The sequence below is a fragment of the Watersipora subatra genome, chromosome 2 (assembly GCF_963576615.1).
Source record: "Watersipora subatra chromosome 2, tzWatSuba1.1, whole genome shotgun sequence".
Lineage (NCBI taxonomy): Eukaryota > Metazoa > Bryozoa > Gymnolaemata > Cheilostomatida > Watersiporidae > Watersipora > Watersipora subatra.
In genome coordinates, this window is record NC_088709.1 from 47,991,442 (window position 1) to 48,107,754 (window position 116,313).

General features: G+C 37.1%; 1 protein-coding gene and 1 pseudogene across 1 annotated transcript; one reads left to right on the plus strand and one right to left on the minus strand.

Moving 5' to 3' along the window:
* Positions 1-16,994: 16,994 nt before the first annotated feature.
* On the plus strand, positions 16,995-106,401 carry LOC137388268 (uncharacterized; annotated as a pseudogene).
* On the minus strand, positions 34,022-75,007 carry LOC137387060 (poly [ADP-ribose] polymerase 2-like). Its single transcript, XM_068073348.1, has 13 exons — positions 74,890-75,007; positions 69,383-69,514; positions 69,164-69,285; positions 60,709-60,797; positions 60,575-60,620; positions 58,430-58,521; positions 52,723-52,786; positions 42,619-42,750; positions 40,613-40,731; positions 40,237-40,336; positions 39,757-39,865; positions 36,959-37,073; positions 34,022-34,584 (listed from the first exon to the last, which is right to left on the minus strand). The coding sequence occupies exons 1-13, from the start codon at positions 75,005-75,007 to the stop codon at positions 34,431-34,433; spliced, it is 1,392 nt and encodes a 463-aa protein (XP_067929449.1). The 3' UTR covers positions 34,022-34,430.
* Positions 106,402-116,313: the final 9,912 nt, after the last annotated feature.

Consider the following 116,313-nt stretch of genomic DNA (forward strand, 5'->3'; position numbering starts at 1 on the left):
TTGATTGCTTGTTGCCAACTGTTGATTGCTTATTACCAGCTGATAATTGCTTATTGCAAACTGTCGATTGCTTATTGCCAACTGTTGATTGCTTATTGCTAACTGTTGATTGCTTATTGCCAACTGTTGATTGCTTATTGTCAACTGTTGATTGCTTATTGCCAACTGTTGATTGCTTATTTCTAACTATTGATTGCTTATTGCCAATGGTTGAATGCTTATTGCCAACTGTTGATTGCTTATTACCAGCTGATAATTGCTTATTGCAAACTGTCGATTGCTTATTGCCAACTGTCGATTGCTTATTGCCAACTGTCGATTGCTTATTGCCAACTGTTGATTGCTTATTTCCAACTATTGATTGCTTATTGCCAACGGTTGAATGCTTATTGCCAACTGTTGATTGCTTATTGCCAACTGTTGATTGCTTATTGCCAACTGTTGATTGCTTTTAGCCAACTGTTGATTGCTTATTGCCAACTGTTGATTGCTTATTGCCAACTGCTGATTGCTTATTGTCAACTGTTGATTGCTTATTGCTAACCTTTGATTGCTTATTGCCAATTGTTGATTGCTCATTGTCTATGGTTGATTGCCTAATGCCAACTGTTAATTGCTTATTGCCAATTGCTGATTGCCAACAGTTGATTGCTTATTGCAAACAACTGTTCAAACTTGCTGATTATGTTTCAGAATATAAAGACTGTCAACAAAAATCAGCTTTGCTTCGTAAGTCTACAGCCTTTAAAGGTTGACTCGCAACAAAATTTACGTTACAGTTATTTGCTATCAAAAGATTCATCATGTCTTACTCTGTTCTGTTGTAGGTGCAAAATATGTGGAAATGTGATTACAAGCTCTTAAAAGCTCTAAAATGAAAAGCTGCCGTAGATTGGAATCTATTTATTTCTCTGACGTGGTCATGAAATTTTGTTATTGTCTTGTCACATGATGTTCTCACGTGAATTGAAAGGGCACTAAAAAGCTCAATATAAAACTTATCGTAGCACTAGTTTATGACAAACACTTCAGGTTTTACCGAAGACCCCGTATCGAATATAGATGCTCGCTACTTTACAGTTTTGTTTCGGCTTGAACTAACCGGCAAGTCGTAATTTGATCACCTGACCCAATACTTCGCAAATAATTTCTGCAGCAGTTTTCAATTATCACAAGTGACCAACAGGCTCGTCATGATTATCAGACAATGATATGTACTGCTTCAAGCTGAGGCTAAAAAATTAAATGAATTTTTACGGTAAGTTATACGATATCACTGCTAAAAGTGACAGCATTCCAATAACAATAAAATAGGCGCGTAAGAACAATAGACATGGTTTTATGAATGTGTAAGTAAATTTGTGAAAATATTTCCACAAATAAGGTTGCATGAAAGTAAACAGAAACCATCTAACACAACTACGTCACATTTTAGCCGTTTTGGAAAGAGAATCCAAACTACGGCGGTCTCGTTTGGCTGCGATTAACTGTTCGTTTTTGAGCTTTTAAGAGCTTGTAATCACATATCCACATATTTTGCACCTACAACACAACAGAGTAAGACATGGTGAATATTTTCATACCAAACAACTGTAACGTGAATATTGTTGCAAGTCAACCTTTAAATATAGTAGCGCCAACAAAGTTCACCCCATTGAATCTCACGCAACTGCAACATTTCGAAAAATGTTTGCAAAGCTATAATGGTAATGCAAATTATAGCCACACAGACACACACACAACGTACACGTGTACTTAAATGCAGACTCTAACATACCCACAACACACACACAGGCACAGACAAACCCAGTCTTTTCAACAAGAATTATAATTTCGAAACCCACACTTTTAAAATGTGTCTAGCGCACAAACACATGCGCAGAAACACATACGAACATAGATATGCAACAATAACAGCAAGGAATTTGATCCATTCATCTATCACAAACAATTCTATCAGAGTGTGCAGTGGCAGCTTGATAGCGGTCCTACATAGTAGCAGTTTAATAGTTTAAAATGTACCTTCAACTTTCAAGTAAAAACTTGTCCTTTAAGAGCACGGTACTCTTTTGACAGATTTGAATAGCTTGTTGTGATTAAATAAAGTTCACCCTATTGAATCTAACAATAGACACGCACAGAGAGAGACAGACACACATTCTTATACTTGCTCACAATTGCACAATAACACAGACAGACACAAACCTGCGCAGACGCACACAATGCACACACACTCAGATATGTCAACAAATATGTAACAACACAAATGTATAAATTTTATCTGTCTATCTATTGCAAACCTTTACATCAATAGTTGCATTAGAAGATAGATAGAGGTCTTACATAGTGGCACTTTGATAGTTTTAAATGTACCTTCAACTTCCAGGCTAAACATTTGTCCTTGAAGACCATGGTGACCAATTGTCAGATTTGGATAGCTTGTTGAGATTTAATAAAGTTCAACCCATTGAACCTTGGGTATCTGCAACATTTGGAAAAATGTTTGCTGATTAATGACGGTAATTCTAATAATATTCACGCAGTCACGGAGACAAACAAAATAACATTCATGAATTTGCTAAAGACTGCACAGGCACACATAAACATAGACACACTAACACATGCGCGCACACACACATGCGCGCACACACACATGCGCGCACACACACATGCGCGCACACACACACACGCGCATACACATGCACGCACACACACGCGAACAAGTATACACAAGCACGCACACACAGACATGCACACACACACACACACGTATACACAAGTGAGGGCACGCACACACACGCAAACACACACACATTTAGCAATTTTAAATGTACCTTTTACTTTCAGGTATAAAACTCGTTTTTAAAGTGAATGGTAACCTCTTGACTGATTAAAACAGCTTAGTGTGATTGAAGAAAGTTCCCCCATTAAATCTCGCGATATTGCGCCTTTTGGAAAAATGTTTGCAGAGAATTGATGGTAATTCTAATAATAGTCACGCAGACACAGAGACGAACAAATACATTCACATACTTGTTCCCAACAGAACAGGCACAGATATAAACATGCTCAGCCATACACACAGACACGGAAACCGACACACAGTACACATACACCACACACGCGTGCGCACACACACAAACTCGTAGATACACAAACACACACAGGTGTACAGACACAAACATGCACAGAAATACACAAACGTGCACAGAAATGCACAAACTCACAGACAGAGACACACACAGAAACACACTCAGGTGATTAAACAGACACACACTTGCATGCACACATAGTCGCACACACGCACACACACACACACGCGCACACACACACGCACACACACACAAGCGCGCACACACAAACACTGATATATCAACCACCATGTAACAATAGCAGCACACAATTGCATGCACACATAGTCGCGTGCGCGCGCACACACACACACACACACCTACAAGTGCGCACACACACCAACATGCATGCACATACACACGCACACACATGCAAACAAACACTTAATAGTTTTAAATGTACCTTCAAATTTCAGGTTAAAAACTTGTTCTTGAAGATTACGGTAGCCACTTGACAGATTGAAAATCTTGTGATTGAACAAAGTTCCCCCATTGAATCTCGCATGTCTGCAACATTTATTAAACTTTTTTTGCATATAAACATTTAAATCTAAACGTTACTGCAACGTTTAGATTATTTATTGCAGGCGATGTCAGTAATTCTAATAATATTCACAGTGATAGACACACAGTCATATACTGGCTCACAAGAGCGGAGACACACACACATGAACACAGACAGACACATATGCGCAAATGCACGCAGTCGCGTGCGCGCACACTAGTGTTGGGCCGGTATCTAATTTAGTGCCGGATCGGATATCCTTGCACATTTTTATCGGTTTTCCCGGTATCGGTATCCTCGGTATTTACCATCTTCGGTATCCTTGGCCAACTAAGAAAGCTCGGTATTGTCGGTACTAATGTTCGGTATGTGGTTATCAGTGTGTCTTTACTTAAATGGTTTAAAGTTTAATGGTTTAAACTTTAAATCATAACTGTCTCGAACAACTTTTATCGTTGTGCAAAAAATAGCCTGTGCAAAGAAAACATTCTTTAGTCAGCAGTATATTGTTGCGGCAAAGAGACTCTGTGTTTTAGAAAGCCAAAAAAGAAAAGAAAGATGGAAATATAATTTTCATAATATATGTTTTTATTGTTTATTCAATTAAAAAATATAGTTATTGATACAAACGTTATGTATAATAAAGAACAGATAGATAATGGCAAGGGGCTCTCTTTGTTAAATATACTGAAACAGTTTACAGAAATCTTACTATCATACATTGTAATCAGGTAATGTAATCACATGATTATACGCAGTCCAATTAGAGTCCAGTCCCGTTAGAGTCTTTATACATCCTCCCATCTGTGGAGAACTTCTAAACCTTCGAGGCTGGTGGCATTATCAATGTAACGTAATATAATAATAGATACAATAAGCAGGGAAATTTTCGTTGAATTTGCTCGCCAATGCGTGCTGAGATTAACATGTTCGTCACGAAGCGTTTCAAAAATCTCTCCCGATATCCGTATAACCATTTACCGGTAGGCTTTAACGGATAAATACCAATGATATCAAACCGGCCGCGGATACCTAGCTGTCACCGAAAATTATTGGTTTCCTCGGATACCGAGAATCCCTCGGTATCGGTAAGAGCGGATAACCCAATACCGACCCAACACTAACGCACACGTTTGCAGGCACACATGCACACAAATACCCACCAACACGAATGCACATACACTTATGTAACCAGATATGTGCCAGTAAGTGCAATGTATTTGATTCGTTCATCTATCACAAAATGTTATATTAGGAGTTTGCAGTAGTGGCTTGATAGTGGTCCTACATAGTAACAGCTTGATAGTCTTTAGTGTAGTAGCAACTTACAAATTAAACACTGGTCCTTGAAAATCAAGGTAATCTCTTGACAGACTTGAAAATCTTGTTGCAATTGAACAATGTTTAGCACATTGTATCTCGCTTATTAGCAACATTTGAAACAATGTTTGAAAAATATTGACAGTAATTCTAAAACTTCACACACGCACACCAGATACCCACATTAGACACATGCGTACACGACACACACACGCGCAAACACACACGCACAAACACACACATGCACAAACACACAAATGAAATAACTAAACAGTTAAAAATTCCAGACACATGTTAAACAAACATACAAAAAACTACAACCACACATACACAAAATGCTTATACACAAACAAGTAGACTCATACGCAAAGAGATACACTACACACACTGCATTCAAATGACACAAATTCATGCACACACATAACCACTCACACGCACCACCACCCCACCACACATACACCATACTCATTTTGTATCCATTAAATAATAGATATTTTAGCATAATATGTGCACCCTTTTTGGGGTATGCTTATGTTTCCAAGGTATATTTCTATTTCTGCAAATTACAGGTAACTAATATTAGATTACTTTAAACTTATATTGCATTTTAACTCTGTAGTCTATTGTTATAGCTCTATAAATATTTATCAATGCAGTAATTCTAGAATGTCATTTAATGCTACTGCAGCTGCTAATTAACCTCGATATATAAACTTAGTGCACTCCGGTACTGAACTTACACATCAGTTTTCCTTTATATTAAGGCACTATTTATCTCCTTTATAAAATTGCTATAATTAAATAAAAATCATAATATTCATTAGTGGTGATTATTGCAATGTGTTTAATCCATTCATCTACAGCTGGTCCTGTTATTTAAAAGGCCTACACGATACGATGTTGATAGTATGACAGTATGCCAGTACTGTCAACTTTGTGATTAAACTCATTTTTATGGTATGTCACAAAAACTATTCTACTGATATTCAATGAATCTTGTAGCATGGTGGATCTACACATATACTCATCCTTGCTAGCGGCAACTAACTAGACAGACATACACACATTCATATACTTGTTCAAAACTGCGCATGCACACACACACACACGCACGCACACATATATATTTCAACAAATATCTAATAACAGTAATGTATTTGATCCGTTCATCTATCGCAAACTGTTTTATCAAAAGTTTACAGCAGCAGATTGGTGGCAGTCCTGCATAGAAACAATTTATTATTCTTAATGTACCTTAGACTTTCGCGTTAAAAGCTTGTTCTAGAAGACTGTGGTAACCTCTTGAGAGACTTGAAAATATTGTTGTGATTGAACAAAGTTTCACCCCATCTACAACATTTGAAAAGATGTTTGAAGAGGGGTGTAACTAACTCTATTGATAGACATACAAACACAGAGACAGACAGACACAGATTTATATACCTGCTCACAACCGCGCGCACATACACATCAACAAAGGCACTCACAGACACAAATTCAGGCATAGACACACACGAGACACAAGCTTTCAAATGACATTCATGATCAAGAAACCTATAGTTTTGAAGATTAACTAATCTGATGGGTAAACCAACGCACACACAGAAACGGGTATGGACAGAAAAAAACCTGTACGCACACACACGCAAGTGCAGATATGCCAACAAGTATGTAACAATAGCTCACATAGCCACAGACACACATAAACACAGATACACATAAACGTAGACACGCATAAACACAGACACGCATAAACACAAACACACATAAACACAAACACATAAACACAGTTACACATAAACACAGACACACATAAACACAGATACACATAAACACAGTTACACATAAACACAGGCACACATAAACACAGACACGCATAAACACAAACACACATAAACACAGGCACACATAAACACAGATACACATAAACACAGATACACATAAACACAGACACACACTCACACAGAGTCAACAAGAGTTCCAACAAGTTTTGACAAAAGTCATAATTACGAAGACTAAATTTTTAAGCAGAATCTAATTTTGGCACAAAAAAACAGGCACAAAAACACACACAGATAGACAAACGCACACGGAGTCACACAAACGCACACACGCACGCACACACAGACACACATGCGCACGAACACACAAAACACACAATAAACACACAGAAAACCGCACAGAAAATGATTCTATTGATATTCACAGAATCTCATTGCATATTGGATCTACACATATACCCATCCTTGCAAGAGTCAACTAACACATGCACGCACACATGTACTTTGACATGCACACAAAAACATATAAGACCTGGTTGCATGCACACATGCAGACACACAACCAGTCAAACGCACTCGGACACACACACAAACGCTCACACATCCATAGCCAGGCAAACATACAGCCACACAAACAGATGCAGGGATGCTCACACACAAACAAAAACACAAACAAGCGCACACAGACAGACACACACACACACACACACACACACAGATACACATACATATAATTGCTTACAGACACACATACAAACGTCTTGTTAACACAAACACAAAAATTTTTCAATGAGAATAATGACTACGAAACCTACACTTTTAAGGAATATCTAATCTAACGGACAAACCTATACAAACACAGACACATATACAGATAGAGACTCACACAAAAACACAAACAGATACACAAATACGCAACACATGCACAGATACACACAAAAGCACACACTCACACAGACAGACAATTGCATACTTGTTCACAAGCAGACAGACACACACACACAAACACACAAAGGAACACACAAGCATACGCAGACACACAGGCACACACAGACATACGCACATACAAACACACAAACAAAAACACAAAGACAGAGCAACACGCAAGCAATCACACACATTTACACCAACTCACACACAGCAACAAACAAAGACATAAAGCAGCACTCCAGTGTACATAAATAAATACACAAAAATAAACAGTGAAACACATATGAACACAGACCCAATACGCAAACACAAATGAACACTCTTGGGCACACAAATAGCACCACGCACCGACGAGGGCAGTATCCACCTGCTGGAAAATGGTACTGTGGGGAAAGTCCAAGAGGGGTATCGAGCGCCCTCTCGGTAGGGGGGCTGGGGGTTCTCCCCGGGAAAATTTTTAGTATAACTAGTAAAATGATGCAAATCTAGCACACTTGGCTCCTGATGGGGCACATGTTCCAACAGAAAATTTGACATTACAATCCAGTTTTCTAAATATAAAACTGTTTATTGAGATTGTCTTTAGCAACGCTCATTAAAAATATAATGTGAATGGGAGCTGCTAAAGGGGTTGGCCACAGCTAGCATGAGGTAGAATTATCACCAGGTACAATGCTGAATGGAGTAGGAGACAAGTAGTCTCCTATGAAACAATTTAATTAAAGAATATCTTAAAGTTAAAAGGTAAAATTAATAGATCACCATGTTAAAAATAATGCACTTATACTATAGTCTATAATACTGAGCAAATAGTAGACTTAAGTTTGAGCTATGCATGTTACATGCATAGCTCAAATAATTCATTTCTGTGAACAAAATTTTTTCCACATAACCATTCATTTACATATCTACTACTACAAAAAATACAACCATGTACAATTGTCTCTGTATGAAATGCTTGGAAGCATTCCTTTCGGCAAAGTCCAACGCTATAACGTTGCTGTGCGAGCTACCATAACGACTGTTTTTCTCTGTATATTCCAAATATTATGTCTAAAAAGTTTACATCACTTCTTTCATCTGAATTATTGTTATTCTAATCACACCAAAAATCACTTACAATCGGAGAATCAAATAATTTTTTTTTTTCCGTTTTGAAAGTCGAGCCGATGTTGACTGGTATTTCCAGCTTTTATTCTTTTCCAAGAAGGCGCGATTTCTTTAGCATAAAGCAACGCCTTTCTGATGATCGTTTCATATCTTAATTTATTGACTAATATCTTGTTGATATTTAAAACTTACTAGCATTCATATCCTTTGTTTAACGTTACGAGACGGCAGCTTTATAAACTTCATTTCTACTAAAAGTGACGTAAATACCGTTTCCCTAGCCTGAGCATGGCTCTCGTGGGGGATTGGGAGAGAGAGCCTGGGACACACAGCACCACGCGGGGAAGACAACTCTAAAAGTCGACTTTTGCAGTCGCTAATATCACAATCGTTATTTCCGAAGGAGTATCATGTGACGGTCTTTTTATAATCTTCGCGAGTATTATGTATTATTTTTAATCTGAATTGGCAGCAAACAAATCCTGGTTGGTAAGTATGAAATGTTGGTTGCATAATAAATTCACGGGAGTTATATTACTTCATATGTTTAATTAATTAGGTTTTGATTTAATTATAATCCAAAATTAAATCAAGTGAATAAAAGATTTTCACAATAACAATACAAACGAATAGCAATAGAACAACAAAAATGAATCGCACGCTGCTAGTAAAGAAAAGTTTATCTAGTAAAAACTGTAATTACTCGCAAAAGTTACTATGAACAACTCGGACCTACCACTGCAAAACGGTGCCATCTGAATGCAAATACTTTTTCCGATGCCAGTAGGAAGAACTATAAATTATTCAAAACCTGCGATAATATGTTGTGAAGCTTGAGACTGTTTTGGTCTAAGCGTGGCTATGCCTAGCTTTGGTAGATGATTTTTGAATCGCTCCAGCTTTTATCAGTATATGAAATGAAACTGCAAACCTGAAAACGCAAGAGAATAGTAACCTATGGTTCTTATCGTTTTGTTATCAAACGGGGTATTACATAACTACCCAGCCTATCAAAAACATAGGGCCTTTCACTAGATCGTCACGTGACCACGACGATAGGCTTTTAAACGCACCACATCTAATACATCGTGAGATCTGAATCTATCGACATGCTTTCATTAGTATCAGTCTGAGCGTCATGTGTAACCTATGTCGCTCGTTTTGCAAAAGTTATATTACTTTTTTTCGCTATGTGTCCCAGGCGCTCTCTCCCGATTCCCCACGAGAGCCATGCCCAGGCTACCATTTCCCCACGCAATCGATAAATGACATGGTGGTCATTTCCCCAGCAAAAGTGTTAACATCAAGCCAAAATGTCGTAAATTCTGAGATTTTGAGCCTCAAAAATGGTACTGCCATGGCAGTAGCTGCAGTATAGGAGGATACAGCCCTGGCACTGACACACACTTACATGAAGATCACTAGATCAATCGTTTCAACGAGATTCATGATTATGAAACATACACTATTCAAGAGGTATCTAACACGCAAACCCATGTACAAGAACATATACAGTACATGCATAGAAACACACACAGACATACAGACACACACATACATAAACTCACGCATGCCCAGAAACACTCATACGATTGAAAAAACACACACTTGCGTCCATACACAGTCGTAAACTCACACACTTGCCCACTCACATAAACACACACCAACACGTATACACATACACATTTATGTAAACAAAAATGTAACAGTAATTGCAGTGCGCTTGATTCGTTCATCTATCGTAAACTGTTCTATCAACAGTTCACAGTAGCAGCTTAATAGCGGTCTTACATAGTGGCAGTTTGATAATCTTAAATGTAGTAGCAACTTTCAAATAAACTACTTGTAAATCCTGTTGCAATTAAACAATGTTTAGAACATTGTATCCCGCTTATTAGCAACATTTGAAACAAAATTTGCAAAATCATGACAGTAGTTCTAAAACTTTGCACACCAAATACACACTAGGAAAATGGGCAAACACAAAGATAAACTAACTAAACAGATGAAAATTCAGGACACATGAATAAACAAACACGCAAACAACTACAACCACACATACACGAAATGCTTTTACACAAACAAGTACAAACTCATACACAAAGAGATACACCACACATATACACTACATTCAAATGACACACACGCACCACATACACGCGTGCGCACACACACACACATACACCACATTTATTGTGTATCCATTAAAATAATAGATATTTTAGCAATATACAGTGAAACTCGGATAACTCGCCTTCGGATTGCTCGAACACATGGTAAACTCGAACGGATTTGTTTGGTCCGTTCCCCCGCAATGAAAAATTGCTTTAAATAGCTGGACTCCAACTTCGTTAACTCGAACAGCTTTTTAGTTTTTTGCCCAACGGCTACCGAGACGATTATTATCGCTTTAGAATATCACTTTATTCCAAGCCAAAGAGATAAACATCAACTTTTAGTAGTTCTTAGGCGTCATTATTACCACTATTGACAAAATATTTTCACTAACGACTTTTCTAAAGGTTTAAAAATATCAAATTTTACCAAACATCTGCTTGGGTTAGCCCTTCGAACGCAAGGAGAAGCAAGGTAACCTTCAGATAAACTTAAAGAAAAATCTGCAAAATTGTTTTTTGCTAAAACGTTCAAAAGAAAAAAAGTATGTCTTTTATTCTAAGGGTTCCAACTGCGATCATGTTTTGCCTAATTTAATCCGAAAGCGTCGTAGCTATTACATCACCTAAAACAAACAAACAAACAAATCTCAAGTAATAAGAAAATATTTATACTTTCTGATAAAAATTGTTAAAAGATTACATGAGAGGCCCTTAACTTGCAAATTAATGCTTTTGATTTATAAATAGCTTGTATATGCACTGATAAATACATGCACTTGTGACAGTGTTCTCCTAACTTGAATACTCTGATAACTCAAACACTTCCTCTCGGTCCCGTGAAGGTCGAGTTAGCCGAGTTTCGCTGTATGTGAACCCTTTTTCGGGATATGCGTGGGTTTCCAAGGTACAGTCAAACATGGATAACTCGGCCACGGATAGCGCGAAAACATGGTTAATTCGAACGGTTTCTTTGGTCCGTTCCCACGTAATGATAAATTGCTATAGATAACTCGAATTCAACACTGTTAATTCGAACTGTTTTTTTTGCCCAACGGCTACCGAAACGGTTGTTATCGCTTTAGAAAATCACTTTATTCAAAGCCATAGAGGTAAACCTCATCTTTTCGTAATTCATAAGCGTTGTTATTACCATCATCGGCAAAATAATTTTGTCAACGACTTTTCTAAAGGTTTGGTCAAATTTGATTTATACTGCTATACGATTAATAGCACGGGCTAGCCGGGTCACGCGCGCAAGGATTTTCGCCACGCACATACAAAACAAAAACAGCATGTTGTTTTGTATGTGCGTGGCGAAAATCCTTGAGTGCGTGACCCGGCTAGCCCGTGACGAACAGTTTTCCGACGTTGATTCCGTGTTGAATCAACGTCGGAATGTTGAATGTTTAAAACGTCTTAAAAAAATTTTTATTACACGTATACGTTGTCTTAGCTAAAAAAACTATTCATCGTTTGACCTAAACACAGAATACGTATGTACATTCAATAAGTATCCATTCAAAAAGCGTGAGTGATATACAATGTACCGTTAAACCTCGTAAAACTTTTAATTGAACTGCCTCGGAGTGTTGCTCTTAACGAATCTCAGGTAAAGTAAGGGATTTTTCTTTGGTAACTTTTTCTTGAAGTTGCATAAACTTCAAGAAAAATTGGCAAAATTGATCGTGGGTAAAACGCTCAAAAGAAAAAGATGTCTTTTCTTTTCTTTCTTTTGAATGTCAACCTAAAAAAACGTCCTGGCAATAACATCACCTCAAACAACAAACCAATCTCAAGTGATAGAAAAATCTCTATACTTTTTCATGAAAACGTTTTAAACTTTACATTAGAAGCATTTAATTTGAAACAAGCCATTTGTGCTTTTGATTTATATTATAGTTTGTATATGTACATGTATCTACTAATAAATAAGTAAATATATGGACTTGTGACAGTGCTCTGATAACTTGAACGCTCTGATAATTCGAACACTTTTGCTCGGTCCCTTGAAGTTCGAGTTATCCATGTTTGACTGTATATATATTTGTATTTCTGCAAATTACAGGTAACTAATATTAGATTACTTTAAACTTATATTGCATTTTAACTGTGTAGTCTATTGTTATAGCTCTATAAATATTTATCAAAGTAATAACTCTAGAATGTCTTTTAATGCTACTGCAGCAGCTAATTAACCTCGATATACGAGCTTAGTGCACTTCGGTACTGAACTTGCATGGCAGTTTTCCTGTGCCTCAAGTCACTATTTATCTCCTTTATAAAATTACTATAATTGTATAAATATCATAATAAACAATCAAAACAATAAATAATCACTATGAATCAGTATAACTTCTAGCACCCAAAAACTGGACAACAAGATGAAAATCATGCTTTAAACTGTTGTTATTCACTGCCTACACTCACAAGCTAACGAAGACCTATTTAGGGGTTATGATTTGCAGAAAAGTCCAACATTACTATGTTGAGTACCAAACAACGCTTTTACCCTTGAGACAGACGCACTGGCCAACGGCAATGTAAAAATGAATTGACGGCATCACAAATGGTAGCTGAAATTTTTGAAGCTTCATCACAAAACAAATTTCAAATTGAATACGTCAATTTCAACTCGATTTTAAACATCGAGTTGAGCTTACTACACACTTAAAGAATGATTTAATCAATCTATATATATATACTTCTCAAAGTTGTCTGTATGTGTGTAGTTCCAGCTATAGCTATTAAAATCTTGGAGCAAACAATCTGTATCATAGAAGATTTGTTCTCTGACCCTCCGATTTGCCAGTGTGACGCCTTACCAATTCAGCCATACGAGCTTGGATGTATTCATTAGGCAAATGCACTACCGATCTCCGCCTTGACGTAATGTAATGGTGTAATGTCATGAGAAGTGGTAGCTCTTATTAGTAAGCTTACTTAAACTATTAATTGGCAATGTACCAGGCTAATAACAAGTGGCAGGCAACTCTCATTACCCCTCATTGTTTATAAGCTGATTTTTAACACCCAGGCAATGCCGGGTAGCACAGCCAGTATATATATATAAACCTCAGTGTCTGTTTGTCAGCGGTTGGTTGTTTATTCAGCTTTAGCGATAAAACTGTAGGAATGAATAATTGGAATTGCACTGGGTTTGAACTCAAAGACACGACCGAAGTCAAACTGTAGACAAGCCTAAAGGTTCCAAAGTAGTTCCTGAAGAGCAGCTAACCACTACGCCACACTATCATAGTAGATATACTTAGTAACAAGAGGGGCCATACTAATTACACCTGCCAAACAATCATGGCTTCATGCTTAGCTAGCATTAGGCATGAAACCATGAATGATTGGCGGGTATAAGAAGCATGTCACACTAAGTTAACATTAAGCATGAACCCATGCCAGAAGAAAAATGGGAGCTAATGCATAAAAAATGTTCAAACTCATATGACCAACAAGACTATTGTAATCAGTAGAGAACTGCAGCAGACACTACTGACAGAACAGTATGAAGTACACAGAAATAAACAAAATACCTTCATTTAAAAGGTACGTAAATTTTGTTTATGTTATGTATTTTGAGACTAAAATCTAATTTGTCTACACAGTGCTTCTAAACATAATAAAAATTCAAAATAAACACAGTACACACAACATTGTTTGCACAATTACATCGACTGGTTCAGCTGTGCAAGAAAAGAATTGCGGTCAGAAGACACTGTGGAAGGTATTGAATATGGCCAGATGAATATAGAACTTATAAATTTGCAGATTTGTATTATAGCTTGATTACGGTAATATGAACTTGGTTTACAATGAATCGTTGCTCATAACGGGTAAGTAAAGTTGCCTTTTGGCAACAGGTATTAATGTGTACAGTCAAGCAATAGTGCTTCTTAATGTCTGTTACTGTAGAATTCTTAGTGATAAAGCTATACTATAAAAAGGTTAAAAACTTTATATAAAGGCATGATGATCCATTATGCCCGTGGGCATTACATGGATATTGACTAAAATCAAAATGAATGAATCCAAAAAAAAGGTTATTTTAAATCTGCTTTTCTTTTCCGTTTATGGCCTACTTTTTTCTCTCACTAGAATAAAACAAGAAATTATTCGCAATTTACTATGATTATGCTTGCACCAGTCCATCTAATAAATTCTAATTCCATTATAAAATGAGAACTTGACATGGTCCAAGCGAGAATGAGAAGCGACACTACCTTTTCAAAATGAATATGAACTATTAAAAGATATATAATCATTCAATCATAATCAATGTCATATTGATCAGATTCAACCACTTCAATAATTTTTTATCTAGCTTTATGAGCTACCATCATTGCTCTTGCCATTCTGCCACAAAATAACTAAGTTGTCGGATACCTCTGAGCAACTCAAAGAGAAAAGCTGGAAATTAATAAAGCAGTGACGTCAAATACAAAAATAAAATGAAAAAATGTTTTACTTACTCTGTAAACTAGTCACAGTAAAATTAAAATACTTATTTTAAAACCAAAGTAAGAAAGTGCAGAGACTTTCAATAAAAAAAATACTACCAAAAACGTACCCTCGGTGTACATGTACAAAAACATGCGCAGCGGCGCCCGCGAGACAATAAAGCAGGTCAGTATGTTATGTTAGTACAAAACAATGTAGTAAGAACAAACATATAATAGCTATAAAAAGAGTGCTTAATTTAAAACAGTGAAAATTAAAATAACGCAGGTAAGATATACATACGGGTATCATCAGACCTGCCAACCAGACCTGCCAACCCAAGAGTGGGGCAATGCGTGAGATTTGGTTTTGGGGCAATTGATGTATCAATGATAGTATATATAAAATTATGGAAATTGGGGCAAAAATCTCACGCATTTCTCACGCATTTTCATTTTTTCTTTGGATGATTGCGTGAGTCTCACGCCCAATGCGTGAGAGTTGGCAGGTATGCTGCCAACCCAAGAGTGGGGCAATGCGTGAGATTTGGTTTTGGGGCAATTGATGTATCAATGATGGTGTATCTAAAATTGTGGCAATTGGGGCAAAAATCTCACGCATTTCTCACGCATTTTCATTTTTTCTTTGGGGTAATTGCGTGAGTCTCACGCCCAATGCGTGAGAGTTGGCAGGTATGGGTATCATATGCACGGATGAGTGCATTTATACATTGCAAATGAGATTCAGTCCAGTCTAGAATGTTGAACGTTGTCCACTTGCTGAACATAAATAATTACCAAAGCAAAATCTGCTATCTCCACAGAAGGTATGAATAATTATAGACATATATACCTATAGCTCAACCGACTAAAACTTGCGTCAGAAGTGTCACGAAAATTCACTACGGTAGTGTAGCCTACGATCGATCGCTTGGGAAACGTCAAGTCAAGGTATTATTCCTAAAGTATTATTCAAGGTGATGATAATGCTTTGAAAACAAGTAAAGATATTTAAAAACACAATGAAAAGAAAAATACAAAGGGTTAGACACAAACCTTTAATAGTTGACTCAACAAAAAATAAGATGACTACCGAAAATCGCATAACAAGCATGCAAACTGTTTGAAAATACCACAATATTAGCTCAGGTTCTTCATAATTCACCTTTTAAACAACCCTGTTTTCATAGCTTAAAGTGCATCAGTTTCAATCTAAGGCTATACAAAATTAGAAAAGTAATTATTATAGTCGTTAAATAAAGAGAAGACAACTTCTAATTAAATCATTGAAACTTCAAGTCGTAGTGAGTGTTATAGTTTTAGTTTAGTTATTAGTTTAGAGGTTATATTGTGACTTCCGGTAGACCGTGAGACAACCTCGATGCTGCTTGTGTTATAACTTACATAAATAAATCCTAATAAATACTTGTTTATACCTGACATCTGATCCTGTAATTAATCAAAACCAAAACATGGCGCTGCGAGTATGGTCAGCAAGCACCCTATGATTGATGTGAACTGTCAGGAGTGAGACATTGTCTCAACAAAGCGTGCCACAGGCAAATCAGTCTATCAATGGAATATTGATCTGACTTTAAACCTCTCAGATAAGTGCAGTATAGTAACCATATAGTATTCTTCAATCTACAGAAATTATGCCAGCAGTAAAACCTCCCAGTGAACTGGATTTCACTAATGCCAGTGAAATGTGGCCTGAGTGGAAAAAGCGTTTTGCCAGATATAGGAGTGCAGCTGACATTGATGCCAAAACAGCCCAGAAACAAGTGGACATACTCATTTTTGTAATGGGGGAAGAAGCTGAAAAAATATTCCCTTTGCTAACAGTAGCACCTGATACTAGTGGTACACCTGCGAATACATTGTATGCCAGAACATTAGCTGCGTTTGATGCATATTTCCAACCCAGAGACTGCTCACTACACTACAGTATACTGTTTTCTAACCGTGTTCAGGGTAATCATGAATCTAATGAGGAATACATTAGGGCGCTATATGAGTTAGTCACCAAATGTAATTGGGGAGATGAACAACAAGTGTCTATGTTGAGAACAAGAATCTTGGCTGGTATGAAAGATAAAGAGTTATCCAGGGAGTTGCAATTAGATGACCGTGTGACTTTAGATGCAATTAAATCAAAAATGAGGGCCAAAGAAATAATTCTCAAGCATCAGAGAGAGGAAGTAGATGGGCTAGGCAGCTCAGTAGTAAATTCAGTAGGCCTAGGTGCTGAAGGAGGAGTGGCACCAGTGAATGCAATAAACCGAAAGTGGAAAGGTCAAACGACACCTCATTCTGACAAAAAACTGGTTTCTGACTGTAAATATTGTGGGGGTAGCCATGCACAAGGCCGGTGTCCCGCATATGGAAAGCGGTGTAACACATGCAATCTATTCAATCATTTTGCCCGAGCGTGCAAACAAGGCCGAGGACAGAGAAGTGACAATTCTCTAAAAACTCTATCTGTAGAAGTAGATTCTCAATGGGCGGGTAATGCGTATGGAAAGCATCAGGCACTGGCGGTGTCTCTAGGAAACCCAGACTCTGAAGAAGAGAGTGACATTGAATTTTCAGTTTTTAGTGTTAACGGGGGTAATGGGGGTTGGTTCTTAGATATTTCTATTGTGAACAAAATTGTAAAGTGTCAAGTTGACACGGGGGCCCAGGTAAGCATTATGGACATGTCTACTTTGAAGAGTTTGGGGGTTAGTCGCATCAAGAGCACTAGGATTTCACTACTGGGTTTTGGGGGCCAACAAATTCGGCCACTCGGTAAAGTCTCATTGCGGGTGACAATCAATAAAAGGGCATGCGAAACGATGTTTTATGTAGTCGATAGTTCAGCGCATCAGGGGACTCTGTTGGGATTACCTGCCATCAAGGATTTGGGGCTCATACCGGGTGTAAATGTAGTAAACGAGCTGTCAATCAGCAATGCCGTTTCTAAAAAATGTGAAGACATTGTGAAAAGTTATGAGAGTGTTTTCCAGGGTTTGGGTAAGCTTCAAAACGAAATCAAGTTTCAGTTAAAGCCCTCAGCTGTGCCTAAAGCAGTAGCACCTAGAACAATACCACAGGGTATTAGACAAAAGTTCAAAGATGAATTGAACAAACTGGAAAATGATGGTATCATATGTAGGGATGACGAGCCCTCCGAGTGGCTAAGTCCAACAGTAACTGTTAGAAAACCAAATGATAAGATCAGAATATGCTTGGATCCACAGTACTTAAATACTCAATTGATCAGAACACAGTGTCTCATTAGTACCAGCACAGAGATATTTGCTCGTCTACATGGGGCTAAGTATTTCAGCTGTTTAGATGGGAAGCAAGGCTTCCACCAGTTGCCGTTGACTTATGAGTCTTCGAGGCTCACCTGCTTCGTCACACCATACGGTAAGTTTAGATACCTCAGATGCCCTATGGGTATATGTAACGCACCTGAGCTATTTCATGCCAAAATGGTTGACATGTTACAAGGCATTGAGGGAGTAGAGGTATATATCGATGATATTTTGATCCATGCTAAAACGTTAGAGCAGCATAATGATAGGCTATGCCAAGTTTTAGAGAGATGTAAAAGCGCTGGCCTAACCCTAAACAAAGAGAAAAGTGTTTTTGGACAGCAAGTGGTGACTTTTCTAGGTCATGAGTTATCCGAACACGGCGTCCGACCTGGGGCCGACAAGGTAAGTGCTGTGAAGAATATGGTCATACCCACTGATAGCAAAGCAGTTGAGAGGGTACTCGGATTTATAAACTACTTGTCCAAATTCATTCCAGGGCTGTCTGAATTGACCTACCCTTTGAGAGATGTGTGCAAAAAGTCGAAGGAATTTATCTGGGAGATTAAGCAAGCCCAGGCTTTTGAGGCATTGAAAAAGAGTATCCTCGATGCTCCCACTCTTTCTTACTTTGATCCAAACTCTCCAGTCACCCTCTCAGCTGATGCTAGCTCTCATTCTTTGGGAGCCGTACTCCTACAGGATGGTAGGCCCATTGAGTTTGTGGCTAAGTCTCTAACGGAAACCCAACAAAGGTACTCGCAAATCGAGAAGGAGCTGTTGGCTACTGTTTTTGCATGCAAACGATTCCGATATTACTGTTTGGGCAGACATGTCACCATTGCCACAGACCACAAACCGCTGTTGGGTATCATGGAAAAAGAGATCGCCACGCTTTCCCCTAGGCTGGCCGCCATGCGACTGGAGCTGCTAAGTTACTCATTCACGCTGACTTATGTTCCGGGTAAGGACATGGTGATAGCTGATACTCTCTCCAGAACGTGCCCTGCAGGTACAGGGCTGGTAGAAGATCTGGGACCGGATCCGCTTATGCAGGTTTGCAATGTGGTAATTAGATCTGAAGAGACTATGTGTAAGTATGCCCTGGCTACGAGGAATGATGAAGAACTGGCTGTAGTGCTGCAGTTCATCAGGGAAGGGTGGCCAACTGCCAGACGAGCGTGCCCAAGTCGGGCTTTACCCTACTGGAGTCTGAGAAATAACCTAGTTGAGGTAGGGGGTATTGTATTTTACGGCAGCAGACTAGTAATTCCGGTAACATTGAGAAATGAGGTTTTAGATACATTACATTCTGCTCATCAGGGTATAACTAAAACATTACAACGCGCTCAGACAGCTGTCTTTTGGCCTGGCTTAAGACGGCGGATAGAAGACAAATGCATGGCTTGTGAGCCTTGTCGTACAGTGGAAAGAAAAGGTAAGAAAGAACCACTGATTCCGGTACCAATACCAGATTTCCCATTTCAGAAAGTTGGTGTCGATTTGTTTAGTTTCAAAGGTAAGGAGTACCTTATGGTAGTAGACTATCTTTCCAAATGGCCGGCGATAAAAGAATTAGCGACCACAACCGCTAAAACTGTGGCACAAGCACTATCACAAGTGTTTTCAGATTTTGGGACTCCGCAAGTACTGGTATCAGATAACGGTCCTCAGTTCTCGTCTTCATATTTTAGAGAATACTGTAATTCAAAAGAAATTAAGCATGTCACCAGTTCGCCGCTTCATCCCTCAGGGAACGGCCAAGTTGAGCGAACTATTAAAACGGTAAAGTCGATGATGGGTCGATGTGTTGACTGGTGGGAAGGGTTGACCACTCTCCGCAACACGCCGGTTGCAGAGGGCTTGCCTACCCCTGCCCAGCTGCTGCAGGGGCGCTCTCTGCGGGATGGTCTGCCCCTCCCAGAAAGTAGGTATCAAGTTCAGACATACGAGTTAGGTGATATCAGATTAGCACTAGGCGAACGCAAAGCAAAGGATAAGTATTACCATGATAGAAAAGCTGGGCCTCAAAAAGAAATGTTTAGATCAAAGCAACAAGTATATTTCAGAACTGCAAAGGATACATGGATACAAGGTGAGATTGTGGATACACATAGTGATAGATCATATTTAGTGAAGACAGCCAACAACATGGTATTCAGACGTAATAGTATAGATATACGAAGTAGCCAAGTCAACAGCTCAGGGCCTCCTAAAGAGTTTCCTATGCCCAACAATGATTCAGAAATTATAAAAAATGCAAGTGCTGGGGATCCAAACAGAGTCCGCACAAGCGAACCAGGGGGTTCTGATGAACTGTCGACTAGCATCGCGAGCGCACCACAAATTGTCCCAGCATCGAGTCCGGTGGTAACGCGGTCTAGATTTGGCAGAGAACTAAAAAGACCTGCGTATTTAGATCAGTATGAGTGTTCATAAGTGGGTCCTGAGCCGTGGCCGGCTGATACCTCATGCTCTTGGGTGGGGTTCCGGGTGCTTGGGTGGGATCCCGTGTTTTACTTAGAGATTATAGTTTTTCTGGGTAGTTAGTAGTTGTAGTTTACTTGTTTGATATTATATTGTTTGACAATCACATTTACAAGTTTGGGCTCTACCTTTTATCTCTGGAAATGGTTTATGGTTTAAACATTTTGGTAGTGAAGGGAGATGTTATAGTTTTAGTTTAGTTATTAGTTTAGAGGTTATATTGTGACTTCCGGTAGACCGTGAGACAACCTCGATGCTGCTTGTGTTATAACTTACATAAATAAATCCTAATAAATACTTGTTTATACCTGACATCTGATCCTGTAATTAATCAAAACCAAAACAGTGAGTTTTCAGTAAAACTATAGCATGTAAGATATTAGTACACCGTACTCACTTGCTATGTTATGGTGTTATATTATTTGCAAAACGGAAACTTTATAAAAGAAAACACGTAAAAGTGTAATTAGCAAAAATATAGCAAACATACTAATACTATGATAGGAAAAAACAAATCAAAAAGACTAATTTAAAGCACCCTATTTTAGCTATCTAAAATACAAAAAATAAAGTGACTACCGAAAATCGAGTAACAAGCACAAGCACTGATTTGAAAATATTATTAAAATTAGTTCAGGTTCTTCATAGTTTATCCTTTAAACCACCCTGATTTTATAGCTAAAAGTGCAATAGTTCAAATCTAAGGCTATGTAAAATAGAAGTGTAATAATTATAGTCGTCAATTAGAGAGAACACGACTTGGAATTAAATCGTTAAAACTGTAAGTAGTAGTAAGTTTTCAGTACAACTAAAACATGTGCCACATGTTGGATATTAGTACATGCTTGCTATGTTATGTTATTTGCAAAACAAAAATGTTATAAAAGAGAACTCGTCAAAGGGTTAAATAGCAAAAATATAGCAAAAATACTAATACGATAATATAAAAAAACAAGTACAAAAGATTCTTTCAAAGTGTCAGATATCAGTTCTGGAAGAAACCAGGCGAACCTATTTTGCCAAGGAAACCAAAAACTACTATGACCTGTGATGACAACAATACACACAGAAATGAAATTTAATGACCTATTCATCTTAACACAACAGACAGACCACCTTAAAGGATGTCAGATGCTAACTAGACAGGAAAACCACAAATCACTGTATCTCACCGTAATATATATATATATATATATTTATTTATATACTTATTCAGATTCAACATAACACATCAAAATATTGCATAAACATTGGAAAGAGAGGCGTGATAGCTGAGCAGCCATCCAATCCTATATAGAACCTGTACCGAGTAGAAGAGAGCCTCCATCCACGAGCTACAATAAAAAGAGTATGTCACATAAATAATAACTGCATGGCTTGAGCTTACACTTTAATCTTTGTATTTTATGCTTTTACTTTATATTAGTTCTAAATTTTCTGTTTTATGCTATTTTTGTTCTATTATACATTGGTAATGCCAAAGCAGTCTTAAGAAACCATCGAACTCATGAAAACCAGTCCTTTCAACTATGTCTCCATGAGATTCCATTTAATCATGGAATTTCCCAAGGAGCTGGCTTCTAGCAGCAAGCAGAGCCTCAAATAATAAAAGAAAGGAGCAAAATACATACTCCAGAATTTTTCTAGATTTTTAAAGCTAAAAACAAAAGAGATACATACACTTTTATAAATTTTACACTCCAAAAATTGGCTAAGTTTTGCAAACATCATGAGCTTCAAAAAAGGATGAGCTCAGACGCTCCACCACAGCTAATCCGTTGCGATATGCTTAGTCAGCAATTGCACAAAGTTTGCAAAATGCTGACTTGAAGCCAATTAAAAGTTGTTATTCTCAGACGGCTTGTACATAAGGAGCCTCTGAGAGTGATTAAGACAGAGAGAGGAGAGGCCAGAGAGAGGCCAGAGAGAGGGGGCCAGGGAGGCCACGTTGGTAAAATTGTATACCCCTTTTACTACTTTTTTACCTCGAGGAGATAAAGCCATTTGGCTGAATACTACGATAATACTTGTACGTTTCTGAGGACACATTTTTTTACCACTCATTTTGACGAGATATACACTTATTATACTATGAATTATTTGAACGATTTTTTTTATTTGTTTTATGCCCAAGTGAGGCTTGTTATTGATAAATATACTTTATATCAAAGCCTGAGATAGGCCAATCTATTACTGATACGACAACAATATTTGAGTTTGCAACCAGCATTTGAAATTGACGCCCGAAAGAGGCTATATACTGCTAAAACAACAGTGGCTAACACTCATTCTACAGAGGAACATACATTGGTGCCCAAGCGAGGCAAGACAACTACTGAGCTGGCAGATAAGTATAAAATATTCAGGAGAAGAAAACTTGTGTCAGAATTGCAAATACGGAAACAGATCATACACAAATTGGCAGGATTGATTTGACAGTTGATTGATATAGAGAACATTTCTTTGCCTGGCAGGAAGAGCCACCTTGCCAGTTCGAAAAATTTATTTGTTACGTGAGAAAATCAGTCAGGAGTGCTACCTTACACAACATTATAGGTATAGAACCACACAAAAACACGATTGCATTTAAAAGTTACATTTTATTAAATCATTTTATTAACATTTTATTAAAACTTTCATTTAGTTTAAATAATTATATACATACATTTGTATTTATAAAATATTATTAAATTTTCTCCACTGACAAAGCTATAGCTTTGCACAACACTACGAGTAGTTTGGAAATACATCATATCAACAACAAAAGTATATTTATATAATTTAAAATACATTATATTATTTAAATTTATTATATTCTTTTATTTATTACATATTATATATTTATTTATTATTTTCCTCACGCGACAAAAGCCACCTATTTTAGCTACATTTATCTAAAGCGTAACATAATTGCTTTTTTACAAATCAGCAGTGTGGCTATGTGCTGCTCACCTAAGTATATTGTAGCAGTTTGACTAAAATGTAACAATAAAAGTGCTGACAGTTTTGATAGTACACTCTTATTTACATTAATAAAATGAAGATGATCAAAGAGTTGATAGATTCAAAAAAATTGTTATGAGAAGCAAAAACCAGCAATGGTGATTCTGTTAAAAACACAGTTTTGTTATCATTTGAATAGATTTTTGATGTTTGAGATAGTCTGACTGTCAGCATGTTTCCAGATTAAAATTGGCAAAACTTTTTACCAGACACAACCACAAGAAGAAAGGTATCACTAGTAGTGATCATTGCTAAGTTTCTAGGCTTCACGTTTCTATTATGTGAGTCGCTTTGCAACTTGAAACCTCATAATTGCACTTTGTAAGTACAGTCAAACATGGATAACTCGAACTTCAAGGGACCGAGCAAAAGTGTTCGAATTATCAGAGCGTTCAAGTTATCAGAGCACTGTCACAAGTCCATATATTTACTTATTTATTAGTAGATACATGTACATATACAAACTATAATATAAATCAAAAGCACAACTGGCTTGTTTCAAATTAAATGCTTTTAATGTAAAGTTTAAAACGTTTTCATGAAAAAGTATAGAGATTTTTCTATCACTCGAGATTGGTTTGTTGTTTGAGGTGATGTTATTGCCAGGACGTTTTTTTAGATTGACATTGGAAAAACTTGATCGTTGTTGAAATGCTCAAAAGAAAAGACATCTTTTTCTTTTGAGCGTTTTACCCACGATCAATTTTGCCAATTTTTCTTGAAGTTTATGCAACTTCAAGAAAAAGTTACCAAAGAAAAATCCCTTACTTTACCTGGGATTCGTTAAGAGCAACACTCCGAGGCAGTTCAATTAAAAGTTTTACGAGGTTTAACGGTACATTGTATAGCACTCACGCTTTTTGAATGGATACTTATTGAATGTACACACGTATTCTGTGTTTAGGTCAAACGATGAATAGTTTTTTTTAGCTAAGACAACGTATACGTTTAATAAAAACATTTTTTAAGACGTTTTAAACATTCAACATTCCGACGTTGATTTAACACGGAATCAACGTCGGAAAACTATTCGTCACGGGCTAGCCGGGTCACGCACTCAAGGATTTTCGCCACGCACATACAAAACAACATGCTGTTTTTGTTTTGTATGTGCGTGGCGAAAATCCTTGCGCGCGTGACCCGGCAAGCCCGTGCTATTAATCGTATAGCAGTATAAATAAAATTTGACCAAACCTTTAGAAAAGTCGTTGACAAAATTATTTTGCCGATGATGGTAATAACAACGCTTATGAATTACGAAAAGATGAGGTTTACCTCTATGGCTTTGAATAAAGTGATTTTCTAAAGCGATAACAACCGTTTCGGTAGCCGTTGGGCAAAAAAACAGTTCGAATCAACAGTGTTGAATTCGAGTTATCTATAGCAATTTATCATTACGTGGGAACGGACCAAAGAAACTGTTCGAATTAACCATGTTTTCGAGCTATCCGTGGCCGAGTTATCCATGTTTGACTGTATGTAGGTGCATGTAAGTGGGTGCCATTATATGTAGAGTCACATTACTACAACAAAGTCAGCATAGACGGGGTATCCGACTGCTCCATGTGCTGCCATGGAGCTTATTTTACAGGAGCAAGTAAGTTTGTAGTATTCGGGGTCAGTTTTGGAGGATCCTCCACTGTATATCAACTCCTCTCACAGTCATCACCATCTTTATAGACATGCAAAGGTTTGAGTATCCGGAAAGACCAATCATACTCATCAGCTGAGTAGTATGATTGGTGCTCCTCAGGCTGTAGCATGCAATAGTAAAGTTATTAGATATGAGACAACAGGCCCTGCTTTTTCCATGGCTGTTTTCCTTTTAGTCCATTTTTTGAAATGGCTTCTTCCACATAGTGGGTGATTGTGACCTTCGTCTGGCTTCTTGCAGCAGGCCTCAAAAGGGCTCAAGAAGCTATTTCTAGCTATTTACGGTATTTCCATCTCATCGCCTGACTAGTGCCATCTATTAAGGCCATTGCGATCATAGCTGCTAACAACATCGATGGGGACCATGTCACAGGAATATTGTACGCTGGAAACCAAAACATGCCTAATCTACGAGGATTTGTTTTAAGGCATCTTATATTGTATCTTCTGCTTGGTACTTCTTTTTTTAGTTGCTGGCTTTGTCAACCTTTTTCGAATAAGAGATGCGATCCAGCAGAAAGGTCATCCTAGGACAAAAAGTTAGAAAAGCTTGTAATAAGAATCGATATTTTTTCTGTATTGTACACTGTTCCTGCTACGGTTGTGACAGTGCGCCATTTCTATGAGAAACATTATAGAGTCGAATGGAACAGAACTATTATGCGCCCGTGTGACAATTCAGGTACTAAACCAGAGTACAGAGTTTACTTGCTCAAATACTTTGTGTTCAGCTGTTGGTATTACTTCAGGCTTTTAGGTACGACCTGAAAAAACTCTTGTCTCTTGAAGAAAGCCGTCGCCTAATTGTGGCTGATGCCAAACAGCAGCCGACAATGCTGGCTACCTCTTCATCTCCACCAGCTAGCGACAAAGGAAGTAATTATACTGTTTCAAGTCATACTCTTAGCCATGTACAAGTTACACCCAGTGTGGGAGTTATCTTTTCTTTGATAAAACTAACTAAATGCTCGTCCATTGATTCCCTACTTTATATTTACACAAATTTTATTGTATTTCAAGCAATTCTCTGCTGTTTTCTTCAAGCTCCAATAACAGAATTGAATTTTGAGATTGACATTGCGAAATACTCTCAATATATGAATTGCGGGTGTTTTTCACAAGGTATTTAATATTATTCTTAGACTATATTAGGAAGTTGGAACTTGCTCTCTACTAAAGAGCTACCTAATCGACTATATGACAACAATATAAGTACTCAATGATACAACAGTGATGCACCAGAGCAACAATAATGATTAAAGATGGGAGTCATTTTCAGTTAAGTCCTAACATATCAATATCAAAACTGTCAGGCTGACACCAACTTTGAACCTATCGATTTATGAAATAGACTTCAATTTTCTATTACAAAAACAAACATTTAAAGCTCTAAGGTTACCCTCTCAGTTTTAAAGTGTGTCTAATAAGAAACCGACAACATTTTTGTATTGATATAAGTACCAAAAAATGCCACAGGTATTACATAGATATTTAATTAGCTGAAATCATTGAATTAAATAAAAAAATTTTAAATTAAGTTTTTCTTTTCGGCCTATTACTTTCTCACTAAAATGCACTAAAGAGTTATTTGCAATTTACTATATTGGCACATCTAATAAAACTCAAACTATTTCTCAAAGTGTGTCGTCTGTCTTCTGTTGTCGTATATATGTCTGTATGCATTCCGGCTATAGATATAGCTTCAGCGTACACTGGTTATTTTACAGATGTGGCCACGAGTCATGATGCCCCTGTTAAGAAAATTTTTTCGTAAGGTTCAATTACTATATTTTTGTAGATGACACATATACTATATTCGTGAGAAGAGCCTTAACATTCTCTCACCTTTCAGTCAGACAAAGAACGATATCTCATTTTTACATTTGTACCAGTATCAATAGACAATAGTATCGCCGTATTCAAAGTTGTGATGGATATCTTCTGGTAGAACAGTAACCTTTTTTCAAATACACACACTTCTATGCAAGAATTTCAATTACAAAAAACTAACATTTTTTTGTGCAAGTTTTATGTAAGCACCTCCCAAGTTAGAAAACAGATAATTACTTAGGTTGATGGCATTATAGCCGATTCAGATTTTCGTGATTACACAAATGATTGAAATAGCAGCACTCACTCGGATGGTGGTGAAAATATTACAGTAGTTACATTCTAGTTTTGTAAGGGTAAGGAGCTAGTAGGAGTAAGAGGATCATTTTAGCTTCATAGCAATTGTGGCTTCACGTCGCTTTATCAATACACAAAGTATAGATACATTAAATTTATTGCATGACAGTGTTTTTTAACATATTTGAGAAATAATGTATATAACAAAACTGTTTTATATAGAGTTTAAAATTGAAAAAATAATGTTTACATGCTGTATCATGAAGCAATATAGTATCGGCATCTTTCAGTAAAATGGCTGGCTGTAGGCCGATAGCTAAATTTTTACATGGATGTTGTACAATAATCGTTATTATTAATTCAACATATTCAGGATTCTTTATTTATTTTTGTCCAGTTCATAATAATTGTATCATTACCAAATCATCCTTTATTGTATTCGTAGTAAAACCGACTTAATTTAGCTATTACTTGTTAATTATTTCTCATTTATATGTAAACCCCTTTTATAGACTTTTTTCTTTTTTGGAAAATGTTTGACCTGTCCAAACCTTTTCCTTATGATATAAAGTTTGAAAGCTACAGTTTGACAAAGTTTGAAGACCTTTACTACAGTTGTTTTTATTTTCTATTAAATTCTTTCAACTACACAAAACACCTTTCTCATGATATGTAGTTTGAAAGTTAGAATGGCACATGATGTTATATGTTAAATAAAAGTCAATTTTCTGTCAAATGGCTTTTTTATTACCCGGGCAACACCGGGTAGAGATGCTAGTTCTATTATAGAATGAGAACTGGAACTAGTCCAGGCGATAATGAGTAGCGACAGTACCTTTTTGGGTAGAATACGATTTATTAAAAGAGATGCAACCATTTACCCCTGGGTCATATTGACCACATTCAACAGAATAAATAATAGTTTTATCCGACAACGAGCCATGAGTAAATCTATAGCATGCTCTCGCGTACAGCTAGTAACACTTTCTAATTGACCTAGTCTAAAAATCCATCTTATGGCACCCCTCTGAATAGTTTCTAGCATGTCTATTAAATACTTATGATATGATGACCACACCCGACAGGTGTATCCAAGATTCGACCTCACTATTTCAGAATAGATTTTTGAATAAATTGTGAAGCACAATTTGCCACAAAAACAGTTGGCGTAATTATGATTTGATCTCTTCCTTGTTAGCTCATCATATAAGAAAATACAACAACAAAATAATATAGTCAGCTATCTGTATATGGAAAAGTCAGTGTTTCTGTGCGTATGTCATATGTGTGTCCAGCTATAGCGATAGTTTCTGAAATGAAAAACTCATGTTGCACTGGATTTGAAACTACTAGGCCAAGCGGCTACAATGCTATACAATAGCATAATTGTGGCCATATTCATTACATCAGTTAAAATACCCATTCTTGAAACACTTGCAAAAATGATTACATTGTGGCTATGATTACAAACCATTTCTTTCTTTCAGCAAATTACTTAAATTCTGAGAGCTAACAGTGCATTTAAAGTATTTTGTGTAATCAGACGGGCTTGGGTTTATATCCTCTTTTTCAATATTCTCCTTATTTCAGATGATATTCAGTCGTGGTTATATTTAGTCAAGACAATGCTGGGTTATAGAAGTAATTGGACAGGCTTGTATTTGTTCACACCAGCTATCTGGCAATTAAGAATGTATATGGTTCGCAAAAAGTCAATTAAGATAGAATACACCAAAATTGCTTTATCGATCAATGTACATTTGCTTCCACATAACTGATGGTGTCCGGTATGATAATATTACATGACCGCAATGATCTTTTTAGCTTCAAAGTTATTACTGAAAGGTACCCATGAGGTAAGATAACTCTTAGTAGACGGTTAAACGACTTAGACAGTTGGACATATGATTGAATATACATCTGCACACATAATTATAACGTATAAAACCTGTAAAAGATATGCCTATAAAAATACTGCAATATAAGGCCTATCTAACTATCCTATCCTAACTTGTGCACAAAACTGCCAGCAGATCTTGTGTACCAGGATAGAGCCATAAAACGGTAGACCGACCGTTTTAGACATACTTGCCAGTGCACAGTAATGCTGGTGCAATTTAAAACATTGTCGATATGGTGACTTATCAAAGATGAGGCTCGCTGGTGCATTATAAATTCTGGTACTGGTGTAGACGGATAGCTAGCTAGGCAATGCTTGTAAAAAAATGCAGAGTATGTTGTAATTTGTTTTTTTATTGTGCATAAGAGTAAATATAATCATACATCAAAAAGCGTTTATATCCCAGAGGGCAGGCCTTAGAAAGTTCAGGAGGGTAAAGCAGATGTGTCAACTATTATGATTCGCAGTTAGTAGCAAACAGGCCCCGCCCTCAACACTTGATTACATAAATTCTAGTTTTATTATACGCATCTAATGGCTACACATAAACACGAAATATATAAATAAGGATATACATTGTATTGTTTATACCAGTTCACATCAAAAAGGCTGATTCGCTCTCAGTTTTGAGATATAGCAATTTTAAAAGTGGGTTTTATTACAAACTACAGCAGTAAACCGGGCTTTAAACACAATATTTGACACGAGTAGGCAATCATTACTACATATCAGATGCACTCTAGTACAAACACGCAATTTTTGTAATCCTGCTAATTCATCAATTATTTATTTTATATTATTGATAATGTTATTTCAATTAGAATTATTATCATTGACAATATTAATAAGAGGACAAAACAATTACGCACAATAAAATATGAGGTGGTTACATCAACATGAGTATTCAGCTCCTTGTGTAGGCTCCCTAACTCATAAATGAATGAGTAAACTAAAGCGACATACACTCGCGCATCTAATGACCCGACCTTGCTATTGTCCTTCAACTTAACATAATTTAGCGAAAAAGAAATTTAAATAAATTTAAATTTAGTACATGAGTTTAATTTAATGTCGGCTTTCCATGACGCGCATTACATTACTGGTTGGCAACCAATAATGGTTGGCAACCCTACTACGTTACAAAATATGCATCGGTTGCTAGTCCTAATTGAATTATTTTAAACTGTTTGGTCAAGAGCAACTTCGATTGCTGCTGTACATTGGAACTGATGTTTGTATGGTTTACCATAAAGGGCACAATGTACAGGTCGGTAGGTACGACGGCAGTACGGGGTAATGGAAGGGTGGGTACAGCAAGGCAATAGATATAAAGAGGATATGACACCCTATGCCACCCACCCAAGCCCTATCCCGTTCTCCCATCACCCGTACTGGTGCCGTACCTTATGCTCCAATCACCCGCATTTTGTGCCTATATATTTGAGGCCTTTTCATCGCAATCAAAACCAAATTTCTGTAATGCGCACCACGAAAAGTCGACACGCCATTCATGTACTTTACTTTTCACTAAACTCTGTAAAAGTGAAGGACAATAGCAAGGTCAGGTCATTAGATACATGAGTGTATGTTGCTTTACTTTACTCATTCATTTTTGAGTTAGGGAGCCTAAGCAAGAAGGTGAATACTTTCGTTGATGTAACCACCTCATATTTTTTTGTGCGTAATTGTTTTCTCCTCTTATTAATATTATCAATGATAATAATTCTAATTGAAATAACATTATCAATAATATAAAATAAATAATTGATGAATTAGCAGGATTACAAAAATTGCGTGTTTGTACTAGTGTGCATCTGATATGTAGTAATGATTGCCTACTCGTGTCAAATATTGTGTTTAAAGCCCGGTTTACTGCTGTAGTTTGTAATAAAACCCATACTTTTAAAATTGCTATATCTCAAAACTGAGAGCGAATCAGCCTTTTTGATGTGAACTGGTATAAACAATACAAGGTATATCCTTATTTATCTTTTTCGTGTTTATGTGTAGCCATCAGATGTGTATAATAGGATTAGAATTTATGTAATCAAGTGTTGAGGGCGGGGCCTGTTTGCTACTAACTGCGAATCATAATAGCTGACCCATCTGCTTTACCCTCGTGAACTTTCTAAGGCCTGCCCTCTGGGGTATAAATGCTTTTGGATGTATGATTATATTTATTTTTATGCACAATACAAAACAAATTACAACATCCTCTGGATCTTTTTACAAGCATTGCCTAGCTAGCAATCGTCTACACCGGTACTAGAATTTGCAATGCACCAGCGAGCCTCATTTGTGATAAGTCACCATATCGACAATATTTTAAATTGCAGCAGCATTATTATGCACTGGCAAGTATCATCCTCAAAAAATGATTAAGTCGGCAATCTTCTACGTGTAGATTGCACTGATTTGGCTTGTTCTTTCTAAGGGTTTACCATCATACCAGCAGGGCAGTTCTGTTTCCCTAGGTTTTTCCATTTGTCAAGAGAAATGGTATTTCTTATGCAGCAAGTCTAGAGTTGCAATATCTTCGAACAGAGGGTCAAGGATCGAACAATCTCCTTTAGCTTGCTAACCAAACTCCTCTTGATTTTTATGACAATATTTGTATTTAGCACAAAAACCCGATAAAGAATAACCAATTTAATTCGGTGAGCGAAAATTCATTGAAACTTGGTTGCCCAGTGTAATCAATATGGTAACAGGCATTGCAGACTAGACACGCTCAGCAAAACATTGGTGGAGAGCCAATGGGTTATTATTTTTGAAGAAAACTGGATATCAAGGTTATGTTAAACTAATAACTATTTTGGGTGCTGTTGAGTCAGCCACTTGTATCAAGTCTAAATAGACATGTATTTGATACAATATAATATGATGACTGAGGGTTCCCTGCATGTTTTGATTTACTCTAGTTGGAAGAAGATTGATCATCGAAATTATCAGAATTACACTCGTATTCAAAGTCAGTAGGGTTTAAACCATAACTGTCACGTACAACTTTAATAGTAGTGTCTAGGTAAATCAGCCACGCTGATTCCGATTTTGTACTCAAAATAAAGATTGGTCCACTAACTTTCAATGTCATTCAAGCTTTTTTTGAGGCATTTCAAAATCCGTTTCGAAAACAACGCAATCGGCATTACAAGCTCCGCCCATAAATATGTGACAAAACCTAGCTTTTTCAGAAGCAGAAGAATGTTTAGTCCGATTTAGAATAATAGAGAGGAGTGTCTTAAAACTCATTATTATCCAAATCCAGCCTGTAAAATAATCTCAGTCTTTGCCGAAAGGTATATAAACTATTTAAAATTGCTCGTAGCTTGTTACATGATGTTTAAATAGGCTGAATGCGGAGAAAAATGAGCTCAAAAAGCGTGGTTTATCACAAACTAGCGATGTTATCGCACTCTTTTTAAATATGCAATGTTAAATAGCTTATCTACTTTTCAGAAAAGGTTAAGATTATTTTTAAGGCTGAATTTAGATATTAATGGATTTTAAAACAACCATCTCTATTATTCTAAATCGGTCTAAACATCCCCATGTAACTTCTGTTCTTAAAAAGCTAGGTTACGTCATGAATTGTGCCGATCGTGCTGTTTTCGAAACCAACATTAAAACGCTGTAAAAAAGCCTTCATTACTTTGAAAGTTAGTGGGCTAATCTTTATTTTGAGTACTAAATCGGAATCAGCGTGTCTGATTTACCTAGTAAATACGATAAAAGTTGTACATGACTGTTATGGTTTAAGGTCGATCAATTGCCTTCAGAGACCATGAAACCCCTGAAACCATGGCAACCACTACAGCAAAAACGAAAGAACTAATTGCAACTGATGTAACCGAGTCATTATTAGTAGGCCTAGCATTTTGGGGGTGATTTCTACTGATAACTTTCTATTACGGTTTCGTAAAGATCAAACAATGAATGTCAATGTGGCGGTATAATAGAGGTGATGTTCAATTAAAGGGTGACGCTGTGTTTTTCAACCTTTCTATTAAAGGGGCATTCAAATAACAGTAACATAAAAGTTGTAAATGACATTGGCAAAAACAGTTGAAATATTTCCATCGTATCAATTCACATGCGGTCGTAACTTCGGTTGAACGCATTTATTATCTGGCTGTCCAATCAAATACTAATAATGCTGCAGGTAAATCAAAGGCTATTAGGCGTATCATAACAAAACTGAAAGGGGAGGAGTGTGTCCAAACTGAACAAAATGGGAGTAGGTTTTCTCCTTGCGTGCATATATCCTGTGTCATAAGTTTTAGCCAAATAAATACATTTTATATAATAATTACATAATAAGAAAACCTAGCAAAGTTTTGATTTTCTGTTTGAAAGAAATTTTGATAGCATTTACTGTGAGCAACTAACAGAAAGTGGCAACTAAGTGCAAGTGGCAGCAGTAGCTTGCTAACTGTTATTCTCATTTACGCAGTAAAGAATAGAACATTGTGCAATAGTGCCAACAGAAATAATCTAAAAAGTTAAAAAGCACCAATCTATAAAAGAACCAAGCCTAAAAATCATAATACAAGATATTTAAAAAAACTGACAAGAAGAACTAGAGCAATTGGGCCTAGTTGGCACTGCTATGGAAGAAGTTAGTGGTGAAAGTTGAACTTGACCTTGAGAAGATATTTCATCTTGATCTGGTTGGTGTTATAGACTATGTACTCATGGTACTGGAGCGTATAACCTGATGAGTTGACTATACCTGTCTCCTTAAGCCTTCCACATGGTACAGTCACGCCATCCCTATGGAATTCAGATATCATACGCTATTATATACCGATATGTAGAGCTATCTAAATTCATGACAAATAGATTTATAGTCAACAAGAACATGATCACTACTTGATGATCACAGTGACAAACTGCTTCAATATTACCAGCCTTTGAATGACAATGGAAGATATTAAAGCATTTGGTAATTTTTTTATCAGAGTCCTCTGGTGTTGTGTCTATTAAACATTGGTTAAAACAGTTTGAATTTTCCTACGACCAAACACGAGCGAAGCAATTGTTTTGGAGATTTATGATAAATGCATATGTGCACACAACTCATGAAAATGATTCATCAGCGGCCGTCGCAAGTCCTTGTACCGAAATCTCATTAACAAATTCAACCATTTTTAATGGAGTCGTTTAAGTATAATAACAATACAAAACACACATAAACCTATTTAAATAAGTTACCAAGTCTTTATTATTTGTAGACAATATCCTAAACCTTTCCCATCTGATTGGATTATACATAAATAGACAGATTAATTCGACCTGAAATCGTTAATAAAACTTGACAAGCCTTAATTTTTATCAAAATTAGGACCGGCAAACGAAACGCCAAACGACAGAGAATAGATCCAGTAAGTCGTGAGCATTTCACGAAAAAATTGTGCACAGTTCACCAGTCAACGGTTTTGTCCAATTGCCGAAGGTTTCTTTAATTAACGCAGAAGAACTGAAAAGTCATTGTTTCTTTGTTGCCGATTTCAAAGTAACTGACATTTTGGACACCTTTGAGTACTTTGGTATTCTAACCGATGTCCAAAGCAGTAAAAGTAAAGGAAATGACCATCATATTTTTTCTAACGATTCTTGTGAGATTATTACAATATTTAATTATAAGAATGATTATTCGATTTTATGAGATTTAATTATAAGAATGGGCATTCGAATTTACAAGATCGAAAAATATCGTGACCGATGCTGGGCAATATGTTACTGTTATTATTTTTTCTCAATAGCTTTGTTAAATAGATTTTCTAAAATCTATTTAAATATCACAGCTTCTTGATATTGTTAGCTATGACGTTTTGAAATGTAAACAAAATTGTGCATTGGTTTTCTATTATTACTGTATTACTATATTAATGATATTGGTTATTCTAAAAATATCAGTGCATTTTAGTTCTAATATTGCATTTCTCCTATTGCAGGGGAGATATATAAACATATAATCTTTTCCTTTCATTATTGCTGTTTGTTGTACATAATAACACCCAGTACATTACAGCTACCATTGCAGTTATTCTATTGCCCTGCAGTGGCACTTGACTGCTAATATTGCATTTCTCAACCATCAGTACCCTTTCTTTTTTCCAATATCACTTTGGTCGTGGGCTGTATGACAGGGAAATTTCTAGTTATAATATGAAAGTTCTATCGGTGTTGAAAGTTTCCTTTATATATTAAAGGTTGACTTGCAAAAATTTCACATTACAGATATTTGATATGGAAAGATTTACCATGTCTTGCTCTATTGTGTTGTAGGTGCAAAATATGTGGAAAGGGGAATGATTACAAGCTCTTAAAAGCTCAAAAATGAACAGAAAATCGCAGCCACACAAGACCACCACAGTTGGGATTCCCTTTCCAAAACGGCTCAAATGTGATGTAGTTGTGAGAGATGGCTTCTGATTACACTTTCTTGCAACCTTATTCGTGGACATATGTTCACAAATATACTTCACGCATTCAATGAAACTATGTCTATTGTTCTTACGGCTCTGTTTTATTGTCATCATAATGCTGTCACTTTTAGCAGTGATATCTTATAACTCGCCGTAAAAATTCGTTTAATTTTTAAGCCTTAGCTTGAAAGAGTACATATCATTGTCTGATAATCATGACGAGCCTGTTGGTCACTTGTGATAATCGAAAAGTGCTGGAAAAGTTATTTGCGAAATATTGGGTCACATGGTCAGATTACGACTTGCCGATTTGACCAGGCCAAAACAAAACTGTAGAGTAGCGAGCATTTATATTTGATACGGGGTCTTCGGTAAAACCCGAAGTGTTTGTCATAAACTAGTGCTGCAATAAGGTTTATGTTGAGCTTTTTATTGGCCTTTCAATTCACGTGAGAACATCATGTTACAAGACAATAACCAAACTTCATGGCTATGTCAGAGAAATAAAGAGATTCCAATCTACGGCAACTTTTCGTTTTTGAGATTTTAAGAGCTTGCACTCACATTTCCACATATTTTGCACCTACAACACAACAAAGTAATACATGGTGAATCTTTTGATACTAAATAACTGAAATGTGAATTTTGTTGCAAGTCAACCCTTAAGTAACATTTTAGCAGGATATTAAGGGTGGCACCGAAGGAGAGAAACTTACAGGTCAGTATTGCCCTCCTGGCTTGGAGCCATCTTCCCACAACCTTTTACAGAGTGTTTTCCTTTAGGCAGCTTGTTAGCATGGTAGTTTGATGAGACTAGCTCATTTTGCTGACCTATGCAAAAACAATAAACCCTTCCACAATGCTGACCTAGTAGTCGTGATGCGAGATCTCTGGCATCATCAAAAGATTAACCAGAATCGCATGAATGGCTACTCGACTGAATGTAAACATCTAAACAGTCTAGCTGGCATAACTTACCTAGTTTACATCTAAAAAGTCTAGCTGGTATAACTTACCTAGTGTTCATCTAAACATTCTAGCTGGTATAACTTACCTAGGATACATCTAAACAGTCTAGTTAGTATAACTTACCTAGTGTACATCTAAACAGTATAGCTGGTATAACTTACCTAGTATACATCTACACAGTATAGCTGGTATAACTTGCGCAGTGTACGTGTAAACAGTCTAGCTACTGTAACTTACTTATCATACATCTAAACAGTCTAGCTGGTATAACTTACCTAGTGTACATCTAAACAGTCTAGCTGGTATAACTTACCTAGTGTACATCTAAACAGTCTAGCTGGTATAACTTACCTAAGGTACATCTAAATAGTCTAGCTGGTATAACTCGCCTAGTGTACATATAAACAGTCAAGCTGGTATATCTTACCTAGTGTACATCTAAACAGTATAGCTGGTAAAACTTACCTAGTGTACATCTAAACAGTATAGCTGGTATAACTTACCTAGTGTACATCTAAATAGTCTAGCTGTTATAACTTACCTAGTGTACATCTAAATAGTCTAGCTGTTATAACTTACCTAGTGAACATCTAAACAGTCCAGCTGGTATAACTTACCTAGTGTACATCTAAACAGTCCAGCTGGTATAACTTACCTAGTGTACATCTACAGAGTCTAGCTTGTATAACTTACCTAGTGTACATATAAACAGTCTAGCTGGTATAACTTAGCTAGTGTACATCTACACAGTCTAGCTAGTATAGCTTACCTAGTGTACATCTAAACAGTTTAGCTGGTATAACTTACCCAGTGAACATCTAGACAGTCTAGCTAGTGTAACTTACTTATCATACATCTAAACAGTCTAGCTGGTATAAATTACCTAATGTACATCTAAACAGTCTAGCTAGTATAACTTACCTAGTGTACATCTAAACAGTCTAGCTGGTATAACTTACCTAGTGTACATCTAAACAGTCTAGCTGGTATAACTTAGCTAGTGTACATCTACACAGTCTTGCTAGGATAGCTTACCTAGTGTACATCTAAACAGTTTAGCTGGTATAACTTACCCAGTGAACATGTAGACGGTATAGCTAGTGTAACTTACTTATCATACATCTAAACAGTCTAGCTGGTATAAATTACCTAATGTGCATCTAAACAGTCTAGCTGGTATAACTTACCTAGTGTACATCTAAACAGTCTAGCTGGTATAAATTACATAGTGTACATCTAAACAGTCAAGCTGGTATAACTTACCTATTGTACATCTAAACAGTTTAGCTGGTATAAATTACCTAATTTACATCTAAACAGTCTAGCTAGTATAACTCACCTAGTGTACATCTAAACAGTCTAGCTGGTATAACTTACCTAGTGTACATCTAAACAGTCTAGCTGGTATAACTTAGCTAGTGTACATCTACTGTACATAGTCTAGCTAGGATAGCTTACCTAGTGTACATCTAAACAGTTTAGCTGGTATAACTTACCCAGTGAACATCTAGACAGTCTAGCTAGTGTAACTTACTTATCATACATCTAAACAGTCTAGCTGGTATAAATTACATAATGTACCTCTAAACAGTCTAGCTGGTATAACTTACCTAGTGTACATCTAAACAGTATAGCTGGTATAACTTACCTAGTGTACATCTAAACAGTCTAGCTGGTATAAATTACATAGTGTACATCTAAACAGTCAAGCTGGTATAACTTACCTATTGTACATCTAAACAGTTTAGCTGGTGTAACTTACCTAGTGTGCATCTAAACAGTCTAGCTGGTATAACTTACCTAGAGCACATCTAAACAGTCTAGCTAGTACAACTTACCTAGTGTACATCTAAACAGTCTAGCTGGTATAACTTACCTAGTGTACATCTAAACAGTCTAGCTGGTATAACTTACCTATTGTACATCTAAACAGTTTAGCTGGTGTAACTTATCTAGTGTACATCTAAACAGTCTAGCTGGTATAACTTACCTAGTGTACATCTAAAAAGTCTAGCTAGTACAACTTACCTAGTGTACATCTAAACAGTCTAGCTGGTATAACTTACCTAGTGTACATCTAAAAAGTCTAGCTGTTATAACTTACCTAGTGTACATCTAAACAGTCTAGCTGGTATAAATTACATAGTGTACATCTAAACAGTCAAGCTGGTATAACTTACCTATTGTACATCTAAACAGTTTAGCTGGCGTAACTTATCTAGTGTACATCTAAACAGTCTAGCTGGTATAACTTACCTAGTGTACATCTAAAAAGTCTAGCTAGTACAACTTACCTAGTGTACATCTAAACAGTCTAGCTGGTATAACTTACCTATTGTACATCTAAACAGTCTAGCTGGTATAAATTACATAGTGTACATCTAAACAGTCTAGCTGGTATAACTTACCTATTGTACATCTAAACAGTTTAGCCGGTGTAACTTATCTAGTGTACATCTAAACAGTCTAGCTGGTATAACTTACCTAGTGTACATCTAAACAGTCTAGCTGGTATAACTTACCTAGTAACATACCTATAACTTACCTAGCGTGACCTCATTAAGCAAGAGCAATCCAACATTCTTCATTTTTGTTGGAAAGCAATAATTGGCACTTTTACTGGAGCAATCAGCGAAATAGACCCCCTTCCCAAACTATGAAGCAAAACGAAATGCAAAAAAGTAAAGTGGCTATCAAAAGCGGATAAACAGCAGACAAGATGAGGTTACATAAGTAAATTTAGAAGGTAAAATTGGATATTAACATCGATAGCAAATGAGACATTGCTAGATAAGATATTAACGGCTATTCGAAGCTCAAATGGGTCTCTTCTACTTCTGGGAGACTGCAACAACTTTAGATAGCTGAACACTGAGCTACCGGTAGGGTTACACCTTATAATGTACCGTACCCTTTAGTAAATGAAAACAATCACACCTGTATAATATGGCAACTTCATTTATACCCAGTTACTAGTGTAACACAAATCTTTGTCATGGCCTCCACAAAACTGTAATTTACTCACTACGTAACCTGTAACAGGCGCCTCCGGGGGTGCAATTCTCAGTCCTTTAGCCAGAATTCTAACCCAGTTGGTAAGCCTGGAGCCATGCCAAAGCAGCATTCTACACAATATGTGCCAGTACAGGTTAGACAGAAAATGATGAGCTCACATAGCCATATGAATGGGTCACTATGCATGTAATACATAGACATGAATTAGACATCATGCATGTCATACATAGACATAGAGTTGAGTAAACATAAGAAATCACAGAAACTGGAAATGGCAGGCCTAAATTAAATGGTCAACATAAAGTGGTCTTATAGTAAACGAAGAAAACATAGAGTGTTTCTGTATAGAAATGAAGCTACTAAGAAATATTGGAAATACAACTAACTTATTGCCAACATCTGGTCCCGATGGCTGATCTTTGTAGCAATGGAATATGTCCAACAGTTTTATGGAATAGTGGTTGTGGGTGGAACCGTGAGTGTTTAGCAAATAGCTCTGGAGTAACTAACAAAATCATATAAACATGTGAATAATAAAGAGTCATGATGATTGATAACTTTGCTGAAACTGTTTAAGTTAACACAGAAACTTAACCGAAGCATTGAATAAGCAAGGTGAAAGGTAGAATGTAAGATTCACTCAGCAGACCTTATACAGTTTACACGACTAAACAGTTGAATAGAGCAGTGCAGCCAGCTCATTGGCTAGTAGAAAAGGAATGTCACCAGCTCGTTGGCTAGTAGAAATGTAATGTGACCAGTTCATTGGCTAGTAGAAAAGGAATGTGACTAGCTCATTGGCTAGTAGAAATGTAATGCAACCAGTTCATTGGCTAGTAGAAAAGGAATGTGACCAGCTCATTGGCTAGTAGGAAAGGAATGACCAGCTTATTGGTTAGTAGAAAAGGAATGGGAGCAGCTAATAGGCTAGTGGAAATGGAATGCAACTGACTCATTGGCTAGTGGAAATGGAATGCATATACATGTAGCTGATTGGCTGTAAAACTAGTAGAGATGCCCCGATTCTAACCTCACCAGCCGATCTGATATACCGATTCTTATTGAAAAATAATCCTATTCAGATATTTTGTGTTCCATAGACAATTGTCAATTTTATTATGCAAATATAAATATAATGCAAAGAAAATATAAATATTGATGCATTTATTTGTTTGTATTTATGGAAAAATGATATACATGTATATATATTCTCATATTGACATAGCGTGCATCTAGTAACAAAACAGTCCATGTTTCTTGTAGTTTGTTATTAACAATGGTAATTACTGTTAGTGGTACAGCTTTCTTTGTGACAATGAAGTTTATCTTCTATTGCTGAACGAACTACTGTGCCTGTACAAGTTTAGAGCAAATCAATGTGTCTATTAAATACTGTTAGTGATTCAATTATCTCAGTGAGATATCTTTATCTTTTATCTCTATCGATGTAGCCAGTTGTACTGAAAAAGGACTCATTTGCCACAGATGATAGAGGACATGCTATACACTGATAAGCTACTGAGGTTATTTTATGCGATACAAATGTCAGAACATCGTCAGGATCAAGAGAGAGATAGATAACTTTATGCATCGACCGCTGCTCAAATTACTTTCGTAATACTAGTTAATGAAAATATAACACCGCATTATTGTTTCCCATCATTGTTTTATTGTACGTGATTGGCTGCAATAAATCATATGACTGTAATTGGAAAATACCGCACTTTGTGATTACGTCCTGACTAAAACCAAAATATTCTTCAGCTGTATGGATGTTTATCAGGCTAAAGACATAAAATAAATTGTGTGACAGGCCCGGAATTCATTAGGTAAAAGTAAGGAACTTACAGCTGATGATTTTTTCTTAGTGTAGCTGACTAAAATACGGTTTTCTGCTAAATAGTTCATATGCAAAAAGTATCTGAAGTTTCCGATTTTTTAAAGAAAAGACTGGCCGATACCGATTCGGATACTAAACACCCATTGCGGCACCGATACCGATATTAAAATCGGGGCAACTTTAAAAGCTAGTCAAAAAATTGCCCTACATCGAGCCTTGTAGTTGTGTCAATGGTTTTAGCCTAGAGGGGCCCTTAATACATTAGTGTTTTCCATTGGCTTAAAGGTGACAACTGGCCAGCACCTATTGGCTATTGATGTTAAAACAACTGACCAGTGTTGTCGAGTCTCATCTAATCTGATGCTTATACACAAATACATGGCATAACCAGTAGGTTGAACAGCACTGAGAATCTAATTAACGATGAAATACAAGTAAAAGGCTGAAAATAATAATTTACTAGTGAAAGAGAGAAACATTCATACCGGCCCAATGTATGTATATGTCAATATAAGAAGTATAAGCAGCTGTTGAGGTAAAAAGTAGCATTACCTTGTATATATCACAAGATTTATCCATTGGTTCAAGGTCACACTCAAGTGACAAGTACATTCTATCTATTGGATGAATGCTCTGGTCTCCCTTCTTTAGTACGTTCACGGCAATCTCAATATCTCCAAGCGCCTGGACAGAACAACCCCTTGCATACTTGTGAACTTTTTAATCACTTAACTAAGTCAACTTGGTAGATGAGCCGAATATATACATGCAAACAACACTTGTCCATTTTTTAGCAAAACGTCTATCCAAGAAAACCTTCCAAATGTTACATCCATTTATTTGTGATTCCTTGTTCATCTTCGGTGAGCGCAGACAGTAAGGTAGCACAAACTCAGTTACTAGTGATGGTATATTACATGACTGAGTTACTAGTGATGGTACATTACGTGACTGAGTTACTAGTGATGGTACATTACATGAGTGAGTTATTAGTGATGGTACATTACCTGACTGAGTTAGTAGTTATGGTACATTATATGACTCAGTTACTAGGGATTGTACACGACTCAGTTACCAGTGATGGTATATGACTCAGTTACTAGTGATGGTACATGACTCAGTTACTAGTAGTAGTATAGTGAGAGCAGATCTACACATAATAGGCGGAGCTTAGGGAGCAGGAAGTGACATCACATCAGGATCTGTTTGATTGACAGTTGGGGGCGGAGCTAGGCGGTGTTGAGTCATGGTGTGAGTCATGGCGATCTGTGTGATTCGTGGTGCGAGTAATGGTGTGAGTTGGTTGGTGACGTCGCGGTGGTGGTGTCGGTGGCCGAGTGGTGAGTCGGGCCGCGAGACGATTCGCGGTTGTATTTGGGATTATCGGATTTCGTTGGCGTCCGGTAGAGGTCGCTCTTCCGTGCCGTTTCGGGGATTGACGGAGAGCTCGGTGGCGACGGGTTGACGGACGGTGGCGGATGGATTTCGAGATCGTCGGAGCTTGTATGTATTTTCTTTTTTCCGATCCCGAATGAGAATGATGTGTCCGCGAACGAATATTCATTTTGATTGTAAACTTCATAAATTCTGAAATTATCTATCGCCTCTAAGTCTTCATCAGGATTAAAACTTTTCAGAATTGATGGAGCATGCAATCTGAAGGAATTCAGAGAGAAATTAAACAAAGATTATAAACTCTGTATATCAAGACAGTAATGAGTTAAGGAAATGATATTATGATTAAATTTTATATAGTTTATTTGATGATATATCATAGGGATTTAAACTTACTATCAATGGATATGTTATTGAATAAAAGTTTTGTATATAAAAATGCTAAAACATAATATAAAAAAGACTATTGAATTTCATTCAATCCCAATTTTCTTCTTCTTCTTTCATTGTCGAATGAGAATGAACTGTCTACAATCAAAACATACATTATTTTTAGTGAGATATAGTAAAAGTAAGACATACAATCAGATTAGATCATTCATTCAAACTAAAAATCAAATATAATGTAATACTTACTGAAGAAGAAGAAGATCCATCCTTTTTCTGAATGGAATCTTCCTGTTGAGATACGGGAGCCTGCAATTGCAATGATTACAGTCAGGATGGTTTACTATATCCTTGCTGAGATAGTAGACTCTACATTCACAATGGACTCCAACTTAAATTGTAAATTTCAATTGCATTAGTCATCGAATCATAGAATGATATGCAAGATGTAATGCAGACAGAATAGGATATGCAATCAGCTAGAGTAGGACATACAGACAATAAGAAAAACAAATATGTTACATCACATAGTCAGACTAGGACACACAGACAGAGGAGGATATTCAGTTAAAATAATCTGTTTTAATCTGAGTAGGGATATAACATACACTTTGCTAAGATATTGGAGTTTGCAATTGCAATGAATACAATCAGCCTAGAACACATAGTTACTACTCAGAAGAGAAGATTCATTGTATCATTCCTACATAACATCTAGATTGAATTTGTAGTACTTACTGTAAACCGTAATCTTTCGTTGAGATCTTGATAGAACTTTTCACGTAAGAGAAATCGACAAGCTTTTCGCTTCCGAACGCTTATTTCCATTCCATGAGAGCAGTAACCCCATCGCTTCACACATTTATCTACACAATGTAATCGTTCTTGAAATTTCCTTTTTCTGTTGTCTCTGGTACTCATTGTGAAATTATGAACTGAATTGAAAAGGCATATTCGCTCGAAGGTTTTATAACAAGTAGAAGTGTTGTCGCGGTTCAATAATTTTGTGATCTAATGATATATATAAACAGTTTTCGCGAAATTCACTTTCGCGAAATTCAATTTCGCGAAAGTTGACTATATAATATATATGTGTAATTTCGCGAAATCCAATTTCGCGAAATCCAATTTCGCGAAATTCACTTTCGCGAAATTCAATTTCGCGAAAGTTGACTATATAATATATATGTGTAATTTCGCGAAATCCAATTTCGCGAAATCCAATTTCGCGAAATTCACTTTCGCGAAATTCAATTTCGCGAAACTTGACTATATAATATATATGTGTAATTTCGCGAAATCCAATTTCGCGAAATCCATATTCGCGAAATTCACTTTCGCGAAATTCAATTTCGCGAAAGTTGACTATATAATATATATGTGTAATTTCGCGAAATCCAATTTCCCGAAATCCAATTTCGCGAAATTCACTTTCGCGAAATTCACTTTCGCGAAAGTTGACTATATAATATATATAATGTGTAATTTCGCGAAATTCAATTTCGCGAAATTCACTTTCGCGAAATTCAATTTCGCGAAAATCTGTTTACTATTTTCGCTTCATTAATTCCTTTGGACACACCCATCATTCTTCAATTCACTATATAAGCGTTGCATAATCTGATGGAATATTCTGCCTCATTAACCATCTCTTGATACCTACTTATATTTGAGAATTTGGGTCGATCGAGTGTTGATACCATAAGGCTTGTATGCTTCAGCTAGAATTCTGTTAGCCGGCTACTCGCGATTAAGTTCGTTGAGTGTCGCTGTTTTCAGGGGCTGTTGTGTGGACAAGCGCCTTGGCATTCGACTTGATTGTTTTCCTAGGTTTACCTATGGAATTCTCCTGTTTGGTTTGGCTTAACCATTCCATAACAGTTTCTCGACCAGTAAATAGATGAAGATGATGAACTAGTAAAGGGGCATACATGGATTAATATGTGGATTATTTTGAGGATAGCTCCAACTCAGTGTGAGTATATCAATATATAAAACTTATATCAAAAAGTAAATAATATTCGGTTGTATTTGTTACCAACTTTATTTCGATATAAAGTATATATGTATATTCAATTGTAAAATATAGAAAAAAATTTTTATGTCAGATCTTCTAGTAATTTAACAATTTGGGAAGTTCCTTGAATATGTACATTGTCAACACCTTCATTTTCTTCGTTATTAAGACTTTTACTAATTTTTTTTTTCATTCCAATCATATCTATCTAGTATAGTTTTTCGAACTACATGATCTCGTGTATCTGTTTCAGAAATTTTTAGCATAACTGTTAGAAAATCTTCTATTGAACATCCTCTGCTCCAAAATATTGCAAAGAGAAGACAGTAATCTCCACATGTTGTTGAAAGAATTGTTTCCAATGAAACAACCTTGTTGCCAATGACGTGCAACTAAATTTTTGGTTCAACAATTCCATTTCTAATTATTTTTTCAAAAACGGTAAAACCAGACCGTTATCGTCATGACAATAAGAAACACACCGAGTTTGTTCAACGCAAAGAAAAGCGTCAGGAATTTTGTGAGAGTAAGAGTTGCTAAACAATTTTACACCTATCTTGTGGAGAATTTTGTTCTGAATAAGATACATTTAAAAGTAAAACGATATATGTTTTCATTTTTTGAGATATTGCTTAAATACTAACGGTATATCGGATTTTTTAGAAAATCCGTTTGAATTAACTTGGGCAGAATAATCGTTTGGTCAACAATTAACGTGGTAGCGAAAGAGTTAATATACAAGTGAGCAGTGATTATAAATGTATATATAATAATAAAATGTGAGTAAGATAAAAGCTACTGAAGATACAATAAACAAAGCTAGGATTGTGCTAGTCCATGTTGATATACAAGGGAGCAGTGATTATATAAATATATATATATATAATAAATCGTGAGTAAGATAAAAGCTACTGAAGATACAATAATCAAAGCAGGATTGTACTAGTCTATGTTGATGTACAAGTGGGCAATGATTATAAATGTATATATAATAATAAAATGAGAGTAAGATAAAAGCTACTGAAGATACAATAAACAAAGCTAGGACTGTGCTAGTCCATGTTAATATACAAGTGAGCAGTGATTATAAATATATATATAATAATAAAATGAGAGTAAGTAATGTGAGTATATATAATAATACATTTTATTATTATATATATTTATAATCACTGCTCACTTGTATATTAACATGGACTACCACAGTCCTAACTTTGTTTATTGTATCTTCAGTAGCTTTTATCTTACTCACATTTTATTATTATATATACATTTATAATCATTGCTCACTTGTACACCAACATAGACTAGTACAATCCTAGTTTTTGTTTATTGTATCTTCAGTAGCTTTTATCTTACTCACATTTTATTATTATATATATTTATAATCACTGCTCCCTTGTATATCATCATGGACTAGTACAATCCTAGCTTTGATTGTATCTTCAGTAGCTTTTATCTTACTCACATTTTATTATTATATATACATTTATAATCATTGTTCACTTGTATATCAGCATGGCCTAGCACAATCCTAGTTTTGCTTATTGTATCGTCAGTAGCTTTTATCTCACTCACATTTTATTATTATATATACATTTATAATCATTGCTCACTTGTACATCAACATGGTCTAGCACAATCCTAGCTTTGTTTATTGTATCTTCAGTAGCTTTTATCTTACTCACGTTTTATTATTATATATTCATTTATATTCGCTGCTCACTTGTATATTAACATAGACTAGCTCAATCCTAGCTCTGTTTATTGTATCTTCAGTAACTTTTATCTTACTCACATTTTATTATTATATATACATTTATAATCATTGCTCACTTGTATATCAGCATGGCCTAGCACAATCCTAGTTTTGCTTATTGTATCTTTAGTAGATTTTATCTTACTCACATTTTATTATTATATATACATTTATAATCACTGCTCACTTGTGTATTAACATGGCCTAGCACAATCCTAACTTTGTTTATTGTATCTTCAGTAGCTTTTATCTTACTCACATTTTATTATATATACATTTATAATCATTGCTCACTTGTACATCAACAGGGTCTAGCACAATCCTAGCTTTGTTTATTGTATCTTCAGTATCTTTTATCTTACTCACGCTTTATTATTATATATTCATTTATATTCGCTGCTCACTTGTATATTAACATAGACTAGCACAATCCTAGCTCTGTTTATTGTATCTTCAGTAACTTTTATCTTACTCACATTTTATTATTATATATACATTTATAATCACTGCTCACTTGTATATTAACACGGACTAGCACAATCCTAGCTTTGTTTATTCTATCTTGAGTAGCTTTTATCTTACTCACATTTTATTATTATATATACATTTATAATCATTGCTCACTTGTATATCAACATGGCCTAGCACAATCCTAGTTTTGCAATTATTATAAAGTGCTGTAAGAGATCATCAAGAGTGTTAATAAAGTACTGAGAATAAGTATATGTACAATTATTATAAAGTGCTGTAAGAGATCATCAGGTGTGGTAAAAAAGTACAGATAATAAGTATGTGTACAATTATTATAAAGTGTAGTAAAAGACCATCAAGAGTGTTAATAAAATACAGAGAATAAGTATGTGTACAATTATTATAAAGTGTAGTAAGAGATCATCAAGAGTGTTAATAAAGTACAGAGAATAAGTATGTGTACAATTATTCTAAAGTGCTGTAAAAGATCATCAGGAGTGTTAATAAAGTACAGAGAATAAGTATGTGTACAATTATTATAAAGTGTTGTAAGAGAACATCAGGAGTATTAATAAAGTACAGAGAATAAGTATATGTACAATTATTATAAAGTGCTGTAAGAGATCATCAAGAGTGTTAATAAAGTACAGAGAATAAGTATATGTACAATTATTATAAAGTGCTGTCAGAGATCATCAGGATTGTTAATAAAGTACAGAGAATAAGTATATGTACAATTATTATAAAGTGTAGTAAGAGATCATCAGGAGTGTTATTAAAGTACAGATAATAAGTATATGTACAATTATTATAAAGTTCTGTAAGAGTTCATCAAGAGTGTTAATAAAGTACAGATATTAAGTATATGTACAATTATTATAAAGTGTATTAAGAGATCATCAAGAGTGTTAATAAAGTACAGAGAATAAGTATATGTACAATTATTATAAAGTGCTGTAAGAGATCATCAGGAGTGTTAATAAAGTACAGAGAATAAGTATATGTACAATTATTATAAAGTACTGTAAAAGATCATCAAGAGTGTTAATAAAGTACTGAGAATAAGTATATGTACAATTAATACAAAGTGCTGTAAGAGATCATCAGGAGTGTTAATAAAGTACTGAGAATAAGTATATGTACAATTATTATAAAGTGTAGTAAGAGATCATCAAGAGTGTTAATAAAGTACAGAGAATAAGTATATGTACAATTATTATAAAGTGTATTAAGAGATCATCAGGAGTGTTAATAAAGTACTGAGAATAAGTATGTGTACAATTATTATAAAGTGTTGTAAGAGATCATCAAGAGTGTTAATAAAATACAGAGAATAAGTATGTGTACAATTATTATAAAGTGCTGTAAGAGATCATCAGGAGTGTTAATAAAGTACAGAGAATAAGTATATGTACAATTATTATAAAGTACTGTAAGAGATCATTAGGAGTGTTAATAAAGTACTGAGAATAAGTATGTGTACAATTATTATAAAGTGTAGTAAAAGTCCATCAAGAGTGTTAATAAAATACAGAGAATAAGTATGTGTACAATTATTATAAAGTGTAGTAAGAGATCATCAAGAGTGTTAATAAAGTACAGAGAATAAGTATGTGTACAATTATTCTAAAGTGCTGTAAGAGATCATCAGGTGTGGTAAAAAAGTACAGAGAATAAGTATGTGTACAATTATTATAAAGTGTAGTAAAAGACCATCAAGAGTGTTAATAAAATACAGAGAATAAGTGTGTGTACAATTATTATAAAGTGCTGTAAAAGATCATCAAGAGTGTTAATAAAGTACTGAGAATAAGTATGTGTACAATTATTATAAAGTGCTGTAAGAGATCATCAAGAGTGTTAATAAAGTACAGAGAATAAGTATATGTACAATTATTATAAAGTACTGTAAGAGATCATTAGGAGTGTTAATAAAGTACTGAGAATAAGTATGTGTACAATTATTATAAAGTGCTGTAAGAGATCATCAAGAGTGTTAATAAAGTACTGAGAATAAGTATATGTACAATTATTATAAAGTGCTGTAAGAGATCATCAAGAGTGTTAATAAAGTACTGAGAATAAGTATATGTACAATTATTATAAAGTGCTGTAAGAGATCATCAGGTGTGGTAAAAAAGTACAGAGAATAAGTATGTGTACAATTATTATAAAGTGTAGTAAAAGTCCATCAAGAGTGTTAACAAAATACAGAGAATAAGTATGTGTACAATTATTATAAAGTGTAGTAAGAGATCATCAAGAGTGTTAATAAAGTACAGAGAATAAGTATGTGTACAATTATTCTAAAGTGTTGTAAAAGATCATCAGGAGTGTTAATAAAGTACTGAGAATAAGTATGTGTACAATTATTATAAAGTGCTGTAAGAGATCATCAGGAGTATTAATAAAGTACAGAGAATAAGTATATGTACAATTATTATAAAGTACTGTAAAAGATCATCAAGAGTGTTAATAAAGTACAGAGAATAAGTATATGTACAATTATTATACAGTGCAGTCAGAGATCATCAGGAGTGTTAATAAAGTACAGAGAATAAGTATATGTACAATTATTATAAAGTGTAGTAAGGGATCATCAGGAGTGTTATTAAAGTACAGATAATAAGTATATGTACATCTAATCTGATTGTATGTCTTACTTTTACTATATCTCACTAAAAATAATGTATGTTTTGATTGTAGACAGTTCATTCTCATTCGACAATGAAAGAAGAAGAAGAAGATTGGGATTGAATGAAATTCAATAGTCTTTTTTATATTATGTTTTAGCATTTTTATATACAAAACTTTTATTCAATAACATATCCATTGATAGTAAGTTTAAATCCCTATTATATATCATCAAATAAACTATATAAAATTTAATCATAATATCATTTCCTTAACTCATTACTGTCTTGATATACAGAGTTTATAATCTTTGTTTAATTTCTCTCTGAATTCCTTCAGATTGCATGCTCCGTCAATTCTGAAAAGTTTTAATCCTGATGAAGACTTAGAGTTCATGTAAATCTCACTTCGATCCAATATCATGAGAGCTGGTGTCAACCATTGAAATGATGAGGGAATGTTATACTTTTGAGGTTCGATGATCGAACATAATACCACACGCTCTCCCTTACGTTCAACGAAGAATTGCAACGCAATCTCACAATTGTCATTTTCTTCAGACTTATTTGCTTGTATTACTTCTAACGAAGCTGGAATATCCAAAACTTTTAGATCAATCCATTTCCATGGTTCTTGCATTTCCTCGGTTTTAAAAACTGTTGCAATAGGTGACGTAATTTTCTCATCTCCTTCCATATAATTTTCCTTGGATTCGAATAACCGCTTTACTACCGAACTTTTTCTTGATGATCTTCGTAATGACGTAGTTCTGTTCAATCTAGACTTGGTTGGTCTTCTATACTCTCTTTGTTTCATATTCAATTGGGAAGTTCTTTCAGAAATAATGTCGATATTCATACTATTGGAAGTTGACTCCTCAGAAGCTCCAGTAACAATCAACACTAACTAATAATACTTCATCAATTTATACATTATCTTTAAAAAAGTAGTGGAACCATAACAGCGATGGATAATTTCAGAATTTATGAAGTTTACAATCAAAATGAATATTCGTTCGCGGACACATCATTCTCATTCGGGATCGGAAAAAAGAAAATACATACAAGCTCCGACGATCTCGAAATCCATCCGCCACCGTCCGTCAACCCGTCGCCACCGAGCTCTCCGTCAATCCCCGAAACGGCACGGAAGAGCGACCTCTACCGGACGCCAACGAAATTCGATAATCCCAAATACAACCGCGAATCGTCTCGCGGCCCGACTCACCACTCGGCCACCGACACCACCACCGCGACGTCACCAACCAACTCACACCATTACTCGCACCACGAATCACACAGATCGCCATGACTCACACCATGACTCAACACCGCCTAGCTCCGCCCCCCAACTGTCAATCAAACAGATCCTGATGTGATGTCACTTCCTGCTCCCTAAGCTCCGCCTATTATGTGTAGATCTGCTCTCACTATACTACTACTAGTGATGGTACATTACATGACTCAGTTACTAGTGATGGTACATTGCATGACTCGGTTACTAATTGTGGTACATGACTGAGTTACTAGTGATGGTAGATTACATGACTGATTTACTAGTGATGGTACATTACATGACTGAGTTAGTAGTTATGGTATATGACTCAGTTACTAAGGATGGTACATGACTCAGTTACTAGTGATGGTACATTACATGACTCAGTTACTAGTGATGGTTCATTGCATGACTCGGTTACTAATTGTGGTATATGACTGAGTTACTACTGATGGTACATTACATGACTGAGTTACTAGTGATGGTACATTACATGACTCAGTTACTAGTGATGGTACATTATATGACTCAGTTACTAGTGATGGTACATGACTGAGTTACTAGTGATGGTACATGTCTCAGTCGCTAGTGATGGCACATAACATGACCCAGTTACTAGGGATGGTACATGACTGAGTTACTAGTGATGGTACATGACATGACTCAGTTACTAGCGATGTTACGTACATTGCATGGCTCGTTAAGTTCATTGACATACCTCTAGCAAATCTATCTTTGCTTTGAGAGTGTCAAGGGAGACAATTCTCTCCGGAGGTTTCATCCTGAAAAAATAATATCATGGTTACATTACACACATCATAGATTAAAGAAATACTTAGGACATAAGTTAGTTTAGGTAGCTTTTTGTTACAGAGTTGACAGGATGAGTGGCCTGGGCAAAATACTCTTTCATTAGACAAAAACAGTTCTTCCCCGACTCCAAGTTTTTCAAAAACATATTTCAAAATACCAAAAAGGTTTAAAACTGTTGAATTTAAAAACAGTGTTCATATTAGTGCAACTTTTCACAGTTACATGCAAAGGTAATTGTCTTTTGGTCAAATATGATGTACTAAATTTTGGTTTAGCCAGCAATTTGTTAGAAGCTTGCTAGTTGCTTATAGCGTAGTATATTTACGATAAATATTGTATACATTTAATTGAGCATTTCCAATACATTTATATGCTGTACGTTGAATTTTCTCTTTGCGGTTGTAAATCTTTAGCGTAGGACCATGCCTTTGATCTCGTGTGTTAATTTTGTGACAACTCATTAGACATTTAGCGTAACTACTTCTACTGGTCTTCTGCTGGTCTCAACACAGATAGAACATCCATTGTCATAGAGTCCTCAAATGACTGTCAGTTTCATGTTCAACTCAAAGAATTTCTTTAAATGAACTGAAAGAAACATGTTTAATCTTTGCGCCATTTTAGCAGTAAAAGCTGCACCTGTGGCATTAACCATTTCCTGACATGCTAAATAGCAGTATACTCGAGTATAAGGGTTTAGAATAACCTTCTACTGCTATTACTTATTCTACTAGCATGTGCAGCGGTATATCATCAATCGTTAGTTATTCCTGCAATTAAAAATCACATTATCAATTTTTGTGATTATAGCCCAGTTGTATGGCTTCAGAACTTCAAATATATTGTTTGGTCTGAAACTTGTGCCCACATGAAGGCTGCACAGCATGTTCAATATATCTGTTGAACATATTTTCTGAATATATATGCTATATACATGTATATATACATGTACTATAGTATATATATATATTCATATGTATATAGTATATATTCATATATATAGTATATATTCATATATATATAATATATATAAATATAAATATTATTTATATTCATACATATATGTATATATATAAAATTGTTTCCTCACCCCGGTTAACCCATATGGGTCATAATTTTTGCACTAACTCGGGTCTCCTACCGGAGATCTGGGAGTTTAAGCAACCGCCTCAAGAGCTTAGCTGTTCCCACATCAATGACCAATTCCGTACATACTTCATGAGCATACGCTCCGTGCCTTCTACCATACGCCAGAAATATGTAGTTTCAAAACATTGTCTGGTTTCTGAGAATTAGCCTCTCAACCACCCATCTGACTAGAAACTCAAGAGTGCACCTTCATTATGTAACAAGAACAACGGAGCTCATTGAATGTGTTCATGGTTTGTTGTCACGAAAGTAGTATACACGTTTAATGTTTTTACATAATCATGTCTTGTAGTTTAGTTTAATATCAAGCTGGTATTGTGGTGGCAGAGTGCAGAGACCAAGGCCGACTGCCTGGCTGATTCCAGAACCGACGCCATCCCTGGGCCGAGTTTTTTGTCGCAACAGGAGACTCGGCAGTAGGTCAGTCAGCTCGATCTAACGAACTGGCTAAATAGAGAACCGATGGAGTCGAGATTATAAAAGGGGTAGAGCCTAACGCATGAGTTCGTCTATATTATGAGTAAGGGAAGGCAGATACAGCTGGCAGTCTCTCTGCATGTTGTTCATTGTAATGTGTGCACAGTGATCACATGTACTAATATACATGTATACTGTGCAAATACATTCTTTCTGTTGGCAAGTGGAATACATAAATAGTTGTGGGAGAAAGCTTGACTAAGCAAATTATTTTACATTTTAATTTTAGTTATTATGATACCAAAATATACATGTAGTAACGCAATTATAATTTCCAATTTATTATGATACTAAAATATAGTAATGCAGAGTTGTTGATTAAAATGGTTATGGTTAAGATATGGTTAGGATGATATACATATGGTTGTGGTTAAAATAACATATGAAGTGGAGAGGCAAATGATTGCTGTGGCAGTTCTGGGTGTGGTTAATGCTGTTCAGTCTTTAATTCTGCATCAGCAACAAGTGTTAATATGTCCAGATGACATTTGGATTTAGTTGCCCTTTTAATTTCCGCAGCTTCAGAGCTAGTGCCATGCATAATAGCAGCCCTCATCCTTGTCGTTTTGCTGTTGCTCTTTTATTGCGGCAAGTATGGCCCGATTAATCTGACAAATAAATTATTTATCTGATTAATATTTGACAGCTGGGAAAAACCAACAAAGTATTCTATGACGTTGGGCAGCTGTGAATAACTAAAGGTAGGGCCACACGAGACAAAATTCTCACGAAATCGACAAAATTTGGACAAAACGATTCGTACGAATTGACATTTGGACGAATTCGTCCATCGTTGGTTGCGCACAATGAACGAATCCTGAATTAAATGAAACGTCAGAAATTCCTACGAATCGTTGTTTGATTGGTCGGTAGAAAAGGTTCGTTGAATGTTGAAAGTCGTTTTCTTTTGCGCATGTTTGGTCATATCTAAAAAAGATAAGTATTTGAGAGTTTCTAGCCCGCAGTTCCTAACTCGGTTTGAAAACTGTGTACTGTGTTAGCGATTATATGTAAACAGTAGTACCATAGACGTAATGGATTTATTTAATAGAAATATAACTGTTTTGTAGCTAGTATAATATTTGCTGAAAATTCAGGTTCCAATATGTATTTAATAGAAATATAACTGTTTTGTAGCTAGGCTAATAATTGCTGAAAAGTCAGGTTCAAATTTGTATTGTAATTAGAAGAAAAAGTAAAACGGTTTTGTGGGCAAGCCAAAACTTGCTGTAGTCATACAAAATAACCGTTTTGCGATGTAGTACATACATAATAGTTCATAATAATATTATCAATGTACAAGCTCTATTCAAAAGTATTCTAAAACCATTGACAACAACAGCCTACTACAACTACTCAGTGCAACTAGCATTAGCAGTTTTGTAGTTGCGTAGAAACAACCTTATTAACGCGCAGTTAAATTGTAGGCGCCAAAATTAATTTACGTGTACATTCCTCAACCAATTTTAGGAATTAGGATTTGCGACTAGAAACTCACAAATCGTTATCTTTTTTAGATCTGACCCAAATGTTTGTACTGAAGCAAATGATTGAAACGGAATCGGCTTCAATTTATCACCGCGTTATGATTGGCTAGTTGAAAGTTAGTTTCGTACGAATCCGTGGTGGGGAAACTCCGAGTGGCAGGTCATAACTTTCGTACGAATGGAATTTCCCAGACTAGTTGAAATTACACGATACGTGTGGCCCGGCCTTTACACAATATGACCGGTTAAATAGTTTATATGACTATCCATAGTTTTTTGCCATGTTCTTTTTCGGGCTTGAGTTGGTGAGAATATGATAGATGAAGACGGTGCTGGACAAGGGCGTGTCTCTGCCGGCGCAGGGTCTGCCAGTTCAGGGTCAAGTGTGAAGGAGTCATCAGACTCTGTTGGCAATGACTGCGCAACTGCCTTTACCTCTGCAGCTGAATTTGATTAGGCTCTGGGCATTTGATGTGCGCGATGAGGAGCCTCGCCAACTCAGACTTTAGTGGCCCCACGTTCGCTGCTCCACATCCAGAAGCACCTGAAGAGATTCAAAATTCAGCCAGTTAATATTTCGCTTTAAAATCAATATTTGAAATGCTTCAAGTTAAAGAATGCTAGTCCACAACATTCAATTACCTATTTTAACTTTCAAATATTTAGAGAATCCTGTCCTGAAGTTTCTAAACTTTGCTTCGCACTCCTGTGAGCTCAAAGCCAACTAGTCTCCAATGTCTCGCCAGGCATTCGCCTTCATATTTGGTTTCTCGAGAACTTGTCTGCAATAACAAATTTAAGTTACAAAAATGTCCCATACTAGACACATATATTCAACAAGTACTTCTACATACATGCACCATAGAATGCATATATGTAACTCAGAATGTAGTTATATATAATAATGTATGCAAGTAGTTTTTTTATTAATAATACATAACGGTATTATTGTGCTATTATTGAATAAGTTGTGCACAAATAATTGAAATGGTTAAAATAAGATAAACTATTGTAATAAAACTAACCAATGTATACTCATGAGAACAATTTGTAAAAATGAGTGAACTTTATTATAAATTGTACACATTACCAAGTTTTATATCCCAAGTACATATCACCGAGTTATATAGTGTTGCTGAAACCTATATCACCAATTTTAGTACTTTTTCATAAATACATACTAATTCTTCTAGACTTACTACCACTACGATAAATTAATCAAAATACCATTATAATATATTACACGCACCTTGTCTGTCATATAAAGCAGGGTAATTCTGAACCAACAATATCAACTGGATTTTGTCATTGGCCATGCTGCGACCCTTCACAATGACGTCTCGAAAGGACTGACCCTCACCTGTACAGCGCATTTTGGGAAGGATTTTGCCTGCGGCTCCGCGAAATTTGAACATCGCTAAACTCTTTCATTGACCGCCGGCAACTACCGGTGGTCCTCGGTATGTAGGTAGGTTCTTATTTCACCGCAATAGCCTGCGGTGCTGTCGCCGGTACTTTGCGGCGTACATGGAAACCAGGCTTCAGCAAACACTCGTAATAATGGTACTTCATCATATAAATGTTGAAGTTACTTCAGATAATTACCAGTATTAAATATCAGTGAACATAGGCTAGATATTACCAGTAAACAAGCTTACGATAGCAGTTTCAATCGTAACAAAACAACCGTCATTGATGTGATGTACTGCCACTGGCGGGTATAAATTTAACAAGTAATATATTTGGAAAACAGTAAGTGAAATTTTACGACAGTAAATTCTGACTAGACCTTTGTCTACAAATATTCGCTTTTGTTTGTGTACTAGCCATGGAGTAACAAGCATGTGATTATGAAGAGGCAAAGTTTAACTTGTGTTTTAGCGTGCTGTCATTGCACAAATAATACCGCAAGGGAGTCAATCCAAACCCCGTTTAAAGCCAACCATAGAACTCTATTTATCGCATTGAGAAAAATACTTGGTATTTTGAAAGTTATGTTTTTGTTCCAGCCAGCAAACATTGATTCAGACTTAATATAATTATTTCAGATTCTGGAACAACGGGTTCATTTTTGTCTTTAAAACATCTTGATCGACTTATAAATAAAACTGAATACTGAATTTATACATGAGTACATACAGTATGTACAGTAATTCCTCACTACTCACTACTCACGGCTTCAAACTTCATGAATATTACATACAATATATATAAATCTATGTCATACTCTGGCCCAGTGAGAAGTGTGAAGCATGTAACACTCTTCATCATGCCTCTTGAACTGACTCAACACACAAAATCGTTTAACAAACAAGAAAAAGAGAAACGTGTTTATGATTAATGAGAAAATTTCTTTATTAGATTGGAGTTTGTTAGTTTCTATTTCGTGTATTTTCTAAATTCACATATTCTCACTCATGGATCATGGATATCAGCGCACTGGCTGATTGACTGCAAAAAGTAAGAAATTGCTATAAACAGTGCTGGAAAGAGACTTACCCAAAGTCATGAGGAATTCGTGTGTAAAAAGCGTTGCAGGCTTCAGTAAGTTCAGAGCTATACTTGCCAGCCTTGATAAGTGTCTCTATGTCCTTAAAGATGTAATTGCGTCAAAAATGAAATTAAGACCCATAAAAGGCTAAAACATCAGCTACAATTTGATGCCATTTTTGTCTTTGTAGACCAACCCTGTCCAGAGATATATGCGTTTGAATGAGGCCCTCTTTTAAAAAGCTCACGTTCCAGCGGGTGCCTATTTCGTGACGTCACAAGCTTGTTATCTGAAACGAAACCACGAGCGATAAATATGAGGTCGATTCGTTAGCCAATCATGCGTGCGAAATTTTTATATAGGCCGTAATAAATGTTATCACTCGTAAAACGCGTTGTCTGTGATCTCGAAGATTCTCATCATAAAGAATTCATTCTCATCGTTTCTGATTCAACGCGTTTCAACAATTACTAAGTTATACATAATTTTAAAATGGCTTCAAGTTCGAGCGACCGCTACTCAGAGTTTTCTGAGCAACTTTAAGTAAAATATTAGAGTAGACAGCCTATGGCCAAAGCTGACAGGCGTCAGCAGCGTTTTGCTGCAGAAGAAGACAGAATAGAGGTAAATTAACTTAGAGTCTTCTATACTTTAGTAAATGTAATATTTTTTATAGTCATAAATACATATACTAATTAATAAAATGATAATTCTTTGCTATCTCCAATCATCGTTTAATAGCTTATCTGCCGTTTTACCTAGCTATAATATTTTTTTCGAATTTTATTTGGTAAATTAGAGTCATGATTACAAATTATTTTCACTCGTAGGAAGTGGGTAAACTCGATTGATCATTGCAAATCTTTAATTTCCAGAACCAAAGCTTCGAATCGTTGGCTTGGCGTACTTGTGCCTTTATTAAATGTTTATTCGTTTTTAAAATTACACTCGCAATCTATTCAACTCCCAATTTGGAAGCTGTTAATAGATACGCTTTAGAATGACATATCTATGAATGACATATTTATTGCATCTACTTTGTTTACATTTACTTGTTTTACTGATTACAGAATGTTTATGTCGTCCCACCAGCCGAAGAAGCTTTGTCAGCGTGGAAACTGCCATAAAGGAAAAAGCAGACTTGAATGCGTGCTGGATGATGTTTTGTTTGAGTTTGTTGCAGTAGATGAATTTGTCTTATTGTATCAGCTAATACTATGTGAGTGGCCACGACTTGATGAATATTTTTAATAAAAGCTTTATGCCGATGAAAATATTTTTGCTTGTAAAAATTATATAATAAAATAATATTGTTGAAGATAATGCAAAACATGATTTGCAGAATATTGTAGTGAATCGGATATGGTATATGGGTGTACGCAGAACTGGAGAATGTGAGTTCAAATCCAGTTTGCAGCAGACTTCTCATCCTTAAAACTCTATCCCTGTCTATATTCTTTTCAAAGAGGTGGCTTGCTTATTTCACTAATTTAGTATTCGGTAAGAATACTACTAGCAATGATATACAGCAATGTATACAGCTGTATATCATTGCTACTAGTAAGAAACTAGTACGTAGGAAATATGTAATAGGCGACATAATGTGGGCAGGGCTTATGGGAGGCTGTATATCGTTTGTATGGGTAGCTGCAGAACTGCTGATACAAAGACCGCGTTCTACATAAAGTGACCTGACAGAATTACCGTAGACCGGTAGAATTGGTAGTCGGTACCCAAATGTTTACACAACATTTGGAGAAAGTGAGTAGAACAAATTTTCAATTTTCGTTATTTGAGGCCTTTGAAACATTCATAATAATGCATCTGTAGCAGGATTTAAAATTTTATTCTAGCCAACAAGAGCAAATACAAAATAAGATATATGCCAATAGAGCCGCGTTAGACTAGACTTTTATCGCAAATAGCCGATGTGAATACGAGAGATAGAGACAGGTTGCCAAACGCGTGACATCATTTTTGGCGAGGCTGGGCACGTTTTTGTGGCCTGAGCGTTTTTACGGCGATCAGATTTTTTCGGTTTTAATCTTCAAATATCTTGGCAATGCGATCGCGTAACACAACAAACAACATATCAACTGATAGAGAAAAAAAATGCTTTCTTTTAAGATCAACTTAAATTTTGACGCAACTACATCTTTAAGAGCGCTGTAACCTTGCTTGATTTGAGCTTTAGTAAGTCTGCCTGCCAACAGCGAGGCAGATTGCTATGAGACTGTGCTTTGTTAAATCGTACAATGAATGGTGGCACAACAGAAAGGTTGGTTACTCATAAAGAGGAGCCTTCTTAGCATCGTATTTCATTTCAACAACCGCTGCCTCCATGGCCTTTACGTCAGCTATTAGAGTTATCAGGTCCTGCAAAGGAGCAGAGTGACTCTAATCGGATTAACCAGAGAAGCACCAGCTAAATATTCTCTATTTCTTATATAAGAGTTAATCTAATAAACCAGCTAGTTCCTATCATACCTACTGCACACACATGATAGTTTCACACTGTAAGTTGTCTGCTCCTACATGTTAGCTTCAAACCTTTGTGCATTTGTTTGCTTAAGCTTGTTAAAAAACTACCATAGGTTTTTTAAAGGAAATATGAATTGTATGTCGACAGACCAAGTTTGTTAGGCGCACATTTGGAAAACAAACTACAGTCAAACATGGATAACTCGGCCTCGGATAGCTCGAACACATGGTCAACTCAAACGGTTTCTTTGGTCCGTTCCCACGTAATGATAAATGGCTTTAGATAACTCGACCCCAACTTTGTTAACTCGAACATTTTTTTGCCCGACGGCTACCGAAACGGTTGTTATCGCTTTAGAAAATCACTTTATTCTAAGCCATAGAGGTAAACGTCATCGTTTCGTAATTCACAAGCGTCGTTATTACCACCATCGGCAAAATATTTTTGTCAACGACTTTTTTAAAGGTTTAGTGAAATTTGATTTTTATCAAACATCCGCTTAGCGATGGTCCTTTGGAAGCAAGGAAAAGTGAGATAACCTTTGCATAAACTTCAAGAAACATCGGCAAAATTGATCTTGGTTAAAACGCTCAAAAGTAAAAGATGTCTTTTCTTCTGAGCATTCAAAGACGTTGTTGGAAGCATAAACAAGAAAGTGAAGTACAATGTATGCCAGAGAGAATTTGCCTAGCACCACAGCACATCATCATTAAGAAAGATGTTCTTTAACTAATTCTCATCATACATCTCAGAATTCATCACCACCTGTAGACAATAACTACTACTGCTGACTACCACCACTACTGTCCCCAGTGGGTGGCTATCCTTTAAAGCTAGCGATATTGTATGTAGGAAGAGGGCATCTCTTCATTCGGATAATGTGAATAAACTGTGCTATCGCAACTTTTAGCTGGCTTAATTATAGACTTCCATGGGCTATTTTCATACTCATAATAATTAATACGGTTAACTTATGTACATTGTACATAACATGTACTCCTGTTAACAATAACTGTTTCAAATATAATTAACTTATATGTAGCTGTATTATTTGTTTTCGAATATGCAGGTTTTTGAATGATTAATTCTAAGATTAATCGAAGATTAACTAGTTCTGATCAGTTATTAATCGCGATTAATTTCTATAATAGTTTTGCAGCTCTAGTTAAAAAGGTTACTTTTTCAATTCATCTGCTTCAACATCTGAGAGAACTAAAAAAGGGTTTCAGACCCTCTTCTTTCCTTCTACTGTGTAATATAATGGAAAACATAGCTCAAGTAATCAAGTATCTCTCTCTAAATAACATGCACTATGACAATGTAAGCGATCATGGATCTCCACACTTCCTTTAACCATGACTGCTCTTAGCAGGTTTCAACAGTGGTTTGTCATTGCCTTCTGTTGAGCGCTTTTATTGAGACAGTCTCTTACTAGCAGACCTTTGGCTCACACAGGAGCTCCTCCAACCTTTATCAGGTTTTTTATAGTCCTGCAGCATGCTAGCCACCCTCCTCGCCAACACTAGAGCGCGGATAGAGGGCTGGTTTGGTGGCCGATGACCTGACTGAGGACAGCAGCAATTGTAGCTGTATACCCTTCCTAACACCACCAAAAGTCCTTCAGTGATTTGAACCACTGACCTAATGATTACATGCCAGCGTACTAACAACTGAACCACGGTTGCTCCTATGATCAGCTATAACAAGGGTTTTAGGGTTCCCATCTACTGTATCATATAAAGGGGATACACGTATAGTTGTGAGTTCAATTAAAATCAAAAAATATGTTTTCTTTCAGGCTCTGCTACAATGTCCACTAGTAATCTCTGCCTTTATTTGTGAAACATGATTCCTATGTTTACTGTCATCTCAGATGACAGGCGGCATTGAAAGAAAATAAAAACTTTCATTGTCAAGTTTTCATTAGCGCATTGTGTAGGCAAATGTTTACAAGGAACCAAAAAGAGAACAAACATGCAAACCTGATAGATCAGTTGACTGAGTATATTTGGCAAAACGCAAAAGAAGATAACTCCCAAATAGAGACACAAATATAATTAAATAATTTTAAGAGGAAATTTAAAAGAGATGAGCTGCTGTATAACTATAGTAAGGGAGTAATGTTAGAATAATTAGTTATTTTATTGAAGTATGATTGACTTCAAGAGAAAAACGAGAGCAATTTTCTTGTAGTACTTGAGAATTTTAAATTAACCCTTGATATAATCAGCATATAAAAATAGCTGCGGCAAATCTATCCTGAAAGGAAATATTACATACTTGGTACAGAAGAACCACTTTGCTTCTTTCAATCTTGGTCCAGATTGGTAGTCAGCGGTCTGACCAGCCTTGCCCACACGGCCCCACCTCGTCCAGACAACGTACTTATTCAATAAGTCAGACTCAAGCAATTGAATTATGTAGTACTTGTTATTGCTATTCTGCATGTATGTCTACAAACAATACATGCACACCTGTATGCTACTGCCAAACAATACATGCACACCTGTATGCTACTGCCAAACAATACAGACACACATGCATGCTACTGCCAAACAATACAGACACACCTGTATGCTACTGCCAAACAATACACATACACCTGCATGCTAATGCCAAACAATACAGATACACCTGTATGCTTCTGCCAAACAATACAGATACACCTGTATGCTACTGCCAAACAATACAGACACACCTGTATGTTACTGCCAAACAATACATATACACCTGTATGCTACTGCCAAACAATACACATACACCTGTATGCTACTGCCAAACAATACACATACACCTGCATGCTACTGCCAAACAATAAACATACACCTGTATGCTTCTGCCAAACAATACAGACACACCTGTATGCTACTGCCAAACAATACAGACACACCTGTATGTTACTGCCAATCAATACAGATACACCTGTATGATACTGCCAAACATTACACATACACCTGTATGCTACTGCCAAACAATACACATACACCTGTATGCATCTGCCAAACAATACACATACACCTGCAAGCTTCTGCCAAACAATACTCATACACCTGCATGCTACTGCCAAACAATACATGCACACTTGTATGCTACTGCCAAACAATACACATACACCTGCATGCTACTGCCAAACAATACACATACACCTGTATGCTTCTGCCAAACAATACACATACACCTCAAGCTTCTGCCAAACAATACACATACACCTGCATGCTACTGCCAAACAATACATGCACACTTGTATGCTACTGCTAAACAATACACATACACCTGTATGCTACTGCCAAACAATACAGCCACACCTGTATGCTACTGCCAAACAATACATGCACACCTGTATGCTACTACCAAACAATACACATACACATGCATGATACTGCAAAACAATACAGACACACCTGCATGCTACTGCCAAACAATACATGCACACTTGTATGCTACTGCCAAACAATACACATACACCTGCATGCTACTGACAAACAATACAGGCTCACCTGCATGCTACTGCCAAACAATACAAGCACCCCTACATGTTGCTAAAACATCTCAACACCTACATCCTGCGCTCTTGCTAAGGAATAGAGAAAGCATAATATTATTATGCTTTATTATGTATCTTGAGGTGTTTACTGATGTTATAAAAAAAATCAAGGAAATTGAACGACCAGAAACAGAGATATAGTCAGCCAAACGCAGGTCTACCTAAAAATGAATCGGAGGAAAAACCATTCAAAAACCCCGAGAATTGTGACGTATGAAATCGACTTATTGGACATGTGCCGGAGTTGCGCACCCTTACCTCAATTGCGTATACTGATTGTTTCAGGCTGCGAGATGTGAAACGCTTCTCGCGGTAGTAAAGAATTTACAGACTAGCTTTGGTTTCTTTAAAAAATCAAGCAAACATTGCGTGGTAAAGGCAATAGTCCACACACCCCTTCCATGATTTTTCAAAACAGAAGAGGAGATTTTGACTATTGTGCCTCAAACTTTAACTCTATATGCACCGATATGCTCCGGAGATCGTCTGTTGAACAAACGGCGCGTGTATAGTCTAAGCCGGTCTATAATTTACAATATCCGCTATTTGCCGTTTGTTTACCAGTCGACTAAGAAACGTGGATGTAAATTTTCGTTCCTTCATCATCTTTGTATCTACTGCAGCATTCAGTTGATTTTTAGGATTATTGTCACTGTTAATTAAACTGTAAGTTCACTACTATTTTTGAAAAGAATAACGTGACCGTGCTGCTCTTGCTGTAAGAAAAGAAAATGATAACTTTTGATTTGATTTTTCTATTTATCTATTATCTTATCTATGATTATTTTTATGATTAATATAATAATCATTATGCATATTACACAAAATAATAATATAACTGCGTATAAAATAAATGATGTAACAAATATTATTTGTACAAAACTCCAAATGATAACCGAGATTGATGATTGATTTAATTGATTCCATTTATTAGCTATAGTTAAAAAAACCTGAACAGCGCTAAAGATGAGTCTGAATAGGGAAGCTAAGTGAGAAAACAACAAAACTGAGCAGAACTAGCAAGATAGCGAAATGTTGCGAAATAATAGATGCATGTAATTATTTCATGCTAAAACTAATCTACACGTCAGAGAGACTGGTTCGGAATTCTCAGAGCAATGATTGTTAGGCCCAATTTGATTGTTCTATACTTCCAGGGATTAAACCAATTAAACGCTGTGATTGTTATAGGAGAGCGCATTAGTTGGCTTAATTGACCAATGGCACACAAGTCGATTTCATACGTCATATATTGATGCTAATATGATGATTACCAAAATACTTATGTTTTTTGGTAGACCTGTGTTTGGCTGGCTATATCTCAGCATCTGGTTAGTCAATCTCCTTGATTCTTTTTTAGAACATCAGTCAACACCTCAAGATAAATAATAAAGCATAACAATATGCTTTCTCTATTCTTTAAGGAGTACATGTTGACCTGCAAACTACTAGCTGCGTATTTATGGCGAAATTTTGAATTATCGGAGTTTCAAGCAAATTCATATCATGGCTTCCCTCGAGATAATGATTGTATCATCACGGCATCAAATCAGAAATCACTTGTATTCATACTATGTAAATAAAAAGTGAATTGTTGAGAAGATTCCTAGTGTGAAAGCTTACAATACAGCTTATTTACAGCTACTGTGAATTAATTCTGTTATCATCCCACTTTAGAGCTACCATAGCCTATGCTGTCATACCCTACTTCAAGAAGGTTCCTTACCTACTACAGTCCTACTTGAGAGCTACCATTGTCTATCCTGTCATAGCCTACTTCAACATGGTTCATTACCTACTACAGTCCTATTTGAGAGCTACCATAGTCTATCCTGTCATACCATACTTCAAGATGGTTCCTTACCTACTACAGTCCTACATGAGAGCTACCATAGCCTATGCTGTCATAGCCTACTTCAAAATGGTTCCTTACCTACTATAGTCCTACTTGAGAGCTACCATAGCCTATACTGTCATACCCTACTTCAAGATGGTTCCTTACCTGCTACAGTCCTACATGAGAGCTACCATAGCCTATGCTGTCATAGCCTACTTCAAAATGGTTCCTTACCTACTATAGTCCTACTTGAGAGCTACCATAGCCTATACTGTCATACCCTACTTCAAGATGGTTCCTTACCTGCTACAGTCCTACTTGAGAGATACCATAGTCCATGCTGTCATAGCCTACTTCAAGATGGTTCCTTACCTACTACAGTCCTACTTGAGAGCTACCATAGTCTATCCTGTCATAGCCTACTTCAAGAAGGTTCCTTACCTACTACAGTCCTACTTGAGAGCTAACATAGTCTATGCTATCATAGCCTACCTCAAGATGGTTCCTTACCTCCTACAGTCCTACTTGAGAAATACCATAGTCCATGCTGTCATAGCCTACCTCAAGATGGTTCCTTACCTCCTACAGTCCTACTTGAGAGATACCATAGTCCATGCTGTCATAGCCTACTTCAAGATGGTTCCTTACCTACTACAGTCCTACTTGAGAGATACCATAGTCCATGCTGTCATAGCCTACTTCAAGATGGTTCCTTACCTATTAAAGTCCTACTTGAGATCTAACATAGTCTATGCTGTCATAGCCTACCTCAAGATGGTTCCTTACCTCCTACAGTCCTACTTGAGAGATACCATAGTCCATGCTGTCATAGCCTACCTCAAGATGGTTCCTTACCTCCTACAGTCCTACTTGAGAGATACCATAGTCCATGCTGTCATAGCCTACCTCAAGATGGTTCCTTACCTCCTACAGTCCTACTTGTGAGACACCATAGTCCAAGCTGTCATAGCCTACTTCAAAAAGGTTCCTTACCTACTACAGTCCTACTTGAGAGCTAACATAATCTATCCTGTCATAGCCTGCTTCAAGATGGCTCCTTACCTACTAAAGTCCTACTTGAGAGCTAACATAGTCTATACCAGTGGTTCCCAACTAGCTTGGAGCCATGGACCCTTTGAGCTCCTTATCTAAATGTCACGGACCCCTTTATAAACATTATAATATATGGTGCTTATAACAATGCAAATTGAAATGTTTTATTTTTCATGGATTTTTGTATATCGCTGAAATTGAAGAGGGAGAGAGAATTACGTGTTTGCTAGTTACAGGTTTTGTTGTCTTGTTCTACTCACCGGAAATCAGGTACTATCCAGCGATTGACGCACATAGGTGATAAAGGTCTGGACCCAAAACATGGTGCAGTCCTACTGGAGAGCTACCATGGTTTATACTGTCATGGCCAACTTCAAGATGGTTCTTTACCTACTACAGTCCTTTTTGGGCGCTACCATAGTCTATCCTGTCATAGCCTACTTCAAGAAGGTTTCTTACCTACTACAGTCCTACTTGAGAGCTACCATAGTCTATACTGACATGGCCTACTTCAAGATGGTTACTCACCTACTACAGTCCTATTTGAGAGCTACCAGTCTATCCTGTCATGGTCGATTTTAAAGCACATCAATAACATAATTTTTTTATCATATATTTCGATACATCAGAATCTTGGCTTTCAAAGGAGCCATCGTTTGACATGGCGAAACAAACGTTGGTTGGTGTTTATAGGATTTCCCCAGAGCTCTACCGCACAAGTGTTCAATGGTATAGACTGGAAAATTTTGACGTCATAATTTTCATATTCGGCGATGTGTGCTCTTACTGCTTATTTTATTGCTTACTGCTTATATTTATCAGCTGCGATAAGGACGCTAGTGGCAAGCGAAGGTAGGACAACTCCAGAGAACCAATGAAGATGACAAAAGAATCAGTCATTAGCCCTCTATGTACAGATTATTTCTATAATAAATAACTCAGATTAGATTCCAAGCATCATACTATGTTTTCCCGATGTTATTATGCGCTAGTCCTCTCTTTTTATTGTGATGTTGAGGGGCATGGACTAAGACTAATTAATTTCAAGCATTGCGTGATCTCGCAAAAAAGCTATTGACATGTAGTCCTAGGGCCACGCAACTGCAGATCACAACTTAATCGATGTGGTTTCCTTACCTTTATCAACAACAATATATTTATTGAAGCATAACTAATTAACCCAGAACATGTGGTTGTATTGGTCGAGCATTACCATGATCCTCGGGCATTGTTGATTATCTAGAACCCTATTTATTATTAGCGCTCTCTGTGTTTAACAGCACCGATTGTCACAGAAAAGCGCACAGCACCGATTGTCAGAGAAAAGCGCAGCCTCAAAGGCAGCAAAAGGGATCCATGATTTAAGGCTAAATGATAATTATGACATCACATTGTGGGAACCGCAACCAAGTGTTTTTTTATTGCAGGACCTACTTTTGACGCCCTGTTTTTCATAGTTCTATTATTTTTGTGTATTGAATAGAGGCTCATTCGAAAGCTAAGACTCTGATGTGTTAATATATATTAGCAAAAAATTATGTAAATTATTTGCTACAAGATGCTTCTTTGATAAAGTTTCCCTCAAACCAATGTAGACAAAACCTGACCTATGGTGAAACGTGATTACAATACATCAATTTTTGAGAGATAGCTAAATACTTGCTAAGGAATACTGTGGCCGTCGAAATCCCTAGGAGCTCACCAGCTACTCTCTGCGCTAAACCTAAACTAACAGTAATAAATTAACAAGTAGTAGCGAGTGACAACTATTACAAACATCAACCAGACAAAACATGTAAAAGTTCTGTGCCTACATTAAAATTTACCTGGTTGAGCATACAATCCCATATGTCTCCATCAGAGCAATAGACATGCATAGACTCCTTGAATGGGCATTCAGGATCCACAGGAACTTTACCTTTTTTCAAGATTGTTTTTCCCACAATTTCTAGAACAAAGGTTGGAGGTCGACTGTTAAGAAATAGTAACGCTAGACGCTAAATAAGATTCCCAATTGCAAAAAAATCTTGGTAATGATAACTCACTCTCTTTAGCTTCCTTGGCTGTCGATTTTTCGCCTTTAGTTTTGAGGTCAGCAGCTGCTTTGCCAGCAGCTTTCTTAGCCTTAACAGATGTAGAGGAAGCGGCTGCTTTGTCTGTTACAGCTGCCTTGGCATCTAAAGTAAAGACAGAGTAGGACGATGCACTTTTACGGGCGATAAATAATTCTTTCATGATAAATAGTTTTTTTGTGGTTTGATTAGAACAAACAACCACAATTGATTAATCAAATAGCTGTAGAATCTGCTAAGAAAACTAAAGTAAAAGATGGGGCAGTGGCGCAAAATTTATCTCAAATGTCAAGATATATTTTGTAAGGAAACAGCAAAAGTTGCCCTTGACATTGATTGTATGATACAGATGCAGTATTAATGACAATGCAGTAGACACCTCTAAAAAACCTCCTTTTACATAAACTCTACCGAACATACAGAACTAATGTAAAGTTTTGCATCGTCTATTGTAAGGAATATAAAGTAAATTTAACGTTAAGTGTCAAGTCAGTGCAAGTTCTCAGACTCGATTTGAATAACGAGAGTCTCGTGGTTTGCTTTAAAAATATATTTTTCATCTACTGTCATTTTTGAGAGAGAAAACAATCTATAGGGTACCCGGGGTATCTATTATATTCTTTCGCTTATTTTATCTATACACAACTTTTTTTTTATTTCCAGCTTGGACCTTGCTGTGGAAAAGAGTGAAAAGAAGTGATTTAAGTTTTCAGTGAAGGTGTGTGCTCCCCGTAATTTAAAGATACTGTAATCATGGGCACTAAACCAAGTGTTGATGATAAGAAAAAAACTGAAAAGTTGTTGATACAAACTATTAATACCAAAGTTACTGTACAGCCATTAAATTAGGAATTCGAGTTTAAGTTTTTAAAGGGTCCAAGAGGTGAGTTTGGGAAGACTTGGAATGGATTAAGGTGTTTACATATATTATATGTTTTGGATAACGTAAAATCCAGATGAAGTCAACATTATTATGATGGATTATTTTTATGCTGTAGCGGTATCAACTTTACCTTCACAACTAACCCAACAGTAGTAGCTTATACAGCCTTTACAAAGTCATAACTTGAAAAAACTCCTCTCTTGTTGCATCCGATACATATGGAGAAATATTAGAGAAAAGCTAGTGTTTTGCAAGCAACCAAGAACAAATTGGAACTAAATAATTAATTTACCCAACTCAAATAGTTATTGCCGATCAAGGCATCTCTCCTATCAAATCTACAATTTTTATTGCAGTTCAAGGCATCTCCTCTACCAAGTCTACAATAGGCATTGCTTACCAACAACTTTTCGTTTCTTTTTCGGAGGCATCGTGGACGTCACACTAAAATTGAAAGATCACCAAACTGCTGCGATTAGTCTATCAACAACTAACTATATAAGAACATATTTTTTAACTATTAGCAAACATTTTATTATAAACTCAATAATGTATAGGCCATTAAAATATTGATTTTGTGTTGAAAAAATAGAATACAACATCCTTAGCAAAACCTTTATGATTAGTTATATGAAGATTTGTAGAGCTAAACAGCCATTCATAAATTGCCACTTATAAATAAAGTTTGACAATATTTTATTCTCTTACAAAGTGAAATCTTGTTGGCAATTTTTAATCACAGCATATCTATCAGTTTTACTCAAATCAAGACATAGTACTATAATCTACTTGATTGTTTGTTAATTAAAGATAACGTAAAAACCCGATGAAGTAATAATTATTATGTTGGATTATTTTTATGCTGTAGAGGTATCAACTTTACCTTCACAACTAACTCAACAGTAGTAGCTCATACGGCCTTTACAAAGTCATAACTTGAAAAAAACTTCTCTCTTGTGGCATCTGATACATATATAGAAATATTAGAGAAAAGCTAGTGTTTTGCTAGCAACCAAGAACAAATAGGAACTAAACAATTAATGTAATTTAACCGACTCAAAATAGTTATTGCCGATCAAGGCAACTCATGTATCAAATCTACAAATTTTATTGCAGCTCAAGGCATCTCCTCTACCAATTTTACAATAGCCATTGCTTACCATTAACTTTTTGTTTCTTTTTCGGAGGCATCGTGGACGTCACACTAAATCTGAAAGATCACCAAACTGCCGCGATTAGTCTATCAACAACTAACTAAATAAGAACATATTATTTAACTATTAGCAAACCTTTTATTACATGTTTAATAACAAATAAGTCATTAAAATATTGATTTTGTGTTGAGAAAATACAATACAATATTGTTAGCAAAACCTTTATGATTAGTTATATGAAGATTTATAGAGCTACACAACCATTCATAAACTGCCACTTATAAATAAAGTTTGACAATATTTTATTCTCTTACCAAGTGAATTCTTGTTGGCAATTTTTAATCACAGCAAATCTATCAGTTTTACTCAAATCAAGACGTAGTACTATAATCTACTGGTTTGTTTGTTAATTAAAATACAACATGCTGGGTTGTGTGCTAATATTGGTAGATAAAGGAGCGACAACAAAATTCAAATACGAAATTTAAGGCATCCAATTATAAGGAATTCACTATTAAGCTGATATCTAGGGAAAAAATAGCTCTAAGGCAGCCACTTGCAATGAGAAACAATCATTCAACACATAGCCACAACGCTGTGGATGTACTAACTCTGCATGATGGAAACCAACCATGACCTTGTATTATTGATGATAAAAACTCATTTTCAACACATGTTTACTTTTACATGCGCCAATGTAAATATTGCATCCTTAACTGCATCATAAGTCACAATATCCTAGATGTTCAGGGGTGAAATACAAAGCCTTGAGAAACTCAAAAAGAGACATTGCACTTTTGCAAATCAGTCAGATCACTCAAGCAATGTTGGTGTTAACAGACGCTTGCCTGAACTGATTAAATACCAGTTTATTGTGTTGGCAGGGATAATCCAAGTTAATCCTACGCTGCCCCCATATTCACCAATTATGAAAGTGTATAATCGCCCTAATCTCAAAGGCTTTAGTGGAGAGTAAAGAATGGTTAAGTAAAGTTAATGACTTCGATACAAGATTTTGCGGCTGGCGCACTCGGTTGAACCCCGAGTTAATTGATGGTAAATAATTATGCAATTAGTAATATAGTTATGTTCTTGCATATCATAACCACTGAATACACCAAAGTTACTGTAGGTAACTAAAGTTACTAATTTTAACATATTGTTTCATCCCTGATTTTCATTATGTATTCAACATTTTGATGATTGTCACTCGGGGTGTTTGCATTAGATAATTATTACGTTTCTATACCACTCTATAGGATACTTTCGCCTTATGAGACCAACACTGAAACGGAATAAAATACATTTTTTACCTGTACCCAACAGACAATATACCCAAAAAATTGTCTGTTTTTGAGACTTTGTTTTAAAAAAGCTTAATAGAAATAAAACAACTGTTATTGACAGTTTATGGTGATCGACTGTACGATTCCACGAAATTGCTTATGACAGCACTCTTAAAATATACTGCTTTGTCATCACCTGTTTGTTGGTTGAAACATTGTACATTTGTTGTAAAAATGTATTAAAAAATGCGGATAGTATAATATAGCAAGGCCTAAACGACAGGATATATATGCAATATTAATACGAACAAAAACACATGGTACAACTAAAAATACATAAAGATAAGAAATCATGTTACACCCATTCCAATGTAGATTAGAAACCTCTATTGAAAGTAACCCATCAAAGATAAAAGACACAAATTGACCTGCCAGAAAATCACCAAAAGGAAATAGAGGCAATTACATGTACTCAGCTCTGCAACCAATTTCTACCAGATACAACCACAATAAACGCGTTAGTCATAATTTTAACCAGTACACTTTCAAGATATACTCAAGACAAGTCCACTCACATGTCAACTCTCTACAACAAAAGAACAGAACCTGAGCACCTAAACGCTTTCTTACAGGCTGACAAATACATCTATAAAAGAGAACAGCTCCAATGACTTTGCCTCCTTCCTTTTGTCTGCGGAGTCTGTTTCTCCATCATTTGCTGAGCCTCTTCTCTTTCACTGCCTAAGAAGAAGAGACTGACAAAACTCCTGCTACTTCAACTGTTGAGCCTCCTATCTATAGACCAGTGATTTTCAACCACTGTGCCGCGGCACACTAGTGTGCCGTGAGAGATCCTCAGGTGTGCCGTGAGAAATTATCCAAGGTCCCTTTTTAAATACAGGTTCCTCAGGCTCTGAGGCAACTTATGCGGTAGGCTAGCTATGATGTAGTAGGCTAAATATCCAGGCACCATGATCTAGGTGCATCTACTTTAGTGTTTGATGCATAGTCAATGCATTTAATATCGGCCCACAAAACTCAAAGTCCATCGAAAGCGGTCGTTTAGTACAATATGCCTAGTTAGGCACCTCTGATTACTAACTAGTGTGATGAATGTCAAAGTGTCGCTCAAATCAATGATATACAGCCCCTAACTGAACTGAAACAGGATCGGGTTTAAAACTAAGATTTGCTGATCCTCCTTTGGACAGTTTTTGGTTGACTGCTGCCAAGGAGTTTCCCATTCTGACCAACAAAGCTATTCTCACATTGCTCCCATTTTCTACCACATATCTGTGTGAGCTGAGCTTTTCAAGCCTAACTTCTATAAAAACTAAAAGCAGAGTGAGACTGAGAGCTGTTGAAGAAGAGCTTTGTGTCTTTCTTTTATTCCTGCCAGGATATTGGCATTATGTTTATCTAAACAGGCCCAGGTTTCACACTGACTGAGTATCAATTAATTGATGAATTTTATTGTGATTAAATATACTGTTCAGAGTGTCATTTTATAAAATTTTTGGTTAGTGGTGTGCCGCAAAAATTTTCCAATGTAAAAATGTGCCTTGACTCAAAAAAGGTTGAAAAACACTGCTATAGACTGTCAAGACTCTCATTTGACTGTCGAGACTCGCAGCCATACGGGACAGAACGGATGAACATATAGGACCATTTGAGTAAGGTTGTAACACTGTTGTATAGACGTATTAGCAGAATCAGATAGCGTAATGGAGAATTGCCTAAACATCGGAGACACATGCAATAATACAATAAATGTGACACCTAATACATTAGAGGATGAGCAATAAAGACAGTCATCATATACTCATTTAAAAGCAGCTTATAAACTTCCTGTGGAAGTAGCACATGAGAAAAAAGGCATCAATTGACATGCCAAAAAACCATTAAAAGATATCAGACCAGTTTTAGACACGACCAAAACAATTGGAGTTAATTATCATTTGCGATTATTCCACTCCCATGACATACTTGAGACAAATTTCTAACCCTCTGCAACATAAAGAACAGAAAGTGAGCTTTGAAACACCTTCTCACTAGCCAAAAGAGACATCTATAAAAAACACAGCTCCAACAGATCAGCGTCTCTCTATCTGGCAATCGATCTAACTCTATCTTTTCCGAGGACCTGCTGAGGCTTACTCTGCCTTATGAGGCATGCTTCTCTGCCTCTGGAACCTCCCTCTAACTTCCTTTTGGAGTCTCCCTCCCTCTGCCTCTGGAGCCTCTCTGTATCTGCCTCTGGAGCCTCCTTCTCCATCATCAGCTGATGCTCTTCTACTTCCCTATTTCAACTACCAAACATCTATATATAAGGACTCTATAAGGACTCTCGCCATGACTCTCATTTGACTGTTGTAATTCGGAGCCATATGGACCGAACAAGCAAACATGGACGTCCATTCGAGTCAGGATGTAACTTTTATTAGCTATTTTCATCTTTTTGGCATTAATATTATTGTTTATAATTTTGTTAGTTATGGATTTTAATTGCTGGACTTATCTTATAAAAAAAGAAGTGACTTTACTGATAAATATCAGTACTGCTTATAATAACTTAACACATTCACTAGTGCCTGAACCAGTAATAATCAACTTAGTTTACACAGTCTAAGCAAAAGTGCACAAACTAAACATAGCCAAAAACAAAATATAGTGACAAAACAAGTTCAACAGGGATGCATGCTTGGATGTTGATGAAATGCGTATAACAAATTCTTCCAAATCCCACATAACAGTTTTATACTCAAATGTGATTGCTGGGACGATTGCATATTTTTTAATGTATTTTTAACTTTTGTTATTATGAGGTAATAACTTTAGGTTAAAAGGTTTCCTTATTGCTCTTTCCCTTGACACACCCGTGCTGCCCATTTCTAGTAGAACTGCTAGTCCTGATAAATATAATATGTATATTTAACGCTTGTATCAATAATGAGTAATGAGAATTTTTAAGAAAATAAAGATAAAAATTGACATTATAGACATAATAGAATGCGATAATAGTGGAAATAATGTTTCATTGTGGTGGACGCCGGGCTACGAAGTTCTGTTTAACGAATACTCTTGTATATAGTCCAGTGCATGTGATGCTGAATTGTAAAATATCAAAAAACAGCCAGCAGAAGTTTTTTGATCATTTTAAAATGGTTAATGTAACATAAATTAGCTAAAATAAAGTTCTTGGAATCGGAAAACTTGCCATTTCTAGTAAAAATGTTACAAAATACAGTTGCACTATTTCACAACGTGCAGTCATGATCTTATAATTACTACACCATATTAAACAATGCGCTTTACTATGAGTACTCCGGTTTGTTTTTATTAAAGGAAGTAGTGTTAATGTGTTGGATTGAGCCACCAACACGTAGCGGCGTACAAAACGTCTTACACTACAGGTAACAACAAATCACTAACCTCGGGTAGCACTGCGTTGGGCCGAGTTACCAACACGCAGCGGCATATGGAATGTCTTATGCTACAGGTAACAAGCCACCAACTCGGGCAACCTTACGTTAGATTACATCACCAACACACAGCAGCGTACGAGACGTCTTAAGCTATAGGCAACACAATTGCTCGTCTCTAGACAGGGGTCGACCCCTGGTCGACAGGTCGACAGTCTACAGCAAGGTCGACAGGGTCGACAGCCAGTAGAGGTGACTTGTCCTGATATACCGAGCAGCGCTTAGAGGCAAAATGCCGAGATACTTGCGATAAATCAAGTAATTCTCCTTATCAGAAAAACTGAAGAGAGAGATGGTTCATGGAACAACATGTATTTCAGAACGAAATAATAAGGCTGATGCCTTCCTTTATATACTATAAGATATGCAAATTAGTGGAACATAAGGCCAGCCCACGAGGGTGTAGCTATTCGGAAAAATATAAAAATAAACGAGGGCACAACTCCCTATAATAATATTACAAAAACGTTATTTACATGGTGGCAAATCCACCACACTCGCCGCCCCTATAGACGGATACGGCTATGAAATAATAACAATGAACATAAAGAAGATGTATATGAGTATATAAACCCATACAAGGGGAGTAGATACAGTAATGTTTATTGTCCGTGGGTCTTGGGTGAAAGGTGGTTGGCCAACTCCTCTAACCGACGGGCGGCTCTCCGGAGGTCAGTGGCTTTTGCTCAAAGTGCGTCTGCGGGGGAGCGGGGTCGAATGTCTCCTAGGCGAGCCTGAATTGACCCTACACTGGTCAAACTGTTCCTGGGAGCTGGAATAGGGCGTCCTGGTATAGTTCTGGACTGCTCACTTGGAGTTTCTTTTCTGGGTCCAAGTCTGGTCTCTCGAGGCGAACTAGAGGTGGCTTTTCTCTTCTGTCGTACAGAACTAGGTGCTTCGTAATAGGGAAGAGGTCGTTCGAACTTTGGGGGGTCCTTCAGCCGTACATAGCGAACCCACTCGGCATAACTGGGTCGGTCGACCTCATAGACCCCTTTTTTCTCGAACTTTACTTCACCAAGGGTTTGCATCCTATTTTGATGCTTGACTATTCCATCTCGAGAGGTTGAATTCCTACCACACTCGCAGAAAAAGCGTGTAAAATGCTAGGCGGTGTGCACCTTTCTCCTGCGAGGGGTAGAGAACTGTTGTTGACATAGAGGACACGTGTGTCCGGCGTCCTTGCATCTGTCTAGCTGATTTTGTGTCTCTTTGGACAACCACTTGAATTTGGGCAGTGACTCCGGGGCTGCTTTTTCTTCCATCTCCAACATCTCCGAAGGAGAGGGGTGTATGTCGAGAAGAGCTTTAGACGTCGACATGATTGGTAGAACTCCCGGGATAGGGGTCGACTCCTTTACAGTTTCTTGTGTGACTTCCATATTAGTTGTGTGATGTGGCGAGGTTGCGATGCGACTACAGAAAGAGACTACTGCTTGGCATCTTGGCATTTTATTGGCCCAATATCCTTGCCGTAAGGAGGAGACTCCTGATTGGACCCCCCCAACAGTAAAATCTTCGAGATAGGCAGGGAGTTTCCTGATTCGCTGAGGCCTCGTGGTATTTCCGGTCCCAGTGGTACTAGCCTGGACTCTTTCATTCCTCGTAACTCTTGTTTCTTCGGTCGCCAATTCGCAGCCAGTGTCAAGGCCAGCCCTCGAGTCAGAGTTGTGTCCACTCCGAGAGACCAAAAAATCTTTTTTGTGGAGCCGAGGAGGTTCCAACGTTCCTGGCGATTGTGGCATTGGTAAATCTATTAATCGACTAGGCAGAAGTGATTCGGAAATAACAGCATCTGGATTACCGCCTTTCTGTGATACTCGTTTCCGGGGATAACCTCTCATGTTCGGACGTCTAACAGGTTCGACCTCAGTTCGACCTTGTTGCACAGGGCTAGGGCAACAGAGCCTCAATTCGGCCTGAGTGGATCGCTGTCCATATCTTTCTATTTCGTACGTATGATTTTCGTGACTCCTTAGTACACGATAGGGCCCCACGTACTTGGCCGCTAATTTCGGACTTTCGCCTTTTCTTCTCCGCTTGCTTATCAACCATACGAGGTCACCCTCATTGAACAGCGGGGGCTCCCTCACATCGGTTGATACAATTTCCTTCTGTCAATCTCGGAGGAGAGTGTGAGCTTGTATCAACCGGTCATGAACAGTCTGGACACACTCGTGTGTGCTAGTAAATGACTCCAACCTATTTCCATGCAGCAATTGGTCAGGAAGACGAAGCTCTCGACTCAACATCAAATAATTGGGTTTTTCCTTAGTGGCGGAGTGCGGTAACCCTCGCAGCGTCTGCATGATCTGTGGCAATAGTTGATCCCAGTCCTTTTGCCCTCTGCCCAGTAAAAGTGCTCGTAGGGAGTCGCCCAATACTCGGTTGTTTCTTTCAACCACACCATTTCCTTCGGGGTGGTACGGAGTGGTCCTAGAGTTATCGACTACCCACAAGTCACATAGCTCTTGAAACAAAAAGGACTCGAATTGGCTCCCCTGGTCGGTATGGATAATTTCGGGCAGACCGAAGTAACTAAATACTCTTTCATCCAGGACCTGGGCCACCGTTGGAGCTGAAGCGTCAGGGATAGCTAAGGCATCCGACTACCGAGTGAAATGGTCAGTGAGTACCAACACCCAGCTTTTTCCTCGAGGTGTCTGAGGTAGGGGTCCCACTAACTCTACTGCTAGACGTTGCCATGGCCTAGAGCGTACAACCGTTGTCGATTTGCGGAGGTCCGGGTCTTTCCCATTTTAGCCCGCTGGCAAACTTCACAGGAGAGAACTGCTCTCCTGATATCTCCAGTCATGCCCGGCTAGTACGAATCCAACTGGACGCGCTTCAGGGTCCTTTCCACACCGCAGTGTGTTTGTTCGTGGGCCTTCCACAGGATCTCTTGTCGCAGAGTCTGGGGGCACACCACCACCACCCTTTCTCGCCCATTCTGAATGAGATGAAGGGTCAATACACCCGATTCATCAATATGAAGCTGATGGAACATTCGGGCCAACCGCTGCAACTCGGGGCTGCCTACTTGCAATACTGCCTCTCCGTCTCTTTTCCGGTTCCTGGCGGCCTGGTAAATTATCCCTAGGTCGGTAGCGGGTCTCTGTTGCAATGCTCGTACTTCATCTAGTGAGGTTTGTACTACTGTCAACAATTATGGGATCTTTGGAGCATCTGGTGGTGAGAAATCTAAACTCGCTGCCCTAGAGTCTGATCGTACTGTAACTTGGTCAGTCTCCACAACGAGTCCTGGCTCACCTGCCACCTTGATGGACCATAACCGAGGGTCTTGAGACTTTCTGAGGGGGTTGTCCAACACTCTGGGTGACCCCACACCGCATGGCAGCCGTACTGGAATTAGGCTGGCTGGTGTGGGAGTCGAGAGGCTGGGCCCTGATGGATGTCTGCTGCTGGGTAGTCGAGGCCATTCGTCTTCATCCAACTGGTGGGCGCTAGGACTGTGTCCTCCTGTACCTCTTGGTGGCTGTACTGGAACTTAGTCCACTGGTACAGTAGTTTCCCAATTAGTCCCTGGGGGTACTAGAGAGTCACACACTTGTGACCTAGTTGGCCCCCGATCCCGCTTTTCAATGGCAGCACACTGCCGGCAGTCGATGCACTGTTGTCGACTCAATCCATCGGCGTTACCGTGCTTAATGCCTTTTTGATGGATGATTCGATACTTGTGCTCGGCTAGGCTCTCCAGCCACCGGGCCACCTGCCAAGAGGGTTCCTTTCTCCGCTGCAGCCAAACCAAGGAGGCATGATCTGTCCGGATGGTAAACTCTCTGCCATATAGGTATGGCCGGAAATGTCGGACAGCTAGCACGACTGCCAGCAGCTCTCTTCTAGTCACGCAGTAGTTGCGTTCGACGGGGGAGAGGGTCTTGCTATAGTAGGCTATAGGTTGCTCCTTGCCTTGCTGGACCTGGGATAACACAGCTCCGGTCCCTATGTTACTAGCATCAGTATCGAGCACGTAGGATAAAGAGGGATCAGGATATGCCAGCACTGGAGCGTGCTTCAGTGACCACTTGAGCTTAAGGAAAGCTTTCTGTTCATCTTCTCCCCACTTCCAGGGGGCCCCCTCGCTCGTCAACAGGGTGAGAGCTTTGGCGATCGAGGCGTAGTCAGGTACGTATCAGTGGTAGTACCCAGTGGTACCCAAGTACGATCTTAATTGAGTCACATCCTGTGGTGCTGCCCATTTACTGATGGCCTGAATCTTCTCAGGGTCGGTAGCCACTCCAGTGTCGCTGACTATGTGGCCCAGGTACTTGACTTGGGTCTGGAACAGACTACATTTACAGGGCTTCAATTTTAATCCTGCTTGCCTCAATCGTTCCAACACCTCTGCCAGCCTAGATACATGACTAGAGAAGTCTGCCGACATGACGATGATGTCGTCTAAGTATAGCAGCAAAGTTTTCTAGTGTAGCCCTTGGAGGACGCGTTCCATTAGCCGCTGGAAGGTGGCCGGAGCGGAGGTCAGCCCAAAGGGGAGCACCTTCCATTTCCATAATCCACTGCGTGTTGTAAATGCTGACCGTTCCTGGGCCTCAGCAGAGAGAGGTACCTGCCAATACCCGCTCATCATATCCAGGGTACTGAAAAACTTGCTGCTGGACAAGGCATCTAAACTCTCGTCGATCCGGGGAAGGGGGTAGGCGTCCTAGCGAGTGACACTATTGAGCTTTCTATAGTCCACACATAGTTGCCACGCCCCGTCCTTCTTCCTCACCAAGACCACCGGAGAGCTCCAGGCCCCGTGAGCGGGCTCAATCATGCCTTGTTTCTCAAGAGCCAAAACCTGTCGCTCGATCTCGGCTTCTTTCTCATGTCCTACTCGATATGGGGGTTGAGGGATTGGCTGTGCCTCCTGGAGAAGGAGGATTTCATGTTGTACCAGGGTGGTACGCCCCACGTCTTTGCTTCCTTGGCTGAACACATCCGCATAACAAACCAAGAGGTCTTCCATCCGTCTGTGCTCGGTAGGGGACGAGCAATGCTGCGCCGCTTGTTGGAGCAATTCTTGCATGTGGGGGGGGGGGGGGCACGCTTGAAGGTGAAGGGAGATGTTCCTTAGTAGTCTCGACATCCTCCTTTGCTGTCCAGGGAACCCCTATTTCGTCCGGTCCTACTCCAGTGTACTGTCCCACAATAATCCCTGCCGTCACACTGACTGGATGGTCGGTAGGATTCATACAGTGGATGGCCACTCTTCCCTTTTTACCGGGTTGATGTAGGCTGGCGGCCACCATATAACTGCTTCCTACTCCTTCGATCAGCCCTACTGGCTGATAGGATGAGGACGTGAGACCCCCAGCAACTAGGACCTCGGCTCGAGGGAGAAGCGTTGTGGCTCGCATTATCTGAACTCCACTTGTCAAGAGTCGACCCTCTCTGTCAGTGCAAGTCAATTTCTGCCCATTTATCACCAACGTGGGTTGCTGAAAATTCATCTCACAGTGGTGGTCGACCAAGAATGGCATGCCCAGAATAGCATCCTCTTTCAGGGCACACACCACTAGAGATACAGTGACTTGGACACTCCTGACTCTGACTGGGAGAGTGATGAGTCCGTGAAATTGCAGCCGTGTACCATCTGCCATCCGCTCATAGTTTTCTCGAACCTCTAATTGGCTCTTGACATCCTTGGGTAAGCACTCAAAAACATGCCGTCCCAACAGATTAGATGTGCATCCGGTGTCCATGAGAAACTGGACGGGCTGCCCTCCGATGCGACCTGGCAAAAAATAGCTGCTATTATGTGGCTTCTATAATTCATCTCCATGAGTTTGTCTGGCTTCGTTCATTCTCTTAGGGCCTTTTTTGGAAGGCCGAGACGGCTTTTGCCAGACGTATGTTTCTTCCTTGGTTTCTGAGGGTCGGAGACCTGCACACTCAGGTAAGGGCTGATACTGGTTATGCAAAGGGACCGGTGGCGACCAGGGGGGAGCCTGTGTCGCCTAGTCCGTCGTGGCCGTCGCCACTGGTCTTGCATTGGTATAGTAGATCCACAGTCAGCACTTCCCCCTACTGCTGTGGATGGGAACCGTTTCCCAACCTCATGGCTTGAGGTGGTTGTCTTTGAGTAGCTTGAGGGCACCGGCGCTGTATGAGCCCTGTCTGGCCACAGCCCAAACAGTTAGGTTCCTTTCGCTCAGCTCCTCGCCGCCCCAATCGGTTTCCTTCTTTTAATCCATCCGTTAGCCCTTTTATGGACAGTACGATGTCATTCAGAGTGGCTGATGGGGATCCGAGTGGATGGGGGCGACTGTAGCAGGGGTAGTCTCCTCATTCTCCACTGTCATCACTAGGGGTCGAGCACCAGGCCGAGGAAGAGTGGGCTGAATTTGCAGGAACTCATTTCCTGCCTGCACTGCTTCCTCTAAGCTCTGGGCTATTACTGCCAAAAGATGGCGTTGGAGGTACGTGTTTCTTAGAGTCAGGGAAAACACATCCATGGCCATGTTGGCTTGGTAGGAGTCCGGAAGGTCAGCGTATGCTATCTTCACTAGACGCTCCATCTCCGTTGAGTGCTCTTGGAGGTTAGTCTTTGGCTCCCTCTTGAGGTGGAGCCTACTCTTGGCCTCTCTCGGGGAGAGTCCGTACTTTGTGCGTAAGGCCGAGAAGATGGAGGCGGGTGAATCTCCTAAACTGCAACATCTGGCCCCCTCTTTCAATGTCTCACGCAGGTAGAGGAGAATGGCCTTCTCATTTCACTCATTAGCTTCTGCAACCTCTTCGAACTGGGAGATGACTAGTTCCGCGCCTTCACTCCCATCGAACTTCGGTGGCTTGAAGCTAGCCTCCCTTCTTGGTATTTGTAAAGCTCTGGTAATAGCTTCTGTCATCTGACCAATCTGGTCGACCTGTTGTAGCTCTGCCTCAGCCAGATGTCTGGTAGCAGTCCGTCGGCTGCTTGGCATGGTTACAAGGGTCGTCTTAGAAGTCCTTTTTACAGCTGTCTAATCCCACCGCTTCCACCAGTGTGTTGGATTGAGCCACCAACACGTAGCGGCGTACAAAACGTCTTACACTACAGGTAACAACAAATCACTAACCTCGGGTAGCACTGTGTTGGGCCGAGTTACCAACATGCAGCGGCATATTGAATGTCTTATGCTACAGGTAACAAGCCACCAACTCGGGCAACATTACGTTAGATTGCGTCACCAACACACAGCGGCGTACGAGACGTCTTACGCTATAGGCAACACAATTGCTTGTCTCTAGACAGGGGTCGACCCCTGGTCGACAGGTCGACAGTCTACAGCAAGGTCGACAGGGTCGACAGCCAGTAGAGGTCGACAGGTCGACTTGTCCTGATATACCGAGCAGCGCTTAGAGGCAAAATGCCGAGATACTTGTGATAAATCAAGTAATTCTCCTTATCAGAAAAACTGAAGAGAGAGAGGGTTCATGGAACAACATGTATTTCAGAACGAAATAATAAGGCTGATGCCTTCCTTTATATACTATAAGATATGCAAATTAATGGAACATAAGGCCAGCCCACGAGGGAGTAGCTACTCGGAAAAAGATAAAAATAAACGAGGGCACAACTCCCTATAATATTAAAAAAATGTTATTTACGTGGTGGCAAATCCACCACAGTAAGCCACATGCATGTTTGCAAGTTGAAATGGAGAAAAAGGCTGCTACCTCATGAGCTTTTCACTGTCTGAAATCAGAAAATGACAACTGTAATGTGATTGTTTTATCATCAAAGCGGCTCGGCACTGCTGAGTCATATGCTCAGCAATATATTAACTATTATTTTGAGCCACAAAGGAGTTTATCCAGACTCTATAGGCAACGATTTTCTAAGGGACTAGGAGCATCATCATCTTCTACCACTACCAATAACTCTCAAGATATCACTATCAGCTGCCATGAAAAATGCTACAGCCATTTCACTCACAAGAAAACATTACAATCAGCTCAAAGGAGAACTGAAGTGAGTTGAGTAATACTATCTCAAACAACAATTTCCTTTGCTTATAGCCTTTGGAAGACACCATGAGAGTAAATCAAGCTGTGTCACTCTGGTCAAACACTTAGAAAGCAGAAACAAAAGCACAAACAAGCTACAAACAAAATTCCCAATTTTATTTAAATACATTTTTGTTTCGGATTTTTCGTTCACTCACTATTACAAAAACGATCGTTTTTGTTTCTAAAACGGCTTTTTTGTGCTAGCAGAAACCAATCTATTGTAGTTTACTATTGGTAAAAAAATTAAATAAAAAAAGACAATACAATAACCAGAAATCAGTTTATAAAAAACGTTTGCGTGGTGACATAATAGTCGCTCTGCCAACCAGCGTCAGTATCGCAAAAGGGTTAAGGCTTATGTATTTATGAGATGCAACTGTTTTACGCAGAGTACACAAAAGTCTAGTGTGTATGTGTAAAATGGTCTGACTCAGTGTCATCAAGTTACCTGGTTGAGAACCCGCCACCCCAGCTTAGCCTTTCATTCCATCATAATATAAACATATTCTTTGCAAAAATGAAAGTACGCTTGCACATTTTGCGTAAAATCACCACAGCCAGAGACAGACCCAGCTGTCAATATTAATGAATCTCAATTGGAAAATGAGGGTATAGGGGAGGCTCTTAGTCTTGCTAAGAGAAAACGAGTGGCAAACCAGCGACCATTCTTACTTCCAATATGTATTCTGTGTCAGAAGGAACGCAAGTGCAAGACTGGATGTGTAACCACTACTATTGATAAACTTCGAAAAACCCAATCCTAAACTGCAGGTATGTCAGTGAAGAATGCTTAAGTAACCTGTGATGGCTGATTTGATCTAGTTGGTTTTATGGCATAGTATTATTATGGCGATATCATCCGATTTTGACCTAATAAAGGTAACCTGTGATTTATGGTATATGTTTGAGTTGTGCTATTGGTTGTGCTATTTTTCAAAGGTAAACTCCAGGACTGTGCAGAGATCCTTGGAGATGAACATATTTTGTGGTAGTTTAGCTGGGGTGATGCTGTCGCTCGAGAGCTAAAATACCATAAATCCGGCTATGATAAATATGTATATGATGCCGAGAGGTAACTTGGTATCAGAAATCTGTCATGCCACCACAAGTTCTGAAGACGGTACATTGCAAGTGCGACAAAAATGCTGTCAAAGATGCTCATGTAAGATGGCCAACTTACCATGCTGCGGGGATGAGGAGGATGAGGATGAGGAGGATGATGATGAGAAAGATGAGAGCTAAATCATATTATTAAGTTATCAATATGTATGTATTGTTATTTATCAAATCTCAATAGAAACCACAATTTTTTGTTGAAGCTGTCTCCCTTGTGTCTGTAGAAAATACCTTTTATAGCATAATGCTTCTATTCACTTGTGTAATAGTTCAGCGACTAGGTATGAAATACATTGATGTAATCACCTTATATATAAAAAAGGTAAATAGTTGTTTAAAAGCTTTTAGGTCACCTTAGACTGCCACGCACACAGTCCATGTGTAAATGGCAAATGTCGCTGCCAATAAATTTGACACTGATTGAGTATTGGCAAGGTTGGCCATTCCGACAAAATGAATTTCTAAAGACATACATTACAGCTATTTTTTGGAACAGTCAAATCCTGCTCTGCTTTTGGTTTCCTAAACTAAAAAAAATTTAACAATTCAGCATCACATGCACTGTACTAATATACTCGTATACCTATATACATGTATTTTGCATGTTGCGTCTGCCTTCTTTATAATTTGTCGTAATGCTAATAATTTGTTGAACTACAATTGCGCCAGCGCATTAGCGACACTATTTATTCTTACTCTTAAACTACTTCCTACCGGGTTCTGTTATCAAAAACGGGTGAAATGAATGTATAGTGTGTATGTAGGAGGGCAGAGAAGTGGTCGCAGATCCACGACTAATGGAATTTCCTTCGGATAAAAACGAACAAAAAGCCACACTCATTATCTTACATTTGATCAACATTTATTACACGCTAGATCGTGCCTGAGTAAAGTAAATATTACTTGCTGTGATGACACAGTGTAGTGGCAAATTGTTACTACCATTGATACAAAGTAAAATATGTGATAAAATGTTATCTCAGCATTACAGCATCTACTGAAATGTCAGTATCTAGGTTGTTTCCAAATGACATCCACAGCTTTCATTTAGCTACCAATTATGAAGCCTGGTTATGTAATGTTAAACAAATGAATCATAAAGGTCCGGCCACACGTAACGAATTATTCGTTCAATCTGACCGAATCCACGAATTTCACAGAATTCACAGATCTATTCTGCCGAATATCATAGATTCGTCTGAGCTGTGCGTGCACACCGAATTCGTTAACGAAACGCTTTTAATTGGCTAACCAATTTTTTTTAGCGAGCACGGTTCTAGTAGCTTTGACAAGTGGTATAGTCCAAGACACAAACGACGACCCACAATAAAAGTATGACCGCGATATGACTTGATACATACGCTGCAACGGCCTATATGCGCTATCGTTGGTTCTCTCTCGTTGGTTCACCATGACAAGAACTTCTCATCGTGTATCCGGAATTTTCTTTTAGATGTTTTAGAAGCTATGAATTATTTCTTTTTTAATAATAATAATTTATTTTTATGCAGCAAAAGCTCCATCGCAAAAACAGTCGCTATCTCTAGCGCATATAGGCAGTGGCGTCGTATGTATCAAGTCATATCGCGGTAATACTTTTATTGTGTGTCGTCATACGTGTCTTGGACTATATCACTTGTCAAAGCTACTAAAATCGTGCGCGCTAAAAAAATTGGTTAGCCAATTAAACGCGTTTCGGTAACGAATTCGGTGTGCATGCACAGCTCAGACGAATCTATGATATTCGGCAGAATAAATCTGTGAATTCTGTGAAATTCGTGGATTAGGTCAGATTGAACGAATAATTCTTTACGTGTGGCCGGACCTTAAAGGTTGGTCCAAATTCTTTACAGTGCAAATCGGGCAACGTATGGAATTTCATTGATCAACGCATGTAACATTAGCTTGTAACTTTGGCTTGCGGCGATTAAATAAGCTCGAACCAACCACACTAAGTGCTGAGGGCTATTTTTAGCGAATCCAGTTTTGCCATATGAACGGTAATAGGAGCTATTGGTAGTAATTATTATAATTTCTAATTTCGAAGTGTCGGGTGTATTTCGAAGTGTACGTACATTACTACCAAAATTTCGAAATGTACGTACATACTATCAACTGAACCAACTTCATACACGATCTATATTTCTGTTTTTTTATGAAATATCGAAGGCTTATGCACGCATTAAAATATAATGTCATCTATCGATATATTTTGTGATGCTTTAACTACAAAGTTGCTTAAACCACGTGTTGATGTGAGGTAATTTAAACAATTATTATACAAGTTGCAGTGTTATGTATTAAACATACTTCTGCTAAGATTATCAGATTATACATTATTTTATTTGTTCATTTAATGTTTTTTGTTTCCTTCAGGCCAATGACATAAAACCCCTCATTGCTGAGGCGTAGTTAAATTTATAGACGATGTACTCATTCACATGCATATCCATTAATTGTGCGAATTGTGTTAATATTCCACTGTAGATAAGTTTATAGTAAATATATAGTTAATAAGAACATTTGTATATATACAGACCTGCCAACCAAAGAGTGGGGCAATGCGTGATATTTGGTTTTGGGACAATTGATGTATCAATGATAGTATATATAAAATGGTGGAAATTGGGGCAAAAATCTTACCCATTTCTCACGTATTTTCATTTTTTCTTTTGGGTGATTGTGTGAGTCTCACGCCCAATGCATGAGAGTTGGCAGGTAGCCTATGTATATATAATATTAGTAAATTTATTTCGTATAAGTTATCCCAGCATAACTTATTTGAAGTCATCCTCTCATGTAAATTTTTTTTCAATTTGTTACACGAATCATCTCGAACTAAACCTGAGTTTTTAATTGTTATCTTGTATTCAGGATTTTTTTAGTTTCCATTTTATTTGATTATATACTTGCAAATAGAGGCTGTTTGTTAGTTTGTTATTAACAAAATGAAAGGATTATTAAAAGTTGACTTGCAACAAAATTCATATTACAGTTATTTGGTATTAGAAAATACACCATGTCTTACTCTGTTGTGTTGTAAGTGCCAAATATGTGGAAATGTGATTACAAGCTCTTAAAAGCTCAAAAACAAATTTTTGGAGATTTGGAGATTTTGGAGATCGGAATTTATTTTTTTCGATGACGTAACCACGAAATTTGGTTATTGTCTTGTCACGTATGGTCTCACGTGAATTGACAGGCCAATACAAAGCTCAATATAAAAGTTATCGTAGTACTAGTTTATGACAAACACTTCGGGTTTTAACGAAGGCCACGTATCAAATATAGATGCTCGCTACTTTACAGTTTTGTTTCGGCATTATTCAATTGTCAAGTCGTTCTCTGATAATGTGACCCAATACTTCGCAAATAATTTTTTGCAGCACTTTTCGATTATCACAGGTGACCAACAGGCTCGTCATGATTATCAGACAATGATATGTACTCCTTCGAGCTAAGGTTAAAAACCTTAACAATTTTTTACATTTTTTAGGACAAGTTATAAGATGTCAGTGCTAAAAGTGACAGCATTACGATGACGATAAAACAAACGCGTAAGAACAATAGACATAGTTTTATTGAATGCATGAAGTATATTTGTGAAAATATTTCGAAGAATAAGGTTGCAAGAAAGTGTAAACAGAAACCATCTCTCACAACTACATCCCATTTGAGCCATTTTGGAAAGAGAATCCAAACTACGGCGGTCTCGTGTGGTGCAATTAACTGTTCGTTTGTTAGCTTTTAAGAGCTTATATTCACATTCTCACATATTTGTCACCTACAACACAACAGAGTAAGACATGGTGAATCTTTTGATACCAAATAACTATAATGGGAATTTTGTTGCAAGTCAACCTTTACTTTAAATTTGTTTAGCGTATCTAGCATCCTCATCCTTTTTATAACTGAACTTTAATATATTTACTGTTGGGGCACGGACGATGCTGTGGTCACTAAATAAAGGTTGGAACCACATTAGCCTTCAAAGACACGGCAATTAGATAGGCTAATCATTTTCATGATAGGCTTGTTTATGTATAGCAAGAAGAGTGTTTTCGGTCAATTTATGTATAATTGGGTGCAATAGAAATTCCCCTGTCATACAGCCCACGATTAAAGAGATATTGGAGAAAAAGAAAGGGTACTGATGGTTGAAAAATGCAATATTAGCAGTCAAATGGCACTGCAATGCAATAGGATAACAGCAATGGTAGCTGTAATGTACTGGGTTTGGGTGTTATTATATACAACAAATAGCAATAATGAAAGGAAAATATTATATGTTTATATCTCTCCCCCTGCAATAGGAGAAATGCAATATTGGCCAATGTTAGAAGTAAAATGCACTGATATTATTAGAATAACTAGTATTATAATATAGTAATAATATAAAACCAGTACACAATTTTGTTTACATTTTAAAACGTACTAGTTTTTTATAATCTCATAAGTATAATCTCATAACCTTAAAATCTCATAAGAATCGTTAGAAAACATATCATCGTCATTTCCTATACTTACACTGCGTTGTACATCAGTTAGAAGACCAAAGTACTCAATAGTCTAAAATGTCAGTTACTTTTAAATCGGCAATCAAGAAACGATTATATTTCAGTACTTCTATGTTAATTACAGAAACCTTCGCCAATTCGACAATGCTATAGACTGGTGAAATGTGCCTGCTATTTTTTCGTGAAATGCGCACGACTTAATGGTTCTATTCTCGGTCGCTCGGCGTTTCGTTTGCTGGTCTTAATTTTGATAAAAATAAGGCTTGGCAAGTTTTAATAATGCTTTTCGGCCAAATTAATCTGTCTGTTTGTGTATAATCCGATCAGACAGGTAAATTTTAAGATATTGTCGGCAATTTACAAAGATTTGGTAACATATTTAAATAGGTTTTTATGTGTTTTGTATCGTTATTATACCTCAACGACTCCATTGAAAAATGGTTAAATTTGTTGATGTGATTTCGGTACAAGGGTTTGCGACGTTATTGCTGAATAATTTTCGTGAGTTGTGTGCACATGCATTTATCATAAAGCTTTCAAACATTCGCTCCGCTCAGGTTTGGTCGTGGGATTAATAACATTAATTTTTTATAATATTTAATAAAATTGAATATATTAATAAATAATAATATATTATGTTGAGTAAAGATGAATGTAAAGGGACTGTAATGTGGTAGAAATACAATTTTTAAAAATAGTATTTCAATGATATTACTTGTTAGTCGATTTGCATGTACTCATCGTATATATCTATCAGCTTTACAAGTAATCTGATTGCGTGTCTCCTTCTGTTTACAGTGCAGAGAGCAGCAGCAGCAATGCCAATACTTCTACTAGCGAGTCTGCCTGGACAGAGGATCACTTTCTACAGACTGTCAAATCCCTCACTATTGTAAATAATGGTTTGTTTGGTTGATTTTCATATACTGGATCTCTATTCTCTATATTCCAATATTCTTTCGGTGTTGTAAATAAATCAGATGTTGTGAAAATGCATTTCTACGAAAATAGATGTATGTATCTATGTTTATGTAATACCACACAAGTGCATTAATACACTAATGTATTAGCACACAAGTGCATTAATACACTAATGCAGTAGCGCACAGTGGATTAATACAATAGTGTATTAGCACACAAGTGCATTAATGCAATAATGTAATAGCACACATGTGAATTAATACAATGATGTAATAGTACACGGTTGCATTAACACACTAATGCAATAACACACAGTGCATAATACACTAATATAATAGCACACATGTGCATTAATACACTAATGTAAAAGTACATGGTGCATTAATACACTAATATAATAGCATACTGGTGCAATAACACAATAATGTAATAGCACACGGTTGCATTAACACACTAACGCAATAACAAACAGTGCATTAATACACTAATGTAATAGCACACATGTGTATTAATACACTAATGTAATAGCACACAAGTGCATTAGTACACTTTTGCAATAGCACACTGGTGCATTGATACACTAACAAAATAGCACAAAAATGTATTAATTTAACAATGCAATGGCTAATTAATGCATATCAAACTGGAGAATAAGTGCATTCATACATTAGTATTTAGCTCACTAATGTGATAGCCATGTAATGCATCAGTTCAGTAAAGCAACAATGCACTAACACACTTATATATTAGTACATTAATTAGTTAGTTCACCAGCATGATATACTTATCCAGCAATTGATAACCTAATAGCTGCAATATGTAGAACATAAACAGAGGTATTAACCGTATTAAGAACACAGAAATAAACTGTGTGGACTATAATTCATCATTTGCACAGTGATGTTCATGAAATACCCAGGCAGTTGTTCAGTCAATTAGAATATTAATTATTAAAGAATAATGTATAAAGGAAACCGAATTAACACTCACATTAATGATAGTATCCAGGGAACAGAAATAACACTCCCTTAAAAATGATGATAGTATCTGGTGATGAAAAGAAATAGGGTTAGTATTTATCTACAGCTTTTTATTGCCATTTGTAATCATCAACATAATGACTTGTTTAATTATATGCTAAAAATATAGTTAAATATTCATAATAATAAATATTAATTGTTTAAAACATTTGCATTGAAGTTAATAAGTATTGTGTAAACTGTTCAGATGTAATAAATTCAATTATCTGTAGTCATGGTACCAAACAACAAAGTTAGTGCAGCGAGAAATCCAACTGCGTAATGAGCTGCCATGAAGGCAATTTTACATGATAGGTGAAATGGATCATCTTCTGTTGTGCACGGGCGTATCAACCCTTCTCACAGTCATAACCATAGATATAGTAAACCCTAGATTGGCCAATTATAGCTATCATTACAATGGAGCAAAAGAGAGGCCTATTATAATTGGCTGGTGTTTTCATGACGTTACGTCGCAGTGAAGTGCATCACAGCATAAGAGCCTTCTATTGAGCAATGAGTTTAGTAGTGAAAGCATGCTTGTCATACTAGTTTTTAAGTCATAAACGTAACAGTAAGACCAAATTAGTAGTGAAATGTCACCAGAGGTGACTACAACACCCAAGGTATATCCTGAATTGTCCATAACAAGACAGAACTTCAACTCAAAACAAGAAGTTCTCAACAATATCATAAGCTGTCTATGCCAATTAAAGACACCAAGCGGAAAGCTGCTAGTGGAAAATGATAGGAAAACCATCATCATTGCTTTTGAGTCAGCAGCCAAATATGTACATGACATTGCTCAATATCTTTTCAACAACTACCCTTACATCAACTACATGTACTTCCTAACCTTTAAGATCAACCAAGATCACATTGAGACTCTGTTTTCCACTATACGATATATCGTGGAAAAGGTAGGGTGGCTATAACAATAACCTGGATGTGCAGTGCTTTAGATCTGCACTTCGTGCACTACACATATAAAAGCAAATATCACACCAATTTCCAATGCTAACTGTGTTAATCTGGATGTGAGCAGACCTGATAAAACTGGCCAATTCATGCTACATTCTCTGGCTAGAAAGAAGAAGGAAGAGACAAAAGCTGAAGAAGGTGAAGATGAGGAGTTTGGAGATGAGGAATTTTTTTTAACCCAAATGTGATGACTGTATCAAGTTCTTGACCGATGTAGAAGTAGTGGAAAGTGGAGGTAGTGATGACATAACCCTAATCTCAGTTAAAAATAGAAGAGGATTTGTGATACCATTGATAGGCCGAATATGTATTGCTCCAGAAAAGTACTTACGGAATTCACACATGGAGAGCTATGGTATCACACAGAGAGCTTTTAAACAAGTACCATCACAGACAATAACATTTATGTCTTATTACATAGCCTCAACCAGGGTTTTACATGCACAATGCATGCCACCAATCTACTCAAAACTATAGTAAATAGTTATATTAAAATCAGAATACACTTGGCCGCTTCAAAGCAGAAACCTAGTTCAACCAACCTTAGACAAAAGCTATCTCGTCCAGTTATTATCAGTCATGTCTAATGGGTGTTTAATACAGTGGTCTAGCTTAACTGCTTTTAAATCTCATTTGATTCATTAGTTTCTTATTAGTTTAATTTCTATTTTGTCACTCTTTGTATTATCACTGATATAGAAACTTCTACATCATTGGTATTATTCATTACCATGTGTGTAAGATTCTTGCCTTTCTCATCCAAAGTCATATCAGTAAGTCCTCATGCTCAAGCCGTGCGGCTTGTGTTTGAAAACAGATGACTCAAAAGAAAAAATAATCCTCCAACAAGCCGCACATGCCCAGAGACAGCAGCTAGTGACGGAAGTTTTGTCGTCTTTGACCCCTTCGGGAGCAAAAGTGTTGAGGCGGGTTTCACTATACCCCCGTCCACTTGAATAAGAAAACAGGCTACATCAGTACACGTGAAAACAATTTTTCTTTTACTTCTAAGTTTGAATTAAAATTCCTAAACCCTTGCATCAAGAACTTACTTGCCATGTATCAGCTAGATTTTTATTGCGCTGTTAGCGGGCTTCACGTTTATGGCAATATGCCGGTCAAGAATGAAAAGATGTTAATAACCTACGAATGTGGTGAGTTAAACATGAGTGATAAGTTCTTCTTTAGTCTAAAGTATTGCATAAACATGACCTTGAAAATAAATGAGTATGTCGCCAAAACCTCGTACATAAAAGTGTATCATGACTGCAATTTTATGGTTATAGCGCTGAACTGAGCATAGACCGCATTTATCGAGAAACCGCCCTGAGCCCCACGTAAGTTTTAAAAACTTGGCTTTAGCCACAGCCTATGACCTTGAACCAGAAGTCACGCTTATCGACAAGCCGCGCGGCTTGAGAATAAGGACTTACATGTAGGTATATAAGTTTTAATTATTCTCAATAAAATATGCAGTCTCACATGCACAAACTAGGGAATAATTGTGCAGGTTTTAGTGCTAAGTCAATAGGGATACATAGATCAGCTGATTCACTCTACACATCACCACGACATTGCATCATGCTAATTATAGGCCTCACTTATTTTGATTATTCGCATATTTAGGGTTTACTATATCTATGGTTATAACCTTCTTTTAGACATGCAGAGGTTTGAATATCTGGAGAGACCAACCATATTCCTCAGCGGGTGTTACCTCATGGTCTTCATCAGTTATATAATTCCTCTTATTATTGTACACAAGGCGGTACCGTATGATCCAGCCTACCATAGCTACTAACAACATTGATGACGACCATGTCACAGGGAGGTCACGTTGGAAACTAAAACATGACTAATTTATGAGGATTTGTTTTAGGGCCGCTTGACTGTATCTTCTGCTTGGTAGTTCCTACTTTAGTTGCAGGCTTTGTCAATCTTTTCCAAATAATATATGTGATCCGGCGGGAGAGTCATCCTCGAACAGAAAAGTTCAAGATGGGAATCAATATTTTTTCTGTATTGTACTCTGTTCCTGCACTGATTATGATAGCGTGTCATTTATTTGAGCAACACTATAGAACCGAATGGGACAGAAACATTACATGCCCGTGTGACAGTTCAGATACCAAACCAGAGTACTCATTTTATATGCTCAAGTACTTCATTTGTTTATTTGTTGGTATTCTGTTGGGCTTCTGGGTATGGTCTAGAAAAACTTGCCTCTTGAAAAATCCTTTGCCGAAATGTGCCTGCTGTCGATCAGCAGCTGACAAAGTAAGTACACCACAATTACTACTTTTATGACAACAACAATGCTAGCCACTCCTTCTCTACCTACTAACAACAAAGAAAGTAGTTAAACGGTTCTGAGTCATACCCCGAGCAATGTATGAGCATCACCTATTGTGGGAGTTATCTTTTCTTGAATAAAACCAACTAAAAACTCTTCCATTAGCAACTCTAATTTTTTGTAGCAATTTTATTGTATTTCAGGCATTATTCAACTGTTTTCTTCAAGCTCCTATAAGAAAAATGTATTTTGAGATTGACATTTTAAAATAGTACTAACATATGAATTGCCAGTGTTTTTCACAATATATTTAATATTATTCTTAGACTATTTTAGATAGTAAGTTGAAACTTGCTCTCTACTGAAGAGCTGTCTAAGCAACTGTTAATATATGTCAACAACTCAAGTATTCAATGCCGCAACAATGGTGCAACAGAGTAGCAATATTGGTTAAAGGTACAAGTCATTTTTAATTAATTCTTAATATAACAATTTCTAAACTGTCAGGTCGACATCAACTTGGAAACCATTGATTTATGAAATAGACTTCAATTGTTTCTTACAAAAACAAACATTTAAGGATCTAAGGTTACCTTCTACATTTCAGAGTGTTTTTGATAAGAAACCAACATTTTTGTATGTATGTAAGTACCAGAAACTCCAAGTCACCAAAAACAACAGTTTTTAGGGACTCTTTTGACTCAACAGACTTTTGGTTTGATCTCTTCCTTATAAGCGCACTTTATAAGGGAACATAACAACAAAGTGAAAAATAATCAGCAATCTATATTATTATCTAGATTTCAGTGTGTATTGCTTGTTTAGTGTTTTTTGTTAGCCTGTCATTCATTGTGTTCAGCTACAGCGATAGTTTTCGGATTAAAAAATCTGCTTTGCCCTTGATTTGAACACGGAATCTCCATGTCTACAGCCACACGTATTATACTACTAGGCCAAGCAACTAAATTGCTATACAATAGCGTAATTGTGGCCATAATCATTACTTCGGGTAAAATATGCACTCTTGAAGCGCTTGCGAAAATATTAATGACACACTAACTGTACTACTAGAGTTTGTTACCCGTTAGGTAAAAATGTTTAAGCTGGCTTCCGACATGGCTATTGTTATAGTAACTATTTTATCACCCAAGTATGGGGGAATACAGCTTGTCTAACATTGAAAAATATGTTTCTTGGAAAGTGAATTAGCACCTGTTGCAAACCAAAAAAACAAATGTATTTTGTGTAAACTAAGAACCATCAGGTCAAACAAATCTTAGTTGACAGAATCTCCAACCAATGAATTGCTACAAATCTAAACAGAAGTGTAGACAAAAGCTTCAAGCTAGAAACACCTGCTAAAACTATCAAACACCTGCCATGGGTGTTGAACACTTGCCACCGGGGTCGAACACCTGACAAATGTCAAACACATGCCTAAGCTGTCAGAACAATCCAGTTGAACAAGTGTCTCAAATGTATTAGCGAATGCCTATAGATTGCTGTTCAGTGATGTTTATGAAATACTCTGGCAGCTGTTCAGTCATTTAGAATGTTAGTTATTGAAGAATAAAGTATCAAGGGAACAGAAATAACGCTCACTTTAAAATGATCATAGTATCTGGTGATGAAAAGAAATAGGGTTAGTATGTATCTACAGCTTTTTATTGCCATTCGTAATCATCAACATAATGACTTGTTTTATTATATGCCAAAAATATAGTTAAATATTCAAAATAATAAACATTATTTTTTGAAAAATTTGCATTGAAGTTATTAAATATTGTGTAAAATATTCAGTGGTAAGTTAATGCAATTATATGTAGTCATGGTACCACACAACAAAGTCAGTACAGCGGGAATTCCAACTGCGTAATGAGCTGCCAATGAGGCTATTTTACATGATAAGTGAAATGTAACATCCTCTGTTGTGCACGACGTATCAACTCTTCTCACAGTCATAATCATAGATATAGTAAACTCTAGATTGGCCAGTAGCTATCATTACAATGGAGCAAAAGTGAGGCATATAATTTGCTGTTGTTTTCACGATGTTAAGTCGCAGTGAAGTGCATCACAGCATCAGAGCCTTCTATTAAGCAATGAGTTTAGTAGTGAAAGCATGCTTGTCATACTAGTTTTTAAGTCGTAAATGTAACAGTAAAACCAAATTCTTAGTGAAATGTCACCAGAGGTGACTACAACACTCCAGGTACATCCTGAATTGTCCATAACAAGACAGAAGTTCAACTCAAAACAAAAAGTTTTTAACAATATCATAAGCTATCTATGCCAATTAAAGACACCAATCGGAAAGCTGCTATTGGACAATAATAGGAAAACCTTCATCATTGGTTTTGAGTCAGCAGCCAAATATGTACGTGACATTGCTCAATATCTTTTCAGCAACTACCCTTACATCAACTACTTCCTAACCTTTAAGATCGACCGAGATCACATCGAGACTCTGTTTTTCACTATACGATCTATCGTGGAAAAGTTAGGGTGGCTATAACAATAACCTGGATGTGCAGTGCTTTAGATCTGCATTTCGAGCACTGCTCATAAAAGCAGATATCACACAAAGTCCCAATGCTAACTGTATTAATCTGGATGTGAGCAGACCTGAAAAAACTGGCCAACTCATGCTACACAGTGTCGTATAGAGAGGGTTACGCCAACTGGAGTCATTTTCGATAGTTCCAAACAAACTCGCTTTGCTATATAAAGTTCTGTTGAAAATTAAGGTATCAAATCAGAAATACGACTTATACACAGTCAAAATCACCATTTTCTTAACCTTTTTATATACCACAAAGATCGTCAGAATTTTCTGATTTTTTTTCATGTATAACACGAGCATCTTTTCTGTAGTTAGTTAGATTTACACCTGGCTAAAAGCAAAATTCCGTTCATCTGACAGCATGGAGTTATTTCGATCTTTGCGTCAACACATTCCCCTTTATTTTTTATAATTTTAAATTTAAATGTGGTTTAAACAGCATCTTCATCACAATGGTTAATTGTTGGGCTGTGGGATGCTCCGACAGATCGAATTTAGACCTACAGGTTTTTCAATTCCCAAAATATTCTGAAAGAAGGAATGCATGGATTGTTAAAGTGGGCAGGTAAGATTCACGTTGTTTTTAGTGTTTGCAATTGTATAGATTTAGATATTACTATAAGTTTAATATTGAACTAATTAGTAGAAAAGCTAAGAATAGTTGTAGACTATTATTCACAGCCGTGTCAGGCCTATGTGAACGGAGTCAATTTTTGTTATTTCACTTGTTCAAACAGTGTCAATGTGAAACTTACGGGTTGGATTCTGGAAGTAGCAAAAGAAATCCAAAACTTTTGCAGCCAACTGCTTCTTCTAAACTTTGTGAGGTTAGTCAAAATATTATTTAGAATCATCACGTTATACGTATATACGTACATGTATATAGGTTTTTAAACCACATTGGCATTCTTATTGTCATTGTAATTATTGCTGCTAATTGTTAGAATACATTTTACAATTATAATAAATGCTATTTATAAGTTTAGTTATTTGTATAGTAAAACTATTGTTTTGTCATGTTTTATTATTATTACCAAAGTTTTTATATCTGTTGTAATGCTTTGCATTTGTGTTATTATTGAAGTTGATAAAAATAGCATATAGTATGTTGCATTCATTAAGAGATAACTGTTTGAAAGTTTTCTAAAAAGTTGTATAGGCATCTAAGAATATGTTGAATAGTAATAGTAGTAGCCCTATTAGTAGGCCTACTAGTAGTAGTAGTATTTATATTAATGTTTCCTTTGCTAACCTTTCTTTTTTTTGTTTACCTATAGAGACATTTTGAAGAAAAGTGTTTTACACTGACTAAAACGGAAAAACGTCGACTGACAAGTGATGCCATTCGTACTCTGTTTGCTCACAGGCTACCACCTGTTTCTGAAAGAAAAACTGCTTTAAAAAATAGTATAATCACAAGCCGCAGCTCTTCTGCATTCCCCAGAACAAACAAAAATATAGGTGGGGAAATTTTGTCATTAATTTCTATACAATTCAATTTTTCGTTTAATGCTTATGATATATCAAACTGTGCAATAGATTTTTGCAATAGTAATTTTATATTACAATCAGTTTCAGTTATTAATTTAAATGTATCTTTTAACAGGTGACTACAAAGAGGTATGGGAACAAAATTGCTGTGTGATTAACAATTGTATTCTTTATACATGTAGCTTTCTTACACACTCTAACTTTCCTAACTGACACTCACTTCTATAACATTTTTCCTATTAGTGGTACAGCAGTTATCTTATCAGTTGTTGTGGCCAGTAGAACTTAGGGGCTCAGGTATAAGTTATATGTATGATTTAAATATCTGTCTAACATACACGCATTTACTAATGAATTCAATCCCTCATCGTCAATGACAATAAATTGCTTGCTGCACAATTTCAATTCACTCAAGCAAAAGTTTCTCACATTCTATTCATATTGATTTGCAAGTTTATGCTCTGTCCAGATATTAACAGTGCTCCCTCCCCATTTTCTGATGCTTAAATATTAAAAGTAACTATAATTGTCATTATTTTAATATGATATATTTGGATTTTTAGAAATTGATTCACCGAATATCTTGGAATCAGAACTAGCGACAAGTATGTCTACAACTTTGATCACATCCGAAATCGAGAGCATAGAATGAATGTTACAGAAGAAGCTTAAGAAAGTATGTTATTAGTGAAAAATATTGAAAACTATCATTTAATATAGATTATCTTTAAAAATATAAGCTGATTTACGCTATTATGCATTGAGGTAAGAGCAGTTCAGACTCATAGTGGTATAAAACAGTTTTATACAAGTAATTTTGAGGAAATTTAAGTTCTCTGAAACCCTAACATGTATATGCATGTATATGCTTGTTGAGAATTGTGATCGATTTCACTTTGATAACTTGCAGATTTATAATGTTTCTATTGATTATTTTAATACCAACTTGCGTAGTCGATTACTCATAAGGGTCAGCAGCGGTAATTAAGAACATTTTCGACGATGTAGCCACTTGTTTATTTTTTACAGGTCCAACAAGAATATAGGGCTACCTTAGAAAAACTCCAAACCCATGAAATGGCTCTCAAAAAGTTGTTTAATAGGGATCAACTTGTTGCCCTTCGGAGACATTCCACTAGAGGATTGCAATGGCAACGCGATACAATAAAGAAAGGGCTGAAGTTGCGGTTTACTTGTGGGTCCACAGGTTACAATAATCTTCTGAATTCAGGAATACCTCTTCCGTCTGTTAGGACACTGCAAAGACGACTTCAAACTATCTGCTTTGAGCCAGGAGTTCTCACAACTGTTTTTCAATACATGAAGGAAAAGGTGAGCTTGTGTAATTAAGAGTTATCTTATGTTTATTTTCAATTTTATGTTACTCATTTGTTTTGCTAATTGCTCTTTTTATATTATGATTTCTTTGCGGATTATACTGCATTTACAAGCTTCTTTGATTTAGGCTGCGAGTATGGTAGAGAGGGGTCGACAGTGTTGCCTTGTGTTGGATGAGATGGAGATTACTGAAACCCTTGAGTATGATGCTAGCAACAGCTCCGTAATAGGAGAAGTGACGTTACCTGTCCATAGCGGCCTTGATATAGTCATGGTTTAGTGGTTATGCTTGGAGGTTGGTGACGTTAAGTTCTTGTTTATTTCATTTATTACTTTCCTCTTTGTGTCTGCAGTCTCACCACTAATATCACATGTACTTCGAATTCAAGTGTTGGCTGTATCTTTGCAGGAATTACTAAAAGATGGAAACAAGTTGTCGCATTCCATCTCACTGGTAAATCTATTTCCTGAGACAATCTATCTTTTCTTATTATTGATTTCATAACCCATGTAAGCGGTATTGGTCTGAAAGTTGTTGCTGTTACTTCAGACATGGGATCAAGCAACCAAGCGATGTGGAAGACGTTGGTATTGAAAGCAAAAGGGAGTCACAAGTGAGCTGTACGTATTCCACATCCTGTGTCTGGTGATAATGTACTTCATTTCTTAGTTGAGGTTCCTCACACTATTAAAAATTTAAGAAATGCGTTTGCCACTCATAAAGTTTTTACAATAGCTGACGATATTTGTAAAAAACATAATCTTAATTCTAACTGCATTAAACTCGCCCATGTTTTGGATATTCTTGAATTCCAGTCTGGTAAAGACTTAAAATTAGTACTCAATCTGTCTGAAAAAAACTGTCTCGTCTACGGGACACTTCAGCAAGATAAATGTAGCGAATGACATGCATATCTTTAGTAAGTCTGTTAGTGCTGCTCTGAGGTACGTCGTTAGTAAGGAAGGTAGATCTGAAGAGTATTTGACAACGGCTTGGTTTATTGACACAATCGATCATTGGTTTGATTTGATGTCCTCTCGGCATTCGGTAATGGCTTTATCTGAACACAAACTTGACGCTTATGCTGATGCTCGTTAAATTCTGGATGATTTCATACAAATAGTTCAGTCAATGCGGATAGGATTCCAGTATGCATGGAAGCCAGTCCAAGCTGGTATATTCACCTATCTACCCAATCCGTACTCAACATTTGTGATGACATGCTTGACAACATGGAGTTCTTACTCATCTCCAGGTTGACACAAGACTGTACCGATAATTTTTTCAGCTCAGTAAGATGTAGGAGTCCTGTGCCAACAGCTAGAGCATTTAAATATGCTCTAAAACTGATCACTGTGGCACAGTATCTCAAACCGACCAAAGCTTCTAACTATGTAGAAGATGAGCGAGAATACTTCGGAGATTCATTGCTATCTACCATAGAAGTACCAACTGCCAAACCTTTGCTCATACATGTAGATGTATCTCTGGCTTCACGTGAGGAAATCAGCGCAGCAGAAGAAGAGTGGTTACACTATGTTGCTGGCTATTGTCTACAGAGTTTGCTAAAGTTGAAGCAAGTATGTGATGGTTGTTGCACCAGCCTATCTAACACATCTGGTGTTCCGACCTGTAGGTCTGGTTTTCTGCAATTTAAAAACTTTAAAGAGGGTGCTTTGTGTGAAGTTTCTGGTGACACATTTGCTCTGTTCAAAAAATGGGAGTCTGTCAAGAGAAGCTTTGAACCCCATCTTAAGAACAACCGTATAGGTACTTTGATAGCTTCTAAATGCATGGAGAATATTGATATGCCATGTAAGCTGCCCACTTGTCATCCTATATTGCAGAAACTAGTGAGAAAGTTTGTGAATGTTAGACTTCAGATTTTATGTAAAAACATACTTCCACCTCACAGTCAGCGCAGTTTGGTAGCAAAAGCATAGCCATGCGAACACTCGCTCAGAATATTCATCATTAAGTGTTGTTGAAATTTGATGCTTTCTTCATTTTTACTGTACTCATTCTTGTTGACTAGTGTTATATTTATATATGTTATAAACATGTGTAAGTCAGCCATTGCACACAAAATACTATGTTGCCGTACCTTACTATAGTACCAGTACAGCTTAGCTTCTTTGACTTGTTTATTCAAAGTCAATAACTTTCATTGTAAGATTACTATGAAAGATTTTCTATGTAGTATAATATGCCCTTTTAGTATTCAGTTTTTATTTTGGAAAGTTGTTCAACTTTTATGTTGTACCTCATACTTATTGCACGTTTAGTTGAAATAATTGTCCGTAATAAATTTGTGATTGTCCATTAATTTGCATAAAACAAGCCTGTTTATAAGTTTTATGAACAAAAGAATTGGCAAGTGATGGTATTATAAATATAATTATCATTTTGAATACATTTAATTGTTTGTTTGGTTGCCCAATGTTGTGAAATTGCAAGTAAACACAATTTAGCTAAAATATTCCAGTGCAGATAATAGGAGGTATTTACTATGAAGTAGCAGAAAACCTGTAAAGATGGAGTTGTCACTTTTACAACTGCTATGTGAGTTAGAGCAAAACCTGAGCTTTTTTGTGGTATATTTGATAGCGCTTTAAGATTACCCAAAATAGTTTTATTATCTGATAAACAAAGACTGGTAAGAGCAGTCCGTTGTAACTCTATATAAAAGTAGGCGTGGCAGAAGTTTGTTTGGAACTTTCTTTGCGTTTGTAAAGGCTCCATTGGTGACGTAACTTTCCCTATACGACACTGATGCTACATTCTCTGGCTAGCAGGCCCGTATACCCTGGGACGGCTGGGCGGCTTAGCCGCTCAAACTTTTTAGTAATTTTTGGCGGCTAAGTACTAAGAATTGCGATCTAAGGTCATCCACTTGGAATTTCCAAGTTGGAAATTCCAAAAACAGTTGGAAATTCCAAGAACGGTTGGAAATTCCAAGAACGGTTGGAAATTCCAACAACTAATCTATTAGCTATTAGCGTTCTATATTGCCTCCGTGGTGATCTCGCCAAATGAGTGAGTGAGTCTTTGTTAAGACTTGCAAACTGAACTTTATTTCTTATAGTGGAAGTGAAAAGAAGACCCCCCCTAACTTGCATTTTCACTAATTTTTAGGCTCACTAATCTAGTATTGGGTTTCCCTGCCACTAATGCAGTGAGTGAGAGATCCTTCTCTGTATTGAAGTGAATCAATACATCGAGGAGGAGCACTATGGAGCAGGCTCGGCTAAATAATCTTCTAATATTACACATGTAGAAAGCTGTTGAAACCGATAAAGAATCAGTTGTGAAAGATTTCTGCCATGGACACGTACATTGACAGAACTAAAGCTATTGCAATAAAAAAGTAACAGCTCTTGTTCTGTCAATGACCTTTACAGAAATCTGTAGTGTCACGAGTTTTATATTTTTCGTTGAATAAAGAAAAGGTTTCGCCTTCTATGAACTATAAATAATATAGTTATGTAGATTTTGATGCTTACAATTGATTGCATTTAGGCATATTTGAGGGTTGTTTATGCTTAAAAGGTCCAAAGCTTCGAGGTGCTGCCCAAACCCCGTTCGAGGCTCAAGTGCTCATAACTAGTCGCGTAACATTTGCAGCCCTAACTTGCAACCAGGGAATACAGGCCTGCTGGCTAGAAAAAAAAAGAGACAAAAGCTGAGGAAAGTGAAGACAAGGAGTTCGATGATGAGGTTTTTTTTTAACTCAAATGTGATGACTGGATCAAGTTCTTGACCAATGTAGAAGTAGTGGGAAGTAGAAGTAGCGATGACATAACCCTAATTTCAGTTAAGAACAGAGGAGGATTTGTGACACCATTGATAGGCCGAATATGTTTTGCTGCAGAAAAGTGCTTATTTTCACGCATGGAAAACTATGGTATCACACAGAGAGCTTTTAAACAAGTAACACCACAGACAATAACATATATGTCTAATTACATAGCCTCAACCAGGGTTTTACATGCATAGTGCAGGCCACCAACCCACTCCAAACTATAGTAAAATTGGTATATTAACATCAGAATACACCATGCCGCTTCAAAGCAGGAATCTAGTTCAACCAACATTAGACAAAAGTTATCTCGCCCAGTTGTTTTCAGCCATGTCTAATGGGTGTTCAATACAGTGGTCCAGCTTAACTGCTTCTAAATCTCATTTGATTCATTAGTTTGGTATTAGCTTAAGTTCTATTTGGTCACTCTTTGTATTATCAATGAGATAGAAGCTTCTAAATCATTGGTATTATTCATTACCATGTGTGTAAGATTCTTGCCTTTCTCATCCAAAGTCATTATCGTAAGTTCTCATGCTCAAACTGCCCGGCTTGTGCTCGAAAACAGATGACTAACGAAAGAAAAAAATAATCCTCCAACAAGCCGCATATGCCCAGAGACCGTGGCTAATGACCGAGGTTTTGTCGTCTTTGACCCTCTTCCGGAGCAAGAGTGTTGAGGCGGGTTTTGCTATACCCTGTCCTCTTGAATAAGAAAACAGCCCACATCAGTACACATGAAAAGAATTTTCTTTTACTTCCAAGTTAGAATCAAAATTCTTAAACCCTAGCATCAAGAACTTACTTGCCATTTTCAGCTAGCTTTTATTGCTTTTATTGCGCTGTTAGAGGGCTTCACGTTTATGGAAAGATGTTGGTTAAGAATGAAAAGGTGTTATTAACCTACGACTGTGGTGAGCTAAACACGAGCGATAAGTTGTTCTTTAGTCTAAAGTATTCCATAAACATGACCTTGAAAATAAACGAGTAGGCCGCCAAAACCCTGTACAGAAAATTGTATCATGACTGCAATTTTATGGTTATAGTGCTGACCTGAGCATAGAACGCATTTATCGAGAAGCCGCCCTGAGCCGCACGTAAGTTTTAAAGACTTGGCTTTAGCCATGGCCTATGATCTCGAGCCAGAAGCCGCGTCCAACGAAAAGCCCCGCGGCTTGAGCATAAGGACTTACGTTATATAAGTTTTATTTATTCTTAATAAAATATGCAGTCTCACATGCACAAACTATGGAATAATAGTGCAGGTTTTAGTGCTAAGTCAATAGGGATTCATAGATCAGCTGATTCACTCTACACATCACCATGACGCTGCGTCATGCTAATTATAGGCCTCATTTATTTTGACTATTCACATATCTAGGGTTTACTATATCTATGGTTATAACCTTCTTTTTAGACATGCAGAGGTTTGAGTATCCGGAGAGACCAATCATATTCCTCAGCGGGTATTACCTCATAGTCTTCATCAGTTATATAACTCCTCTTATTATTGTATATGAGGCTGTACCATGTGATCCAGCCTACCATAGCTACTAACAACATCGATGACGACCATGTCACAAAAAGGTTACGTTGAAAACCAAAACATGACTAATCTATGAGGATTCGTTTTAGGGCCGCTTGACTGTATCTTCTGCTTGGTACTTCCTAATTTAGTTGCAGGCTTCATCAATTTTTTTCAAATAAAATACGTGATCCGGCAGAATGGTCATCCTAGGACAAAAAAGTTAGAAAAGCTTATGATGGGAATCAATATTTTTTCTGTATTGTACTTTGTTCCTGCAGTGATTATGATAGCGTGTCATTTATATGAGCAACACTATTATAGAGCTGAATGGGGCAGAAACATTACATGCCCGTGTGACAGTTCAGGTACCAAACCAGAGTACTCATTTTATATGCTCAAATAAGTCATTTGTTTATTTGTTGGTATTACTTTGCGCTTCTGGGTATGGTCTAGAGAAACTAGCCTCTTGAAAAATCATTCGCCGAAATGTGCCTGCTGTCGATCAGCAGCTGACAAAAACAAGTACACGACAGTTACTGCTTACATGACAACAACAATGCCAGCCCCTTCTTCTCCTCTACCTTCTAGCAACAAAGAAAATAGTTAAACTGTTCTGAGTCATACCCCTAGCAATGTATGACCAACACCCATTGTGGGAGTTATCTTTTCTTTGATAAAACTAACTGAAACCTCTTCCATTAACAACACTAAATTTTTTATAGCAATTTTATTGTATTTCAGGCATTACTCAACTGTTTTCTTCAAGCTCTTATAAAAGAAATGTATTTTGAGATTGACATTTTATAATAGTCTTAACATATGAATTGCCAGTGTTTTTCACAATATATTTGATCCTGCGACCAAACACTAGCGGAGCGATTGGTTGGGAGATTTATGATAAATGCACATGTGCACACCACTCACGAAAATCATTCATTAATGGCCATCGTAAACCCTTGTACCGAAATCTCCTCAACATATTTAACCATCGTTTTGTAAAGTCGTTAAAATATAACAATGATACAAAACACATATAAGCCTATTTAAATAGGTTACCAAGTCTTTGCAAATTGTAAAAATCTTCTTAAAACATACCCATCTGAACGGATTATACACAAATACACAGATTTGTTTGGCCGAAAATCGCCACAAAACGCTTGAAAAGCTCGTTTAATAAAAGTTAACACCGGCCTATGATATGCCAATAAAGTCGTACAACAGATAGTAGAACTATTTAGCAGTGCGTATTTTACGAGAAAACCGTGCTAATTTCACCAGTTTATGGCCTTTTTTACTTGCAATCAAATTTATTCAAAGGTTTTACAGGTATGAAATTACGGTACACAGTTTATCAGCCTATGTTTTTTTGTCCAACCACCGAAGGTTTTATTGAATTATTTCAAACGTCAGCCGAAAATCTTTAAAACTTATGTACAAGCTAGGGCCGAACTACAATGCCCCTTCATGACGAGGCATTCCTCTCAATCTAGCATGGGGTTTGGCAAAACACAAGAGTCAAGATCCTACCATGGCTAAAGCTATCATTGATATAGGCCACCACGGAATGACCGCTGGAATATCGCTTGTTGCTCTCTTTCGCGTTCAAAACATTATTGACTTACTTGTTAACAACTTCGCTAGGGAGCGCATCACTGGATTAGCTAGCAATGACCAAAACTTACAACGTAAAAGAGAAGAGACTAGATTGCGCGACATTTAACATATACTGTATACTTATAACAGACTAGCTGCATTACCCGCCTACAGTAACAGATTCACGGGCAGCATAAGGTTTATTGAGATTTGGCTTTCATACTGTAAAACAACTCCAAATATGCAGTTACATCTCCCTCTCTCCATCTCTCCCTCTTTCCCCTCTCTCCCTTTTGCCCCTCTCTCTCTCTCCCCTCTCCCTCTCTCCCCTCTTGCTCTCTCCCTCCCTCTTCCCCCTCTCCCCCTCTCTCTCCCTCTTTCTCCCCCCCTCTCCTCCTCGCTCTCCCTCTCTCTCCCTCTCCCTCTCTCTCTCTCCCCTCTCTCTCTCTCCCTCTTCCCCCTCTCTCTCTCCCTCTCTCTCTCTTCTCTCTCTCTCTCTCTCTCTCTCTCTCTCTCTCTCTCTCTCCCCTCTCCTCCTTGCTCTCCCCTTCTCTCTCTCCCCTTCTCTCCCTCCCTCTCTCTCCCTCTCCCCCCTCTCCCTCTTTTCCCCCTCTCCTCCTCGCTCTCCCTTTCTCTCCCTCTCTCTCTCCCCCCTCTCCTCTCTCTCCCCTTCTCTCACTCTCCCTCTCTCTCTCCCCTCCCTCTCCTTCTCCCCCTCTCTCTCCCTCTTTCTCTTTCTCTCTCCCCCCTCTCCCTCTCTCTCCCCTTCTCTCCCTCTCTCTCTCTCTCCCCCCTTCTCCCTCTCTCTCTCTCCCTTAGTTCAACGCAACACATGCGGATAGACAACATTTTTGGTTTTTCTGTCGGGCGTATGAAGAAACAGTTTTTGGCGTGTGCCTACTTTTGAGCAGGCGACGTATAGCTGGTCATGGCTGATGCAGGGTGACAGTAAGTCGATAGCAGCTGCTCTCTTTCTTTTCACAATAGCGTATCGCAACCCTCGGAGTACTCGTGAAAGTTCTGTAATAGTAAGTTACAGTAGGCCTACTCGCAGCTGGAAAAAATTAGTAACTCGGCTGCTGAAAGAAATGAACATGACCCACTATCACGAACAGCGGCAAATCCAACGTTATTAAGTAGTGGAGATGTGGCAATTCATAGACAATACAACATCGTATAAGAAACACTTACCTTTTTGATGTGGAAATTTAGTAGGTGAGAAATGCATTTTTCCAGTGGCTCCAAGAAACAAACGTTTACGTGACCTTCTCGGTACACGTTGGCAGTAAATATTAATTGCATGTGATTAACTACTCGTTAATTTATTTTATTTAATGAATAGTACATTTGTATAGCTGTATAGACACCTTTGTATAGGCCACAGAACTCAGGAAAGGTGCTTTTTAACACCGCAGAAAATTTGCCGTTTAAAAAGCGTGCTAACCGGGGATTTCGGTTAATGCGCCCGAGCGGTGAAAGAAAAACAACAGAATCGCCACTCCTTTATATAAGCCGCTTGGCTCAAATCGTCAGAGAAAAGTAGCGGTTAATAGTCCATATTACGAAATTACGATATTACGATTTCAACTATCTGCTATATAGAGAACAGCATTTTTCTAGTGGTTGCAAGAAACAACCTTCACATGACCTTCCCGGTACACGTTGGCAGTAAATATTAATTAGATGTAATTTACTACTCATTAATTTATTTAAAAAGCAGTAAATTTTATTTAATTCACTACTAATATTTATATTAATTTAATTTTACTACTCACTCATATTAATTAAGTTTGCTTCGTACGATCGAATCGAAAAAAAAGACCGCCATATAATTTATTTATACTGCTCATATTTGGGAGTTATCAATATATCGAGAAGACAACTCATACTATTAGCATATCAGTATTTATCGTCCATCCCTACAAAGAATAGTAGGTTACGTATTATAATAGAGGCGTCTACTAACCGGAGATTCCCGTTAATGCGCCCTAGCGGTGAAAAAAACCGCAGAATAGACACGCCCTTATATAAAAGTAGCGGCTAATAGTCCGAAAAGTACGGTACTCTATAAAGCGGACAGACAGATACACAGATAGATAGACAATGATTGCCGTTTATATAGTAGATATTGTAATATCAACAATTAACCAATTACTCGTATACATGGTTTCAATCCAACTTTACCTCCAAAATAAATTGTTAGTTTCACCTTTTTAGAGTCGTGCTCCCTCAAAGTTATTTTATATCATCTCAAACAAGTCTCATTTACACTATACTCTGTCAATTCATGCTGAAAACTACTTTTTCAACAATCAACAGTACCTTTTTTTTCCATTATCACTTTGGTCGTGGGCTCTATGACAGTGGACTTTCTAATATTATTCTTAGACTATTTTATATAGTAAGTTGAAACTTGCTCTCTACTGAAGAGCTGCCTAAGCAACTGTTAATATATGTCAACAACTCAGGTATTCAATGCCCCAACAATGGTGCAACAGAGTAGCAATAGTGGTTAAAGGTACAAGTCATTTTTAATTAATTTTTAACAACAATTTCTAAACTGTCAGGTCGACATCAACTTGGAAACCATTGATTTATGAAATAGACTTCAATTGTTTATTGCAAAAACAAACATTTAAGGATTTAAGGTTACCTTTTACATTTCAAGGTGTTTTTGATAAGAATCCAACATTTTTGTATTTATGTAAGTACCAGAAACTCCAAGTCACCAAAAATAACAGTTTTTGGTGACTCTTTTGACTCAACAGACTTTTGGTTTGATCTCTTTCTTATTAGCGCACTTTATAATAGTCAGAGAGCAGGATAACCCTATCTGTCATAAAAATAATTTCTATTTTTTTTCAACTTATGCAATATGATGCGTGCAAAAGGTTCATCAATATTTATATATTGCCAGTTTGCATGTTGCACTTTGTAATGTCGTTACAAATATACTTTTATGTTTAAAATACATACTCATCAAATGGCAGAGGCGTAATAAACAAGTCGATCGCTGTTGCCAATGTGACAAGGAAGTTCACAGAATGTGATTGAATAATTGGAATAAAACATCATTACAAGCCAGATTGCTTAGTAATAGTGGCCAAGCTAATAGCAGGTGCTACGTGCCTGAGCTACTAACCTCAAGTGATTTAGCAGTTCTATCACCTCAACAGATAATAACAGTAACTGAACGTGTTGACCATTATAAGTTCAACCATTTGAAATTGTTGTATAGTGCGATTTGTTAGGCTCAGGCTATATTGGTGTATGAGCTCAAGGCAGTACAGGTGGTCTTGGTAATTACGGTGAGTGCATAAAGCTGGATAAAGCTAGTGGGTAAAACTAGTAGATTAGCTAGTGTAAGGCAGTATGGGGGCGGATATGAGGAAGGGTAACGAAAGACGGAGGCTCTTCTTCATCTTCACATCAATCACATGTGAGTACATTGATTTATACAACATGGTGCAGTTGATGAAGCTCTGATTTTTTTCTTACTTGTGCGTTATCATTAGCGATAATTTTTCTGGGTACGGGTTAAGTTTAAACGGTGGATTAGACCCTGTCACGGGCATGCAGGTGAGGTGACGTGAGGTAGGGTGGTGTTGTGAGGTGTTATAGCAGTGGAGCATCGGCGTTGGTGAGGTGTAGATATTTATTAAATGTTCAGAGGTGAGAAATACATAAAATTTATACGAGTGGGGTAGAGTAAATTCGTGGGAAGAGATATATTGTGTTGTGTTTGGATGGAGAGTGGTTTTCCGAAACTGGTGTTCGGTGAGCACGGTGATGGCTAGTGGGAGAGATTTATTGAAGAGATGAATTTGTGCATTGAGAGTGCTGTCGAGAGGAGAGGTTATGTAGATGATGAAGATGGCAACAGAGTGCCTATTATGAGAGGTAGAGCTAGGTTAGTGTCACTATTGAGAGCTATTGGGCACAGTGGTAGAGAGGTATTGAGGAGTGCAGGGTTTAACGTAGATGGTGTAAATTCTACTTATGAAGAGGCAGTGGAGGTTTTGCAGGGTTATAATGGTAGACAAGAGAGTATGTTCGTAAAGGGGCATGAGTTTCTTACGGCTAGGCAGGCACTTGGAGAAAGTGATAGAGAATATTTGCAACGGGTAGAGAGTTTGAGCAGATATGCAGAGGTGGCTGATAATAATGATAGTGTAAAGTTTGCCCTTATAGTAGCTGTTAACGGGTTGAGAAATAGAAAGGTAAGCAGAGATTTAATGAGAAACGCTAATCTTACTTAGAGTTATTACATGAGGCATGGAAGGCTCATGAATTGGCCAACAACTTGGATAGATTTTTGAGAACTGATAGTAGAAGTACCGATTTAAAAAGTAAGGTTAAGAGGTAGCAAAGGTATCAGAGTTTGATAGTCGAGCGCAGTACCGAAGTAATGATAGAGATAGAAGCTATGATTCAGTGCGTAGATCTTTCCCTAGAGGCAGCCCTAGGATTAGTAGAAGGTATTATGGTAGTGAGGAGCTTGATACTAGTAGATATGGAACAAGAGGCCGGGAGTATAACAAGGACAGTGACAGTAGGAAGTATGGAGATAATAGCAGGGAGAGGCATGTCTCTAGATATAGAGCAAGCAGTAGAGAAGGCAGTGAAGATAGAGTATGCTACAACTGCAAGTGTAGTGGCCATGAGATGAGGAGTTGGCCCTGCATTAAATGTTTTTCTTGTGGACGGCGAGGACATGTATCTCGTTATTGTAGGGATAAGGGAGGAGATGTAGGTTACAACAGACAAAGCGGCATCAGGTGGTCAGGAGGTAGCCATGATAATAGCTATGAGCGATATGGTAGCCAAGGTATTAGTAGGGAGAGGTACAAGGGCCGAGAAAGCCCCCGGGAGACGAGAGACAAGTTGAGTAGATACAGGGACAACAGTATAGATAGGCTTTAGGGGGAGAGGTGTAAGGAGAGGCGCGAGACAAGTCGGTATGATGAAAGGTACCGGGATAATAGTAAGGGCAGAAGTGTTAGATTCTCTGGTTGAAGGGATAAATATGATGATGACAGTTGAATAGGCCAGAGAATTGTGCAGTATTTAGAAGTTAATGGAGTAAATGTAGAGTTTACGTTTGATACTGGGCTGAGGTGTCAATATTAACCAAGGCACCAGCCAATAAGTTGAACCTACGGTTCAAGAAACGGTCGACAGTTTTAGAAATTGCTGATGGTAGTGAGTTAAAAGTGGTTGGAAGTGTAATAGTTTATTTGGAAAGTAAAGACAGGCATATAGAAGCCGACGTTCATGTGGTGAAAGGATTGAGAACAAAATTTTTTGGGCTTAACTGAGTTGAAGCTGCTAAAACTATTTGCTGTTGTAAACGCGTTATGCAAAAGTAAGTTTGAGCCTGTTAAGGAGTATAGAAGTATTAAGCCAGTTAAGCCATTGTCGTCGAGAACCATTATTGCTGGGTCAAGTTATGTTTCAGATGATTTCGAGTTGCAAAACCTGACAAATATGTCTGACAGAGAGAGCAAAATTAAGAAAGGTCACACAGGTCAAGATTGATGGACTTGTGAAACCAAGGGAGTAAAAAGTAGCGAATACGTAGAAACTGGTAGTCAACGGGGAGACAACCCAAGGCACCAGAGATGTGCAAGAAATTTCAAGAATTCTATGAAAAATTCTGCAGTCACTCTAATTTGGTATCGGTGTACTATGTACTGCCTGTGTACTGTAGTAGTACTCAATGATGATAATTGTTTTCTACAAATTACTCATTAAAGCTTTGAATCTTTAAAAGACATTTGTCCGATATGCTCATAACAAGCTTATTGTGATAGCAGACACTGACAATACTTTGATACTGAACACTTGCTGTACAATAGTTTGCTAGCAAAAACTTACCTTAGTTTGATAGTGACCACATACAGTAGTTTGATAGTGAACACTTACAATAGTTTGATAGTGAACACTTACAGTAATTTGATAATGAACAATTACAGTAGTTTGATAGTGAACACTTACAATAGTTTAATAGTGAACACTTACAAGATTTCGATAGTGAATTGTTACACCAAGGTAAGATACCAGTTTGGCTTTCCTCATGTCAATGGTTTTGCATACTGTTCAATAGTCACAGGCGAGTCTCAGAATTTTTTATGGAGAATGTCCAATATTTTCTGATTATTCAACAAGAATCCATTTTGGATTGACCCTTTCTCTGGTTTGATAGTGTGCTAAAGATCATAGGATGAAAACAACCTATAGTAAAAAAATTGAATATAAATGATAAATGGTTTGGTGAGCCAATAAAAGTGTTCAAATCTTTTCTAGTTTTGAGACTCAAAAGATTCAAATTTTAATCGGTTTTCAATAAAAAATATTGCACTCTCACTATTACACAAATGATAAGGCTACGACGTTTGGTTATTGGGATATTACTAACTTGTATGAAAAACAAAAGCAATGAATTCTATGCAACCTTCAGGCTAATTTAATATTGGTTTTGCTACTGGATGATGTATGCTATAGATATACATGTAGTTATAATGTACAAATAACAATTGGAAACTCTTCAGCTGAGGATTTCTAAAATTGATATAAACTATATTGCTTGCATTTAATTGAATATTTGATAGTTTTGAATATTAATTGATAGTTAACACTTACAGTAGTTTGATAGTGAGCACTTACAATAGTTCGATAGTGAAATGCAGTTACACCCAAGTAAGAAACCAGTTTGGCCTTGCTCATTTCAATTGTTTTGCACGCAGTTAACAAGGCTGAGTCATCGGCAAGTCTTTGAGTTTTTCAAGCAGAATGTCCAATATTTTCCAGTTATTCAATAAGAATCCAAACTGGATTGACCATATCTCTGGTTTGATAGTGTGCTAAAGATCACATTATTGGGATACTACTAACATATATGAAAAACAAAAGCACTGAACTCTATGCAACCTTCAGGCTAATTTAATATTGGTTTCGCTACTGGATGATGTATGCTATAGATATACATGTAGTTATAATGTACAAATTACACTTGGAAACTCCTCAACTGAGGATTTCTAAAATTGATACAAAATATATTGCATGCATTTAATTGCATATTTTTTATTTTGGCACCAAGATTGCATTAATCTGCAAACCTTGCACTCACATCATATAATATTGATAATGTCTTCACATCTGTGAACGGTGTATGAGAAATAATGTACAGTTACAGATTGAGTCAACAAAGTTATGTTCTCCAAACTACTCATTCAGGAGCAAACCAAGAACAGAAGCTTATAAAGCAAACAGTAAAATCTTCCTAATAATTAAAATTTCCGACAATATAATTATAAATATTATTCCGTTTCTAAATTATGCTTTCAATTATACATGAAATTGAGTAGTATGTAAATTTTACCTAAAGGTTTTTCATCCTGTTGATATATAATTTTTTATCTTGATTATTGGATTTTAAATAGCCATTGACTATCTAAATAGCATTGAATACATTAAATATAATTATGAAATAATATGATCAATACTAGTTATACTATCAATTAATACCAATAGTAGTATACAGCATTAGAAGATCATCTAGACTCAGATTACAACTGCTGTTAGTAAACATTTATTGTTCATATTGCATAAATTATTTAATATTAGTGTTTCAAATGTTAGTTATTACCAATTTGATCAGTCACAAAAAAAAAAAAATTGTAGTCAGTGGAATGGGAAAAGAAATTTTTTTTGAATATCATTTAATAACTATAGATAGTTTTAATGACTTCAGCAGCTGTGTGCTGATGCCATTTTTAAATATAATCGTTTTCAGGTTAATTATGGACAGTGCTAAATTCAATGCATCAATAATGTTTTAACTAGATTGGTTTAGGAATAAAGTACTATAATAGCTATTAAGGCTAACTGATAAAATACGCTGCCGGTGTTACTAACATATGCCATTTATAAAAAGCCTTTAGGAAAATTGCCACCTAAATTAAAATAATGCAAAATTTAGCAAAATCTGGCAAAAAACTAAAAAAATAAGCCGAAAACCAAAGCCAGTGGTTCTGTGATTTTCTTTCACCGCTAGGGCGCATTAACCGAAATCTCCGGTTGGTGCACCTCTTTACAGTGCCTAATGGCACTGTTATGTTTCAAACAGCAAAATTGCTGCCATGTTAAAAAACACTGTCCTGAGTTCTGCAGCCTATACAATAGTGCCTCTACAGATATACATATGTACTACTCATTAAACAAAATAAATTAATGAGTAGTCATATACATGTCAGTAATATTTCCTGCCAATATGTACCGAGAAGGTCATGTAAACATTTGTTTTTTTTGCCACTGGAAAAAACACTGTTCTCACCTACTAAATTTCTACATCAAAAAGGTAAATACTTCTTATTCAGTGTTGTATTGTCTATGAATTGCCACACCTCCCCTACATCACTTTTTCACTTGCGTCCATGTACAAATTTAGCTATCGGCCTACTGCCAGCCATTTCGCCGATATTGTTCCATGATATGCACACATTATCTTTTTTCAATTTCAAACTCCATCTAGAACGTTTGTTTTGGTTATATATTTCATTTTGCCAGCATGTTAGCAAACAATGCTAAGCAAAAAACTCATGGTATCTATACTTTGTGCATTGATAAAGCGATGTGAAGCTACGAAGCTAAAACGATCCTCTACAATGTTTCTTATTTTTACAAAACCATTACTTTCACCACCATCAGAGTCAGTGCCGCTATTGCTATGTTAATTATCTATGTAATCACAAAAATATGAATCGGCTATAATGTCATCAACATAATTATTTATTTGTTTTTTAAATTGGATGCCATTACAGAACTTACCAAGAAAATGTTTTTTTCAAGTTGGAAATTCTGAAACAAAAATTAAAACATTAAACTTTAGGCTAATTTTATAGAGAAATTTTAGAGCGAAACTGTC

Coding starts and splice junctions, on each gene's coding strand:
- LOC137387060 (XM_068073348.1), bottom strand. CDS start 75,007: ATGGAGAAGGAGGCTCCAGAGGCAGATACAGAGAGGCTCCAGAGGCAG. Junction 42,751..52,722: donor CAAAGATAGATTTGCTAGAG/GTATGTCAATGA, acceptor TGTTCTGTCCAG/GCGCTTGGAGATATTGAGAT. Junction 40,732..42,618: donor AATCTTGTGATATATACAAG/GTAATGCTACTT, acceptor TGATTTTGTTAG/TTACTCCAGAGCTATTTGCT.